This window comes from Lytechinus variegatus, chromosome 2 (genome assembly GCF_018143015.1).
Source record: "Lytechinus variegatus isolate NC3 chromosome 2, Lvar_3.0, whole genome shotgun sequence".
NCBI classification, from domain to species: Eukaryota; Metazoa; Echinodermata; class Echinoidea; order Temnopleuroida; family Toxopneustidae; genus Lytechinus; species Lytechinus variegatus.
The window spans coordinates 11,366,146-11,479,668 of record NC_054741.1 but is presented as its reverse complement, the minus strand read 5'-3'; the positions used below and the strand labels follow the sequence as shown (position 1 = coordinate 11,479,668).

Sequence of the window (113,523 nt, the reverse complement as noted above, 5' to 3'; positions counted from 1 at the left end):
GTCAGATTCTTTTTCAATTACAATTACTAAAAAAAAAATGCAAGTAATTACGTGATTGATCAATTACATATACCATGTTATTGAGCCCAACACTGCTGTGTCTAAATAGGCTTCTGAAGATGACAAAGATAAAGAGTGTTTGTAGGGGGGTTTTTAGGACAGGAAAAGTGTGTAGAAGTCAAGTTGTTTATGTTAAATAGTACTTTTGTTCAGAGGAAACTATAATAACATGATAATTACAACTATAACTACACGACTACTTATATGAGAAGTGTGATAACAATGTTAGATATAAGGTCATGGGGACCGTGGAAATTGTTCATTATTCAGAATGCATATTTATGAAACATACTGCCATTTTAATGATGACATAATACTCTGAGTGGAAATAGAGTAAGTTAGACAACATGAATGATAAAGAATAAGGAACAAAAAATCATAGTGATGGAAATTTTAAGAATACGGATACATTATTATTAAGGAAAAATAAGAAATAGGTTCAGCTTGAACATAAAGCTTATATTTACAAATTAACGGACAAGTCCACCCCAACAAAAACTTGATTTGAATAAAAAGAGAAAAATTCAACAAGCAAAACACTGAAAATTTCATCAAAATCGGATGTAAAATAAGAAAAACATTTTAAAGTTTCGCTTCATTTCACAAAACAGTTATATGCACATCTCGGTGGGTATGCAAATGAGGGAACTGATGACATCACTCACTATTTCTTTTGTATTTTATTATATGAAATATTTTTATTTTCTCGTCATTGTCATGTGAAATGAAAGTTTCATTTCTCCCTGAACACGTAGAATTTCATAATTTTAACATTTTGTGCTTCAGGCAAGGAGGTCCTAATCATCAAATTCGTAAATATTGAAATATTGTATAATTCAAACAATAAAAAAACTAAAGAAATCTCTCATTTGGATGTAACTGGCTCGTTCATATAACTATTTTGTTAAAAATAACCGAAACTTTGAAATGTCATAACATTCTTATTTTACATCCAATTTTGATGAAATTTTCAGCATTGTGCTTGTCTGATTTTTCTCTATTGATTCAAATCAACATTTTTCAGAGGTGGACTTGGCCTTTGAAGAACGCAATTGACACTCGTAACAGATCTTGCTTTTAAAAAGAAAAGTCTTTTGGAAAAGTTAAGTAAAAATGTCTAATCCAAAGCCAAATTTCTTTTTATCCCCATCCCCAACACGCTCATGCTACAACTGTCTACAATGCTACTGAGAACAGAAAAATCAGAGGCACTGATTTAAAAAAAGAGTCAGAGGACGTCTATTATATCACATAATGAAGTCTCCAGCAGTTTGAAATACATGAGCTACAAAACAAAGCCCTAAATAACGGAGGAAAGTAACCATGATTTTGTTTATATATTTAGACTATATAAATTCTAAAAAATTATAAACGTCCACTCTTTCAATATATTTGAGTTATTCAAAAAAAAAATGATCTTGAATTCTAGCACTATTATACCACACTGAGCACCCAAGCTTTGAAATCATTCAAAAGATCATTTCATTCACTTTAAAATGATACCGTGTTTGTTATGATCATGCCATCACGAAAAGAGCAGGGTTCAAAAGTCTGAATTGAAAAGCTGCAAAACGAGCAGAAATAGTCATGGAGAGTCAATACAGAACATGATTCTTTTGTATGTCAATAGAGATGAAAATCCATTCAAATTAAGCCCCTGCTTCATTTTTTATGTTTTGTTGTGGTTTGTATACATATATATGGTTCTGTGAGATACCATGGCTTTGAGTCGTGGTTTCAAATACCCATGCATGTTTGATTGTTTTGTGTTTGTTTGTGCAGAGGTGTATTTGATTCTATGTTATTGCTGATGTTAAGGTGCATTAAATTTGAAACAAGAAATCGCTGAGAAACTCACTCATCACCACGGAAAAAAAGAACAGTGACTTCCAATATTGTGTCATTTTGCAGCTTTTGAAATTTGAACTTGCCCCACATTTCAAGGCACTGCATCCCCATGTGAACCATAATCGTATCATGTAGGGTATTACTTCAAAGAAAATTAAATTATCTATTCATTGATAATATTTACACATTGATATTAACTAAAACCGAGGAGGGATTATCGATCAAAATCAGATTTCCAAACGTTTTTTAGGAGCTTATATCTTACCATGGTCATCTAATTCGAGCGCCAAGTGCTTGCTGTTTTTTTTTTTCAAGAATTCCACCTAAACACACGAAGCATTTTGTGTAGTCCTTGTAATCATGAACATGATACGTATACGTATCTCACTAATCATGCTAATCAAATATTGCGAGCGCGAAGCGCGAGGTAAAATAATTATAAGAGGGGTATTCTAAGGCTTGTTTGTTGGAATTCATTAAGACTACGTATTTCACTCACCAAATTATGCGAGCGCGAAGTGCGAGCTGAAATTCTTTGATATTCAGACCAGAAAAGGGGACATTCTAAGAACTGTTGTTAGGAATTAATGAATTCATGAAGAGCAGATATATTTTACCAATACTACAATGCGAACACAATCACGGACTGGAAACGCCTTTAATACTTTAAAGGGGGCAATCACTTTAAATAGTCACGAAAAAGAAGCACATGTTACTTCATACGAAAAAAAAATCAAGTACAAGGAAATATATTTGGTCTATATTGACTTGAAAACTGGGTGCTTTTGTATCATTAATTCCCTTGAACGGGATTATTTATTTCATTTAACAAATAAGCAAATTATGTTTGATAAAGTTATTGAAGAACAATTGTGTAATATAGTATATATAATAACATAAAATAAAATACGATGAGTTCTTCTTTCTCTCTCTTTTCAAAAAAAATCACATGTCTCAAAATATATGCTTTGTAATTTGATACCTTGATCAAAGACAATGGTCAAGATAAAGGCCTAACAATAATGGTTAGGGGTCGTGCGGCTAGCTCCAAAATCTGAAACTATACTTTAAGAACTGCAGTAATTATGAAACGAGGGGTATGGGGTGAATTGGAACTAGAAGTAATAACTGACATCTGAAATGAGGGCCTTCATTGGCTGTATTTGGGAAGGAGGCTGAAAGGGTTGGTGAACGAAAAAGGGCGAAAACAATATCCTACGGAACTGCTGGCAAGGCTTGAAAAGGGGGTGGAAGGGCCGTTCATACGCCCCCCCCCCCCCGCCGCCAGGCATACAAACTTTAGATGACTGTGCGATAGAAATACACAAGCATTGGTTGTTGGTCGTAGGCCAAGCAACACATGTTCCGCAACACGCAACAGCTGGTTATTTTGACCAATTCTTTTTAAGAGTGTATGATGATAAAATGTGATATGGGAGATGTAAAATCGAATGTACTTAATTTGGACTTGATTGACTACTTTTAATGTTTGGTGGCACTGTTTTACCCCTGAAAAACTGCGTGAGTTACTTGTTATGTCGGTGTTAACCTTTCCAAAGGGTCCGTTTTCATAGTTTCATTTTACTACCCCTGGTAGGTTCCTACGGTATTTTGCATTATAAGTGTTTACATCCATATTTGTATACCGAGTCTTTATCCAAGTGCGCCTGTACACTGTAAAAAAAACTGCGTTGTTAAATACTGACACCAATTGGTGTTAATAGACCACACCCTCTCGGAGGTGTTCAAATTACACCCGAGAGAATAAACAACACCAAAGAGTGTAAATGTAAGAACATGTGTTGAAATAACACCTATAGGTGTTAAACTTACACTGTCAATTTAACACCGGTGTAAAATAACTGGTGTGGTCCTCTATGTACACCCGTTAAAACCACACTTTTTGTTGTGTATAAGTGCTATAACACTCGTCATTTGATTACTCTAATGTCAGATGAAATATCTTTGTGTCTTGATTTTATATCATTTTATCTTGCAGTACTTTTTTCATACTCAGAAAGTGCTCAATGGAAAAATTAATAAACTTAAAACTTCATGATCAACTATCAAATTTCTTGATTCTCTGGACATTTGGTGCCATTTAAATTTCTTACATACAACATGTACAATAGGCCTTTAAAGTCATATTGCCTTGAACTACTATACAGTGCGTCCCACAAAAAACTAAACCAAGATTCATCGGTGATTTATCATAACTTAATCACGAAGACAATAGACAAATGACCTACCATTGTAAAGCTTAGAATCTCTTCTTTCATTTAATATTACTTAGATTATTCACATTCACGCAAGACTAAGCAAAAACAATTTGAAGAGGGGATACCAAAAAGTCATTTAGCGGGTTGTATCTGGTTTCCAAAAAGAAAACCCCATTTCCAAAAAGTTCAATATTTGCTCTTTAATTTGATACCTTAATTACAGAAAATGATTATGAAAACACAAAGTTCTGGTTATTTGAAATAATGCTTGAATTCCAATAATTTCATAAAATGCAGAGGTTTTACAGGCTATAGCGTTCAAATTCACTCGACACTCCGTTTTGTTGACGATCAGCCATGCATCAAGTCTTTTGTTAACCATGCCATGGCTTCTATGGGGAAACCGGTGAAAACTATAATTTGATAAAATTATGTAAATACAAGCATTGTTTAGAGGGAACATAACTTTTTTACTTCTTGGCCATTTTTTGTTATTAAGGTATCAAATTAAAGAGCAGATACTGAACTTTTTATGCATGTGATTTTCTTTTTGAATTTCAGATCCCCCCGCCAAATGAGTTTTTGGTATCATTTCTTCAAATTGTTTTCGCTCACTCATGCGTGAACGAGGAATAATCTAAGTAGTATCAGATGAAAGAGGAGATTCTAAGCTTTACATTGGTAGGTCATTTGTCTATTGTATTTGTGATTAAGTTATGATAAATCATCGCTTAATCTCGGTTTCGTTTTTTTCTAGGACTCACTGTATATTCAGGGGCCGCGGAATGGTACTGAAAATGTGTGTGGGGGGGGGGCTGGACCCCCCAACCACCCCCCCCCCCGCCCCGCCAGTTCCGCGGCCCCTGATACCAGTTAATGATTGATATCTATTGATGTATATCCTTTAGTGCACTTCCTTCCCTTGTGCTCGGAATCACATTATAACACTGCCCGGTTTGTTTCCCTATTTATCATGTTTATGCAACCGATTATTCAGGCATAGTGAGGCACATAAGAGAGGACAATACGATTCACATTCTCAGCTCGGGTAAATATAATAAAATATATACTTTACCTTAAAAAAAACAACTTAATTTTCGAAGAGAATAATCTTACTTTGCTGCACATGTAGGTTCGATAATTGATTATATACGAGGAAAGAGAGGTTCGGTTTCATAATTAATGTAGGCCTATACATCAAAGCAATGTATTTATTCTTTCACTTTACGTTATTTCAATTGATGCTTCATTTTGTCTCACCTGCATAGCAGAGTGAGACTGTAGGCGCCGCTTTTCCGACGGCGGCGGCGTCAACACCAAATCTTACAGCATAACTTAGAAAGTATATGGACCTAGTTCATGAAACATAAGGTTAATCAAGTATTACTGAACATCCTGCCTGAGTTTCATGTCACATGATCAGGATCAAAGGTCATTTAGGGTCAATGAACTTAGACCATGTTGGGGGAATCAACATCAAAATCTTAACCTAAGGTTAAGTTTTTTGAAATTTCATCATAACTTAGGAAAAATATGAACCTAGTTCATGAAACTTGGACATAAGGTTAATGAAGTATTACTTAACATCCTGCACGAGTTTCACGTCACATGACCAAGGTCAAAGGTCATTTAGAGTCAATGACCTTTGGCCGAATTGGGGGTATCTGTTGAATTACCATCATAACTTTAAAAGTTTATGGATCTGATTCATGAAACTTGGACATAATAGTAATCAAGCATTAATGAACATCCTGTGCAAGTTTCAGGTCATATGATCACGGTCAAAGGTCATTTAGGGTCAATGAACTTCCCCAAATTTGGGGTATTTGTTGAATTACCATCATAATCTTTAAAGTATGTTGGTCTAATTCATAAAACTTGGACATAAGAGTATTCAAGTATCACTGAACATCCTGTGCGCATTTTGGGTCACATGACCAAGGTCAAAGGTCAATGAACTTTGGCCGAATTGGGGGTATCTGTTGAATTACCATCATAACTTTAAAAATTTATGGATCTGCTTCATGAAACTTGGACATAATAGTAATCAAGTATCACTGAACATCCTATGCGAGCTTCGGGTCACATGATTAAGGTCAAAGGTCATCTGAGGTCAATTAACTTTGGCCACGTTGGGGTATATATTTGTTGAATTACCATCATATCTCTGTAAGTGTATTGGTCTAGTTCATAAAACATGGAAATAAGAGTAACCAAGTATCACTGAACATCTTTTGCGAGTTATAGTAGTTTTAAAAGATAGCACTGCTGCTATATTGAATCGCGTGATGCAGGTGAGACCGCCAGAGGCATTCCACTTGTTTTTTCTTTCTTTCTTTGATTTCCTCTCTTCCTTTATTTTTTCTTCCTTCCCCTCACTTTCATTCCGGTGTTCCCTTCTTATGTTTTTTTTATCTAAATATTTCATTTAGTAACTTACCGAACAATTTTAGAGGACATCCCCGTCGTTTTACGCTTGACAATGTCAGAGGGGAAGATCACACGACCACGGGTTGATTCACACTTCAAGGTCAAACTGGATGACGCAGAGAACCGCATCAGACGACTAGAGGATGTTAAGGACTATGATGATGGTGTCACTAAAGACACTCTGGCGGTAACAGCTAAGACGAAGCTTAGACTACCAACGGCTACTACTCCCATCGTTCCATCTCTTAGCTGGTCAAGTTCTTATGAACTTCATGGAAAGGTGGAAGATTACCAGCAATTTAGTAAGGTTAGATTGTCATATTTACTCCTTCTCCCTCCACTTCCTTATCGTCGCGTCGTCTTCGTCGTCGTCCTTTTATATTGTTATGATTGATATTGACATTATTATTATTATCTATGTATCCTGTTTTCCTCTTTAATCCCAATCTATTTTTTTCCTTTCATCTGTACCTCCCGTCCCCCTATCACTGTTCTTTTTATGAATTGCATACTGAATGGAATATTCTGCACGTTCGCTCCGAATATATTTCCACTTAATGGATACCTTTCCATCTGAAATTTAGAGTAAAATATATGGTGCTTTGGATTTGACTATTGATTCATCGTCCGATTTGTGTGAGTGAAATCTATATATGAGAAGATAGAGATACATTCTGAATAATTTTATCACACTCTTTTAATCATTATTTGTTATTAAATAATTCAAGGTGATTACATGTTCTTTAAAATTTGCATTTATCACAATGGATTTACAATCTGTGCAGAATGGGTATATTTACGGTCGCTATGGCAACCATTCCTGTGACAATGCTGCCCATGCAATCAACAAACTTGAAGGAGGAATAGGAGCTCTTGTTTTCTCAACTGGTATGTCTGCTATCACCACTACAGTCCTTGCTCTTATCAAGACGGGAGATCACGTGGTAGGAATCATAATTTCTTATCTAGGGGCGCTTTCATAGGATGATCTTCCTTATAAGTGGACAGGGACTGCCAAAAAATTGATCTTCCTTATAAGTGGACAGGGACTGCCAAAAAAATGATCTTCCTTATAAGTGGACAGGGACTGCCAAAAAAAAATGATCTTCCTTATAAGTGGACAGGGACTGCCAAAAAAATGATCTTCCTTAAAGGTGGACAGGGACTGCCAAAAAAAAATGACCTTCCTTATAAGTGGACAGGGACTGCCAAAAAATGATCTTCCTTATAAGTGGACAGGGACTGCCAAAAAAAATGATCTTCCTTATAAGTGGACAGGGACTGCCAAAAAAATGATCTTCCTTATAAGTGGACAGGGACTGCCAAAAAATGATCTTCCTTATAAGTGGACAGGGACTGCCAAAAAAACATTTTGATTTCATTTTGTTAGTCGTCGTTTGGTCTGTCATGAAGGCCAATGGGGGATTATATCATCGCAGTTTTATTACGGATTTTAAAAGAAAGTCACTAATGAATGCAAAGAGCACATCATTTTAGGATTACTCAATTCATTCAGTAACTTGCATTGTGCCCAGTTCCCATAATTCATTTTGGCACTTTGAGCCATTTGTGACACTCTGGAGAAAAATATATCTATATGTTTGCTCAGCATGACTGCATGAATGATTTATCTCATAAACTTTAGACTTTGGAGTACCTATCAACACTTAATGATCTATTTCATATTTGTGTTATATAATTTGACAGATTACCCAAAGTGTAAAATGTTTTACATGATTATGTAACGTAACAGACGTGTGAAGACCTATAAGTGTTTCTTTTCCCCTACAAATTCATCGTAATGATGATAATGATAGCAATAACGTCATGTTTTACTTCCAATTCTGTTCCGAAAAAAATCTCTCATGATATATTGACTATTCTGATGAAATATAATACGGTTGTGGGGGGGGGGGGGTGCGAAAACAAGATGAACAAGAGGAGGATACAAGCAGATCAGTTAAAAATAACAACAATACGTATTCTTTTGTGTTACAGGTAGCACCCGATCCAGTGTTTGGAGGAACCTATAAATTCTTTAGTTCCATGCTGAAGGATTTTGGTGTTGAAACAACCTTTGTACCGGCTGGGGACATTGACGCTTACAAAAATGCAATCAAGTCGAACACAAAGGTCATTATTTCTAAGACTATTTTGCAGACTACTGTGAAATCACACATAACAATACCTCTCAGTATGTCATAACAGTATGTGTCACTCTTACAAGCGTAGTTGTCAATTCAATTTAAGTTTTATTCCAGACCTATAAGTCTTCAATAAACAATTCCAAGATCCAGAATGTTGTATCATAATGCGAATGAGCAACATATTGATATTTTAAAAATACATTCAGTTAAATTTTGATTTGAAGTATTTGACAAATAAAATATCTATCACAAATTGCACAAAAAATAAGCCTTGAAATTATAATGAAACTGAAGTTCATACTGTGAAATTCCCCATTTCTGAATAAGAAAAACAAAACGATTAAATTTGATGCATTTTTTAACTGCACATAGTCAGGTCAATAATTTGTATCATATCTTTCTGAAACACCAGAAGGAAATATTCAGGTAGATATATGAATCGTCTTACATTTTCTTTGCTTTATCGACTCAAGCTCTTCTACGCTGAGACCCCTACTAATCCTACGTTAAACCTGACCGATCTAAAAGCGTTTGCAGATGTTGCCAAGTCTGTTCCAGGGGCTATCAGCATGTGTGATTCAACATTCGCCACACCATATCTACAAGACACACTTGGTCTTGGTGTTGATATCTCATTTCAAAGCTGGTAAGAGCGAGGAGCAAATTATTCTCCTTTTCTTATAGTTTACTTGAAATGATAAAATCATCAGCTTTATGATAGTATCAACTTTTTTCTCGATAGACTGCTTTTTTTTCTCTCTCTCTCTCTCTCTGCAATATGCATTCTCACTCTAAAAAACGAAGAATTGATTTAGCTCTTAAAGAGCGTGTATAGTGACTGCACTTTGGAGTGCTGATTTTCCTAGTTTAAATTGACTGCACTTCGGAGTGCTGATTTTTCTAGTTCAAATTTGAACTAGAAAAATCGGCACTCCGAAGTGCAGTCAGCTAAATTAGCTCTTCGTCGCTCTTCGTTTTTTAGATTGCTCCATAACACTCCTAAATGGCACCCCCCCCCTCTCTCTCTCTCTTTCTCTCCACCTCTCTTTGCCTCTTTCTTAATCTATCTTATGAAAGGACTAGTCCAAACTAGCATAACGATGATAATTTCATGAAAAATAGGATGGAAAACAAGAAAGTTATGAAGTTTTACTTCAATAAAAAAGCAAAAAGAAAGTTATGACGTTTTTAAGATTCGATTAAGCTAAGAAAACATTTATACACATCCTGGTCAGTATGCAAAGGTTGGAACCAATGACATCAACCACTCACTATTACTTTTAGGAAATATGACATATTTTTTCTAACATGACACTAGCAATGTTGCATCCTATTATTGTTCCTAAAGATGCTTCCTTATTGTAAATCGGCCACAATTGAAATATTTTATAATTTAAGAAGAAAGAGCAAAAGAAATATCAAGCTAGTGACATCATCTTTCATTTGCATTTTCTGTGTTTTGCGTATATTGTTTTATAAGCGAAACTTGCTTTAACTTTCTTATTTTACATCCAATTTCGACGAGTTTTGATCAGTCGGCTTGTTTGATTTGTCTCTTTATTCAAATCCATGTTAGTGGGTGACTTGACTTGAGAGTGGGGTAATGATCGTAATTTCATACTGTACTTTTTTTCTTTTACAAAACCTGCTGTTTGACGCTTTAATTTGTCTCCGTTATAGAGAGAGTTAAAACATATGACCATTACCAAAAAAGGGGGGTTATGAGCACTGGCGGATCCTTACAGGGCACATGACCCCAATGACCCCCCCCCCCCCTATAAGACACAAACAAATATTTTAGGAATATGTCATGATATGTCATGTCAAATTTTTCCTGTGCAAAAAATGCCCCCCTCCCTTCCGAAAATCCTTCGATCCGCCCCTGGGCATGAGATTTGACAGTTATCTTTTTTCTTTGAAATGTTTGCAGTACGAAATATTTAGGAGGACATGGAGACTTGTTAGGAGGATCAATGTGCACAAAGGATCCGGAATTATTTTTGTTTTTATCAGAATACCAGAAGCAAATTGGTAATACAATGGTGAGTCGATTAATCATCTTGATTCGAAAGCATTCATCAATGGAACGTTAGTATCTATCTCCATGGTTTATCCATGATAATTTTGATTCTTCTCGTTTAAATGAGGAATTGATTGATAATACAGCATTTCTTTCACAATTCTGCACTACATTGCTTAAATCGAGTTTTTTACCCAGTTGAATAAATTGACATATATGTCTGCCACAGAGTTATTTGTCTTTTTGCTACAACAGTCATTTTTTCACAAAAAAACTGTGATTTTTAGTATTCCATTTACATAATATTTTCAGTACAACTTTATATTCGTTCATGTGTTAGGGTCCTTTCACAGCGTCCATCTTGCTTCGAGGGATCCGAACCCTACCACTTAGAATGGAGAAACATTGTAGCAACGCTTTCAAGATAGCACGATATTTAGAAACACATCCTAAGGTTGGTCAATCATTATTACATAATTATAGTTTAATAAGATCAAGCAATTTATGAACGACATTTTGCACAAAAAAACAAAATAAATAACCTATAAATAGACATGAAATACATGTATATACAATTTGGTGTACAACTAGAATTAATTGATCAAGTAGAGCTTTAAATAAAGGGGCAATTTTTCCAAATTTAGATGCAAATATTTAGTATTGAGCAGTAAGTATCAAGAATTGAACATTGATGCGCAATTCTTTTAAATTTACAAACAAATACATTCAGTGAAGTAAAATGTAAAAACGTTCCCTAAATGAGCGAATGAAAACTCTTTCATCAGCTTTAATAGCTCTTATTCGAATTCAAAATGAGAAAAAAATGAAATGATTTTTTTTAACTGTGCAGTAAATCAGCTCTTGATTAGCACTGTCTTATAAGAACGAAAAAAAGTTAAATGTATTGTCTGTTTTCAGGTTTCTCGTGTAAGATATCCCGGTCTTGAATCATATCCCCAGCACGACGTAGCAAAATTACAAATGAAGAAAGGATTTGGTGGTATGGTCAACTTTGAGATGAAAGGAGGTTTAGCCGCGGGGAAGATCGTCATGGAGGTATATAATCAAATAGAATAAATATTGTTTATTCCAAGACTTTTTATTTCATTTTGCACTGTTGATTTATATGAATGAAACGTTAATGTTAAATGGATTTTAGATTATTCGATTTAGCTACATGGACTCAGTGTTCCATTTCGAGAAGGCCATTTACAGGCCTTTCACGGTACATCAAATTGACGTGCTAAATTGTCAACTCTTTTGCAAAATGCTAAATGCATATTGGACATAGTTTTCGTTTATATCGAATGAGTCAATTTCCATATTAAATTAAATCATGATCAAATAAAACTTAAAACCTTTTATGACATAATATTTCAAAAGCAGATACAGTTTTGAATACAATTCTGTTTCATTTAAAAGAGTGCAAAAGCAAGAAAACTATTTCACTGGAATGGAATAATTTCTAATGAAGGCCTATTTTACATTTGTCTTTGATTTGATAGTCAGTAATATCTAACCTATTGACCCACCCCCTCCCCCCCCCAAAAAAAAAAAAAAATCTGACGCTGCAAAGCGGCTGCCGGGCCGACGAAAAAATTGGCCATAACAAATTTTCGAAGGATTTCTGTTTCTGATTTCTCTTTCGAAGATTAAAATACGGATATTCGATTTTTTTTATCTTTAAATTGATTAAAAATATATAACCCTTAATATGCAATATGGAAGAAATTCAAATGCATCATTGATGAATGATATAATATTAATATGAAAATCTAATCCATCTTAAATTCTTCACGGATCATAGAACATCAAACTGATTTTGATGGCTACATCATTGGGAGGAACAGAAAGCTTAATGGAGCATCCTGCATCGATGACACACGGTCCTGAGGTTATGTCAAAGGAGGAGAGGGAAGCAGGTGGTATCTCAGATGGAATGATTCGATTCAGGTTAGAAAAAAAATTTTCGCGATCTCCGTTAATTAAATCTACGTACTTTATTTACTTCACTTTCAATTTTCTTGCATTCAACACAAGATGGCGCTATACCGTTTACTTGATACAGCTACAATTACCGTGTATTATGCATGGAGTAGTGAGCGGTTGTAATGTATAAGACGAGAGATGGCGCTAGACCACTTTTGATACATGCCTGAACACGAAAGGTATTATGGAAAATGAAGAATAAGAAATATATCCAGAAACAAATAAATAGATTTCGACGAGATTAGAATAATTCTAGACTTTTTTTACTGTTTGGATGTTCATATTGTTAAAGCATCTACCTCAAGCTTTATGTGGAGTGGATTTGTTGCATCACACATCTATCCAATCTATATATTATCTTTGTTATTTTATCATTATTATTATAATTATTATCTGTGTTGTTGTTATTATGTATTATCATTATTATTATTGTTGATGTTATTCTTATCTTGATTATTACAGTTAGTTTATTATTGTATTATATCATTATCATCTTCATTTTTATTGTAATTGTTATCATTATGACTTTGACATTATTGTGCAAATTTGAACTCTCTTGCTCTTGTCACAATTCTTCATTTTTATTTTATTTTAATTTGCATTTAATTCATATGTTTATGTTTCATGTACATTTTACCACGGGTTTCATGTCAGAGCTGACAATCACAGTGAAATCTTTGGATTTGATTGGCTAAGAAGCACTGGTTTTCGACTGTTGCTCTGGTAACTGGCTTAGAAAATCAACTTGACAGTGCCTACAACGTTCATGAAACGTTCTCCAGAACTTATTTTTTAAAAATTCCCCCAAAACAATAATAAACAAAGATATATTTTGATAAACGCATGAAATACACATTTTGAAAATAGCTCTATACGGATTTTTCTTCAAGCTTATTTTACTTGTGTTTGTTGTATTTTACATTTTTCATCCGCATTTATTTATTTTTTTATATTTGATTTCATTTCATTTAATTTAGTTCTTTTTAGTTTTATTTATTTTGTGTAAGAAATATTTCATTCCCAAACAAATTTAATATATGGAGGGTCATTAATCTACACTTAATGATTGATTTATTTTGATTTAATTTCATTTAGTTATTATTTCTGTAAATTATATTTCATCCCTTAATCTGAAATATGATTTCGGAGGGAGTGGCTGCGCCACTGGTCCCATGAGTGCATTTTAATTTGGTCCTTCAAGCATGAACAATTTCCTGCTCGTGTTAAAAGTTGTATAGCGCCATCTCTCGTTTAAAACATTACAATGAGTTGCTCATAATGATTTAAGATATGGCATAAACTTTCGGATCATATTAGGTATAGCGCCATCTCTTGTTTAAAACTATATATTGGCTCATTGCTCTTCTTTTTACTTATATTATTAGTATTACAATATTTGATATCTCATTAGGTGGATTTTTAAGACAGACAGTCATAATCAAAAGTTAAAATATATTTCCATATACTATTAACTGCTATACTCTTTATTTTCGTTCATTATTCATTTATATAATTTCTTGTTATTTTTTCAGTGTTGGTGTGGAAGATCCTGATGACCTAATAAGAGATCTTGAACAAGCTTTGGCAAAGGCATGATGATCCACAAATCACCACAACCTTTTCGCTCCTGGCTGAAAAGTCACCGTTTCATAATACCCGAATTAAACAAGCTAAATACGAAAAATTTCATAAAATATCATACATCCTGAATTTACTTTATATTTTCAGCCCAAAAAATTATCAGTGTTTCACTTGTTAAAATTGACTTTATTTGTATATAATATACAGCTGGCACGGTGCGTATCAAAAAAAAGTTTACACTTTGAAAAAGCTCTGGGAATTAAAAAATATACAACATATGGGTAATTTTTTCACATATAATCTTGGGTTTGGGTCTCATCTATCCAATGAAAGTAAAAGTTTTGACCGAATTTTACACTTGACTGAGCACTGTCCATTTTTGTAAAGCTCGCAGAAATCTGTTTGCGCAGAAATTCTGGTTTTCACGCAGTGTCAAGGGGAAAGGGCGAAATCAAACTTACCCTGCCATACATTTTTCCTACATTTCCCATGCACTTTTAGTCAATTAAGATAAAACAGATACATTCAAGCATTTTTAAACAAATTTGCCACCCAAATTGAAATTTCAAGCACAACTTTTACCCTTTTTGTGCCAGCTGGATCTGATGACATAACTGAATCGGAACAAAAGTTTACATCAGACATCTCCAGCACTTTTTCACTAAGTTTTGATTATTTAAAGTGGGTTGACATTTAATTTTTCATTTAATACTTGTTTCTCCACACTTTTCCCAAGCTTGACAATGATTAACAAAATGAAAATCAAGCCTAATTCATTTTATGTAAATCACAGCTCAGTGTAAATCAAATATCGTCTTGATGGCCTTGGTGTGTGGGGGAGTGGGGCGGGGCGCAATGCACTCTTCGGAGTGTATTGGGCAAGGAAACAAGTTAAAAGAGGTCAAAGATATCTTCATATCAACTTTACTTGCTAAATGCTACGTGTTCTTCATGATAAAGGTTTACTTTTATTCGCATAGCTAATTCAAAGTTCTGCGCAAATCGTTTTTCACTAACTTTTCAAAAGTAAGTGGTGCTCACTCAAGCGGAAATATTTTTCGATAGTTATATCGTCATTTGCTTAAATGGATCTGTACCAATGTTAAAATGTGGAAAAATCTTCAGGATATTACAAATGTATAATTTTACAGGACGTTTTCAAAGTGTAAACTTTTTTTGATACGCACTGTAGAACGGGCCTAGCTGTTTGAACACGAACGTTTCGAAAGGAAGCCTCTTACATAAGACATGTTTACACCTGGTTAAACATGTGTAAATCGATTTTTTTTGGGGGGGGGGGATTTTGTGACATGAGATACTTTGGCCTATGCTGAAGACCTGTGACGTTGTTTGAGTTGTCATACCTTCAGCATACCTAAATAGGATTTTACATTTTTGTTAAAAAAGCACTTCAACAGCAATACATTTATCTTGTGCTTGTTTTTACTCCTCATTACCTCATAAATGTTGACACATTTTCAAGATCGCCAATAAATCGCTGCATGGTTAGTAAATAATTATTGCGCATGAGTCCCATAGGGTTGTGTTTCATGAACTGAATTGTCGGACGTTTGATTCGACAAGCCCTGTTTTATACAACAGTTACCATAGTAACATTGCTTCTCAGCCAATGTTTTGAAAATATACTTTACAGTGTAAAGGTGATGAAATCAGTCAAGTACAAAGTGATGATCATGATAATAGTGAATCTGATCTACAATGTGATGATCTTAAAAGTGTAAATGTGGTCAGATCAAACACACAGTGATGATCGTGACATGTAGTTGCGAATTGAATGTGAATGTACCTAACAGTGTAAAGATGATGGAATCAGTCAATATGAACCAAAGAGTGATAACCATGAATATGAGTTGCACAGGAAATGTCTTGATAAGGGTTTGAAAATTAGCCATATAAATTGCCGGAGCATCATAAACATTTAAAATAAGATTTTTACTGACTAAATCTAAATTTGGCAATCTTTGCAAATCAGAAACCTGGCTGGCTGCATAACCTCATTAGTTATGATACTGTTAAAAATGATAATTACGATATCACCCGATGTACAGGTCTAATAAACGCGGAGGGGCGTTTGTATATGCAATAATATATCTTTCAGCATCATCAGATCCAACCTCAATTATGAAAGTTTAGAAGCAGTATGGCTCGAACTAAATACTATTAGGCAAGAAAGTCAATATTTTATAGATACACTTTAACTTGTTTCTACTTAAAAAAAAAATAGGTGATATATTTTTTTTATTCTGAATCCATAGGTCGGAGTCCGATTGATAATCTCCCAAAATCTGTTTGTGCTTATAAGGCATAATCACATCTTTCATCACTCTCATCTTAACTCGAACCAGTGACTAAATCCATGAGTTGAATTTTTTGGTCCTGTTACATTTCATATTTGTTGCATATATTTTTCTTCCTGAATTAATTTCATATTTTGTTGCATATTATATTTTTCTTTTAAAAGATAAATAAATTCTGCAGTGGCGTGCCTGATGAGGCACTGTCATCACCAATTGTTTTGTTTTGTTTTAAAGTATCATTATTGATTCTTCCAGTGACATTTACAACAAACAGCAATTAAATAACTATTTAAATATAAACTGACAAAATTCATACTCAAATAAGTTTACATACATCAAGGTAATTCATAAACGGGTCCAGTCGTGCTTTCATTTTCAGTGAAAGAAAGATTAGGAAATAAAATACAGGAAATTGCACAAAAAAGAGAAAAGATTGCCACATCACCCGCAATTGTCACAAAAATGCATTTTTCAGACCCGCTACATGCAGCTGCATGATCCGGCCAAACATAGCCCCGGAAAGTGACTTACTGGGGGGGGGGGGAAGAATACGAGAATCTGCAAAAAAACCAATGACACAACACGGCCCTTTCTTCTTTCCTCTTAAAGAACGGAGGGAAAGAGGAGAGAAGAGGAAGAGAGAAATTAAAATTTGAATTTATTACCAGCCCCCGGCCACAAAAGTGAAATAGTTGGCCATTATAGCACGGGGTATATTTTCGTCGATGCACCCCTTACGACGTTTCGGGACAACTTAGTCTGAGACCCCGTCCCCATTTTCTCATGTTCACCCCTAGATGAAGATCAACTGGGTTGATTTTCAAGACATGAAAAGTTGATTTCGGTCGATTTCCATTATGTTAAAATAAGTTGCGGCAATAAATAACTATGCACTTAATCAGGAGTTAATCCAATTGTCTTAGTTCTTGGTAGAAAATGTTTGAATAAGCCTAATTTCGTATAATGAAATACAATAGATTAAGAACTAGTGGGGGTATGACATCATTAGCCCACCTAATGAAAGACTGTATCACCGGAATAATGCAAATCTTTAAAATTCAATAACTCTTTTATTTGTTATCCGACTTTGATCAAATTTTCAGCATTTTTGTTTTGTAAATTTTACTATATTTATTGAGATATAAATATCTTCAGCCTGGAGCATCCCTTTAATTCGAAGCTGCATAGCCTTCCAGAATTAGCCTGAGAAAATTATTTCATGATACTAAAATATGACAAACTGGATGATTATTTTTACCGATAAATTACAGGTATTGCCTCTATTTTTTCTGGGGGGGGGGGGGGCGGGTGAAAGTTTGTAAGTTATCTGAAAGTTTATCCTCAACAACCCTGCCAGTTCTGGGTATCAAGGTCCATAGGCCTATATAGCAGGGACCGCGGAACAGTTTTCAACGGTTGGGGGGCTGACCATGCAAAAAATCACAATTGTATGGTAATTTTTTTGTACATGGTTTTAGGAAAAAAGTGGGCGGGGCTGAAAAGCCCCCCCCCCCCCCGCCCACTCTTCCGCGCGGCCCCTGTATAGTACATTATACAACAATTTACAAATCAGCATTTGATTAATATATATAAACACAATTAAGCCATTCGAGAGTAGGCCTACATTAAAAAAACATGTACAAAGAACATGAAAGATATAACAAATTTGAGTGGTATAAAAATTACCCAAATAAAAAATTACCCAAATAAAAAATTACCCAAATGAAAATAATTACCAAAATGAAACAGGATATAGGCCTAAAAGAAAAATAAACAGACAATTTTAAAAGAAGAAGAAAGGGAAATTTGGAAGGGGGAGAGAACGGAAGGGGTGATGGGGTGCAGAAGGAGGAGAGTAAGAAGGAAAAAAGACAAATGATATTTAATTATCACAAGAATGTATCGCTCTCTGCCCCCGCCCCCCCCCCCCTTGACTATTATGGCATGCATGCCGTCAGATACTGGATGCATGCAGCGCAGACGATCGAGACAGACAATTCAACACGGTCCGGTCGTACTCGTACACGTGCGTGTTTGTTGTGCAGACATCCATTCACATCTGCGTCGAAGCCTGGTTGAAGTTTAAATTAACTAAAAACAGGAAGGTAGGTAGAGGCGTTTCATTCTTTACTTTAGATTATCATGACTGAAATTGAAAAGTCTGTCAGAATTTTTACACTTTGTTCTACCTATTGATTCAGGCGCTAAATGGCGCTTTCGCATCTCACTGCGAAATTAAATGGCAGTGTTCCGAAAGCTACGCACCGGCGCGGCGCCGGGGCCAGCTGCGTGGGAAGGCCGAGCCGAGCTGTTGGTATGCTCGTGGCGTTCTACAAGAGCGGTGCGAAAGCGCAGTAGCGCCGACTTTCGTGCTTCAGACAGAGTGTGGTATAGACAGCTGGCAGCCGTCGTTTCGAGGAGTTTTTTACATTTAAAAAAAAAAAATTATTTCTCCTCGTACACAGACGGCTCGCTATTGTGCAGCCACCATTAATTAGGGGACTTGCAATGAAAAATTCCCCCGTCGGGGCTCTTCAATTTTTGTCTTTAATGAATAAAAATTTTGAAAATTAACGCGACCAAAATGCAAATTTATATTCCCTCTTGGCATTAATTGCCCAAAAACGGAGAAAAATCAAATTAAAAGGAACAAAAACTGTGACTTACCTCGGCTGTCGCGCAAATTCACTTCCCCGTTTTATCCGACCTTAAGTACATAAACATAATGGCCATTGAGTCCCCTGTACAGAACGCGCTAGAACTTCGGTCTCTGTATTTGGCGAGTGAAGCCAACGGAGTTCAACTGAACAACCAACAAAACAGAGACCGAAGCTTTTGGTCTATGCGAGCAGGAGCCCAGGACCTTAAGTGTAATTTGGCATACTCAAACCTGACAAGCGTGAAGTATGGTCAAAATAATTCTCCGAAATAAATAGTTAAAACAGAAATCAAGCACTTACCACGATTATAATGGATGAAGCTTCCTGACATCTGGGCACAAACTGGAACCTCAAAAAACCGAAAAGTTCTCTCCTACCCCCGTCTCGATCGGCCATTTTTGTTATGAATCGTAACAAAATAGCCGATCGAGACTGGGGTAGAAGGGGAGAACTTGTCTTTTTTTTTTTTTGAGGTTCCAGTTTGTCCCCAGATGTCAGGAAACTGCCACTCGTTAGACCTTCATCCATATAATCGTAGGCCTAAGTGCTTGATTTCTGTCTTAACTATTTATTTGGAGAATTATTTTGACCATACTTCACGCTTGTCAGGTGAGTATGCCTTACACGTAAGTTCCCTGGGTTAGCTATCGTGCAGAGCTCTACCATTAGGGGACTTGTAGGTATGTGACCAAAAAAATGAAAATCATCAAATATGAATAAATTTGGTATCACTTGAAAGCCCTTAAAAAGACCTTTCAATACCAAGATTACTTTGGTCTCTGTATTTGGTGAGTGAAGCCAATGGAGTTCAGCTGAACAACCAACATAACAGAGACCGAAGCTTTTGGTCTGGTGTGGTACTGCCCGTATAACCATACCCAAGTATATATACTAACCTCGTACAATGTGTGAGTGACCCAAGCCCAAGGCAACACTTCATAACTCATACACTATAATATTGTCCTGAAATTCATCGGTAAGAGTTCCATATGCACCCCAATTAAAATTGAAAATAAAAACATGGAGGAGGTTCAGAATAATATATTACTAGCCCTATGGCGGAGTGGAAATACCCAAAATATTTTGGCAAAAAATATGGCTTTATTCCGTCAAATTTCAAGCAGGAACTAGTGCGTGTAATTGTCCATAGACATCGTTTTATAAAGGGTCTGTGAGTCAAGACTAGTCAAAGTATTGGTAATTATCGTTTAAATACCCCTTGCGGTATCTCTCTAGCATAGCGGGAAAGGTCGTGATTGCAGATAAAACGAAGTGAGTTTGAGTCCTGAGTTAAGCAACTAAAAAATGAAAGAAAAATCTGAAGTGAAGAACCGGAAGTCTCGACAATCTTTTGTTATTTTTGGTGGGGGTGCATATGGAGCTGTAGCTCTTTCCACTTCATCAAAGTTCCACCATGAATAGACAAATACCGGCTACAAAGTATAAAGTCAACTGAATTGGTAAAAAAAAAAATTCATCAAAATGTCTGCAGTTCACCATAGCCTTGGGCCTACCCCCGGCGGGGGCCTACCTCAAGCGATGTTCGTGCAGGCTCCACTTCACTACCGCTACATTACGCTCCACCTACCTGAACTTTGAGCCTGTGAACTTGCTCTGATATTCCGAGTGACAAAGGTGGGATTCTATAGGAGGAAAATATAAAATTCATGGAACATCATCTTTGAAAACAAACTAATATTTCTACTTTACGCAAAGTTTTACTTCTTTTCAATGCTTCTATCAGTCTCAAAATTGGTGATTTAGAAGACATTGCATGCACCATGCACGAGGGTCTGAGCTCGAACCCTTGCGCATGGCTCATGCGATGTTTTGAAATCGACAGCGAATTATTAATACATTTGAGGAACTCCTTGTTGGCTTGAGGTAACCATACCATACCCAGGGTGACCAGATTTCACAAAATGAAATCGACAAAAAAGATCAACAAAGAAGGCTACACATGCAGTGTTAGACTTGTGAAAAAAATATAAAGAATTGGAAGGGAGGTTGAACGAAAGAATGAAGGAGAGAAAGAAAAGATGAAAGAGAAGAGATGAATTGAGAAGAAAGAAAAAATTGACAGGGAAAATGAAGAAAAAGTAAACAAAGTTAGAATAAAAGAAGGATGAAAGATAGAATAAAAGAGAGAAAAAGGTTTCCATCATTCTTTGAAATAAATATTGAAAGAAAGAAAGGAATGGAAGATGAATAAATAATATGTGAAAGACAAAATAAAGGAGAGAAAGGTAAAAAGAAAGTAAGAAAAAAGGAGGAGGAAAAAAGAATGAAGGAAAGAAAAACTTTCCCTTCATTCTTTGAAAGAAAGAAGAAAATCAGGAAGGAAGGAAGAAAGATAGGGAAAGAAATAATGAAGGAAAAGAATTAGAGGAACAAAATGAAAGAATGAAAGAAAGGAGGAAAGAATGAAGGGAGGAGAGAAGGAAAAAAAAAGAGAGAAAATAATGAAAGGAGGGAAGGACCAAAAAGAAAAAGTAGAGGAAGGGAGAAGGAAGCAAAGAATAAGGAAAGAAAGAATGAAGGAAATAATAAAAAGAAATTTAATAAAGAAGGAAAGTAAGAGAAAGGTTCAGGAAAAAGATAGGAAATAAAGATAGATGGAACACTAGCCATATATAGATCAAGATCTTGCAATCTAGTTAAAAACCTATTTACCGCTTTAAACCATAATTCCAACCGCCTTCTCTTGATTGGTGTTGTTTTAGTCAGTCGCGTGGCTACTTTTCAGTTCACAACTTAATGCCTGAATCTACTTGTACATCATTTGGTAAGATTTAACATTGAGATGAATGGGGATTTTCAGGGCTCCTTTTTTGTTTTCCAGGGCTCTGTCAGGTATTTTGGTGGCTAGATTGCCCCTAGCCCCCATGTGAATTTTTCCCTGCTTTTAATGTTCCATTTGATTTTCTACTTATCTTACTGCAGGATGGGTTCTAGGCTGAACTATGCCAACAAAGTGATCCTAGCTCCGATGGTGAGGATAGGCACTCTCCCTACAAGACTATTGGCATTGGAATATGGTGCCGACATTGTATACTGCGAGGTATGTATCTGACAATACACAGATTCTGGATGTTAGGATGTGTATACATGTATATGCCTTTAAGGATAAAATAATAAACAATGCGAGAAGTGCCTATCCCATTTTATACATGTACATAAAAGTTTAGAAGGACAGAGTGTGGTTCTGTATATCTCTAGTTAGTAGTTACACATGTAAATATTTTGATTCCTTGAAGTGCAAACAGATGTGCTTCCCTTCTTTAATACCGCAGTACTTCCCCACTACTTCGCTGCCAAATAACCAGAGTTATGTATAATCATTAGCTCTTTGTGAAGTATAAAATGCTATTCAAAGCAGAAAGATAAAATAAAATAGAGAGATGATAAATACATTAATAACAAGAAACACAGGAGTGAATTAAAGGACAAGTCCACCCCAACAAAAACTTGATTTATAAAATGAGAAAAATTCAACAAGCATAACACTGAAAATTTCATCAAAATCGGATTTAAAATAAGAAAGTTATGGCATTTTAAAGTTTCGCTTATTTTCAACAAAATAGTTATATGAACGAGCCAGTTACATCCGTAAAAGAGTTGATGACATCACTCACTATTTCCTTTGTATTTTATTATGTGAAGTATGAAATGTTTTCATTTTCTCACCATTGTCATGTGAAATGAAGTTTCATTCCTCCCTGAACACGTGGAATTTCATTATTTTAACATATTGTGCTTCAGGCAAGGAGGTCCTAATCGTCAAATTCGTAAAAATTGAAATATTGTATAATTCAAACAATAAAAAAACAAAGAAATAGTGAGTGAATACATCATCGACTCTCTCATTTGGATGTAACTGGCTCGTTCATATAACTATTTTGTTGAAAATAAGCGAAACTTTGAAATGTCATAACTTTCTTATTTTACATCTGCTTTTGATGAGATTTTCAGCATTTTGCTTGTCTGATTTTTCTCTATTGTTTCAAATCAACATTTTTCTGAGGTGGACTTGACCTTTAAGCAATTAATAAAATACCTCAAAGTAATGCTATGGGCACAAATACATTTAGTTTATGAACACCATACAAACAATTTTATACATGGCAATAAATGGTATGAAATCATTTGTACGGTGTTCGTAACGGTACTTGTGACTGTAGCACTATTGTGTTTGTACCATAATGCTTTTAAGTGTATTATTGCCCAAAGAGGGGGGGGGGAGGTTGCAGTAGGGAAGGAAATAACTGGATCTATCATCATACATGTAAATCATTTCTGTTTCAATTTCTCTTACAGGAATTGATCGATTTCAAAATGCTCACTTGCAGGAGAAAAGTGAATGGTAATGAAATTTTTTTTTTTTCAATTTGAATAATATTATGACCATGTCGTGTCAGACTAATGACCTGTCACTCACAGCACTAATAATACCCTTGACAAAGCCCTCTTATACTTCAACTAATTCAGCAAATGAAAAAGAGGTTTCATATGTTGGGGTGAACATGAAAATCCACGTCATGCAGTATGTAGTTCTATGCCTTTGGAGCTTGGATGATATATTTCGGACTAATGAGGGGGTAATCATAAAGTGTATGAACAAGTGAATACTCTCCTTTTGTAAGATATAGTACTTACGACACATGGTTATACTTGTAATATAATTCTTACACATGATTTGTACTATTATCAGTGGCAGATCCAGTCGGGAGTTTGAGGAATGCATGCCTCTCTATATTAGATTGTCCATTGAACATTAATATAGCTAAATCTAAGAAAATTATCGTCTGCGCCCCCTCTATTTCTAAATTTGTTAATGCGTCCCCTCCTGAATCTGCCATTGCATAAATTATCATTTGATGTTTGTGTTGACTTTCAATTTGATCATTAGAATTGTGAAAATCGATTTAAACTAAACATGGTCGCACTTGTCATTTTTATTGACCCTTTCCTTGACCTTTTCTTTGATAAAGATGTTCTTGGAACTGTTGATTACATATCAAAGGATGATGTGGTAGTCTTCCGTACCTGTTCAAAAGAAACAGATCGACTAGTGTTCCAGATGGGAACAGCGGATGCCCAGCGAGCACTGAAGGTTGCGAAGATGCTGTGAGTACAATAAAACACAAATGTTACCACTTACTACAAAATTAACAATAAGCCGCAATAGAACATTTCCTGGATTTGGCGAAAATAATTCTTTCAATAACATAAAATAACATTTTAAGTATCTGAAAGAATATTTCTTCCTCTACCTTCTCGCAAACATGTGGAGTCATAAAATTCAATGAAAGCCAAGATGGCAGCATTTTTAAGACCATATTTTCATCCAACTACTGAGTCATAATATTCAATGAAAGCCAAGATAGCAGCATTTTTAAGACCATATTTTCATCTGACTACCGAGAGTTTCATTATGTCTACCACAGTGAATGGATATCATGCTTGAACAACCATGAAACTCCAAACCTTAATTCTCCTTCAATATTCAGTGGTTATTTCCGTGCAGTTGTCTTTAATTTTTATAATGGCTGTTCATAATCAACATCAGCAAATTGTGTATCGTAGTAATGTCAGTGGTCTCTAATTTATGATCCCTTTCTTTTTTTACTTAATTTATTTGACTCTTTACCTCTACTATAGTGAGAAAGACATATCGGGAATCGATATCAATATGGGCTGTCCTAAGGATTTCTCATTGCAAGGAGGTATGGGAGCAGCACTGCTCAAAACACCAGATCGTATCAAGGAGGTAAGATATTATTCTTAGTGTAATTGATTTCTAGTGCAGAATTCTTCATTTTAAAGAGTATAATTGTTAATATATACTAGTTAGTTTTCATTCTGAAAAGTGGCAGTGTAGATGATAGGGTAAAGTACACTTTATTGCGAGCATTTTGGTGAATGTTGAAAGGTGCTCTCTTTGTACACTTATAGCAAACAACAACATTGAATTTACAGATCTACTTTATTCATCTTTTCATTATTAATACTACAGTACTTGGTACAATAACATTCACTGAGTAAAAAAGAAAAACATAACATCAACAGCAGCAATGTATACTAGGATGAGAGCAGAATCAAATTGCCATGACAAGAAAGCCATATTGCAGAAGAATAAAGAGAGAAGAAAATGGTTGCATGCTGCATACTAGCACTTCATGTCAAATCATTATAATATTACGACTTTATAGCCCATGATCCATTATGTCTACATCCATACCATGATTTGTGTATGATGAAAAAGGCTATGTTATATTATGTTGTTTCTCTTTTCAGATTCTGACAACATTGGTTCAGGGAGTGAAAATTCCTGTAACATGCAAGATTCGAATCCTCCCCAAGGTACGTGATTCCTGCTCCCTCTTTTCTATTCTTTAAGCCAGGCGCACATAATCTGACTACGACGTGAGTTTGGAACAAACCACAGTTTGTATTAGAATTTGAAAGTACAGAGAAGTAGAATAATTTTATTTAAGTCACACTTAACACTTTGTGAACCCCCCTCACCTTGATGCAAGAAAAAGGTCCCATCTTGGCTTTGTAACATTAAGGTCTGTGATGGATTGCATACTTCCATAATGATCATATTGGAGTATGAGATTAATTATTCAACCAATAATCATCAGTGTGCTATTCTGTCATTGCATGCATACTGAAATAATTAAATTGTCTTTTTCAGTTGGAGGACACCATAGCACTTGCCAAGATGATTGAGCAAACTGGTGTTGCTGCCCTTGCTGTCCATGGACGTCTTACTGAAGAGCGCCCTCGCCACCCTGTACACTGTGATGCAATCAAGGCAATTTCTGATTGTATTAGTATTCCACTGATTGCAAAGTAAGTTACATGTGGGCCTACAATTCTTTTTATCTCAGTTTTGGAGACTAAATGTGTACATAGTTGAATGTGCACTAAAATAATGTAGTTGTTGTTGCTTAATGCTGTATTCTGAAGTTTGTGATTTAATTTGTCATAGGAGGTATGTTTGAGGAAATCACACTTAAAAATAAAAAGCTTTATTTCCGTATTTTTTTTCAGGCCCCTTTTTTTTTTTTGGGGGGGGGGGGGGGGTGTTGTATAATTTTGATGGGTCTTCTTAGGTTTTCAAGATATGTTATGAGAGCACACCTTTCTCTGATAAATAGCCAATCACATTCACATACATGTTTATCCACATCTAGTTCTATTCACATACCACCCAATTTCTTCATTTTATCTTTCTCAGTGGAGGTTCACAAGACATCATCAAATCCTATGATGACATAGAGAAATTCCGAGAGATGACCGGAGCGTCATCGGTGATGATAGCCAGGGAGGCCCAGTGGAACCCGTCCATCTTCCGAAAGGAAGGCAAACTGCCAATACAGGATGTGATCAAGAGATACATCCAATATGTGAGTTATATACTCACCTTATCCCTAATTTTTAAAGGACAAGTCCACCCCAACAAAAACTTGATTTGAATAAAAAGAGAAAAATTTAACAAGCATAACACTGAAAATTTCATCAAAATCGGATGTAAAAAAGAAAGTTATGGCATTTTAAAGTTTCGCTTATAGTTATATGAACGAGCCAGTTACATCCAAATGTAAGAGTTGATGACATCACTCACTTACTATTTCTTTTGTATTTTATTATATAAAATATGAAATATTTTTATTTTCTCGTCATTGTCATGTGAAATGAAGTTTCATTCCTCCCTGAACATGTGGAATTCCACTACTTCAACATTTTGTGCTTCGGGCAATGAGGTCCCAATCATCAAATTCGTAAAATTTGAAATATTGTATAATTCAAACAATAAAGAACAAAAGAAATAGTGAGTGACATCATCGACTCTCTCATTTGGATGTAACTGGCTCGTTCATATAACTATTTTGTTGAAAATAAGCGAAACTTCGAAATGTCATAACTTTCTTATTTTACATCCGATTTTTACGAAATTTTCAGCATTGTGCTTGTCTGATTTTTCTCTATTGATTTAAATCAACATTTTTCTGAGGTGGACTTGACCTTTAATTGGATATTGGTATAGTTAGGATGCAATAGTGGTTTAAATGGCATTTAGCTCTTTGCAGAAGGATATGTTGGGTGGCAGCGGGACAATAGACGGATTACCGGGATGCATAGGTGACACTGTAACAATAGATCCTGTTCTGGGTGAGATCCTGGTGGATCTATCAACAACAGGATGTGACTATTGTGTCAAATCATAAACCACCACTCACCCAAAACCCCCCAAGTACTAATCTCATGGTGTAATATACCACTATTCTCCAACTCATACATTGCCATTCCTAAAAGGTTGGCTGGATCAGAACACAAGCTTGGAAGGACTTATTGACATCATACAAATCCTTTTCCAAACTACATGTAAATCTCACAAAGCCCACAGATTTTTGTATACCAAATGAACAATTGTGTGCTTCAAGTATATGCAATCTGGCAGGTGTTTCATAAACCCTCTTGTAAGTTAAGAGCAGCTTTAAGAATGGCTGATGAGCCTTTCTAACAAGCTAAATAATCAAAAAGAACATTTCATGGGAATATCATTTATCACAAGAAAGGGTCACTGGTCACTCTTGAAGACGCTCATAACTTATGAACAGCTTTATGCTTTATTTTACTCTTCCCTGCATTCTTCCTGTATGTGTGTAGTTCCAAGGTTTCTTTCTCAAGCTGGTAACACTTCAACTTTTTTTTTATTCCAGGCTGTAGACTATGATAATGTTTACACCAACATGAAGTACTGCATCCAACAGATCCTAAGAGATGAGGTCCAATCTGAACGGGGTCAGGAATTACAGCGTTCAAAGAGTGTGAAGGAGATATGGTAAGGTCTAGAATCAAATGCCTTTTCAATTATTTATTTTCTTAGTACGTACTATTTAACCCTAAAAAGACTGGGCTATTTTGGAGGCTAGAAAAACTGGGGGGGGGGGGGCTTTTGGGCCCCCCCTAAGATCTCGGCCGTTGGTCATCCGATCGCAACCAAATTTGGCACAGACATCCTTTGTCATGTCCTCTAAAAGAAAACATAGTCAAAATACTGATATTCATTGTATTTTTTAATATATGCATAATTATGCGAATATGCAAATTTTTATCAAAAAATTGAATTTTTCATACTTTGGTACCTATTGCGGTCCATAAATTCCCGTTTCAAGGTTTTCAGCTGTAAGAAGAGGTTGTTTATCATGGAATTGTGTTATTTCGTGCTTGAATTATTAGATATGCTTATGCAAATTAGTAATTACTAAATATGCAAATAAGTACTCTGCATGCATTATGTAGAGAAATACAACATTTGGCATGTTTTATTGCATTACACTCTCTTGCAATGAGCCAAAGCAATCTTGGAAGATAAACAAGTGATGTGTTACATGTACACTAGCTGGTGAAAACAAAGCATAAGAGATATCACATAATTTATGCAAATTATATTCATAATTATGTGAATATCAAATTTTTATCAAAAAATAGAATTTTTCATAGTTTGGTACTTATTGCGGTCCATAAATTCCTGTTTCAAGGTTTTCAGCTGTAAGAAGAGGTTGTTTATCATGGAATTGTGTTGTTTCATGCTTGAATTATTAGATATGCTTATGCAAATTAGTAATTACTAAATATGCAAATAAGTACTCCGCATGCATTATGTAGAGAAATACAATAATTGGCATGTTTTATTGCAAGCGATTCTGGTATTTTGCACTACTTTTCTTATGTTTTTCTTTGATTTTAATTTCTTATGTATTTCTTTATTTTGCATTTCTTATGTATTTCTTTATTTTTTTATGCAATGTTTTTCATTATTTTCATATCCTAGAACTGCTACTTGAATTCACAAGTGACATAATATAGAAAGAAACAAATAAAAATGTAGTTAGAAAACAATGTGTATAACATTCATTCAAATACCATACACTTTACACACAAACGAATACAAATTTCAATTTCTTACGTGACATGTGATACGAAAATGTTACATAACTCCGCAACCGCGGCATGGGGGTATACAAATTTGGTATCAAAAGTTGCGCAAAACTCAAGAGAAAAAAGTCATGAAATGGCGGCGCGAACGCTTCATGCGCAAAAAAGTTATCGTGATTTATGTACAGGGGGGGCCTTTTAGGCCCCCCCCCAGTCTTTTTTAGGGTTAAACAGGGTCAAATACTGTTGTACTTGGGGCCCTGTATAACAAAACAAAATGTAAACATATATACAATACAAATGGAAAATACAAATCGTGACCATAAACAGATGGAAATTTCAGGTATACATCTAATAATGGAAAATTGTGTATAAAATTGAGAATAATAATTTAACCCAGAGCTACAAGTAGAAAGCGATAGGGAAAGAAAGATAAAAGGTAAGGATGATATGGAGTAAAGAAGAAAATAGCTAGAGCGGAAGAAGAAGGCACATCACCATAATTTTACACTATAATAGTATATAGCAATATCTATCAATTCCAAACTGCACGGATCCAGATTTAGGACACCAGATCGACCGTGGTCAGGGACCAACCAAACTCTAGATCTAGTTTCAAATCAAAACCAAAAAGGATTCAAATTGAAAAGAAAGAAAAAAATAAAAACTAATGAATCCCAAAATCGACAGGTCCGTAACCACAGCCGTCTGGGAGATTAGCCAGCTCAATCAGAATACATTTACAAAGATTAGATTGGCTAACTTTAAATTGATCATGAGCTAAAGTGCCTTACCCTATCTAGGCCGGCATATTTTGAGAGATCATATGGGGAGGGGCTCACAGTCTCCCCTTTGAGATCTTAGCCGTCATCTGCAAGATTGCGCTGAAATTGGCAAGTTGTCTGGTATATAATACACAAAATGCCAGTGTAATTTATATGATGAAATTGCTGTTAATTGACTATGCCAATTTATGCATAATAAGTATGCGAAATCATACTTTTTTTCCTCTAACTCCCTGAAAACAGCTCCAAATGTTCTTATTTTATTCCAGAAATGTTTTGTGATGTTCTTTGCAAATGTGAGAAAAATTGTGATATAAGATCAAATTCTTTCGTATTATCTTGTTTTATGCAGTTTCTTATGTATTTCTTTGTTTTTTTACGACCTTTTGTTTTCATTGATTAATCAATAAACTTTTTTGGGGGACGATTTTGAGATCATAACAGCAGGAAATAAGTCCATTTAGACCAGCAAAACTAGAAATAATTGATATTGTACACAAAATCATGTTTTTGCACAATTTTTGGTTTGACATGCACTTACAAAATGTTGAGAATTTTCGGAACCGTGCACCCAGAAGTTGCATGGTCTCAAAAGATTTAAGATGCGCAAGATTGGAAAGTAAAAAGTCAGTGAGGGGCTTGTTACAAGAAAATCGTGTGGCGGATATTGTGCAAACTGTCGGCTTGTCTTTGATTTAATGACAGTTCAGCATTTGACATGAATGATTACCATGACAAGGTCTTGGCAGCAAGGTCAGAAACCATAGAAGAGCTAGATTGCACAGAGATGGCCCCTAAGAAACGGAAGCTGAATGATGGGACCTTCGTCATAGAAGCACCATGTAAAATAAACAGGTAGGTGTTCCTTTAATAATAACAACTATTCAGTATACCTACATGGTTACCGACCAGGCCAAACCTGTTGTGAAGAAACTTGGGGAGCGTTTCATCAATATTTTCATCCGACAAGTATGATTATGACTGGCTGAAACGCACTGTTCCTATGGTAACTGTCGGATAAAATAGGACTTGTCAGTAAAACGTCCAACAAGTCCTTTCATGAAATGCCTCCCTGATATTGTGTTTTCGGGTTTTAATAGATTTACAACTTCTTATAACTTTTTGATTGAAATCAAAGTCTGAATATCCCTAAATGTAGTTAGCAAGATGATATCTTTTTAAAATATTACTCAACATTTATAATCAATGTTTTTTCAAGTCACACATCTTCAGGCTGGTATTACGTCCATTCTGGCATTTGCAAGCTCACAGCGTAGCCGGTTTTCCGGCATTTCAGGCTCAAATGGTTGATAGGAAATGGTGTGGGTTATAGAAAATTTTCCTTTATGATATCATTGATGTTTGCAGGAAACAGTTGAGGCTATTCAAGACAAGTTACAAGAGTTTGCTGGTACAGTACTGCCATGCCCAGAGACTACAACTGCCTCGATACACCACAGTAAGTCTTTCAACTCTCCAATGGAAATCACTGTTAGTTGGTAGTACTCTCTGTATTATACTTGTTGTAATGTTCTTAATTATCCAATTTGTTAGCTTGTAATATATTACATGAAATAAATTAAAAATGTACTTTACATAGAGAAGTGGAGGGAGGTTGTTAGTGTGATTTCTGTGAGTACGAGGTGAATCCGACCACAGGAATGCAGTTGTTAGATTCAGGCATGAAACAAGCCTAATCTATTGTCTTCCATCAATGTGCATTTGCTTTTACCATAAAATACCAAAGTTGAATTTGACTGTAAAGCACTGGTATTACATTTTTGCCCTTCTGTACATGCTGAAGGTTGTGATTTGATGAGCCTGGTTAGATCATGGAGTATTCTGGTCAGATCAGGGAATTCCCTGGTCAGATTTAATTATTGATGATCTATGGGGGGTTGATATATATGCTAGATAGTGCAGAACATAGAGCAGTGCTGCATGCGAAGTTGGAATGGGTTGAAAAGCACCACTGTTAATAACAAATTCTATGTTCAAAACCGCTGAAGCAAGACAAATGAAATATTCATAGAAGTGAAATGAGCTTCCTGTTTCTGCACCTCTACTACAGAATTATACTTTACTTTCACTGGGGACGAGTTGTAGAGTTGTGTTTACAAGAGACAATTGTTGACGTTTCCAAGAGCCTTAAAATTATGTATGACCAGAGTGCTGATAATGAGAAACAGTATTTAAAAAAAGAATAAAGGTTTTAGCCCTTGATTTTTGTATTGGATTTAGGAATGAGAATATATTTACATATTGTTTTGAATTATTTCATTTACAGGAGGAAGATAAAAAGAATAATATTTTCAGGTCTTCTATTAGATTGAACAATCAGGAATATGCCACAACACTATGGTGAGCTTAATAACTGAAATACAAATTTAAGAATATGATTGGAATAGTATTCTGTTTTCTGAAAAAAAGTTACTTATGAAAAATTAAAACAACTTAAAACACTAAAACATCTTTAAATGTGACAACCTTTTAACATGATTTTTAATTCATCTTATTTTGAAAGAAATAAACAATAGGGTTGCCTTACAGGCTACCATTTTGCAAGTTTTTGTTATGCTTGTGTGATTAGCATTTGCAATCTGGGGGGGGATAAATCACCCCCTCCCCACAGGCTATAGAAAAGCCAAATATAAGCCCGTAATTGGTAAGGGTTAGAATGCTCACAAATAAGTATTGTGAGATAGAATCAAAGGTGTTGTTAGTCTGCACAAAAATGTGAAATAGATAAGTCAATTATTCAAATGCATGCTAAACTACACCTTTTTTTTACAGAAATTCATTTTTTGGGGGTAGACCATATCTGCAGTTTAACAGACATTGATTACTTGTGGATGTTAACTATTAAAACCTGTGAAAATGTTAAAAATTATTTCAGTATCAAGTTAAAAAAAAATCAGTTTGTATAGAAAACACCTTTTGTATATTGTTATTTTTGTATTTCAGTGTTATCTGAAATAATTGTGGAGTGATAAGTGTTATATGAATTCGAATGGGATTTTTTTTTTTGTTTCCTAGGTGTACAAGTAAGAAGTTTTCTGAGCAAGCTGCAGCAGCAGTTTGCTGCCAACAGCTTGGCTTGTCTCTCCAAAAGAAGGACCCTCCCTCGAGCAATCCTTCAAAGAAGAGCTGTTCTGCATCAGGAGATCAGAAAGTCAAAGAGCAAGGTCAGAATGTCAAATCAAAAGGTCAGGCTACAGACCAATCCAAGCAGCAGGACATCGTGAATAGCCAGCCTGTCAAAGGGCAGGAAGAGGTTTGCAACGGGACGGGGGCGGAATCATCCAGTTCACAGAAAGCAGGGAATGCTTCCCCCTCAACTGTGCCTGCACCAAGCAAGGATTGCTCTACAGATCATCAGGATGAAAGATATGGTGATATTGCTGAGCAGAGATGACATAAGTCTATGCCCTAAATGATATCCGTCAGTAACATAAGTACTATGCAATATACTAATATTTTAACCATAATGGAAAATGAATGCTTGAATCCTTGTGTAATTAGCAATATTTTCCTTTTTAAGTCTATATATTAGAAATAACAGATTGATTTAATTTCTTTTTAAATTTGATATTTGCCAATTTTGCATGACTAAGGATGAGATTACATTTTCATCGCATTGCCAATTTCAATATTGCCAAGATTGATTTTCTTAACACACTTATCATTATTGAACCAAAGATGTGAATGCAGAAAATTGGCACAGTATATTCAGATTTGTTTTATTTATTTGACTAATTGGGTTCTGCATTAGCAGCTTCACAATGTGGTCACTCTATCCTCATCCCTGTTACATAAAGCTTAGTAATTAATTGTTAAGCTTCTTTTTATGATGAATCATACATGATAATTAATGCAATCAGTTGTAGTATTGTGGAGGGGCCGAAACAAATATACATAGATAAACTAAGGCACGTACACACATACAATACTATCCTACCTTACTCCCAGTCTTGTCATTCCCTGCAGCAGCAGCTCCAAGTTCAACCTCAGTTCAACTTCAAGTGTGGTAGGCAGGGTAGTAATGAACCCTCTGTAGCTAGTAGTGGTCTGATGGTACTGTCTGTGTGCATGGTCTGTGTCTTGCATTGCAGCTCACTGAGCCTGATCAATTGCCCATTGTATGTGATTGAATTGTTCCCCATCATTGTTCACATACCAACCCATACCAATTACACCATAGTAGAAATTAACCCTGTGATCAATCCTAAGCTTCATGATACAGGCCCCTGAATAATGAATTAGAAAACTTGGAGTTTTGCAGAGAATTCTTTTTTTTTTTTACCTTTTACTCTTGGTAGTAATATTAGCCTTCAGTATTTTTATGCTTCATACCATTAATATCTGATCGCATTGCAAAGGTTTAAAAGAATTTTGCTTATCATACTTGAAAAGTTCATTTAACCAATTAAATTAAAACCACGATCCTGCTTGAACATCGCCATCTCAAGACCTAAACTACATCATATGCACCCTGAATCCTTATCCAGCATGTGACATTCTGATATGAAATTTTAGAGTATTTACTCACCTCAGTGATGAGTAACTTCTTTCTAATCTTCTGTCATCTGTATAATACCTCGCTTCTCGTTCTGTAAGACACAAACGCGACAATAATTGGTGCCAGCGCAGGTTCTGCCACAGATTTATTCCCTAGGAGATACTGTAGAATATGCTGCCTGTTGCTTGAACTCTTTCGAGTCAATGACCTCGTTTGATGTACTCATCTGCATGATATACCTTAAGCTTAAGAAAATGCCCTTCCTGATATGACTATGTCACAATTAATCCATCGACAACATTAAAGAAAACATGGAAAGAGAGACAATAAATTATGAGATTACCTTGGATCTCCTTTTATTACACAAATGCCCCCTTGTACTAACAAAAGTCGCACATGTACATGACAGCAGGAAGTGGAGGTTTCAAGCAGACTTGTGTCTGTACGGAACCACATTGAAAGGGTCACCTGACTTATAAAAAACACTATAAAATTTTGGAAGGCCCATTTACCAATTAACTTTGTTAAATCAATCAAAGATGAATCCATTGATCTACAACTCGCTCATATTCACAAGATATCTCAGTGTTTGCTTTCTTGGTGAATCAGGGAGAAAGTGTCATGATCAAATGTGCTGACAACTACCAGTAAAAGTAGACTTATGCAAAGATTATTTAACATGATTTTATTTCAAATAAATTTACTACCAGTATACATTTTCATGCAGAAGTCGATAATTTCATGGTTCTTGCAAATATCAGACTTTTGAGTAGGCCCGGTTTGAAAGTCCATTTTTGATGCACGTGTACACGGCGTGTTTTTCGTTCGTGTACACGTGTACACGTTGTAAACACTGAGAGTGATTTATGCCTTATTTATGGTATGTTTTAAGTCACTCATGTAGCCTAAGTCACGGTTTTAAAGCTTACCTGAGAAGTTAGAAGTATCAATCCACAAAAATTGGTGCAATTAAAAAGTTTACTCAGCTTAGCAGCGCATTAAATTAATAAAGAATGCAAAAGTAAATCAGTGCAGGGCCCTAGTTAGCGCCGACGTTCGTTGGATGCGCATTTTGCATACTGTACCGTACATGCATGCACAGATTGCTGCAGAATTGAGTGTAACTGAAGTTATCGATTGATTTTCATTATTTTATTGCCAATTTGAGGAGCGTGTGTTTGTAGGCTTGTAGCACATGTGTATGAGCGTATAACACGTAACTGGAGCAATGATCGCTGTCGCAATTGGTGATTCTCAAATTGGCTCTAAAAGTGACTGAAGAACGCTTTCGAGAGTCTCCAGTTACGTGTTATATGCTCATACACATGTGCTACAAGCCTACAAACACACGCTCCTCTAATTGGCAATAAAATAATGAAAATCAATCGATAACTTCAGTTACACTCAATTCTGCAGCAATCTGTGCATGCATGTACGGTACAGTATGCAAAATGCGCATCCAACGAACGTCGGCGCTAACTAGGGCCCTGCACTGACCGGAGCATACCCAGGCCCATTTCGTGTGGTACAAAAACTTGAGTCTCCAGAATAAATGTGGATTAAATCGGCGATTTTGGAAGTAAACTCACTCTAGGTTAATTGAAATATATTGACATATTAGTGATTAAAACATATACAGTGTCTGAGAGCTAAGAATTAATGTGAGGCTGTGAGCTTGTTCACTGACTTTACAGCCCCACGCAAGCTTTATGCAGATGCTACCGTGTACACGGTGATGGAATTTAGTACACGTGCACTGACTTGACCGTGCGTGTACACGTGTACCCGAAACGGGCCTACTTTTGAGATATTAAATTAACTATTTATAACTATTTTTTAGTTGTCATACCTTCTGTGCTAGGGTATCTGTTCGGCGAAACTATAGAGTCGGCTTTCTCCTCATGGCTGCAGTAATCTGGGTGTGCAGGTCGAGCTTAACATACCTCTGCATGTCGCCCAAACCTATATGTCCACATGATATTGTCCTATCGCTTATTGTGCATCGTAATGAATGAACGTTGTCTCCTTTTACAATAATAGATCCAACTGTCTTCGTCCACTCAGAAGAAAACTTGCACTTATACGTTGCAGCACCCTTAAGTTTCCTTTCTTTTTTTTGCGCGACTGAAGAACTATATCGCCGTCAGCGTCTGACAAATCCGGTTCTGACTCTGTTTCCTGCCGATGCATAGCCATCTTGTCGACTGTCTACTCAAGATATGAAGCGAAACCTTTTTCATCATGATATCCATGGCGTTGCATGTGATGTGCTAGCATGACTGTAAGTAATATATTCATGTCTGCTGCACAAGTCACTACTAGTGATTAGCTGTGTGCTGATTGTACTGAACTGTCAATTCGTCTTGATCGATTACGAACCAGGGTAGACGAAGGCGGTCGGACAATGCACATAATCTAGCGAATAATGCTTTTATTTCGATGCGTGAGAGAAAAGGGTGCCGTGCGAGATCGTGAGACGGACCTTGAATGCATGGTAGCTCTGCACATTCAAGTTGATGTGTACGTGCAGATTTGCGACCAGAATTTTGAGCAAAATATAGGTATAGGCAATTTATGTGTTTTGGAATTAAGACCCTTCGGAATTACGAAGTGTAACCGAAAAGTGAATGAATTTGAGGATACCTAGTAGTGCTGTTGTTGGGAGCAAAAATCCATGTACATGTACAAAGAAAACAGTCAAGTTGTTAGAATTTACAAGCAAATATATGTAACCATCATAATCTATATAATACCTCACTTCTCGTCCTGTAAGACACAAATGCGACAATAATTGGTTCAGGTTCTGTCACAGATTCTGTCGCTACGGGGGGGGGGGGGGTGGCATTTGCAAGCTCTGGACCGTGGGCACTGGGAACTCCATTACCCGGTCCGCCAATCCCGCCTGTTGCTTGTTCGATAGGGCGCTACTCGCAGTGGCTAGGATTAACTGCACATTAGCTGGGAGTGGGTGTACATACAGCTGCTTAAGAATACCTGTGTCTAACGTACGTTCGCCTAAAAGCTGCTGCATCTTACGTAGAAGCTGACTGGGTTTCCTATCGCCCAACTCCTCGGTGAAAAGGATGTGCAGCCATCGCTGCTCGGACTGCGATGTCCGTCGTGTAAGCTCTGTCTTAAAAGTTTCGTACGGATTATCTGCTGGTGGTGCAAGGAGGTCGAGCACCTGTGCCAACTCGGGCTGAAGAGCGGATACCACATGCATGAATTTGGTTTTGGATTGTTGAATCCTTTTGGTCATGAACTGCGCTTCAATCTGGAGGAACCAGGGCAAAATCAGCATAAAGGTCCAGCAATTCAGTCTCGAATCCCTCAACAGCTATGTTCTCATCTATAAAGTTCTGATTTTTTTGTTGTCTTCATAACCATTCTCCCAACAACTCTAAACTTCACAAAACCTGACATCTTCTGACAAAAATAGTTCTCTCACACTTTTCACTAACTTCACATCAACTGCAGACAAATCCACTTGCAAAATTGTTGTTCTCTTTTAACCACACTAAGCACTTAATCAATCGATCATGAAAATTTTGGCATATACCAAAACCTAGCATAGGGGAGCCCAAATAATAAGTCTACCCTAAATATTCCACAAAACAAACACATCATTGGTTAAATTGTATACAAAATAGAACACATTTTATGAATGAGTGCAAAATTACTGTAAAACAATAATAATAACCGAAAACATGTATTTTCGTGCATATATAACAAACTACTCCACACCCCACCATCTCAATGCATAGGCTAACTCCATGTGTATGAAAATAACATTGTATTTCCATGACAACGATACATACTAATTCAGCAAATGTGCAGTGAGTCAAGATGAAGGTGCTCTGTGAGGGCCATTCCTTACTATTTCTTGACATATTTATGACCAGAAAGTTGACTGGAATTCAAGGGTACTGACCTCTTGGACACATGAAGGATGGTAACATTTCGAAAATGCATCAGTCTCCTCTTAGAACAAAGAATGAAATGCAACAGTACATTACATAGAAAATACATAATGTCCAAATGAAATTTAATATTTCTAACTTAAAATGAAAGACCTAAACATAGAACTTCTGAAAGTGCATTTTTCTTGAAATATTGTCATTGAAATTTAAAAAGAAGCAACTTGTAGCAGTGATGAAAAGGACCTCTTAACTTGGGTTCCCTCTTGTTTGTTCTTGCGGGCAGCAATGACTCTCCCATCAGTTGTCCATGCCGCTTCAACTTTTGGATGGGAGGACAATTTCATGAGTATTTGGTGATTTAATTTTGTTAGGTCCTCCTGGATGGAGATACCTGATCCTTTCAATTTACAACGATCCTTCATCAATGCAGCCTTCACTCAATAGGAGCAGAGCTTGACTAGGATTGGTTGAGGCTTTCTGTCGGAGCGGGGCTTTCCTGATCGATGCGATCTGTCGATGTCAACCAAGGCGAATTGTCGCCGCCAGGTTATCGTTACACTATGTTGATGACTCTGACACACCAAACATCCAAACAGAGTTCCTTCTACCATTTGCTCCAACTCCGTGCTTTTACTCTCATTAGCCTCAATCCTGCTTTCTAGCTTTTTCATAGAAGAGGTGAGGGACTCGATTTTGTCCAAAGCTACTTGAAGGTCATAAATAGCACCTTCTTGCCTCTCAGTTCATTAATTTTCTCCAGGGAGACGGTACCCAGATACACAGCAGTTCATGGGAACACCGGGAGGACGATGGTCGCGATGGGTTTTACCCCGTGGCGACCTAACTCTTCCAGGAACTCCCACCATCTTGTTCACACTTGGTGGGCAGTGTATCTGCCAAGATCGTTTGTCCCCATATCCAGAATAAGTACTTCTGGATGGAGGTACCCAATGTAGGACAGGAACACCCCTAAACATTCTTGTATTTGGTCAAAGGTGAGACATCCCACTCTAAAACATCCATAACTATGTCTTCCTCTTTGAATCTCATGATTACTCTCCTCACAAAACTATGGCCAAATATCAGTCTTCATATTTTTTTCATGTTTAAAAAGGGGCTGCCCAGCCTTTAAAAAAATGCTATCGTTATATCTCAATGATTTCCTCCAACAAAATCTCTACTCAATATGAATGTAAAACAATTTCTATAATTTGGATTATCCTGAAATTTTACTTAAAAATTAGCAGAGTTTGGCAATCTAAAAGGATAAGAATATTGTTTAGTTTGACACGCAGAGCGTCTTTGAGGTTGAACATATGGCTTGCCACCATGGGTCCCACATCTTCCACAAAGATGGAGTGGAGAGTTCTACCTCATGAATATTGAAGCATAAAAACAGATACTGAAATATTGAAATCAATTCGATATATGATTCAATATTGATTTTAAAAATGATTTTATTTTCATTAAATTGTAATATTGAATTTAAATTAACATCAATTAAAAAAAAATCATCTTGCTCTAATTTTGAAATTTGTCATGGCATTGATTATAAAGTTGATCAAAAATTGACTTGATGTTATTTGTATATTGATTTGAAATGAATTTCATTTGTTAAAAAAAATCAAATTGATGACCATGATATTTATCTTGTTATTATAAACCATACGTCTTCATCTGCATCCTTGCAACATTGAACAAAAAATATACATTCACAGAGATATGCTCACCTGTGAACTTGGCATGGGCTGTGCATTTAAGAGCCCTGCTCATCAGCTCCAGCCACTTCTTGAGCTCTCTCCAGTCCCTTTCTGGACCCCCACAGCTTCTCAATTGGGTGGCAATTTCCTTCCAGGTACCTTGCTTTCTCTGCTCAACCTAACAAGACAAATATCTTCATCCAGTGTTTCATTTGTTAAAAAAAAAAATTGATGACCATGATATTTATCTAATTATTATGAACCATAAGTCTTCATCTGCATCCTTGCAACATTGAACAAAAAATATACATTCACAGAGATATGCTCACCTGTGAACTTGGCATGGGCTGTGCTCATCAGCTCCTGCCACTTCTTCAGCTCTCTCCAGTCCCTTTCTGGACCCCCACAGCTTCTCAATTGGGTGGCAAGTTCCTTCCAGGTACCCTGCTTTCTCTGCTCAACCTAAAAAGACAAATATCTTCATCCAGTGTGTTTTGCATTATATGAACATTATTTCATTGAAAATCAGAATATCAAAAACATACAAGTACAAAAACATTTTTTTTTTTTTTTATTCCAAAGTCTACCAAGCTTGGTATAAAAATATAACCTGAGAACCCTGAATATGCCAAAATACTTTCCTGTTTATGATTTTTTTATGATCATACCTGTTTATTGGCTCAATTGGTAGAGCGTCCGCCTCACAATCGGGAGGTCGGGGGTTCAAACCCCGTCCGTGTCAGACCAAGAGATACTTGAAAAATGCAAAAATTAAAATTCAATTTTAAGCTAGAGTCCAATAGTCATTCAAATTATTCTTGCTTCTGGAGGGGCTGGAATTGTCATCACTGGAAACAAGAGAGGTCATCTGTTAATTCTGTTGTCCGTCGGTTACTAGAAACATTATTGTTGCTCGAGCATACTTCTGGTCTAGATGGTACATTGACTTTTCGAGACAATAGGTTTAAGATCAAACCTAAGAAGGTAGCATTGGCTCCAGTGAGCAAAGTAACCATTAACCCAGGAGAGACAAAACATGTCACATTGCAAGGCAAGAGGCCTGCTTATGTCAGAAATTCTGGAGCTGGTATACTTCCTGTAGAAGTATTGATTAAGTATTGAACATGTATTGATATAATATTGAATATGTGAAATAGGTCTTATCATCACATAACAATATTTATGACCAGAAAGCTGACTGGTATTCAAGGGTACTGACCTCCTGGACACATGAAGGATGGTAACATTTCGAAAATGCATCAGTCTCCTCTTACAACAGAGAATAAAATGAAACAGTACATTACCTAGAAAATACATAATGTCCAAATGAAAAATAATATTTCTAACTTAAAATGAAAGACCTGAACATAGAACTTCTGAAAGTGCAGTTTTCTTGAATTTTTATATTGAAAGTTAAAAAGAAGCAACTTGTAGCAGTGATGAAAAGGACCTCTTAACTTGGATTTCCTCTGGGTTGGTCTTGAGGGCAGCCATGACTCTCCCATCAATTGACCATGCCGCTTTAACTTTTGGATGGGAGGACAATTTCATGAGTATTTGGAGATTTAATTTTGTTAGGTCCTCCTAACAAAATTTCATGAGTACAATTTCATGAGTATTTGGTGATTTAATTTTGTTAGGTCCTCCTGGATGGAGATACCTGATCCTTTCAATTTACAACAATCCTTCATCAATGCAGCCTTCACTCAATAGGAGCAGAGCTTGACTAGGATTGGTTGAGGCTTTCTGTCGGAGCGGGGCTTTCCCGATCGATGCGATGTCAGCCAAGGTGATCTGTCGCCACCAGGTTATCATGAAACTCTGTGGATGACTCCGGCACACCAAACACCCAAACAGAGTTCCTTCTACCACATTGCTCCATCTCCTTGCTTTTACTCTCATTAGCCTCAATCCTGCTTTCTAGCTTCTTCATAGAAGAGGTGAGAGACTTGATTTTGTCCTTGAAGGTCATAAATAGCACCTTCTTGCCTCTCATTTCATTAATTTTCTCCAGGGAGACGGTACCCAGATACACAGCAGTTCATGGGAACACCGGGAGGACGATGGTCGCGATGGGTTTTACCCCGTGGCGACCTAACTCTTCCAGGAACTCCCACCATCTTGTTCACACTTGGTGGGCAGTACATCTGCCAAGATCGTTAGTCCCCATATCCAGAATAAGTAGGGGAAAGTTTTTATTGCTATCAATAAGACAACTGTTGTATTATTAATAATGTGAAATTGAGGGCAGTATTGCATAAATTTACTTTACAGGCATAAAAGGAAATTACAATGTTTCAACTTACCCCATGTTCCAACTAACCCTGGTCTCCCCTACTTCTGGATGGAGGTACCCAATGTGGGACAGGAACACCCCAAAACATTCTTGTATTTGGTCAAAGGTGAGACATCCCACTCTAAAACATCCATAACTATGTCTTCCTCTTTGAATCTCATGATTACTCTCCTCACAAAACTATGGCCAAATATTAGTCTTCCTTTTTTTTCATGTTTAAATGCAATCGTTATATCTCAAAGATTTCCTCCAACAAAATCTCTACTCAATATGAATGTAAAACAATTTCTGTAATTTGGATTATCCTGAAATTTTGCTTTAAAATTAGCAGAGTTTGGCAATCTAAAAGGATAAGAATGTTGTTTAGTTCGACACTCAGAGCATCTTTGAGGTTGAACATATATGGCTTGCCACCATGGGTCCCACATCTTCCACAAAGATGGAGTGGAGAGTTCTACCTCCTAAATATTGAAGCATAAAAACAGATACTGAAATATTGAAATCAATCCGATATGATATGATTCAAAATTGATTTTAAAAATGATTTTATTTTCATTAAATTGTAATATTAAATTTAAATTAACATCAATTAAAAAAAATCATCTTGCTCTAATTTTGAAATTCGTCATGGCATTAAGTTGATCAAAAATTGACTTGATGTTAATTGTATATTGATTTGAAATGAATTTCATTTGTTAAAAAAAAAATTGATGACCATGATTATTATCTAATTATTATAAACCAGAAGTCTTCATCTGCATCCTTGCAACATTGAACAAAAAATATACATTCACAGAGATATGCTCACCTGTAAGCTTTGCATGGGCTGTGCCTTTAAGAGCCCTGCTCTTCAGCTCCTGCCACTTCTTCTTCAGCTCTCTCCAGTCCCTTTCTGGACCCCCACAGCTTCTCAATTGGGTGGCAAGTTCCTTCCAGGTACCCTGCTTTCTCTGCTCAACCTAAAAAGACAAATATCTTCATCCAGTGTGTTTTGCATTATATGAACATTATTTCATTGAAAATCAGAATTTCAAAAACATACAAGTACAAAAACATTGTTTTTTTTTTTAATATTTTTATTCCAAAGTCTACCAAGCTTGGTATAAAAATATAACCTGAGAACCCTGAATATTCCACAACCGGGAGGTCGGTGGTTCAAACCCTGTCCGCGTCGGACCAAAAGTCGCTATCTTATGTATTTCTTTGTTTTTCAACCTTTTGTTTTTCTTTGTTTTTTTCACCAGATTTATTGCACAACCTTTTTGTAGCATAATTATGCTAAAATGAAAGGAAAAAAGTTAGTAATCCGATATACGGTTAAACAACATGTGTGTTACAGTGTTTGGATAAGTTTTCAAATGAGCTTAATATAATAACATGATTTTTGAAAAGATATTTGAATGGTTTAATTTTTTGAATATGTGACTCACCATTCAACAGGGTTCTTGATTCAAGCCCAGTATAAAAGTTGACCTGTTGATCACTGTCAACAACGCAGTCAACAGTATCTTCTGCTCTGCTCTTGAATTTCCTTGTTGATGCTTTCACAAGAGGAGCAATATCCTCACATGTCATATCTGTTTGAGTTTGTACTTCCTGCACCTTTGGTTTCATTTCCACTGAAGACACATAGTCATGTTGATCAGAATGACACAAGTTTTCGGGAAGAGCATCCATATCTGTGAAAAAGAGAAAGAGAATCGGATTATTAAACAGGTTATCAATGAAAAATAACAAGTAACATTCAGAAAAAATATGTACCTACAATGAACTAATTTAAATAAAGCAGTTCATCAGCATTAGATCTGGCACTACAGACAGCACAAAGTCAAAGACAAAGTAACTAAGGGCTAAGGCTCCAGATCGATGGCAAAAAATAGACATTTTTATCGCCAGGTGTGGGCTTGGAATTTAGAATTATACTTACGTCCAACATGGCCATGATGTCCAAGAAAAGACTCTTAAGGTTTGGCCCTTTGATCTTGACTCCACTACAACTTCACTTCAAACAGTACCAATGACATTTTTGTGTATAGTTAGTGCAGGGTGATGCTGGGTCCCAGAAAAGACCCCGCGAGAGCTGGCTGCTTTAAACCTTTAGCACTCAGAGCCTGTGTAAAACGGGTCTGCTCACTCCTCACAGCTACATGTATGTATGAAAATGGTACATTTCTGACATAAGTCCATATAAAATGAAATAAATCTTTACAAGTTGACTTTTGTCATTTACAAGTTATGTTTAATTTGAAGAGTAGAATATGACGAATCACCTAGTGGGTCACTTGATATATGCAAATAACTGAAAGTTGACCTTTGACCTCTCCAAATATAAACAATATAGAAAAGAGCGCTATATGAAAATTGTCGTATTTTTGTAAAAAGTCAGATACATGTATTTTATTGAAAAGCGTTCAGAACATATGTAGTTTTTATGTACATCAAAATATCTGATAATATTTCATCTACACCAAAACAATCACAATATGGTAACGAAGGCATAGTCTTCTCTGAAGACTCAATTTCATGAAAACATAGTCTTAAACCTAGACTCAAAATACATGAGTCGAGTTATATCTTGTCCAAAATGGAGCTCATGTATAAACTAAGTAAATTATCAAAATATCTGATAATATTTCATCTATTTCAAAATTACTTGATTATCTTAGATATTTTTCAGTAATATTTTGACAGAATGAAATAAATTAATGAAATTTGATATAACATGATAGTCTCGAATCAAGACCTTTGTTCAGAGACATAGTCTTGTACCAAGACTCCAATGTATGTTTGAAGAACAAGTCTTCCCAGTGGTTATGTTGGGCAAAATGGAGTGCATAGTACCATTTGGTTTAATTTTACTCTCAATAAACATTTTCAGTTATATTATGACAGAATAAATGAAATAAATTGAGTTGAATATAATAAAGAATTATAACATGATGGTCTTCAATCAAGACATTTGTTTACAAAGACTCCAATACAGACATGTATATTGAATCTTCCCACGCAGGGATGCTATTTACAAAATACATGTAATTATGCAATTTGAATACCTGTAACCTTATAATTCATACTGACAGCATGATTAGAATTAATTGAGATAATGATAATTAACATGATAGTCTTCAATTAAGACTTTCATGGGAACATGATATCAGTACGGTAGGTGCAACACCATTAATCTTTGTATTTGCAAAATAAATGATGTCGTAAACATGGAGTAAATGGGATGTACTCAATGTTTTTGAAGAATGTAAGGAAGTCTTTGATAGATACTTTCTTCTTACAAGAAAATGTTTGACAATCTGATCCTAAATGTGGTGCCACTCATTGAAGCACCCGACGTGACACTGGTTCAATCTACATCCTGAACAACCAAACTTTGAATGCCTTCTCTGTTTGGGGCTTTCCTGCCTGCTCTAGAGCACATCTTACACCGCGCAAGCCCGGTTGCAGCACTGTATCATGCCTATTGGGGATACTGCAGCACCTTCAAAACAGTCGGGCAGGTACGGGCGGTTTGAGGAGAAAGCAGAGGGGCGGTTTCGGGCAGTTTAAGGGCTAAATGGTTAACCGGGGAACTGGTGGGGTCGATATCAGAGTCGGTCTGTTGCCGCTTACGAGCTGAAACTTCCCTGGCATGCCTGGCGGTGTCCATCTTGTCAATCGCTGTGGTGGGACGTTCTTCTCCAATGAGACCGAAATTGTTCCAAAAAAAGTATCGAGGATAGCCTTTAGCATGACCATCTGGAGTAATCTGGTCTCTCTCAAAATGTCTCGAACAAAGTAGCGATTTTTTGTCAGATTAACTTTGTCCTTGCGGCGAATCAACCGCAGCCATGTCGATCGTGTGCTGGCATCGGTAGGAAATTTCACCCAGGGCACGTCCTTCATCCATCCCCATTTGTCAGGGTTCTTTCGCTTCGAATCATGAGCCCAGCACTGTGTGGCCTCACAAAAGTCATGGAATTTTCACCTCTTCTTGAATGAGCACAATTGCCATGAATATTTGAAATGTTGAGCTTTTTATTGATAGTGATATACATGCAATGATTCATGTCATGCATATTACCATTGCGCTGTAATTGTAGTTCGCGTGTGTCTGATGCTTTGATATTAGTGAGGTCATTTCGATAGCCTTCCCATCTGAAATTTGATGGAAGTGTGCATATCAACATTGATCCTGGTTTTTTAGCTGAATTTCTCAATTCTCATTTGCCCCCCCCCCCCACTCACACACATTGCCATTTGTAGATCTGATTTTTTTCCACTGTCTCCCACCAATTGCCTTGACTTTGATTAAAGTTATCTCCACGATAGACAATTGTTTTTTTTTTTCATTAATTTGTCTACTTATTGGGTGATGCTAGATCCTGTCCTAAGAAATCTGGGGATTGTTACCTTCAGCTCCTTGCATCTTCCAAATTGAAAAAGTACTGTACTCTTGTCTATGATTTATTCTTTATTACATCCCTTTTATTTTGAGTACCTGTATCCCATATCATTCCCTATATATAGTCTCTTTCACTATTGATAGTATTTGTTGTTCACCAAACAACAGCCTTTCATGACTCACGTTCCAAACCTTTTCTATGGGGCAGATCCAGGATTTTCCAAAACGGGGGGGGGTGCAAATTTTTTGGGGAAAAATTTGACAAGCCCTGCCCCCTCGAAAAAAAAGGTTTTCAATGACAAATTAAGGATATTTCGTACCAAAAAAACATTGAAAAGCAAAAACAAAAAAATATTTATTTCGGTATAAATAAAATTGAACATAGCAGCCTTACGGCTGAATTGCGTACAATTTACATATATGATTGATACATACACTACACATACAATAGTTGATTTAAAAAATATTGAAATAAGACAAATAATTTCAAAAGAGGGGCAAACCTCGGTTTTAATGGCATTTTTACATTATAAATTTAATTTTGCTTCTCAAAGGGGGGGGGGCACGTGCCCCCCTGGATCACACTTTGACACATATTCTGAGACTGCTCCTCTGTCAGCTTAACAGCTTCTGTGTGCATTAAGTTCTCAATTTACATCTTCTAAGCAACATTCTTGTCGACTGCCGCCTGTCTTCTTGTAGGGATTTGCAGCATTGTAAGAGTTCTTCGCAAGTCAGTGAAGATAATTTAGAGTGTGAACTTGGTTTACCCATGTGACGGATCCGCTATCTTATAAACAGTACCATTTCCATAAACAGAAACTACCTTATATGGTCCTGTCCACTTGGGAGCAAGTTTGTCATTAGCACTGACAGGGTTACTGATTAATATTAAATCCTCAGGTTGGTAAGGAATGAAGTGTGCATGTTTGTTGTAATGATGTTCTTCTGATGTTTTTGCTGCTGAATGCCGCTGTGTGGCAAGATCAAATGCCTTATCCAACCGAGACAGCAAACCATCAACGTAAGAATCATGATTTTCATGAGCACTCGTCGCAGAGTGGGGCGCACCAACATAGACAGATAGTGGAAGCCGTGCATCTCGCCCATGCACAAGAAAATAGGGGGTGTGGCCTGTTGACGAATGAGGGGTTGTATTATATGCCAATTCTACCTTGACCAAAAATACTATCCCAGTAGGGACCAGCTTGTGCTAGCCTCTTTCCTAACTGCTGCTTGAGGGTACGATTGTATCTCTCTACCAGCCCATCCGACTGTGGGTGATAGGGAGTGGTCCTAGTCTTGGCTATGCCCAATCTATCACATAGCATCTTTGTAACATTGGCCTCAAACTGTCGACCTTGGTCAGTATGTAGGTGTTCTGGGACACCATGTTGTCGGACAAACCTATCAAACAAACAACCTGCAACAGTGATGGCTTTCTGGTCTTTCATTGGGTATAGATTGACGTACTTTGTAAAGTAGTCCATCACCACTAATACATACCTATTACCATCAGGTGTTTCAGGCAATTCTGTGATGTCGGCTGCTATGATATGGGAAGGCTGGCGATAGGAAGAAGGGGGATAATGGAGACGGATCCCAGGTTTGATTGGAACGATAATTAGGAGGGTGGTTTTCCTGATTATGTAGACAACACACATACGAGTTGAAACAGTCTGATGAAATAATTCATCCGGCTCCGAACAGCAAGTCACACCATTGCAGGCAAAGTTAAACAGTTAATAGTTCAAATCTGATTGTGGAAAAGATTTCCAAAATAAGTGATTGGAATCTCCAAAATATGTCTCTCAATATATAGAAAGTTGAAATGTCAGATATAAACTCTTCATTGATAGAATTCTCCAAAAAAAGATGACGAAACACTCCTGGATGTAAAATCAATGTAAAAATGTCAGGAACAGCCATAGAAAGAAATAATGATGAACTTCCAAGCGGGATGGTGTACTCTGCTTTACGCTGCCACCAGTGTAACACTCTTTAATTTTTTCAAATGGTAGCGTGGATGTAGCGAGTGTTAGCGGTACAACAAATGATGAAGCAACACATAATAGTTGATATTCTTGAACATTTATTATAATAAAGTCATGAAAGTCAGATGAACCCAATATTGACCTCTAACCACAATGAGTGGTGGTCTGGGTTTTAGAGGCAGATTTATGGATAAAATAGCATTAATAAGCTGGTGACTCCATTGCGGGCCATAGGTTTGGCCTGGAGTTAATAGCACTGGGAGGGATGTGATCTGGAGAGACACAAACCCAAGAAGAACCCAGAGTGACAATTTGTCTACTCTTTTATTCAATATTGTACTAGTATGTACCAATATGTGAAGCTATGAGTACTAATTAGCTGGGGAAAGTGAATAAGGGATTCCAAAATTGGTCCAAATCCTAACCATATGAAAAGGTCTAAATAGTTCTATTTAAAAATGTGGGATTGTTACCAGCTAGGTGAAGGATAAGTATATCTTTGTATTTCAGACAAAAGGAGGAAGGAGAGAAGACGGAGGAGAGAAAGAAATACAAAGATGTCAGTTCTATTAACTTCCAGTTGTATTTGTCAAACTGATGTGGGTAATATGTGTGGTGAGAATCAAAGGAAGGTTTGTGGGTTTTACTAATATGGGTACAAAAGAGAATAATTAGGTGAGGATTACTGGATGGGTCAGAGCTGGTCTGAAGCACAATAGATAGATTCTAGCTACATCAACTTAAAATCTCACCTTGCTATTTGACCAAAGCTACATGTAATTATAAATTGTGTATGAGCAAAATAGTACAATTATCTAAACTGAGCAACAGGTATATTTTTTGTTTTACAACAGCAATTACCATATAGGTACATGAGATAGGTCTTGAGATGGTGATATTAAAGTGGCCGTTGTGCATACTGGCTTCGAAAGTTATTTAGTTTTTGTAAATTTAAGTGTTCTCATCCCTGCATTAGTTTTAGCAGCCACTTTATTAGAATGAGTTATTTTAGGATCAAGGGAGTTTTTTTATGCATTTTTATTCACATGTTTGTTTTAGATTAAAGTAAATTGTATTGGAAAGTTGTTTGATAGACTTTTCGATAAGCTAAGAATGATATTTTATTGTCTGTCATCTATTTAATGATGGTAAATATAATATTTTTCAGGAATTCAATTCCCACCCCCTCCCCTGCAGAAGATTATCCTTCTTGTATAAGAAAAATCCTCACCTTCAATCATTATTCCTTTTATGTTCTTTCAAACTTTATCATTTTCTTTCTTAGTTTTTTTCCATTTTTTTCTCTCTCTCTTCACTCTTTATTCTTTTTTTCTTTCCCATGTCAATGTACCTTAAAACAGCTGTTCAATTCTTTTCTGTGTGTCTGTCTTGTCTGAAAATGGCTCTGCATGTTGACTTATGTGAAAGGTGTCTAGTTTACCTTTAATGCATGTTTATGAATAATCCCTGAATCATTTTTTTTTTCACAGAAGGAAATCAAGTGTAATGTAGAAACACTTAACCAATTTAATTTTTTTTTACATTTTACTTAGAAGAAATTATACATTTTTAAATAGGAAATTACTTATGGGTTTTACAGCTTATTTATTATATCATTTTAATGGTCCATATTTATTATAATGTATATAACACAGTGAATTTTATTTGCTTTTGGTGTGCCTTTTTTAATTGTAGATTTTGTACTGGCCTTTTTTCTCCAGTGACATCTTAAGATTTCTCTCATTTTACACATGTAAAGGGTCCTTGTGGATGAAAATATATTGATCAAATATAAAACTATAAATATAATGACTCTTGTTTCTTGTTTCATTACAAACAATCCACCATAGTTAAGGAGTATATGTTATTGTTTGATCTGGTGATGGTAAATCAATTGATGTAATTTGATTGGCTGAGAGTGGTTTGATTGGCTGAAAGTTACTTGATTGGTTGAGAGTAATTTGATGATAGGTTGAGAGTAATTTGATGATTGGTTGAGAGTAATTTGATGATTGGTTGAGAGTAATTTGATGATCGGTTGAGAGTAATTTGATGATTGGTTGAGAGTAATTTGATGATTGGTTGAGAGTAATTTGATGATTGGTTGAGTGTAATTTGATGATTGGTTGAGAGTAATTTGATGATGGGTTGAGAGTAATTTGATGATTGGTTGAGAGTAATTTGATGATTGGTTGAGTGTAATTTGATGATTGGTTGTGAGTAATTTGATGATCGGTTGAGAGTAATTTGTTGATTGGTTGAGAGTAATTTGATGATTGGTTGAGAGTAATTTGATGATTGGTTGAGAGTAATTTGATGATTGGTTGAGAGTAATTTGATGATTGGTTGAGAGTAATTTGATGATTGGAGTAATTTGATGATTGGAGTAATTTGATGATTGGTTGAGAGTAATTTGATGATTGGTTGAGAGTAATTTGATGATGGGTTGAGAGTAATTTGATGATTGGTTGAGAGTAATTTGATGATTGGTTGAGAGTAATTTGATGATTGGTTGAGAGTAATTTGATGATTGGTTGGGAGTAATTTGTTGATTGGTTGAGTGTAATTTGATGATTGGTTGTGAGTAATTTGATGATCGGTTGAGAGTAATTTGTTGATTGGTTGAGAGTAATTTGATGATTGGTTGAGAGTAATTTGATGATTGGTTGAGAGTAATTTGATGATTGGTTGGGAGTAATTTGTTGATTGGTTGAGTGTAATTTGATGATTGGTTGTGAGTAATTTGATGATCGGTTGAGAGTAATTTGTTGATTGGTTGAGAGTAATTTGATGATTGGTTGAGAGTAATTTGATGATCGGTTGAGAGTAATTTGATGATTGGTTGAGAGTAATTTGATGATTGGTTAAGTGTAATTTCATTGGCTGAGGGTGGTTTGATTGCCTGAAAGTGACTTGATTGGTTGAGAGTAATTTGATGATAGGTTGAGAGTAATTTGATGATTGGTTGAAAGTAATTTGATGGTTGGCTAAGTGTAATTTGATTGGCTGGGAGTGGTCTGATGATAGGTTGAGAGTAATTTGATGACTGGTTGAAAGTAATTTGATGGTTGGCTAAGTGTAATTTGATTGGCTGAGAGTGGTTTGATGATAGGTTGAGAGTAATTTGATGATTGGATGAAAGTAATTTGATGGTTGGCTGAGTGTAATTTGATTGGCTGAGAGTGGTTTGATGATTGGTTGAGAGTAATTTGATGATGGGTTGAGAGTAATTTGATGATTGGTTGAGAGTAATTTGATGATTGGTTGAGAGTAATTTGATGATTGGTTGAGAGTAATTTGATGATTGGTTGAGAGTAATTTGATGATGGGTTGAGAGTAATTTGATGATTGGTTGAGAGTAATTTGATGATTGGTTGAGAGTAATTTGATGATTGAGTGTAATTTTATGATTGGTTGAGTGTAATTTTATGATTGGTTGAGAGTAATTTGATGATGGGTTGAGAGTAATTTGATGATCGGTTGAGTGTAATTTGATGATTGGTTGAGAGTAATTTGATGATTGGTTGAGAGTAATTTGATGATTGGTTGAGAGTAATTTGATGATGGGTTGAGAGTAATTTGATGATTGGTTGAGAGTAATTTGATGATTGGTTGAAAGTAATTTGATGATTGGGTAAGTGTAATTTGATTGGCTGACTTGTTTGATTGGCTGAAAGTGACTTGATCGGTTGAGAGTAATTTGTAATACAGTTGAATTTGCCAATGTCAACCTCTTTTGACGACCAGTGGTGTGTAACGGCCTGACTGTAGAGCCCTATGCTAATGAGCAAATAAGCAAGATTTATTCTAACCGTCATGGCTGAATTCACCTCCCTGCAAAATCTCACAGATTGTGTGACTTTTTTACTCAAAGAATTCTACTTTATCTTCAAGTAAAATTGAATTTTATTACACCAAAGGAAAGAGTAAACGTTACTCATCTGTCATGGTCATTTATTTTGAATGAAATATTTTGATAAATACATCTGAATTTTAGGCCTAAAAGATGTCTCAAAACAGAATTTTCTTCCTGTTTTCAAATAATATGTACCGGTATATCATCATAAAGCTCATTCTCTGTACTTTCTCACGTCACTCTCGATATGTGGCATGTTGGAAATGGGTCAGGATCCAGCTACTCTCATCAAGATAAAAGACAAGATTTTTGAAATCACTGAGGAGCATGAAATCTAGAGTTCTGATTGGCTGGATAAGGTTTCAAAACAACATGCCTGGATAATTTGAAGAGATTACCACATGGTCAGTATGACCTTGGAAAGGTCCCAGGGTGGAAACAATTGAAATTTGGGTGGATGTGTGGTCTCTGACCAATCAGAGTGCAGCATTCTTGCTTCTAAGCTGCAAACTTCACCTATAAATAGGTTGATCCTGGCCCATTTACAACACCTCTTCTTATACAACCTATATCCTATTAAAGCTCAGATCTTTGGCTTTATCATGATCTAAAAATCATTCTGGCTCAAACAAAAATAAAGTGTAACAATGACAACTTTTGTTAGGTGAAAATAATGATTTTGTAGCATGTTTAGATCAAGAGTTTCATCCACAATACATCACAAAAAAATCTTTAAATACATTCAAACACATGACCTGAAAGAATGTTTCTTCTTTACAATGATACCAAAATTATGAAGTTTGACATACATTTAGAGCAGCAATTGACCAAATTAAAAGAAGGGTTTTGTTCCGCACCCAGCCCATTAAATGCGCAACACCTTTCTAGTCATGAATATCACTGGGATAAATGAAGCTACATTTTGAGGACCTTCCTATTGACTGTAGACCACAATTTGATGGAGGCAAATTTGACTTAGAAGTAATAATTGCATGTTCTGGGGTGATTCATAAAGATTTAAATGTGACTAATAGTTGCATTTAAATTTCTAGTTGCCTGTGGTATAAAACACATCAATGCATTTATTAATTTCTGCTCTACGGACGCGCATTAATAAATGCGATTGCATGTCCAATATCATGTGCGCATCAGCACTTAAGCAAACTGAACCCTTTAGGTTTGAAAAATTGTTCTCATGTTTTGAGATCATTTGACTTTATGTTTTTAACCTGGGCAGACTTCATTCTATACAGTGCTGCTATGTGTTTTCAGGGCCTTCGTAATAACTAAAATCAAAGCCTCAAATAAATATTTCACACTTTTAACTCAACTTCTTTTCCATAAAGTACCTTTAATTGAATACTTGTCTCTAACTTTGTCACCGAGCAGTATTTTGCAATGGCTTTCCCACAAAATGATATCTCTATTACAAAACATGTTTTGCTTTGCAAGTTAAACTTTTATTTGTCATAAAATAAACAAAGATATTAAAACATAATTACTATCAAGTACTGATAGAGCCCTATCTAACCATCCCCTTTATATTCAAAGAATAAACAATATTTCATATTTTCCCTTTCAATTTCACTACATGTCAAATGTAATTTTATATTATTTGTATATCAATATATTAGTATCTCTTCATAAATACAAGGAAAATGATAAAAATTTACATAAAACAATCTTTGCCTAGCTAAATATGAAAAAAAGGCATTGAAGCTTGAAATTTATAAATTATTTGGATTTTGCAATATGTAATAGAAAATCAAATATACATGTACATTCAAAGCATATAAATTCTTAAGAGATATTACAGCATACTGCTGTACTTTGGCAAAAGAAAACAAGTTACAAAAGTATAATTTGTGATTTTGTCGTAAATGAACAGTTTTCATCAAAACATAGGCGTTTTTAACAGCATATTTTCTTCAATATCTTTCCATAAACTATAATTTCTACCCCAATTTTGCCTGAATGTGCAACATACAAAGGGTTTTTCAGCAACAATAACTCAAATTTTACTGATGTGTCACTTGCTTTCTTTTGCCAAAGTTGGGCAGCATAGTACAGGCATATTTCTGCAATACTGATACAAAAATACTAGTATATCCAAGTACTAATGACTGAGGGTTACTTGTTATTTAAACAATATTGGTGAAGCATTACAGTAGGTGTAAAGGTTTTTTTTCTGAAATACTGGAGGCAAATAAAAAAAAATACACCAAGATATTATATTGAAAAAAAAAATAAATGTACACTCTATAGAGTTTCACACAACTCTCAAACAAAATATGTCAAAACATGTAAAAACAAACCAGATAATGTAGCACATCAAATGAAACCAATACCTCAAATTTTACTGATGTGGATCATGTGTCACTTGCTTCCTTTTGCCAAAGTTGGGCAGCATAGTACAGGCATATTTCAACACAATTGATCGGAAAATACTAGTACATCCTAATCAAAGGGTTACTTGTTATCTAGACAAAATAATATTGGTAAAGCATTAGGTATAATGGTTTTTTCTGAAATACTGGATGCAAATGAGAAAAAAATACACCCACGTTATTATCATATAGAAAAAAATGTAAACTCTATAGTTTCACACACCTCTCAAACAAATATATGACAAAAAATGTAAAAAAAAAACAACAAAAAAACAAGCCAGATAATGTGGCACATCAAATGAAACCCTGCTTGGAAAACATAGTATAGAACACATGGAAAAGAAGATAAACAAAAATTTTGAATATATAAAAAAAAATGGAAGCAAAGTTATGAAAAAAAGAACCAACATACATTTAAAATATAGAAAAGCATTATTCAAATAGTAAACTTTATATTATATGAATTCATAAACAGTAATCAAACTTGGAGAGAAATTCAGAAAGACAAGACGGTGATTTATAAAGAATAATTTTCATTGCCTTACATGGCCCGTCTCCCGCTCACTGTGACCAACATAGAAAATAGACAATGGCATGATTGTATAGACCAGACACCACTGCCATTAACAAAGTATTCTTAACACAAAGACTACTCAAATCTGCAATTCCCATAGAAATTCTACAGGGATATTGCAGTTCCAGTAGGCAATGGGTTAATTGATTATATTGCTAGATTCAATAAAATATGTAGTCAAAAAAGAAATATTAATAAAGAAAAGATATTTGAAAGAACAAAAGATTTTGAATCAAGGGATCAAATCTACAATGTGCAGTACCTCCTAAAATAAATTCTCTCATGATTTTATGTACGTATGTAATTTAAAGAAAATTAATCATGCAAGCTTTCCTCCTCTGCAGGTGCGGAAACATTAATGTGCTCATAAATCATTATTCAACATGATGCAATGTAAGTGTCATATAATCAAAAACGATTGTGAAATATCAATTTTAAAAACTTTAAGGAGTAGAATTCAGTACTGTGAGGTCAATACTTATGAGCACTTCTTGGAATTAATATTTTTGTTTACCTCTTACTGCTTTATATATACATGTACATGTGGAGTATGCTGGTGTTTTTCTGTAACATTTACACTATGTTTCTGGTGTGTTTGAAGAAAATAGTTGAAAATGTGTAGAAAAAAAATGTATGTCTCACATTTTTAAGCACTTAAAACATATTTCAACTTTGAACACCTGTTCAATAAAATCTCTATACCAATTAATCCAGTTAGTTAAGGCAAGCAAATAGCAAGGTATATGTTAGTAGTTTTATAAACTCTATGAAAATTTTCTATACGTATGTGCAAGATCAGTGACTATCTTAATAATGTACATGTATGTAAGGTTTGAAATTCATTTGGTCAACAAACAATCTACTTTTTATTTGGTCTAATTGCTGTTTGGTCTATACCCACTAAGTCTCATTGTCATTTAATAGTCTTATACCAACATGGTCTGATAACTGCATTTCTACTCTAATATTAATATGCCTTTTGGTTCATAAAAGATTGATCTAGTCATATAGACCACATATAAAAGGTGTGAGACAAAGTGGATATTAGATCATGAAAGCGGTAGAGCCTAAATGGAAATTAGACATAGCAGTACATGGGTTTAATGGTGATTTTACCAACTGGTTAGTAGACAAGTTGAATGTAGCATGATGAAATAGCATTACACCATGTGGGACTCTGGTGTAATCTCAAGCAGTGAGCCTATTGTTCAAGGGGTGGATGAAGTATTGCATCAATCCCCCCCCCCCCCACTTGAATATCATGACTGGGCTGATAAAACTTTGTATTGCAAAATGTAAATATTTTTGGGGCAGCTTTAAAAGAAACAAGTGGAATGCCTCTGGCCGTCTCACCTGCATCACGCTGTTCAATATAGCAGCAGTGCTGACTTTGAATACTACTCTAACTCGCACAAGATGTTCAGTGATACATGGTTACTCTTATGTCCACTTTTTATGAACTAGACCAATAAACTTACAGAGATATGATGGTTATTCAACAAAAAACCCAACATGGCCAAAGTTCATTGACCTTACATGACCTTTGACCTTGATCATGTGACCTGAAACTCGCAAAGGATGTTCAGTGATACTTGATTACTCTTATGTACAAGTTTCATGAATGAGATCCATAAACTTTCAAAGTTATGATGGTAATTCAACAGATACACCCAATTCGGCCAAAGTTCATTGACCTTTGACCTTGGTCATGTGACCTGAAACGCGCACAGGATGTTCAGTGATACTTAATTACTCTAATGTCCAAGTTTAATGAACTAGACCAATAAACTTTCAAAGTTATGATGGTAATTCAACAGATACCCCCGATTCGGCCAAAGTTCATTGACCCTAAATGACCTTTGACCTTAATCATGAGACCTGAAACTTGCACAAAATGTTCAGTGATGCTTGATTACTATTATGTCCAAGTTTCATGAATCAGATCCATATATTTTCTAAGTTATGATGACATTTCAAAAACTTAACCTCAGGTTAAGATTTCGATGTTGATTCCTCCAACATGGTCTAAGTTCATTGACCCTAAATGACCTTTGACCTTGGTCATGTGACATGAAACTCTAATAGGATGTTCAGTAATACTTGATTACTCTAATGTCCAAGTTTAATGAACTAGACCAATAAACTTTCAAAGTTATGATGGTAATTCAACAGATACCCCCGATTCGGCCAAAGTTCATTGACCCTAAATGACCTTTGACCTTAATCATGAGACCTGAAACTTGCACAAAATGTTCAGCGATGCTTGATTACTATTATGTCCAAGTTTCATGAATCAGATCCATATATTTTCTAAGTTATGATGACATTTCAAAAACTTAACCTCAGGTTAAGATTTCGATGTTGATTCCTCCAACATGGTCTAAGTTCATTGACCCTAAATGACCTTTGACCTTGGTCATGTGACATGAAACTCTAATAGGATGTTCAGTAATACTTGATTAACCTTATGGCCAAGTTTTATTAACTAGGTCCATATACTTTCTAAGTTATGACGTCATTTCAAAAACTTAACCTCAGGTTAAGATTTGATGTTGACGCCGCCGCCGCCGTCGGAAAAGCGGCGCCTATAGTCTCACTTTGCTTCGCAGGTGAGACAAAAACAATATTAAAAAATATGGTAATGGTGGCAATCTTATATTGTCTGAAGACATTTTCCTGATTCCTGGGGGGCGTTTCATGAAAGGACTTGTCGGACGTTTTATCCGACAAGTCCCATTTTATCCGACAGTTACCATAGGAACAGCGCCTATCGGCCAATCAAAATCATGGAAAGATGTCAGAGCTGACAACTTGTCGGATGAAAATATTGATGAAACGCTCCCAAGCTTAGGACTCTTTCTAGGCAAGAGAAGGCTGTTACCCATGTAATCACTCTAAAATCAAGCTGCCATCAAAATATTTCCATTTTGAGATACAAGGTTTTAACGGCCCAGAGACGACATGTATTTGTCCTTGTGGCGAGGGATGAGACCAACTAGGAAGTAAACAAAATGGTCCGTATTCTGTAGTCGGGTTTAACTCTGTGATAAAATTATGGGGAGCCAAAAACTAAAAAATTCTGCTTATATTGTATATTTCTTGAATTTACTATTTTGTTTCCCTTTGCTTTCATAATGAAGAAAATATTTCAGTTATCCTTCTGAGACGGTTATAAATGATTTAAGTGTCATAAGAGCTAATGGATTGAACTTGTACTAATTGATATTTGTGCCCCAATTGGCTGTCCATAGTTAAACCACAACTTTAAACCATGGTTTGATTTAAACCAGAGTTCAGAATACGGGCCTATGGTTGGAGACCAAAAGGCAATGTACACTATGTACGAGCAAGGAGATATACGAGCACTTAGGATTACATGTTAAGGTACCTAATAATGGCAAGTCCAATTGCTCACAGCAAGTAAACAAGTTCTAGCTTAATTCTATAATTTCTGGAATTTATACCGGAATTGAGAATTAGTTTTTATTTGATAGAAAATATTAGTTTTCAGTTCAATGCTTTGACAGTTAATAAATACTAAATCGAACTGGATTAGTGCATAGGTGGATTAATATCTGTAAATAAACTATATCATTATTGCAAAATGTCAACTACTCAACTATAATGCAATATTAAACCTGAAGTGCAAAATAATACACAGAACATGCTATTTTCTTTCAAATATAAACAACAAATGAATGGAGAAATATTAAAAGAAATGAATATCTCCCATGCTTTGAATTAGATTTTTCCCTAATCTTTATCTTTAAAAGTATCCATGATTTGAAGAATGCAGAACTCTTAGAAAATCATCCGCACAAAAATTTGAACAATATACATAATGGTACTTCTTTATAGTATATAGTAGTATATATTTCTCACAAAGTAATATTTTTCATCATGAATCCCAAAAGATCATATTTCCATTCATGAAATCTTTCCTGGTATTTTAAAAAATTACTTGCAGATATGTGAACATATACAACCTCGTAAAAATATAGCTGCACAAAAGTTTATAAAATATCAAAGGTGCTTCTTTCTAGTACAAAATGGCATGCATCAATGTTTCAAAATTTGCAAGGGAATAAGGGGACCCGAGTGCTGCTTCACAAAGAGTTACAAGTGTGACTGAAAATCAAACTTAAATTCCCTGCTGCATGCTGTCAAAACATATAATGCTATATAAAGACATGTACTTCTGCATAATCTCTCTCTTTTGTATCCATCTTCTACTAAGTTTGGAGAAAATTGGTAATGCAGAGACTTCCAAAGTTCTAAAAGGCATTGACTTTGACTCAGTTGTAGAGGAATTCATTAACTGCAGTGTAATTTAATCAATGACACTGCGTGTTAAACAGCATGTCTATGTTGGCGCTCATGCGTGACTTCATGTCGCACTTAACTCTTTGTGAAAGTAAAACAGCCTACAGATCTGTAGAATTAGAAGGAAGAGAATCCAGAAGAAAAGAGGATGAGTAACCTAGCAACGCATCACTGGTTGGTCCAACTCAGACAACGGGAGGCAAGCCGGCCTCATGTCAGTCATCCTTCTTACCCTCCAGCGGACGATGTCTGGGAGACAAGTCAGCTACTTCAACTTTGTTTTTCACCGGTCGTTGCCGTGGCGATAGATCAGTAGGAGCTTGAGCAGGCATCTTTTCATCATCAGAAGATGGCATCTCCATGTAGCGGGTGAACAAGGTTGCATATTCTGGTTTCTTCATGGCGTAAGCTTTGAATTCATCTGGCAGTGAAACAAATTGGAGATTAATTGATGGTTTTGGTGTTGGTGAAGTCTTGTTGAAGATCATTTAAGGGCATTGAAAATGATTGTAAAGCAGTGACATAGTATGTGCAAACCCTTATGTGTATGTGCATACATTGTAATTTAGTGCATTGCACTGATCTGGTGATGATGCAAATTAGAGGATATTAGCAAGTTTTTGCAATAGTGACAGGAACAGAGAATCCATCACATTGCGGTAACTCCCTATTATTGGTAATTTTAGAGGTGATGGTTTGGCGAAAATCAGATTGAAATCTGCTTAAAGGGGAATCCAACCCAAATAAAAACTTGTTTTTATAAGGAAAAGAAAAATCAGACAAGTTGATAGGTGAAAGTTTGAACAATATTGGACAAACAAAAAGAAAGATATGAATCTTTAAAAGTTGTAAATATTGGTAATCACTATACCCATGGAGACTTCAAATTGGCCGCATATGGGATGTCATAGTGATGTAAGGCAAGGACTACTCTTCCATGTACTCCAATACATATTATGGCTAAAATGTCATTTTTCACAAAAGTTTTATTTCAAATTATATTTTTCTTTCATGAGGACATAAAACAATATACTACATGGGTTATATTTAGATTACTGCCCCAGGGGAATGGGTACTTAGGAGAAAACCACAAATCCCTGATAATAAAGTACATGGCCTATGGGAAAGTTGTCCTTGCCCCTTGTCATAATTTACTTACCCAGTTGCCAATTTGAAATCTACATAGTATTAGTGATCTCAATTTTAAAGCAGCTATAACTTTCTTATTGCTTGTCCAATTTCTTTCAAACTTTCACCATTCTGTTTAATTTATTTTTCTCCTTCCCAACACAACATTTTATGGCCAAGGCTGGATTCCCCTTTAAATCAGAATATGATGGCATCGCATTTAGCAATTTACGCAATCCCTTACAGTATATGTCTTTACTGTCATGAGTGACATAAACATGCAATTGTAGAATCAATTTCACACACTAGTTCAGCAGGTCACTTGAATCATGAATAACATGTAAATTTTGAGGAGCATAGACTATCTCACCATACGTGACATGCTCAATGCCCCTTGTATCAATCTCCTTGTAGAGTCTGTCTGTCTCCTCTCGTTCCATCCCAAATGCGTTGTCAAGAATTTGGTATAGATCTTCTGGACTGATGTACTCCTTTTCTCCTCCAAACATCTGAAACACAATAACAATGTAAGGCATAGAAATCATCTAGATTATTGGATTAATAATAACAATAAACACGAGTGGGTCAAATTGGTTAATGTATGTGTGTGCATTTTGGGAATTTCCAGACTTGTGATTTTCAGGCCTCACCTTGAATATCCAAAGTTGATACATAATGGCTAGGCCTTAAATTTCAATATTTTGAGGGCACGGTCTGTCTGTCTCTTGGGCATAAGGAGGAAGAGAGAAAGAGGCACAAAAAAAAAACATGCGAGTCCAGTGAAAGGTGCATTATGTAATGTCCATAGAGCAGCCATTGTCATGGCCTTCTGATGAGTGACTTTACCCCAGAAATTGCCCCAAGAACCCTGAAATACTCAAAAAAGGTCCCCTGAAATACCACTGGAGTCCAATGTATACTGTGAAACAATGCAGCAAACTTTTGGCTGGTGAGCTTATTAAGTGGCCCCCCCACTAAAAAAAAAAAAATTCCCCCGAGGCTGACCTGTTATAATCTTGTCTTATTTTCATGTCAAATCATGCAACATTTTCATTATGAAAATTTATGGTAACAAGCTCGATTTGCAGTAACTTTACTTTACCTTGAAAGCCATCCGGATGGTATCTTCTGTGTTTGCAGGTTGACTAATGAGGGCACATCCAATCACATACTCTCTGAAATCTATCTTGCCACTACCGTCCTACAGAAACAAAAGATGTCATTTTATCATATTGAATGAAAATCTCACTAGCTAGGGCACTGATAAGAATTATGCGCAATGGGTACCTCTGGAACAGTTGTAACATGACGTACTAACCTGTTGAGTGTTTGCAATGTTTCAAAGGTAATGAGATCATGAGGTGAACCATGCTCATCTCAAACCTAGGACCGATCACATACTTGCCAACATTTGAAATCTAAAAAGAGGGACAAATTTGGCCGGGCGGCCCCCTGGACCCCCGGCCGGCCGGGGGTTCAGGGGGCCGCTTAGCTTAGGCTCCCGACTTGGTTCAGGGGCAGCGCCCCAATTGGGGCCTCAAGGGGGCGTTGCCCCCTTGAGGCTGAAAGAAAAATAGCACTATGGAGGGCCATTAGATGCTTAAAATGATACCAGAATCACATAATATATATATTAATAGACACTCTACACACATGCCCCAGTTCTGTAGTTCAGTATCCATGATCTTGAAAATATTCTCCCCTGTTGATCTGTCAGAGCACTGTTGCAGTGACAAAAGTTTACATGCTACCTGACCAATATTATCGTCATAAGTTTTCAGGAGTATTGGGTACAGTTTCACGGCTCCTTGATCGGTACTGCCATCTGTAGTCTGTAAGGCTGATGCTTGACTTTACTGACCAAAGCTTTCGCATAGCTGTCTGCTAGGGTACAAAGGATGTTACTTGTTTTTGTCCGAGCAGCACTGTAACCCTTAGCAATTTTTGAGTCGGGAAAAACTTGTCTGATTCTGAACAAATCACCAGCATGCCATGGTCAGAAACATCAATGTTATGTTCCACGAACTTCCACCAAAAAATCAGTAAATCTTACCTCGGCTCCAATGACAGAGGTATCCTCTTTGGGCATAAAGGAAGATATTTTGGACATGCGAGTCGCATCGAGATCCGCCTTTTCATTGTCGATGTGTTTTTTCTTCTCGGCGTGCCTTCTTATATCATTAGCTCCTCCACTTGAGTCGAGATTTCAATTTTATGTCCTGCCGGCAACACATGCAAAATGCAAATTCAACGCCTTTCGTGCTTGGCTTTATGACATGAAATCGTTGTTTGTACTCCCCTTTAAATTTCTGCAACCGTTTTCCACTCATTTTGATCAAATCCTCTCTAGTTTTGCGAAATAATCCTGTTAAATCCACGATCGTCGCATACCCCGTGAACAGCTCAGCAAGCGTTAATACATGTCCCACATATAGAGATCGGTGCTGTGCATACATGCATTGTGCACAAGTACATGGGCACTCCGCATCGCATGCAAACAAACCACGTTTTCGCCACTTGTTCACTGCTACCATCTGGCCTGTGGAGAATCTACAGGTAGGACTATGGTATGCCAATGCTGTATAGAGCACACACTTTAAAAATCATTAAAATATCACTTTTGTGACCAAAATTACTAATTTCCATATAGTTTTAATTTATTTATCATTAGTAATGTGGGAATAATTTTTGTATTCACCAGAGCGCTCAAAAACTTGAATTTTGGGCATATTTTTGTGTACGCCCTCTATTGGTGGAAAGTAATATGGCAAGAAAATTTTCATTTTTTGATCTCTATTTTTAATTAAGAAAAAATGATATAAAGAATCAAATTTAAATAAGAGCCAAGCGGTATGAATTAACAGGTCTAATGGAAACTGTCAGTGTAAAAAAATCAAGCATTTGCCCCAAAGAAAAAGAGAAAATAAGCCAAACATTGCCACCTTTATTTTGTCACACATGGAGATATAACTGAGAACAAGGTTATATTATAACCTTGTTCATTGAATGAGTGGTTTTCGCAGTCTAGTCAGTCGCATGTGTACACCGGTCACACAGCGGAAAATCGACTTGGGAGAGCGATCGAAACTTGACATACCGTACACATGACCGTACATGTACCATCGGTCAGTGTCGTTGGTGGGTCTGTAACATTACGTGTATCGATAGCTCAAACCCGGAAGTCATAGACAATACTGTACATTTCGTAATATTGAACACGCGCAAACACTTTTTTCTCTTGTTTTCTTTATTGATTTTTTTTTGTCTAGGCTCAAAAATCGGAACATTCCGATTTTTCTGCTCTACAAAATTTTAAAAACGGGACAATTCCGATAAAAACGGGACAGTTGGCAAGTATGCGATCATGACCAATCTTTTTTATAAGACTCACTTTGTTATGTCATGAAAGGGAATGATACAAATGTTTTTATTTTAGGCATTAAATCCTTAGTATTTACATGTATTAAAATCAACAAGCAACACAAAAATTTTGCTGCTATTAATGTAATAATTTTATTTTAATTAAATGGAAAATGATTGGAAAATAATTTAAGAAAAATCAACACAATATAGATTTCATGCAATAGTATAAATAAAAAATAGATATACTTTAAAAAGTAATTATTTAAATTATACTTTCTTCAAATATCAGAATATTTTCAGCTCGCTTCATGCACTTCTTATTCCACTCATTCATAAATTTGTTCAAAGTTTTTGTACAGCTCTATGACAACCTCACCGCCCCCCCCCCCCCCTGATATGTTATTACCCATCTACTACTGCTTTGTTCCTTACCCTGTCATACACATCAAAGACCTCTTGAAGGGAAGGTGATACAGGCACATTGAGATGCTTCGCAAAGTCTTCTATGGTGATGTAGCCTCCCGAGCTAGCTATTTCAGCGTAGTTAGTCAGATGTGTTCGCAGGCTCTCCAGTTTGAACCTGCAGTCATATCAACAGTTTTAAGAAAAATACTTTCAGGGACCTAGCTTTTCATGAAGCAATTATATTGCAAATTTCACTGATGAATGTTGTTATAAGCTACTGACAACTTGCATATGATTGGCTGAGAGAATATATGTTGGGGGAAGATTACCTGACAGCTAAAAAACTAAGGATAAATGCTTGTTAGTATGCACCCAGGAGTGATGGCTTAAGATCCTCTCTGATAGACTGGATAGACTAGTTAAGTTTTGAAATTTTTGGCTTCCCATAATTTAACACAGAGTTAGACCATGGACTAAGTTAAACTTGACTTTAGAATACAGGCAGAAGGGTAAGGATTTTTGTTCAGAATATAATGAGGATTTAGTTACATGTAGAAATATTGAGAGTTAATCATATAGTCATACCCCCCACCTGCCCCCCCCCCCAAAAAAAAAGGATGATTTATGAACTATGAAACAATATTCTCACCCAAGTTTGGAGAGTAACTTGTGGAACTCCACAACTCCTACCTCACCGGGTAGTCCCATGGCTTTAGCCTCCTCCATCAGACGGGTGTCTTCATAAGTATGGTCTGTTACAGGAACATTGTAAGCCCTGATGATAAGAGGTACAGGAAAATACAGGAATAGCATTTTCATTTTGACAAACAACAATATGTAAAATATCAAAGAAAACACAATGAAAGTCATAATTTGAAGAGATTGAACAGGTAAATACAATAGCAAAGCAAGAGAAGTTTATATATCACACATAGAGTGATTTTGATATTTTTATGGCCAGGGGCACTTTTCTATATATCAGCACAAATGGGGAAATTTAAAAGGGCACACAAAGCTGTGAACATTAGGATGTGAATAAGGCCAGTCAATAGGCCACTGTGGCCCAGTGGATTAGTCTACAGACTTTGAAACAGACGGTTGTGGGTTCCAATCCACAGCTTTTGGAGTAATTTCCTAAAGCAAGAAATTGATTCACGATCTGCTGCACTCAACCCAGGTGAGGTAAATAGGTACCAACAGGAAGGAACTCCTTAAAAAGCTGTGAACATCAGGACCTGTAGCCTTGCTTAGCCAGGGTAATATAGGGGTATCATGAGCACCTATCAAGGTGGATAAGTGCACTATAAAAATACCCTACATTATTATTATCATTATCATCCTCATCATTATTACAGATGCATGGACATTATTACAACTTACTTTGCCATGACAGCACGGACATTTCGGGCGTATAGCTTTGCATCTTGCTTCTCCCTGTCGCTTGGGTTGTAGACTGGAAGGAACTCCAGTTCTAGATTATTGGACAGGTTACAGAGAGAAAGCCAGAAGACGGACAAGCCACTGGGTCCTTCAAATGTCCATGGGAATGTATTGAGTTTGTTATTGTAGCGCAAGAGAACCGGCTGGACAGGAACGCCGGGGAAGAAGGCACCTGAGAAAATATGAAATAACGGATTGCACGTCCTGCAAGGTTAATTAAAGTATAACCATTTCCATGATCCATCCTGGTGGGTGTTTCATAAAGCTGTCCGTAAGATACGAATGACTTTACGAACGACTGGTGGTCCTTTCTTGTGCTGTGTGATATCCCTATGTAATTGAGTTATGACCTAAGAACATGTTCCAGTCGTGCGTAATGTCGTTCGTAACTTTACGAACAGCTTTATGAAACACCCACCTGGGTCCCATAAGACATGAATTAGCCATTGATCATCGGTCAGATTTCTGTGATTGAATGCATTGGTTGCGTATGATCAATCAAACAAATAAGCTAAAAAGTGAACAGAAATTACACATTTTCTCCAAAAATCACGTGGCAAACATATATTTTCCTCACATACAAATATTTTGCTGGTCAGTTTAATAGATTATTATGTTCAAACTCATAAATACCACAACTGACATCTATATTTAGAAGAAATTTCTAGAATGGTCATTGGTATTCACCTCCTTTGAATGTGATGAAGCACTGTCCATTGGTTACTGTACCCTCGGGGAAGATAGCAATCTGAGGCCACTGACTCCCTGGCTGAGCTCTCCGCTTGATCTCCGCTATGGTCTTAGATCTCGAGTCTGGGTCTTTCCTTGACACCATCACTGGTTGCAGGAATTTAGCTAAAGCTGGGAAAGAAAAAAGATGGAGATTACAGTACTACAGCCTGCGAACAGAAAACACAAGCTTGACCAGCCACCACAAAACCAACAATAAAACGTCCACGAGATATTAAATGAGCTTGAAAAAGTAAATCCTAAGCTTTAAAATGGTATGTAGCTTGTTGAAACTGATCAACAATAACTCACATTAGTATTCATTGAATGTACAAGAAATAAGAAAAAAATTGGAAAGAATACAAAGTTTTGAGGTCAGGGTTCACTCAAGCATCAAATGAGCACACTGTGCAATCTTGTTGAAACTTCCAAGCGCTCATAAAATATGGAATAGATATCTTATATTTAACTTTAAAACTTTGAATTTTGACAGTATGAGGAAGAATAATTGTTCTTTTAGATCAGCTAATTTTCTGATTTTAACTTTTCAAAGACCAAATTCCTGTTTTAGCTTTTTATAGGGAACCTTCCCTTGCGACTAATTAATCGTTGGTTTTGGCTGGCTGGTTACAGTTCAACTAAAAGGAGTGATATCAAGCGTACATTTAGTTCTACATCATCTCATAAATAATAAGACTGCATTTTATAGGAGATAGAATGACAGAAACAATAACATTGCAAGAGTCCTAATCATATGGTTCAATGTATACATCGTAGCCAGTAGAGTCCTAATCCTTCCCTAATCAATACAAATTAACAGAAAATTATAAATCCCTCTCATTTTCGACCAAAGCGTAACTAATGTGTTTCCATTCAAATATGAACCATTAAATACACTTCATGATGATTTACAGAAATAGGTTCATGGATAGCATTTCCTGCACCTATCATGTGACGGTGCTGCCAATTAGGTTTGAAATCTAGAATTGGTTTTCATCTACATGTACAAGGAAGTAGTGCCAGTTAGCTTTAAAATTCAGAGTTTAATTTCATACACAGGGAAGTAAACAAACTCTAAATTTAAAACCTAACCATCAACGCTATCAACTTACATTATGTAAAACAAAGTAAATCAGTCAGCTTTATTTAGAAAAATATAACGTAACAAAATAATGTGAGATATAAAAGTAAATAAAATTATATATGAAATGAAACCTAGAAATTGTAATAATTCAAGATTAAAGTAGCGACTCACATTTTGAGTACCAATGTGGCTTACATTTTAAATACCGGTAGCCTCAATACCTTGCATCACATTTGCTATACAGTGGCCGTTTGGCGAGTCAAAAACAGCCGTTTTATTAATTTAATTCAAACCACCTATATGTAGTTGGTACAAAATAGTTAGAAGGGCTCTTTTTGACTAGCTGTAGAGCAAATGTGACCGAGGTATTAATGGGTAAAGTTATTTTCTTTTCTGTGGTCAACTTGTATTTGACTACTTACTTCCAATAACAGGTATCTCTGCATTTTCCTGCCTGGACACAGCCCCAGGGAGACCCGTCATAAAGAATGCAAAGACGTCAAAGAACGAGATATGAGGGGCTATGACCAGGATGCATGCTTCATCCCTTGGTGCCCTTTGTCCTTTGACCTTCACTGAGTGGAATCCAAGACAAAACATCTGGCACCTGGCAATGGCTAATATGGGTGCACGCAATGCCCTGTGGATTAAAAGTTACAAAAAAATATATATTGCTGTCTATTCTGAATAAATGAAACTGTCTATTCTGAAGGGGAAAAATGACTGGAAAAACAAATGGACATGAAAGAGGGTGGTTTCAGGAATAACGTAGACTAAATAAATAGTATCTAGTATTAAGTATTATAACTTGTATTATGCACTCTGGCTCCTAAAGATAAGAATACATGAATTGATAGATTAATTGTAAACTACACATATGATCCTACTGAAGTCAGATTTTGAACTATTTTCATCAAACTGCACATGGGCTTTAAAATCAGGGCTACATATCACAAAGGTTTGTAATAAAATGCTGAATACCAATGACCAATCAAGATCATTGCTGTATCCCATCTTGCTCAAAACACTGACCATGAACCAATTAGGATTGTTGTTTCACACTTCCAAACCTTTGTACAACCAAATATTGATTTCTATTTCAGAACAACTCTTTTAACATGCCAGTTTTAGGTAATGCCCACTTAGCTGCCAACTGACAACAGCAGCTAATACATATATATATATTTTTTTCAAATCAAGCACACTTCTGTGATTCGGGAAAATACAATTCAGTTCTCTCACTTTCTCCATCCTGTGAGTGGCTGGTCTCTCTCCTCCCTAGTCATCCCAGCTACAGCAATAGCACAGACTACCCAGGCAGGAAGGAGAAGAATGATGAATGCCAGCAGACGGATTGGTGCTATCGTGATTGACATGATGGCAATCTATTGTGAGACAAATAATGCAAGAAAAAAATGAAACAAAAGAAAGAGTACTATGCGCATGACATGGCTAACTCTCCTGCTCTACAGTGTACAACTCCAATCACCAACTCAAGCCAACCTTCTCTGATCTGTCTCCCCAAGAACTCAAGTTTCTCAACATACTAACTACATGTACTCAAGACATCAAACTTTGAAAACGACTGCAGAATAATCATTCACAAAACACATCATTCAATAAAATAATATGTTCATTGACCCAAAATGATATTTGACCTTGATCGTTTGACCGAAGACTTGTTCAAGACGATCAGTGATACTTGAAAATACTTATGTCCATATTTCATGAACTAAATCCATAAACTTTCTAAGTTATGATGGCAATTTAACAAATACATGTACCTCCAACACGGCCAAAGTTCATTGACCTTGGTTATGTGACCTGAACTCACACAGGAAGTTCAATGATGCTTGTTTATTATAGTTTCATGATCTAAATCCATATACTTTACCAGTTATGATATTTGAAAAACTTAACCTTGATTAAGATTTCCATTTGATTCCCCCCCCCAAAAAAAAAAATAATGTAAATTCATTAACCCGAAATGACCTTGACCTTTGTCATGTGACCTGAAACTCACAAAGGATGTCCAGTGATACTTCATTACCCTTATTCCAAGTTTCATGAACCAGATCAATAAACTTTCAATGTTATGATGGAAATCAACAAATACTGTACCCCCAACATGGCCAAATTTTCAATGACCCTAAATGACCTTTGGCCTTGTTAATGTGACCTAAAACTCAGGCAGGATGTTTAGTAATACTTGATTACCCTATTAACACTATTTGGATATGATAAAGAGTCATGTTGCAGCTGGAAGTACCTCGTCTTCTGTATCACTGCATTGAACCAAATGCACTAAACTTCTAACAAATGTTGCTGATAAATCAAGGAGGAGACTAAAGTAGGTATGTCAGGGAAACCATTTTCCTTGAACATGAATAAGAGTACTGATGTACCTGGAACAAAAGTCTTGGCTGTCATAGTGCATTACTTCAGTGAAAAGAATATGAAAGTATGGATTGCACTTCTTGGGTTTCAGGAGATATAAGAACACACGGAGAGCAGCTATTCAAATCCTTCAAGAACATTCTTGAAGAATACAACCTGGAAGCTATCTTTAGGCTCTGTGTGGGATTAGCGACTGAAGAAGCATCAAACATGACTTGGGAACACAACAGTCTTTGGAGCAGAGTGATGGCAGAAGCTCCAAACTACATGTACATACTGCTGAAGTGTATGAGTCACTCAATTGCCCTTTGTATCCAGAAAGCATTCGAAGCATTACCATCCAAAATTGGATTCATGTTGAGTGAAGTGCCAAGCTATTTTAGCCACAGTCATCTAAGAAGGGAGGCCTACAAATCACTGTGCAAGGCATTCTGTGATGAGCAGATGGATGCTGAAGATGAACTTCCAACAAAAAAGATGCCATTCAAAAAAAAGTCTACTACTACATGTAGCTGGCTTGTGAGGGGTGAAACTGTCAAGAGAATCCTGCACCAAATATCTGAAAGAGAGTGTGTATGACAAAGCTGGTGAGAAACGCCCTGTGAGTCTTGTAGACTTTGGTCAACAGTTTACAGCAGAGGGAGTAAGACCCCAACGAGAACGCTCTGTGCAGGCTTTAGGCAAGCTAAACCCCGTACTATTGGTGGGGCTAATGGCAATTTAGCCCCACCTACGGGGTTACGGGGTTAAGGAAATTTTAGCCTGTGTAAAAAGGGTATAAGTAACAGTCATTTAGTTTTTCTTGATGACGATAAAACGCCTTACAAACGTAACGCATTGGTGAATCTATACTAGTAACTATAGCAAATGCTAATCTCCCGCTGTTGGGTAGATCTAGATATTCATACTCTACTATTTTTATGAAATAGTTTTATACTCTTTTAGTGCTTTGACTGTTTGATGTTTTTTAAAGAGTAGGAGCCCTACTACATATTTTTTAAGGTGTTAAAATAACTCCATTTGTGTAGAATAAGCTAGAATTAGTTTGTGAGAATAGTGATTTTTTGTGCAGTCTATGGAGGTCTGGTAAAGTTTGTGCAATATTACAGCAACTCAACTCGACTCAAACCTAACTCAAAATTCAAGTTACCACTGGATAAATATGATTGTTTTTTATTTACTCATTAAAATTGTACTTATCAATGGATAAAATCTGCACTGTTTGCCATAGAGTAGGGACCAAGACAAGGAGATGGATAAATTGTAGTGAATGCCGCAAATGGAATCACACGAGTTGTTTAAAAAATCAACACTCATGAATATAAATTGATACTATCCGAGAAAAATTGGATATGTCCAGAATGTGTATCACCTTGCACTATATGTAACAAGCCTGTTAGATACGGCCAAAAGGCACTAGAATGTGACCGCTGTATTAGATGGACTCACATTGATTGTTGTGATGTCACCGAATCAGACTATGACAAGTATGTAACAATAGATAACTTTGAATGGGTGTGTCCAGAGTGTGAAGTTTTCAACTTCACAGACTCTTTTTTTGACAATAGCTCAAATTCAACAGCAACGTTTGATGATAGTGATGATAGTTCAAAAAATAGTATGGACGAAACAAAGTCTTATTCCAAAAAGAAGTCATCAACTAATAAACTACATTGCCTCTGTATAAATTTTCAAAGTATCAAGAATAAAAAAGCAGAATGGGAAACACTGATACATATGTACCAGCCAGATGTTGTGTTTGGTACTGAAACATGGCTGAGTCCTTCAGTGTTAGATGCTGAATTCTTGCCTAGTGGTTATACAGTGCATAGAAAGGACAGAGAAAGCGATGCCCATGGTGGCGTTTTCCTCATGCACAAAACCAATTTGCCAATTGTGAGAAGATTTGACTTGGAGAAAGGATCAGAAATTATATGGTGCCAACTTAACCTAATACATAGAAGACCAATTTTATTGGCTACGGTCTATAAACCTAAACACAATGATATGACTACTGTGTACTCTCTTAAAGAATCACTTGACTTGATAAATGCTCATGTTTAGCCTTATGATGTCATTATCCAAGGAGATTTTAACCACAGTAACATTGACTGGAATTGTATTGCAAACAAGTTCAGCCTCAAAAGAAACTGCTGAAGCATTATTAGACGTTACAATTAGCAATGGCTTAGAACATTTAGTAAATAGCCCAACAAGGGAAAACAATATATTAGACCTCTTCTTTTCAAATAACATTGCTGTCGTCCAAGACGTAAATGTCATTGCAGGGCTTAGTGATCATGATATAGTAGAATCAAGTATCAATGTTAAACTAAGAAGGAATTGTGCCTGAGTCATATTGATTATTTTGAAAACCGGTGTTCGACAGCTCTAATTTGATCGAACATCGATGCATCGAATATTGAAGGCGGGGAAAGTTTAGTCATTTGTTTTTGCGTCGATGCGATGCGCTTTGCATATATGCACTACGCACTGACGGTATGCGCTGGCGTTGGCCGGGTGAGCGTTGCACAAGCAGATGACAGCGAAGTTCGTTTGTTATTTTCCATGATCACAAAACACACAAAAAAAGGCCGGGGACCAAAGCAGAACTCTTCCCAAAATATCTTTAACAATGATATTTGCAGATGACAACATATAAGTTTAAAATGAAACAATAATAAAGACATGAATCACGCAGAGTCGATCCGAATGATTTTCGGTCAACTAGCATTCGCGGTCCATTCACCAGCCCCGTCCGCAGCTCCGTACACTCACTCTACCGAAACGACAGGCGTGCTTGACGTCAGTGCCAGCAAACAAGTGCAATCAACGGAGAGCACTGTAACTTGCCTGAGAATGTGTAGTTGGATCCAACATGAGCTCCAAATAAATTTATGGGAATAAATACGTAATTTTCTCTGGATGGTCACTTGAATTGCTATTCAATGCTGATATTACGATTGTGAGGAAAGATTGTGGAATATGAGTTATGACGATGTTCGAGAATTAATCCTGATAATGACAATCCAGTTTTTTAGATGCAATTAAGCATGCGATCAAAATAAATACGAATGTTTCGAATCGAGCCCTAAGGCTAAATTCATCTAAACTATTACGATTTAACAAGATTTTATGGTCATACTAAGAATATTGACGATGTCAGCAAAGTATGTTATGTTCATATGGAAGAATTAATACTGGCCGGATTATTTCTATTGTTATTCCATCTCTGGACGTCTCCTCCAAGCTCCGAGAAAATAAGCACAATGCGCATGCGTGTTCGATGACGTATGACATATTTTCCCATTCATGAAATCAGAGCCCAAAGTTGGGCACAAACTAGCTTCAAATTGATGGGAAAAAAAAATCAAACGCAATTTTCTCTGTTTTGTCATGTAAAATGTTATTATATGGTGTTATTACGAACTTGAACAGAGTTTTTGCATGTAGACAATGTTCGAGAATCAATCCTGATGATGATTATTTTTTTTAGACAAGTGCACTAGCTCGAAGTCAAGTCGATCGTCATGAGATGTCCACCATTGAAAATTGAAACGAAATACAAACGTTTCACATCAAGCTCTAAATTCATATTAATGATTATCATATGCAAATTATTGTTAAATATTACGATTAAATAATGTTCTATGGTCAATGGTCATGCTATTAATATTGTTCATGAAAGCAAGATTTATTTTACGTTGATCGCGTCAATTTCCGGCCATTTTCTGGTTTGATTAAAGAACAGTACTGCGCATGCACGATCGATGGCCATGACTTAATTCCATATCCATTCATGAATTCATCGTGCATAAATTATCTCGGCACGAGCAGACGAGTAAGACTCTAACTATGATCAAAATAAACTTCAAATTAATGGTGAATAGCATCATAATTACTCAATCGGTTTCATTTTGGGGGCAATAGATATCAAGTAAGTAGTAGTAAAGTTGGACATTACTGATATTTCGATGATTGATTGTGTAAACCAAACGAATCGGCCGGCCGACTTATTTTCTTTTTTTTTCGATGCACCGATTTTGCAAAATCTGCACCGGTGTTCGATGACATCGATCGAACACCAATTTTAAAATCGATTTGACTCAGGCTAATGAAAACCTAAACGAGAAATTTTCCAAAGGCAGAAAGCTGATGAGGAAAGAATTAAAGAATAAACAAGTTTTGTGAGAGGTACAGGGAAAGTTTTACGAACTGCTCAACGCAGGATAAATGGGATAAGGTAGAAAAAGAACTGAAATCCATAATGAAGGACCATGTACCAGTAAAGTTGGCTTCAAATAGACGAAATTTACCATGGTTCACAAGAACACACAGGAGAATGTGTAGAACAAAACAAAGATTGTATAATAAAGCAAAGAGATCTGGTCTGCCCAAAGATTGGGATATTTTCAAAAAGTTTTGCAATGTAATTAGAAAAGAATTAAATAAATCTAAATCAGAGTATATAACAGACAATTTACTGATGTCATTAAAAGAAAATCCAAAGGTTTTTTGGTCTAAATTTGCAAAATTAAGGAAAGAAAGTACTGGTATTGATGACTTCCTAGTCAATAATAAGATAATTAGTGCTGATAAAGAGAAAGCTGTGCTTCTTAGCAAGGTATTTGTAAGCAACTTCACAAAAGAAGATGTAACAAATGTACCACTAATCTCTACTCAAATACCGAAAATACGAAAACTTGTTATTAGTGAATCTGGCGTACTTAAACAACTACAGAACATTGATCCTAACAAGGCATCTGGACCAGATGACCTTCCTCCGTGGCTCATTAAAATGGTAGCAAATTAAATAACCCCAATTTTAACCGATATATATCAGACCTCAATAAATGAGGGTTATGTACCTTTACAGTGGAAAAGGGCCAATATTTGTCCTATCTTTAAAAAGGGGGACAAGTCAGATCCAAATAATTATAGAGGAGTATCATTGACTTGTATTGCTTGTAAGATCCCTGAACACATTGTACACTCTCATATTATGAAGCATTTGGAAATGCATGAAATCTTGGTTGACAACCAACATGGTTTTAGAGCAAAACGTTCTACTACCACCCAGTTAGTACTTACTATCCATGACATAACAAATGCTCTCGAGAAAGGAAAGTCTGTAAATGTAGCTTTCCTAGATTTTGCCAAAGCGTTCGATAAGGTACCACACGAACGACTACTGAGAAAACTACAATCATATGGCATTACTGGATCGCTCCTAAAGTGGGAAAGACAATTCCTCACAGGACGCTCCTATAAAGTCTTGGTCAATGGATCTCCCTCCGAGGAGTTGCCAGTGCTCTCAGGAGTGCCCCAGGGCACAGTTACCGGCCCACTAGATTTTCTATGTACATCAATGATCTACCTGATGGCCTCCTGTCAACGACAGGCTGTTCGCCGATGATTGTGTCATTTACACTTCTGGCACAAATTCTAATGACTTTCACATCCTCCAAGACGATCTGTCAAAACTAGAGGAGTGGCAGAATAAATGGGCCATGTCCTTCAATCCAGCCAAATGTGTCATCACGAAAATACCATCCAAGGCAGTACAGATTCCTACAGAAAGAGATTACACCTTCTGTGGCCAAAAACTACAAGAAGTGTCTACATGCTCTTACCTTGGTGTTGAAGTGGATAACAAGATGCGCTGGGACGCCCAGATCAAGAAAGTCTGCTCCAAAGCTTCCAGAGTACTCGGTTTCCTGAGAAGGAACTTTTGGTCTGCTCCCAAGGAAATAAAACAACTTTCCTACCAAACGTTGGTGAGACCAATCCTGGAATAAGCCTCCCCTGCATGGGATCCCCATTACAAGAAGGATACCCAGAAGATAGAAGCCATCCAGAGAAAGGCAGCTCGTTTCTGTACGGGGAACTACAGACGAACCAGTAGTGTCACTACCATGTTACGGGCCTTAGAATGGGACTCATTGGAAGACAGACGGAAATACAGTAGACTGAGCCTAATGTTCCAAATAATCAAAGGTCTTGTTGCCATCAACCCCAAAAAACTTCATCCAGCAAACCACCCGGCAGACTAGAGGAAATAGTATCAAGTAACTTCCAGCGTCTGCTAATCAAAAGGGATGCTCATAAATACAGCTTCTTTCCTCGAACTACGAAGGATTGGAATGAGTTAAACATCGACACAACATTGATAACCTCATTGGACTCTTTTAAATCCAAACTCTCAAAAACCCAGCAAGTGACCTAGTCTTGAGGACGCAATGATGATGATTTTTTTAGATATGTCATATATTTCTTCATCATTGACGTCTTGACACTCTCTCCATAGTGCCTTCAGCGAACGACCAAAACAAAGATGGATTCCCAAAAAAAATCCATCCTTTTAAACCGAAGTCAAGAGCATTCATTTAATTTTATTAATTCTTACACCTTCCTACGCCTAATGCGTAGGAAGGTTTTAAATATTACTATTTAAAAATGTAAAAAAATGAAGATTTCTTACCTAACTGATGCCGCGTAGACCCCTCGTTCCACATGTAAACAACGGAAATACAATAGCGTCGACCCTTGAACCGCTTATGTATGACGTACTTCCGGAAAGCAATGCCGTCTTAACGACATTGTGATCATAAATAATCTATATATATTGATATGAATTATTTATGATCACGAAATAAATTCTAATATTTGTGAAATAAGATTTTTTATCTCTAAATTGTTCGTTGAGACGGCATTGCTTTCCGGAAGTACGTCATACATAAGCGGTTCAAGGGTCGACGCTATTGTATTTCCGTTGTTTACATGTGGAACGAGGGGTCTACGCGGCATCAGTTAGGTAAGAAATCTTCATTTTTTTACATTTTTAAATAGTAATATTTAAAACCTTCCTACGCATTAGGCGTAGGAAGGTGTAAGAATTAATAAAATTAAATGAATGCTCTTGACTTCGGTTTAAAAGGATGGATTTTTTGGGGGAATCCATCTTTGTTTTGGTCGTTCGCTGAAGGCACTATGGAGAGAGTGTCAAGACGTCAATGATGAAGAAATATATGACATATCTAAAAAAATCATCATCATTGCGTCCTCAAGACTACAAGTGACCTGCTTACTTGGTGGTCTCACACATCAATAAAGTTGGCGGAGTAGGCCCTACAGCAAGTCTGCATATGCCAACTCAACCCAAGACAAGACAAGAACCTCAAGAAACTGAAAGTTCTCTCCTTCTACCCCAGTCTCGATCGGCCGTTTTGTTATGATTCACAACAAAAACGGCCGATTGAGAATGGGGAGGAGAGAACTTTTCAGTTTTTTGAGGTTTCAACTTTCAGTCTGTTGTTCCTCGACGTCAGGATTCTAGTTTCTACCACTCGTTAGACCTTCATCCATATAATCGTGGTAAGTGCGTAATTTCTGTTTTCACAATTTATCTTGCTAGATATTTTGACCATAATCTACCCTTGTCCCGTGAGTATGGGTAAATACACGGTGAGCTCCTGGGCGCCGGTCCGAATACTTCGCGGGCCGGCGCTCCCTGGGTTACTTAAATACTTACCCGCACGTAGTCCCATACATTCATTTTCAGGACATGCACGAATGGGTTTGGGATTTCTGCCACCATGAACGACTGTTCACGTTCCAGTCTTGGTCTTCCAACTGGCATCTTTGATGTCAATTTACCTCCGCTGTTGTTGTCTGTGATAAATGAATAGTAACGTATTTAAATCGAACACAAGTCAACAGTCAACATCCCAAAGTTTAGGTTGTTTCACGGTCGAATCATCAGCTGGAGTTAACGATATCGTAGGTACGGTATACGGTTCGAAATTCCGATCTTTTATACGGCCCCTGGATCCGGATATAAACAAACAACCCCGCAAATAAACGCAAACGTTAAACGTGAATGTTGGGGTCGACGCACTATTTGAGGACAGCCCTCAATGGACTTGGTCCCGAGTTTGATTTTTGTCATCATGTCATGGACCTACAACCGTAGGGGCGGATACAGGATTTCTATTTAAGGGGTGGGGGCACATTTTCCCCGAGGAATTTGACCCCCCCCCAAAAAAAAAAAAGGAAAAAAAAAGAAAAAAAAAGGTTTTTAACAAAAACTTAATGGTATTTCGTCCACAAAAAAATTGACAAGCAAAAAAAAAAGGTTTTCACCTTCGAAGGGGGGGGGGGGGGAGGCACACTTCTGTTTTAACGGTATTTTTAAATTATAACTGTTAATTGTGCCTCTTAAGGGGGGACACACCCCCCCCCCCCCCGGATATCCGTCAGTGCCTCAACAATGGCCATGGTTTCTTGAACGGTCTTGAAAGTTGGTGGAGTGCATGGGCTGTCTTTGACCATGTAAAAATATTACAAGTAGTGGATTTTTATGTTTATGTACACGTTTGCTGGCTGGAAAGGGTGGGGGCTGATTTTCCCTTTCTATGTTGTTTCCTTCAGGCTCCCCTGGGGATATAGACCCTGAACATATGAACTGTTGAGTTCTTGCTCCTCAAGTCGGCATATTCTAATGACCAATATAAGAATGTTAACGTACGTCGAGAGAGCTCAATATATATTTTTACAACATTAATCCCACAACTTTGCGAATATTTCATTGAAACGGTTTTAACTCAAACGTATTATACAATTACAAGGTTTTGATTCGAGTGAGAGTCTGCACGTAGAACCGTATTTTGTTTTGCCTGGGATCTGGATGCAGGGGTGGTGGGTCTGCAAAGTCATTTGATGGGCGGAACATGTGGTGCCAACTAAAAGAAGTAAATGTGAAGCGATACTTGAAACAGCGCGAACCAATTTTGAGGGGGTCAGACCATCCTGGAGCAAAATTTTGGGCGCGCAAAGTGGGTACTAAGTGTTTTTTTTTTCTCCGTATATGATATTGTCCCGGGATATTCAGCTAAAACTGTCTTAAATATCGCTATTTTATTTGAAGTTATTTAGAAACAGGATTGAAATATTTCACAAGCATGACAAGTTAAAGGAATTGACTGCATTATATAGTCTTAATCCTTTTTTTTCTTACCTCTGTCATCCGTGCCAGGGACAATGACTACGATGATCCTGCTGGGCAGCCAAACAATACGGTATTAAGATTCATTATTTTTGTACAAACTTAAAATCATGCTTAAACATTCAGGTGATTGTTTCCGTTGTGATATGAGTTTTTTTTTTGCATACTATCATTGAACCAAACCGTATACAATAAAAAGAAATCAACTAATCATGCTTTATCTATCATCTGGAATCCAAGAAGTTAATAGGCCTAAAACACTGGCGGATCCAGGGGGGCACATCCGTCCCCTGCCCCCTAACCCTCCCCCCTGACTTTTTTAGGGGGGGTGCTTGTCAAATTGTACTCGGGAATGCCCCCCCCCCCCCTGGAAATCCTGGATCCTGTTATTGCACCGTCAAAATTGTGTTAAAACCAAGAGCAAATAAAGTTTCAAGTCATCTCGCGGATAAAGTGGTCGTGCCCCCTCAACGGTCCATACAGAGATGAATAAAATAAGCTTAATTTAGACATGGATCCTACTAGTTCCATGTTTTAAACACCCTTGTTTTTTAACATAGCTCTCAAAGAAACTATCGCTTGCGATCCAGTCGATAATTACTAAGCATATAGCTTTTAATTGTTCAGTGAACGAATAATATTCAAGACTATAACGCAAACAGGTTATCTACAAAGTATAATAGTAATTGGCATCCCCAAGATTTTCCCAGGGGGTGCTGCGTGTATTATTTTCCATAGGCAGCACCCCCTGGAATTCTGGTTGGTGTGTCACATTAAAGAAAATAATGTATATGAAAAATGACCAACATCTTGTGTTGAAACCCTTTTGGGGGGCTTGCCAAATTTCTTGGCACCAATACGATCTTCATTTTGTTATGAAACCTTTTTGTGCTTGTCAAATTTACATAGGCGGATCCAGGGGGCCCAAGGGGCCTGGGACTCCTTATTGGAGGAGCAAAAAAAAAGGGGGGGAGGCATTTCCCTCAACTTTGGAACAACCTACCTCAGAGCATAAACAGGCATACTCAACTGACAAATTCAAATCTATGTTAAAAACTCACCTTTTCGTTAAATAGATCGTCCTTAGCATATGCTGCTTCAACTGTCTACTTTCAACTGTCAACATGTATAATTTAATTTTAGCTGAAATTTCTTGTCTTCCTATTTATTTCCTTCAGCGCTTAGAGACATTGTGATAAGCGCTATATAAATGTTGTTAATTATTATTATTTAAAAAAAAAAGAAGGGGAAAAGAAAGGAGAAAATAAGAGGATGAAGAAGAGTGAATAAAATAAGGTGAGGGGACGACTTGGAAAATAAATTAAAAACCTTTCATGTCACTAAGTAAAGTTTTCGCTCGCGTTTCGCGTTCACATGAGATAGGCCTACATGAGATTTTTCCTCGATTGGCTGATATAGAGCTTAAAATATCAAGTTTTAAAGTCAATATACAAACACATTTCAGCTCCGACATCGAGTTTTCATTATTATGTTTGATTTATACATCGATTTTCAAAAAGTGCTCTGTAAAATGTCCGTTTTATTGTCTCAGTTTCAACATTCTCATATGTCAGGTACCTATTCTTTTCGTGTATTCCATAAAATTCTCAAAATATCCCTTTTCAGGTTTGATTGTCAAAACCTATCAGCCAGTGCTACGCGCCCGCATTTTGATTGGCAAGTAATGTATGCCTCATTAATTTCCTATATAATAATAATACTAAGCAATTCTATAACAAACTACTTAAAATTCCCTTTACCATGTTTACATGACATCGCGATTAGCGCTCTCATTGATTTGTTAAAAATATAATGATTAACCCATGCATCCTATTCATAATTACAAAAGTGCTTAAAATGTCAAGTTTCCAGGAATTAATATCAACCAACTTCGAGCTGTCATTAGGCTTATCAGATTAATAAATTAATACGAAAATAAAATTTTCATGAATTCATGATAATTAATATTTTTTGTCATAATGAAATAGCTCGCGCTTAGGAAGAGGAACGAGGAAAGCCATCATATTCATATGACAAAATGTCCTTAGAATGTCCAGGTCCTACATCAAAATAGAAATAATAAAAAATCAGCTTGAGCTTCGCGCTCACATCATTTATTAAGAGCAATTCATAATATCCACTTCAAAATTCTCCTACATAGTGATCAAAATTAGTGCAAAAATTAACCCTTTTTTCAGATAGGAATATCAAATATTTTCAGCTCGCGCTTCGCGATCACATTATTGATTTTCATGATAAAAATATATTCAGAATGCCCAGATACTAGGTATTAATCTTAAACACATGTACGCATGTTTATTGAGGTACACAGCTTGTTCTGTATTTAAATATGCTTAAATTATCCAGTTTTAGATTAAAATTTTCTGCTCGCGCTTTGCGCTCACATTATTGATTTAGGATACCCAATTACCCATTCTTTTCATTATCTACAAAGCCCGAATAGGGTGACCCGTTTTTAGGTCTACTCTTTCCCGCTCACGTTTCGCGCTCGCATTGTTTAGTTATGCCTATCCTGCCCATGATTATATGCTTAGAATTTCAATATTTTAGGTTGAAGTGTCAAAAGTTTTCAGCTTGCGCTTCGCGCTCGCTTTATTTGACTATTGAATATGTATCGCTTTATGGCTAACTGCAAAGGGTCTTCAACAAGTCCCTTTTAGATCAGTTATATACGCATTTTGTTCAGGATCACAAACATTGCCCAGAATGTTCGATTTTCAGGACAAGGGACATGAAATTTCCATAAAATTAGCTCGCGCCTCGCACTATTTAAATATGGCTTATGAGATTACTATGTTTTGTAAGAATAAAGCAAAGAAGTTACTGTTAACAAGAAACAAACAGAAATCATATTTGAGTGGCCGAACGAGGAATATGTGGTTTTTTTTCCTACCCCTCCCCCCTTATTGGAATGCGGATCCGCCCCTGTATCTAGCTCCTACTTCAGCACCCCCAGCCAAAAAAATCGTTCCCAGGTCCCTGGTGGGGGGGGGGGTAATCCAGAAATTTCCTGGTCATATTTCGAAATTAACAAGATTTTTTTTTCATGATTGTACGAGAATGTGCTAACTTGAAGCTCTATGCGGCAGTAGCGTATTGAGTAAAAAAAAAATGAGGGGGGGCAGCATGGCGCGTCTGGCAATAGTCTCTAAAAAGTCCCGAGCGAGAGAAGAGAGCGAGAAAGAAAATCAACTTTTATTAGAATCTTACTTAATAATATATATCTTGACATGATATTCAGAAACTAACATAATTTCTTACACCTTTCTCCCTTTCTTTTTCCTCCTTTTCTTTTTTCTTTCTTGGTCGTAGAACTTTTAGATGGCCGCTGTTTGCGATCAAATCCACTACTTCAACGCAGTGGCGTTATAAACCAAACATTTTGCGGGGGCAAGACTTGGCAAAAGTGGGGTAATTTCTAAAATATCAGGAGCGAGCAAGAAAATTTATGGCGTTTTGAAAATTAAATTCTAAATCAAAGAGACATGTCTAGCCGCATTCTAATGCTTCTTCATATATGGGGTCTAGGCGGTACCGCGGGAACCTCTCGAAGATCATTCCTGGTTGCGACCATTATTGCATGAAATTTAGCATGCCTATAAAATGCCATCCCAGTTTTTCTTCATGTTCTTTCTATTTAATCCTCAGCAGCCCGCCCAATTCTTTCTTTTTACTTTCCCTTTTCTTCATTTTCCAATTCAGCTTCCCCCACGTTTTTTAGCTTATTCGATTTTACATTCTTTTCCTTTTCTTTGTACCTCTTTTCTTTCCCTTTCCCGTTCCATTTTGCCATCTCTTGATTTATTTCCCCTTTCCCACTCATTTATAAGTATTTCGGGACGATTGATCGGATCAATCGTAACTATGGACGACCAGCAACGTCAACATCTATTATGCATGTTTGTTCAAAATATTTTCTAGCTGTGATGTATATTCATGCAGTCATTGTTTTCTTGAAAATTCACTGCGCTACTCGTTGCATAAAAAGGACATTGTGCAAGTTTTTCGTATAAACATTTTATGACACTAATGGATTTCCATAGAGTTACGATTGATCGGATCAATCGTAACTCTTTGTAAAACAGGCCCCTGTTCTTTCTCACAATGTTCCTCTTTCCTTTCTTTCCCTCTTTCATCAGTGGCGTAACAGGTGCCCCCCCCAGCGGATTTCACAAGGAAAATGTAAAAAAAAAACTGGGGAAAGAGAAAAGGGAGAAAGAGAGAAAGGGAAAGGGAACATTTAAAAGAAGGGAAAGAAAAAATAACAAAAATGGGTTAACAAAAATTCGAAGGAAAGCGGAAAGGGGAAGGGAAGAAGAACATGTGAGGATGTACAAAAATATCCTGAAATACTAACAAGTTAGCATAATTTGCTAGAGAGGGATATAAAATCAAAAGATATGAATCAATGGCAAGAATGGCTGGAAAATGGGAGAAAGAGGCAAAAAGAAACGGGAAATGAAGGTAGAGCCAAAAGCTATATTGGAAAACCAAAATATGAAAAAGGGACAGAAAAAAGAAAAGAACTTAATAACATGTCCGGGCTGCCGAGGATTGAAAAATAAAGAACGGGAAGAAAGGTGGATTGCGTCTATTATAAGCCTTTTAAATTTTATGCAATAATGGTCGCAATCAGCAGACCGTTTCATCAACATTTTTGTCTGACAAGTTGACAGATCTGACATCTTTCCTTGATTCTGATTGGCTGAGAGGCACTGTTACTATAGTAACTGTCGGATAAAATGGGACTTGTCGGATAAAACGTCCGAAAAGTCCTTTCATGAAACGCTCCCCAGGACAAAAATCCTTAGCCAGGGGTTAGCCAAGGGCTATAGTTATATCCCCCTATATTGTGTCCCACCCTAACTTGAAGAAAAGCTTTACGCTGGCTAAATTTACCATAAAAAGTCTTTAAATGTTTACTACGGCTAGATTTCCAATGCTACTACAGAATTCAATTTCAAAATAATTTTAAAAGTCCAATTTTTCTGGCTCGCCTCGCTCGCTGGCAACTTTTACAAAAAAATTCACATTTGCTATATTGTGCTGCCTCAAAATATTTCGTTTATTATCGCAACTGCGTTGAAGTTGATATTTGCTGTGTATGTACCCGCAATTTGATAAAAACAGTAGCCATCTGCAATGTCTACAAATATCACGATGTTCCCGGGGATCCGCCCCAGACCAGTGACGACATCGGGGGGGGGGGGTTGGGGGCACGGGGGGCATTTGCCCCCGGTGAGTTGGCCCCACCTCCGATATTTTGAAAAATAAAAAATGTATATAATGTATATACAAAATATTTGTGTGCCCCCCCACCAAATATTCTTTTGCCTCCCCGAGGTAAACATCCTGGTGCGGCCACTGCCTCGGAACCGATCGGCATAGCACTGGCCCACAAAAGTTCTACAACCGAGAGAAAAATAGAAAAGATGAAAGAAACGGAAAGCAAAGCAAAGCAAAGGAAATAAAATGTAAGATATGGTGTTATTTTCTGAATACCATGTCAAAATCAGTCTTAAATTTGGATTCTCATGAAAAGGTTATTTTTTCTTGCTCACTTCGCTTGCTTGGGATTTATATTCAGCATTTTTTTTTCCGCGCGCGCCATGCTGTGCCCCTTTTTTGGTACTTATCACGCATTGAGCTCATTGGCGGCGGAAGCCAATAAATTTAGGGGGTGTCCACCTGAAATTTTGGGATGGACACATGTAAAAAATAGGACAAGCGCCCCAAAAATTTTTGACAAGAAAAAAAAAAAAAAAAAGGTCATCAACCTAAATTTTAGGGGAGGGGAAAACACACGTTTCAGGGGGGGGGGGCTACGTGAATTTAGGGGGGGACGCAGGAAAAAAAATTGACAAGCAAAAAAAAAAAAAAAAAAAAAGGTTATCAAAAAAAAATTTAGGGGGGGACCGTTCCCCCCACCTAAAATTTAGGGGGGGGACACGTCCCCCCCGCTTCCGCCGCCTATGATTGAGCTTTGCTCTAATGCTTGGAGCACAATACAAAAAAAATCGTTTTCATACCATGATATGACCGGGAAAGTTTTGGCCCCTGTCTTTCATCCGTTTTACCTTTCTTCTCTTTATGTTCTTTCTTTCCCTTACTCCCCCCCCCCCTCTTTCCTTCTTTATCTTCCCGTTTATTTCTTTTTACATAATTCTCCCTGCGAAGACCGCCAGAGGATGGTTATACCCCTGTAGCTACCTTTGACCTGCTTCTGTTCTACCGACTTCTAACATGTCTAAATTGCAACATTGAGTTGAGTACGTGTAAAAGAAGAGCCGTCTTTATGCGGAGTCACACCTCTCTAAAATCGATAGAGGCCTTATATACCTATACGGATTATGCAGATCAACTTTTGGGTGAGTTGGAGTAACTATGTAACCTCTTCAAGAAACATACCGAGGGTTTGAATAAAACTTCCACATGAAACAAAGTTTTAGGCCATTATCAGCTGATTTTCTTCATATTCTTTTCAAATAATACAGTTGAATTTTTATTTGTTTCTAGCACATAATGATGTCATTGTTTAACTTTAAGCAATTTAGCCATCATTCTGGTACACTCTTAGAAACAATTCATCAAACTAATATGTTGATTAAATCATTTTTTCACGTTTTTGTATTATAGTATACCCAGTACAGAGGTGTAGCAGTAATGAGGAGAAACCCTATGTAACCCGGGGTGGGAGTGGCTGGTAGAGTGGTGACATTTTTCATGTATTGAGTGAAAAAAAGAAAAGAGTGAAATGACGAAGCTGGATGAAGAAAGGAGAGAGAAGGGTAACAAAAAAGCTGTACGGGTTGAGTTATTCTTATACAATACACCTATTATTCAACTTTAAAATAATATTGACGTCATTATTTTAATAGGCCATCGTGATCTTGCACCCTAACTACCCTATCCAAAAATGGCATCGCCTCTGTCTTGTCTGTTTTGAAACTCCTGTGACATTCACTGCAATGTAACACTGCTTTATAATTCCTTTATTCATTCATATTCATCAAGACTTCTAACAATGTTCTCTTTATAATTTAGCAATGAGATGATTATTGCATTATAATTATGAAGGACTAGTTATGGTAACTGGTGGTGATTTTTGTTTTACCTGACTGCTAAGAAAGCATGAATGCTTGTAAGCAAGCAACCAGTGGACCGGCGGTTTAAGGTCCTCTCCGAGGGACCTGGTAATGAGGATTAATGCCTTACCAAAGGGCGTTAGTGGGAATCGAACCCGGGTCGCCGGGATTCGAATCCCCGTTCTACTGACTGAGTTGTGAAGTTAGTTCATATTCAGCTGAAGTGGTTACACTGTGTAAATAAATCTATTCTTTCGTAGGACATGTCTGTCAATGACAATTCAAAAATGCAACCAACCAAATCACCTTTAGGTAATAAAGAAGTAATTAGGTACCAAGTTGACATTATTTATTTGCGATGATGGGAAAGTGTAAAGGCTAATAGCATTAGTCCTCTAATTACATCCAACCCTTTGCTCCCACCATCCTATATTATCACAACGGCCTCTTCCGGTTGTCAATATTCTTTTGGTAGAACTTTTGATGATATTCCGAATACCGGAGACGGGCATGATAGAATCATTCTTACTCACCGAAGCGGTGTCTATAAATATTGCCAAAGCAATATAACATGCCATATCCACCGGAGTTTTCATTAGCTGATGCTTCTTGGAAAAGCTTCTTTATTGATTTAACATGTTGGAATGCTCCACCCGTGCTCCTCCATTTGATGTCCTTCGCATCCTTCTTATTCGCATCTTTCTTCTTTTCTTTTTTAGCGACAGCTTGAATATCAGTAACCAATTTAAAATGAAGGTTAATCTCTCCGCTATCTATTGGAAGTTTGTTTCTGTTTGTCTTTTCTTGGTGTAGGCAGAGGAGTATCTAGGCTTCCCTGGATATCTTTATTGATGGTCTGGAGTACCACCGAAGCGTACGTGGGTGAATCAATCAATTTTACTTTTCATATCCTACGATACTCTAAACTTCGTCTAACCTTTTCCAGGTACCTCTAGTTTATGAAGAATGTGTCGATCTAAAAGTTTCAATGTCCATGGTATGCGCATTTAGAGAGATACTTAAACTAGCGGTATCTGAAAAGTTTAAAAATCCACCCCACACATTTTTATGTTCCCCCCTTGTTAAAAGATGTTTGCTGACACTTTTTTTTCGGAGGGGCGGGGGGCAAGATAATGCCACCAGATCGAGATCGAGGAGGGGAGGGGGGTGGTTCGGTGTAATACGTATAATTAATGTGGTTTCGATCATGGACGTAAACGGGGTCGCCGGAATTTTCGGGGGCGGGCACCAGACACATCTATCGTCTTTAATTAATAGATTAAGAGCATAAGTGTAGCAACTATGTCTGGTTTTGCTCCCATTGTGATATCAATATCAGGGTGATAAAAACTAAAGGTTCGAATTACGGCGGAGAATGATTTGTCTTCTTTTTAAGTGATCCGTAATTATTATTATCATTATTTACTTGTTTGTTTTGGGGGGTATTCTACCAAATTCGAACCTCTAGGAAATCAGGACTATTATAATTTTAATTCAGTTTGTAAAATTAGTATTCAAGATATAACTTTCTTTATATACTACCATCTCTTTTACAAAACAGGAAGTTTTCATCTAGCATTATTCATCTCCGTGGCGCCGCTTTGCGTGGTATATTTTTATCACGTGATAAAAAAAATCTGGTCTTTACGTATGCGTGATCTTTTCGCTGGCGCCGTATTAATGCCGTCCCTCTGGTTTCATACGTGTGATTAATGTTCACCCACAGAATCGAATGATCTGAATAGCAGGGGATGGGGTTGATTTTATCTTGGATTTTTTTCTGAATATTGACGTCACAATTCATTCGATTCTCAATTTCTCGTCAGTTTAGTTGACAACGGTTTTATTTTTTTAATCTATGTATTTTAAGTGACAGAAGATGTTGTTCATTCATTATTCTTATTTTGTTTGCTTGAAGTTGGGTGATAACTCACCGAGGCTTGCACTTGAATGAATTAAATCAAGAGGTAGGGGAATCAGATGAAGAAAATCTCCAAACTATATGGTGAATTGAAACGCTTTCCGATCTTTTTTGTTTTCGTTGTGCCTCTAGATAATGAAGTGTATGATCACGGACCGTTGTGATCTAGTTCAAATCTATTCCAAATCGCTCGACTACAGTTATGATCCTTATAACACTTCGATCATTTCTATATCGAAACATACCTCAAAAAATGAATATAAATTCTCTTGCGAATTACGATAATTTTTGCGATTCCCATCATGCACTGTTTAATGAAAGAGCGCGTAAGCTTTTATCATCATGTACACAGATTATGCATTTCTTATTTTCATTATAATTTGTAGATTTTCATTGCATAAAAACAAATTAGCATAAAGTTAAGGACTCTAAATGTTGAAAAAACCCAATGCATGAACAGAATAAAGAGAAATGTATGTATGGAGAAAAGAGTAGATAACGGGAGAGGTGTAAAAAAAAGCACAGGAGAAAGACCCTCAAATCTATTTCCATCTTAGATCTCCAGAAACGTTAATTAAAATGGATGCTTGATATGAGGAAATGCCTAGAGAAGTACACGCCACGACCCATTTAATTTCTTTGTTCTTCCCTACTTGCCGAACACCGGGCGATGTAATTATCTCTATCAAAACGCAATTCTCGTATGGAAATTATGGCATAATTGTCCTACACCCCCGAGTCACAGCAGCACGGTTCACTTGTCCCAATTTCAAAATTTATATAACCAAAAATAAAAAAAATATATATGTTCGTATGTTTGCATTCCGGGCAGAGGTCTCCATTATATAAAAAAAAAAAACTGAGAGACGACAGACAAGAAATATGATCCCTAGTTGTTTTATGAACTTCTCAAATTACGAAAACAATGATGTTTAGGTAAGACGCGGGGAAAAAAATAGTGGTAAACCTCCACCAATTATCAGAAAATCCTTTAAAATCTCATTTATGTGACACGGATGTTAAAACAAAAATTGTTCATTGGTAATTGTCTTATCTCCAAGGGCGGATCCAGGATTTGCCAAAAGGGGGAATTTTGTACAGAAAAAACTCCCCCCACAAATAAAATGGTAACTCCCCCTCTCCATCTGATGTAATAATTACTGTATTTTGGAGGCTTCTTATATTCAAGTGTAAACTTTTTGTTGCCCTCCTTTTCTTGTATTGATATTTCCATATACGAATGTACAATTTGATGATGTTTTATTTATTATCAAGAATAAATTGAATTTGAATTTGAAAAAGAAAATAAAGGTCTTCACTCCCTATTCATGTTGAAATATGTCAGGAAAAATTTGACAAGCAAAAAAGGGGAGTAAATTACATAATAATAATAATGATGGTAATAATAATAATAATAATACAAATAAGAAAAAAAATATATTTCCCCCAAAAAAATATTTGTTAAGGCTCTCAAGGAGGGGGTGCACAGGCAGGGTGTATGCCCCTTCCTGGATTCACCGCTGCTTGTCGCTATTCTTGTTTATCTATTATTCGCGAATTCGTTCTATGTATTTTTTTTGTTATAAGTACTACCTTCGGAACAGCGAAACAGAAACTCACTTTAGTCCATCTTTGTTTTTTCTTCAGAAAACGCTTTATATTACCAGAAAATTACAAAACATGTTTCAACAATTTGTTAGCATTGTCAACAATCCGGGGGGGGGGGGCCTGGGGCGGTGTGACGGGGAGCGGGGACGTGTCGTCCCCCTCGAGTTTAGAATTTTGTACATGAGTCTGTGCCAGAGGGTCGCCTCCCCACCCCCCGAGATGGGCAAAAATCACACGAAATTGCGTCTGTTAGCTTTTGTTATGGCTTGCAACAAGGAAAAATTCTGGGTAGGTATACTACACCCGTATCCATGGTGGCAGGATTAGATTGATGTTTTGAAATATGAAGAAGCGTCGTGATGGAGAGGAAGCCTTCACATCCTATCCCAGACTTAAATTGAAAATACCTGAAAGCAAAATCTCATGATGAAAAAAGCCCACAAACAAACAAAAGAAAGAAACGTTCAGGACACCTCGAAATATTACATATCTCTTTTTCTTCAATTAAGTTGAGTATAGTTTAAAGGTTATTCGTTATTGTTTGACCCCACGGTTTCAATCGTTCTGTCTTTTCTTGCGTTGACATTTCCGGCATGCCTGCTTAAGTTTTGTGATCGATTTGGATCATGCCGTAAGGAGAAAACTCATTTATCGTCTGCATTGTCTAAAGTACAAATGAACCAGCAGAGGACATTGCAGCTCAGTCACCCCCCCCCCCGAACTGCTTTTGTTATAGAAGAGTCTTTAAGAAATTTTTTTTTGGCTATTGTACGTAGTTCTCCTCATGGAATGGATAGAAATAAATATGCTAACTTTTACCAATGAAGTAATTACCAACTCCACTGGATACATGAAAACTGTTAATAACAATTATGAAGCCCCCCCCCCTTCCCTCCGGTAAAAAGAACAAAGAAAAAGAAAAAGACAAACGAATCAAAGAAATTTCCATGTTTGTTCTCAATAGTTGATTTAGAACTGCTACTTATTAATTTTCCTCTTTATATAAATTCGTGTAGTTATTTTCTCTTATTTGACTTGCATGGCACGACTGGCTTAACCCCCGGGTTTGCCCTTGTGCAATCATTCCCTCAGCCCACTTTTCAAGACAGAAACGATGTTTTTTCTGTAAACAAAAAATAATGATCGATATTACTGTTAACATAGTTAATGCGTTGGTTCATTTTATAACGCCGTTAAACAGCTTAAATTGGCCAATATCTTGCATTCTAAAAGAGAAAAATTTCTCGCGCCTACTTGGCCACGACCGAATACTATACACTTTGTTTAATTGCAAAAGGTTACATCCGCTGTACTGAGTTTAACTAAAGACAATCGATCAAATCAATACCGTTAATATCTGAAAGAGCCATATTTTCAGTAACTTAACGATTTTATCATATGAGACTCGAAATATAACATCATGTTAAGTGTTTCAAAAAATGCGAATGAACAATTTCATATTTGCAATCCTTTTTTTATCTATTCCATCAAAGTGCTATATCCGTATTTGGGAAGTTCGTATTGCGGTCTGTGATTGCCTATAATTCATTTCACAAGGCACCCATCCTCATCTTAATTCTTAATTCTAACAAGTTTGTAAAATGAGTTTCCCTGAAATTGTCTCGATGGTTTAATCCTCATTCGCTCTAATTGATACAACAACTTTCTATTTCTTTTCTTCTTTTGAAGTTTCATTTCGTTATTGATAAGTGAACCGTTTATTCGTCTTTAATATATGTACATTCTTTTTGACGACGATCGCTCGCAATGTTAAACGAGAAGGCTTTTAGTCTGTCACATGTGCATACAACCATTTGAAAGACTTTTTTATGGATACTTCCTCGCTTCACCATCTCGCATTTTGGTATGCATCGTTAGCTCAACTTTAATTTAATTATGTCACAACATAACCATTAAAACAACCAAAAATGGTATATATGTTTTATGTACCCGGTATGTAAGCCCATGATGAGGGGGTGTGGCCCAAAGTTTGGAATTTAGCTCAATATATTGCTATCTTCCTATACTGCTCGGACCAGATTTACACCACTGCCTTCATCTGATTTCTATAATATATCATAACCAGACAATAGTAATGATCATGCACGATTTGTTGCATTTCTGTTGCAATTTGCGCATTCGCAAAATTCAGAGGAGTGAAAAATGACTACATTTTTTTTGTAACACCAATACAATTATTTGAATATAAATTTTGTTATATTTTTTAATGAAATATCATAAATAAATAATAATATTGCACTTATTGTACGCTAGAAATAATGCAACATACAAAGAGTAACACAATATATCTCTCTTTAGTTACTCAAGACTGGAAATGAAGAACCGGCAGTTTTACGATTATTTGGATGCTATAGTTCTTTCTATACAGTGTGCAAAAAGCCCGTTTTTTATTAGTTTATTTTGACCAAAAAAAAATCTTTGCTATAGGATTATTATTTCACCAGTGATACCCAATACCTCGAAAACAGTTCTTCTTTCACTATCCTTGGGATACAGCATCTCAGAGTAATGAACTTGGTTTTGTGTCCCTCTTCGGACAAGGTTTATCTCCATATTTACTGGTATTTTTATAATCCAAACCTATACTATCTAAAACTATAACATTCATCTTTGTTATCTCTCCTCCAATGTCATTATCACACATGTTTGGGATATAATTTCATGTTTGTATCGTGTGCCGGTACGTAAATTTCATATTAAGAAAAATTTAGGACAGTAAGTTATTCATTCATCAGTGAACATAATTAATGAGAACACAATACATTGCCTGTGCATGAGAAAATTGACTTTTTCTCGAGTATAGAGCCATTTGATATTGCAAATTTGTTTCGAAATAACAGTGCATTATTGAGATCGTGATACAGATGTTTATGGTTTTATTTTCATGTCATATTCTCATCCAATACATTCCGAGCTGAAGTCAAGTGTATCAAAATCCCAAGGGCAACATAAACAAAAAAAATGACTCCTATTTTTAATACATGTATCTGCAAGGAAATTCTTATTTTCAGGGTATATTTACATACACTGTTCTGATTTTTTTTGTATGTTAAAGAGTAGTGTAAACATAAAAAAGGAGGGGGACAGACGTGGGATATCTGTTAAAACAAATCGAGCTAGCGAAAATTTGGGACCTCTTTGAATAGAAAGAAATTATTTTTAATGCAATTTTTATAATAACATTAAGAAAATAATATCACATTTCACCTCATTTGCTTTTTTTCCTTTCTTTTTTCTTGGTCAAGAAACATTTTGTGGTCAATGGCCTCCAGACCCTGTGCGTCATATATAGTGACAGTTTAAACAACAATTCCCCCCCCCCTCTCTCTAAACCGTTTATTGTAAGTAAATAGATTTCTTTTAACTGAACTATTATTTTCTTAGGATACCCAAGTTAAACAATGTTTATTTGCTGTTCATACTTGTTTCTTACCGTCACATGGCTGTAATCTTTGAAGACATTTTCACTCTAATTACGACTCCTCCCCACCCCACATTTACTACCCAACTGCCTTTGCGCGGCACCCGATCATGATCGATATAAGATTGAAATTTGATCGCGGCTACTCATCTTTCTCGTCCAGGCGACATTATTTGCAGACGATGTCGAAGAAAATAGAACGAAATATGTCCCATCGTTCATTCCTCTTGAACATTCGCGGGAACAACACATCGCTCATCTTCATCCATTCTCCTACATTTTCTCCTTACTCATCTTATTCTTATTCTCTTGTTTATCGTTGAATTATTGAACGTCAGTGTGAAACGATTGAGTTACCAACCAGACAACCATCGCCTTATTTTCAAGTTATTCTCCCCCTCTTTTCCCGCGCTTTCCGCCCACTGCAGACGTTACTCTTGTGAAGTGCACTTTTTGCTCGGGGACCCTTACCGCCCCTCTCGTTCTCTTCTTTTTAGACATGAGTTATATGTATTTGTGACCACCTTTTCTAGGTAGTGTCCGAGCAGTAGCATCCATTAGTGTGCAGCTGTTTGGACGCATTGTGATATTTTAGGTTTGATTGCGACTACTTCTCAAAGTTCGTAATGACTACCATGGGGGGGGGGGGGAATGCCTAAAACTAGAAAAGAGTCTAATTTAAATTTTGTAAGTACATGTAATGAAACAAACTATCTCTCTCACTGCTACACTGATGACAACAGACTCTCATCTATCCCTCTCTAACTTACTAATGTATTTTTGTTTATTAAGGGAGAATTTCAGAAAACAAATAGTGAGTGATTTTCACTGAAAAAATTGCTCTGAGCCAATCAGATACCAAGATATCAGTAGCTTATAACAAATAATGAAATCATGTCTGTGATATATGGTTTTTCACTTTGTGATTTTTCAGTTCAGTTTTAGCATCATAAACAAATGATTGTAATTTATACAAGATTTGTTTTCGCCACGAGCAGCTAAACATGGTTGATAATTTATACATGTATACTGGCGCATTACGTTCATAATAAATAGGCCTATTATTGTCATTTTGATGTTAACTTTCGACAAGTTTAAGATTTAACTCCCCCCCCCCCCATGTGCTACAATATCGTTAAACTAGGTGATTATGCACTTGTATATTTATTGAAAAAAATTATGGCTCATGTACGAGTTTAAGACTCCCTCCTTTGGCACGATGTGCGAAGTTTCCGGGAAAACAAGAACGGGATAGGCCTATTGAAGGGTACGATTGAATGTGACGTATCTTAGTTTGAGAATTTTGACAAAACGTTTAACAGATACAATCATAACTTGTAAAGGCCTACAACGTTATACTCTATAACTGATTGGTGCAGGCCTAGTTTTTTTTTTCTAAATTCTTACTCTTGGAAAAGACGAAGTGCCGGTTTTGCTTTCAGTTCAAAAAATAGACAAACTCACCATCAATCTTTCACGACATAATCTAAAAAAAAAAAAATAGGACAGCGCTCAGAGCTGTAACTCATGGCGCCTCGTGTAACTATAATTATGACCACTTGAGAATGGTATGCGCAGTTTTAAAGGATCACGTGGTAGTCAGTGGGGCGCGCTCATTGGCTTAGATGGGGGAGGGTATGTTGTCTGAGTAAATTAACCTATTTAAACGAACATGAGAAGGGTACATAGGAAGTCACAGATCGCTCCATGGGTATTACATCTTGGCACAGGACCCATCGATTATGCACACACGTGGCTTTGCGCTTGAACTATTCAGCATCCTTCACACATTTCAAATGATTTAAATTAACTTGGAGATAATATGTGCCAACCTCTTTTAATATCAGAAACAAATACTGAATTGTATGAAAAAACATATTTATAATCTATATATAAAAAAATAAATAATAATAATAGCTGGATTTATAAAGACCTTTTTTGCCTGAGGATACAAAGCACTGCTGTTATTACCCCGGCTTTAGCTCGAGCTATACCATCACCGGCGCTCAGTGCATTCAAGGAAATAATCCTGCCGAGTACCCATTCACCTCACCTGGGTCGAGTGCAGCACATTGTGGATGAATTTCTTGCTGAAGGAAAATACACCATGGCTAGGATTCGAACACACGACCCTCTGTTTAAAAGGCGTGTGTCAGAACCACTAGACCACGACGCTATATTCTAATAGTTGTTTATAAGATCATTTTCGTGGATCTGCATGCCGACATTAATACGCAGACGCGTTATAATGAGCCAACAAAATTGAAGGGCCCAGAAATCGCGTTTTGGGCAAATATCCTGACCTTTTTGAAACCCGCAGAATCAAATCTTGTGATAAATTTTGACATATATTACTATGTTTTTTTGTTCTAATGATATCATATCCACTTTCATTTTCTCTCATTTTCTTATTTCTTTGGTCAATAAACTTTCCTTTTTGGGGGTGACTGACTCTAAAGCCCCCTCTATACGCTAGTGCTGTCTTGAACACTACCGTCAAAAAATTCTGATTTGAAAAAAAAAGGAATCAGTGTAACCGGGCATGCCACAAAGCTAAGGCCCATCAGTGAGCGACTTTTGTTGTTGTTGCACCGTAGCTGAACAACTCTCACGTGTGATTTACAACGTAATTGTCCGGCGCGTGATAATCCCTATCCCTGCTTAGAAGTTTTAATGTTTAAATATTCTTTGTATATAACTAATCATAATGTTTTGACCCGTTCTCGATTGTTTTCCTCTAAAGTAGGGAATATGGATACGTTATGTGACCATATTGAGGGCCATGTCACATTTGAACCGATTCTATACCCTATTTTGGATTAATAATCATTTTTTCCCATTTTAACAGGGCAATGTTTCACAATACATGTATCTAGAAATCTCTTATTGTCAATCAAATATCACTATCTCAGTAGCTTACATAGCCTCAGAACGGATTCGAAAATGTGTGTGTGTGTGGGGGGGGGGGCTAACCATGCAAAAAAAATACTCACAATCAGATGGTAAATTTTGATCATCTCGATCATCACTTGGGTGGGTGCTGGGGACTATAGACCCGCCCCCCCCCCCCCTCCCCAGTTCCACGCCCCCCTTTTTTTTATAAGAGATCATTGTTTCGGAGCGTTGTGGCCCAGTGGATTGTGGAGCGTTGTGGCCCAGTGGATTAGTCTTCGGACTTTGAAACAGAGGGTCGTGGGTTCGAATCCCAGCCATGGCGTAATTTCCTTCAGCAAGAAATTCGTCCACGTTGTGCTGCACTAGACCCAGGTGAGGTAAGTGGGTACCTGGCAGGAATTTATTCCTTGAAATGCCACCGCGCTGTAAAAGGCTGCGGGGCTAAAGCCAGGGTAATAATATCCAATGAAGCGCATTATAGGGACGCATTTGGCAGTGATAAGCGCTATATAAGCATGTTGGTATTATTATTATTATTATGTAGTTTGTAACTCGTTATTTGTCATGTTGGTTAAGTCTTTTGAAAATAAAGTTCGACTGTGATTAAATTTTTTTGCAAATTATAAGAATATTTACGTTTACCTTTGAAATGTAATGATTATTGCATTTACACCCCAAACATGCAAATCCTATTCATTTATCTGGTTTTAAATTTCAGCAATCTCTACAAAAACCTGCCGAAATTATCATGTTATACCGAAGGTTTTTTTTTACCTGACTGCTAAGAAAGCACGAATGCCTGTGAGCAAGCAACCAGGGGACAAACGGCTTAAGGTCCTCTCCGAGGGACCTGGTAATGAAGATAAATGCCTTACCAAAGGGCACTATAGCGCACCACTTGGGAATCGAACCCGGGTCACCGGAATCTGAAACACCCGCTCTACCGACTGAGCTATCGCGCATCATTAGTGTAATTTACGAGCGAATCTTTCGCACGTTCATCTCCTTTGAAAGCCAAGACTAAATGAAAGATTTATCGCATCTTCACCAAAGAGCGCTCAAAACCTGCGCCCTGTACCGATTCTTGTCATTCCGCGCATAAAAAATACAGACTGCACTCATGACGCGTCGCCTCGTCAAACGCGCCACGCCAAATTACGTAATGGCTTTGTCCGCCGACTAATAAACCATTTTAAATCGCCGAGTCGTCTTTAAAATACATTATCTTTATTTTCGCTCATTTCATTGATGAGAGTAGGCCTACAAACGATTTATTTTCATTTGGTCAAATGCAAATTCGTCCAATTGCCAACTTGTCAACTCTCATTTAGTCTACCATCAGTTCGTCCAGTTGCCACATGACTTAATAATATTGCCATTTGGCCCACTCACAACCATTGGCGGCGGAAGCCAACAAAATTAGGGGGGTCCACCTGAAATTTTGTGATGGACACAATTACCTCTAATAACCAGTTGGTCAAATAGCCATTTAGTCCATATACCTATTGGTCAATAAAACTGAGTGTTTATTGGGCAAAATGAATGAAATAACACGGATATTAGACCAACTGGTTATGAAACGAAATGGTCATAGACGAACTAATGATTAGACGAAGTGATAATTGGACCAAATGGTTATTTGACCAAATATTTTTACACGAAATGTTGATGGACGGAATTAGAATAAATGAAGGTACACAGCAAAAACTGTGGTGTTAACCGGTGTACATAGAGGACCACATAAGTTATTCTACACCGGTGTTAAATTGACAGTGTTAGTGTAAAGGACAAGTCTATATACCCCCAACAAAAAGTTGATCTGAATAAAACGAGAAAAATCGAACAAGCATAACACTGAAAATTTCATCAAAATCGGATGAAAAATAGGAAAGTTATGACACTTTAAAGTTTCGTTTAGTTTTACAAAACAGTTATATGACATCCTGGTCGATATGTAAATGAGGGAACTGATGACACCACTCACCCACTGTTCCTTTTGTAGTTTATTATATGAAATATGAATACTCTAATTTTCTCCTTATTGTCCTGTGAAACAAAGTTTCATTCCTCCCTGAACACGTGCACATGGTATTACAATTTTTGTAACATTTTCTGGTTCAGTTAAATTGGTCCTTCATGTCAAATAGGTAAAAATTGAATTATTGTTATACATTGGTATGTATAAAACATTGCTCTTGTTATTCAAACAATAATAAACAAAAGAAGTTGTGACTGATGGACATCATCGACTGTGGTGAGTGGACAAATTGGCAGTAGACGAATGGGGAATTTGCTCTCTTTCTATGATTAAATTTTATGAAACTTCTATTACATGTCGATCTACTTATAGAGTTGATATAAGTGACAATTTAAGTAAAATATGTCAACAATCGCAATGCCAATTTAAGGCTGCTCGTAACATTCGTTATCTCAAGATTCAAATATACTCGTAACTTTCTTATCATGACTTTTTTTCTCAAACTTTCAATAACTTAATTCTACGTAGTTGTTGTTTTTGTTTTCTTTTGCTGTATAAAATTTTCAACTTAGTTAAGGGTTCCATTCTCCTTTAATCGGTAGTATATTTAGGATGCTGAATGATCAAAAAGTAATTCCATGCTCTATTAATTTTTCAATTAATAGAAATGGGGATTCACACATTTTAATATACGATATATCTATTAAGACTCTCAGGTGATTATGAGAGAAGGGAAAAATGAGAATAAGATATTTCAATCAGCCTTTGCTGTGCTGTGAATGCTGCGTGGGAATTCTATTTAAAAAATAAAATTTATGGTCGAAAAAAACCCCACTCTTGTCCATTTCTAGCTTATTGTGGGATGGCGTTTTACAAAATTCTTTGTTCTGAAACAAAAGGATAGACTACATTGAAAGATTGGTATCTGATCAACTGGGATGAAAGCATATTTCCACTTTCAATATCGCTAAATCCTATTACAATGTGTTTACTATCAAGCAGTTCATATTAAAGCAAGCTAGAATTGAACTGGAATTAATCAATTGTGTACATTCAAAAAACAATCAATACCTTACTTTATTTCATTTAATGGTTTTAGGTGTTTTGTAATGCAATCTCTCCTTTTTGGGGTAGCTTGGGAGTAATCAACACATCAGCATAACCATAGTAAACAGAAATTCTCAAGAATCCAACCACATGTTCGTGTCCGCGGTGGGGAACCCATTTTTTCGCTGACCCCACAACCGCTGGGCTGGTGCTGCGTAATGTTGTCCGTGCGTGACCAGACAAACGACCAATAAATCGGTAATGAAAACGAAGAACTTAAGAGATGACGGCGTGCCGCCCATCTAAGATATCCATTCCTTAATTTGAAGATATTGTCGCATTACTTCAATAGCACCATGCACGCGCTTGCAATTGGTATCAATTTTGTATTCTATGCTGATTACTGCTTGTTCTTACAGTATATGCATATATTTTTTTTTTGTTGGAGAAACAATAGATCAAAGGAAGATGATTAAAAAACGATTTATTTCATGGGGAATTTATCATGGGCTTTAATTGCTGCACTCGATCTTGCTAAATAAAGAGAATAATAGAAAGGTGACCTTTATTAAACCACATTGCTATGGATGTTTTATCTCAGTGTGGATCGTGAGGTTGGGGATTCGATGTCCAAAGTCAAAAAGTTTTAACATGCACCATGTTCCGTGTAGGGGCCTTTTTTGAAGAAAAAAAGGATGAAGTTTGAGCGAAACTAAAAATATCAAAACGCAAGTCCTAATGTCGAGCTTTAGTTGCCTGAAAAAAATCAAGTTATGTGGGATTTTTTTTTTAGTTGAGTTTGATTGCAACTCTAAATAAGCTCCATGTAAATGATTGTTTTTGTCTTGTGACAAGTTTTTATTCATGTTTTGTACCTTATTTGTTGCTTTATTTTTTTTGTTATATTCCACCTTATGCTTATTCCTTATGATTTCAATCTTTTATAATATTGTAAAAAGTTTTTGTAATTCGGTTCTGTGCCGCGATGGAAGTTTTTTTTATCTAAATAAACCATTTTGAATTGAATTTAATTTAATTGTTTTTTATGATTCAAATGTCAATGAAGATGTTTAATTGCCACCATGGACGTCTTCCTATCAAACTCCGATGAGGAGGAGTGATCGACATTCATCTTGCATGTGTTTGTGTGGGTGGAAGGCTGGGGTGCGGCATTATGAAGAGCGATGCGTCTTCTCAGCAGATTAACCTTTTTTCATGTGATCAGAGGCATTGGTAAAATTTACAAAAGCGCCAACTATTGCTATCCAACAAACTTCGTTTCATACCATATGGCCAATATGTGGCGAATTTCATTTGACATTTCATTCAAAATAACCCATTCACATATGCATATAAAAAATATACGTTTAAAGAAATGCATACTTATTATGATGTTCTCGTGACTATTCGCACTTCAAGAAAACAACAGCAATACCCGGGTATGAGAATCATCATGTGGAATTTAAAAAATAGATTCCATATATTAAAACAAAAATCACGCTGTTTAAACCTGTCACTCTAACAGCAAGTTATTTAAACGTTTACACAATTTTTTAAACTTTTATTGAAATTCTTTAAACGTTTTCAACATCTTGTTAAAAAAAATTGTTTCAAACTTTAAACAATTGATGTTAGAGAGCCGGGCTTAAAAAACTTGCTTCGAATTTCAAACAGTGTTTTTACAGCGCAAGAACAAATCTCTTTCTTTTCACGTTGAAATACATTTCAATCCAAATTCCCGAAACGATTGCGGAGAAATCGGAGCTAGTGCAACACCATCCAAACAATTTCCCAAAGTGGCGGCACACTTGAGACGCTTGCAGGGTGCTAGGATATACCATTTCTCAACTAACTCTCTTAAAATGAGATAGCTGGGATAAGATGACGAGACTGAGGTACCAACAGTCAGGAGATTTCGTGACAAAAGAAACATGGATCTCCAGAAATTTAAGCACCTATCCAGGAAGAATTGAGATAAGATGAGAAGGGCAGGTTCTGAGAGAAAGGGAGAAATTGTGTCGATAACGGATGGGCGAAATGCAATACGAGCCAGTAGTCACTCAAATATAACACTGTAGCTCCAAGTTCTTGCGTAAATAAAACAAAAAAAAGTTTCAGAGGCTGTATGTGCACGAGAAAGGAGTTTACAGTCACAGAACATAGTTAACCTTTGTTCATGTTTAATCGGATATTACAAAAACAGAATGTTCACAGATTTTGTGCATGAAATTTACTGAATTACGTCTTTTTTTATCACTTTGGCAATGGGTTTACCATTATTCAAGAAAATGAATTTTAATGTGACCCAAATTCATTGCCCAGTTACAATGATTAATTAAATTCTTGACATAATTATAATTAATGTATTATTTTCACTATTACAGGCAAACCACTGGTCAGTCGCTGGTATGATTTTTATCGTTTCATGGACGTCTTTTCACACTAAGTTGGTGAGATTTATAATTTTGACCACAATGAACAATACGACGAGTATGTTGCATAATAACTTACATATCACATTTCACACTTCTCTTTTCATTTTTTTTTGGGGGGGGGGGTCGAGTGCTCCAACCCCCACCATCTCTACCCAACAAAAAAAGTAAGTCCCCCCTAAATCAAACTGCTGTAACTTTTGAACCAAATAATTTTGAGATATGATATTTCATGGGTGGTTTTATACACTCATTAAGCAACTCCAGGGGAAAAATGAGATTGATCGGTTGAGTCATGCATGAGTAATTAAAGATTGAATTAAAAATGACCATTTTTGAAAGTCACAAGAGTCGTTTTTCAGATTGTGCAAATACAAAGTTGGGCAAAAATTGTTTTTAGGTGAACTTTATAGTGTTATGCTGTTTTACTATCCATCATTTAACCATTTCAGACCAAATTTTGATATCGTATGTTCATGGTTGAGTGAGCACGATGTATTGCAGGGGCCGCGGAAGCGGGAAGGGGGGGGGCTGGGGGGCTTCAGCCCCCCCCCACTTTTTTCCATAAGCAAGTACAAAAATGTAATACGATTGTGATTTTTGACATGGTCAGCCCCCCCCCCCACACTTTAAAAACTGCTCTGCGGCCCCTGTATTGTGACGTGTCATCATAGGGTTTTGGGGGTATTATCTTTTACAGCTTGTTAGATCATGTTAAAATTTGAAAATGTTGATGGCTCCCCCGATTATAGGCCCCTCCCCCATTTAAAATTCTGGATCCACCACTGATCTGTCCATACATTCAACTGATCCTGAGAAAAGAATACATTTATGCAGTATAAAGAGTATTCATTCCTAAATTTTCGAATGTGCTCGCTCAACCATGAAATGGCTAAAGTTCTGAAAGTGTTTGGTGATAGAAATGATGGATGATAAAAACAACAGCAATTAAAGACACCTTTCAAACCAAATTTTCCCCCAATATTCACTTTATTACCCTTTAAAATGAGTCTGTGTCATTGAAAATACCAATTTTCCCACTTTGATGCGTGCTCACTCATCCATAAACAAGCAAATCGATTTCATTTTTGCACAGAATTCTGCCCATAGGTTGATAAACATTACTGCCAAACGACATTGCTAAAGACAGTCTTGAAAAAAAGTTCCACCATATTGAACAAGGGGTTTACGTATGCTTAAACATATGCACCCATAATGTACACAAGTCTATGAGAGAGGAAGTCAAAATTTTAACAAATATGAAATGAGGGTTTGTTTCATGGACGGTTTTTGTTACTTCTGCCAACAGTTATTTAATGAAACTTCGCACATGGCTTCAGAGTAACACTATCCAAAATGTGCACACACCAAAATAACCATTCGATTCGGTAGAGAGTGGGGCCAAGGCCTTGAACTTTCTTCTCATTTGCATAATTTTCGAATATTGTGTGCTCACTGATGCATTAAACATCGGGATTTTCATGAAAATCAAATCAAATGAACTGTGCAAGGAGTTGTGTGACAGATATCCATAGTTACAAATTGCAGTTTTTCCAATAACGTAAAAAAGAGCTAATCACATTCCACATGTTCATTCAAGCGTAAATGTTTAAGTTGACACCTTTGAATCATTGAAGCATGTTAATTGGTCATGAACATAACAAAAAAGTTGAGAAAAGATCATTTTCAGTTAGAAAAATGAAGCAATACTTGCCTACGATATTTGAAAATCGCATTTTTTGTTTCCAATAAATGTTCATTGAACCGTGAAACGGTGAATATTGTTGGAGATAGTCTTCCCCAAAATAACTGTCATCATATTCTAGCATTTTTTATTGAAAAAAATGTGTAAAAATCCAATTATAGCAAATTTGGACTTGAGTTTATTCAACCGTGAAATTTAGCTTAAAAAGTATATCGTCTTTTAGAAAGTACCCTTTCCAAGCCTTCTGACTAGTTTTCATGATGAGAATGTGGAATTAGTTCCAATACAATGGAATCAAAGTCGTGATATTTTGCTTGTGACTTTTGAAAAGTGACATTTTTGCCTTCTGACGGTGCTCACTGAAGCATGACGTAAGATACATCCACAACATTTACTCATATGGTAGCTTATAAAATTACCTACACGCTCATGTAAAAATATATCAAAAACTCACATTGGTTCGGAAATTATTGATGTTTGGTTAGGGGGGGACTTACTTTTTTTGTTGTGTATATATGCCAGTGCTGAACAGAGAAATATAATATTTTTAATGAAAGTGCCATTATCTAATTACATTTTAAGACATGTTTTTCATAACTCGTGCCCACGGCATACACTATGAATATTGAAGAAATGACCCGTCGAATACTATAGGCCTACTTATTTTTCAATCCGAAGAGTTAATTTTAATCCTCAAAACATTAAAGATCAACTCTTTTAGCTTTGAATTCAAATATATCGGGGTTAAATCTCAATCTGATGTTCGGCTGGTAGCTATGCATAACGCGGTGTGGAAACGAGTTAGTAAGTAGCGGGAAACGAGTTTTAAGTACTATAAATCGATAGAATGGGAAAAGTTATTCGATAGTCGTGGAAACGATTTACATGACTTTGGAATGAATTAGAAGTCATTGGAACGAGTTAGTAAGACTTTGGATCGAGGTTGGATGATAAAAAACATGTCATGTCAACTATTCTCCGTAAGTAACAGAGGCAAAACTCAGGAGTTCCTCTCGCATCATCTTGACTATGAAATCCACCCGCGTCCGCCGAAATGCTCTCTGTATGAACACGACCAATGATAGACACAATCAAAAGTTTGATAAATGTATTTTCGTTCATTATTTGCGTACACGATACCAGCCTGAATAAACACTTCTAAGGTTCATTGATAAATCCATGCCCGATAGATATATGAGTTCGTCACCGTTCAATAACATTTTGAAGACCATTTCTGTTATGACAGTAAAATTGGATTATCAAAGCTCTTAAAAGTACATGAAGTAATCATGACTGACGCAAACACTTAACGGGTGTGTATCCATATCACTGGGTGACACGGTAAATTCAAACTGCATGCAAAATGCAACATGATCATTGGCGGCGGAAGCAAAAAATTTTAGGAGGGGACAACCAAAATTTTTTTGACAAGCCAAAAAAAAAAAAAAACGGTTCTCAACCCAAAAATTTTAGGGAGGGCGTAGGAAAATAAATTGACAAGCAAAAAAAAAAAAAAAAAAAGGTCATCAACTACAAATTTAGGGGGGGGACCGTCCCCCCCCTCCCCAAATTTAGGGGGGGACACGTCCCCCCTGCCCCCCCCCCCCGCTTCCGCCGCCTATGAACATGATACCCAATTGTTGCCAAATACTGAGTTAAAAATTCTTATTTATTGTTATGATTTTTACAAATGACCACATCCTTCTATCTCGTTTCATGCCTTTTCTCAATGTATAGAGAGAAAGCATAAAAAAAGAGTGAAATGCGATGCTATTTTAAAAATACATTGTCAAAGTCCATCACACAATAAGCGTTTGGTATCGAGAGGATAAAAAAATGCTCGCTCGCTACTTTTTTTAAATATAAATTTCGCTCCATACACGATGTTTGGCCCCTCAAAAAGTTCGGCTCATGGAGTGGACACAAACAAATGAAAAAAATATTAGGCCTATAATATTGATACACTACACGTTACACTAGAACAATCTAAAGCTCGTCACATTCTTAAAATTCTCTTTATTTTGTTCCCCTTCTTTCTATATACAGAAAATGATATAGCGACTGAGAGAGAGAGTGAAAATGAAAAAAAGAAAGTGAAGAGGAAGAGGGGAAGAGAAAGAGAGCGAGAGAGAGAGGGGGGGAGTCAAGGCAAGAGATTAATTGATAAATATAGGTAGATAGAGATAGATATATAGGTAGATGGATAGATAGATAGATAGATAGATAGATAGAGGTAGGGAGAGGTTTGGGATAATGTCTCTAAAAATAACAGAAATTATAGCGACGACGGGGAGATACAGAGAGGAAGAGGGGTTCAAACTTGTAGCCCGGAGATTGCCGCCACCTGGTAAGCTGTTTGTCAACTTGACACTCCAGCAACTCCTATCACAGAACATTGGCGTTGATGGGAGGGCGTCAGCCCTAAAGACGTTACCCCTTAAAACGATTATTGCTCCTTGTCTATTCAATATGCGTTGTGTCTAACAGCAAAGACATCTTGAACATAGCGTCTACAACTTACAGACGCCATTTACCATGTTCGCCTGTGTAAAACATTAAATAATCTTTACATGAGTCACGTTGTAAAAACAAAGAAAACGTCGAGTCATGGTAGCGTCCTCATGACATGTCGCTTTATTCTGAAAGTTGATTTACTGTTTACTCTCTCCTATGTCAGAGGTATTTTCCTTTTTGTGACAGAATGACAAGCTTAAAAAAAAATTAAAAAATGATGTAAAAATGGCAAGAGAAAAAGAGTTGACAAGCAAACTATTTAAAAGCATTGCCCCTAATAAAGAAAGGACGTGAGAATATATTGTACATTCATGGTAGTCTGGTATGTGTACATGAATTATAGAGGCATTTGAAAATTTGTCGATGATTGTTTGAAAAATCTGACAATTTATCAAAGGATATTGTAACTATACTGGTTACTGATATTAGTTTTTGAAAGCAATAATAGCACATTTTGGTTAAGCCGAAAATCGACGTCCAAAATTAAATTGTTTTACACTGGAATGCTCTCATTGGCTGAAAAAAAATATTGAACTCCACCAGTCAACTCTCATCATGTACTTTACAGCTTATTCTTTAATTCCAAATAACAAATTCAACAATATTCAATGCCATCTAAAAATCTCAGTATCAAGATTAATAGTCATCACTCATTGGTATCAAGTTGGTTGTAAGTATTTGCATCAGTATTAAAGAATTGCATGTACTTCTGATATTGAGCCCCCCCCCCCCCCCAGCCACCGCTTACGTTTATGATTTTACGTGTTCCCTTTTAAACCCTATCTTGCTCAAGCTTTCAGAGTGTATGTAATAAGTGCATGCATACTGTTTCTAACAGGAAGAGTAAACATATGATATGACATCAATTTAAGACAACTGCCAGATTTATTTTGACAGAGAATTGAGTCAACACTACGTCTGGTATGTTTTTGTGAACCAAAAACACCTATAGGAATTGTATTCCAAGATAGGTGAAGGATGGTTTCGTGCTATCGTTCCTATGGGAGAACATTTTACATCCGATTGATTCTGAACCCTGGCTTGATGGAAACAAAAATGTCAAGAAGATGCATTTCTAGAACTTCCTGAAGCCCGTGTGATATTCAATTCTATCTACGTGCATGGAATGATTCGTGAGTTTACTCATGGGCAGTACAACATGGTACCATGAGGCAATAGGAGAGGGGGAAGGGCATACCCCCCCCCCCCCCTCCATCCTCCCAGTGATAATTCGGGAAATGCGAGATTTAATCTTAAGAAAAAGGAGGAAACAGAAAAAAAATAAAGCATAACAAGAAAAGTTAAACGCTTTTTGCCCTATAGCCCACCTATCATTTCCTTGGGAAATTTGACGTCCCATATAGATTTCCCCGATGGCAACACCACTTCGCCTTTAAGTCTTTTGTTATTATACCTTTACTGTTCAAGATATTTAGAAAAATAGGTTTTCTTGCTATTCATTACACTTGTGTATAATGCTTTTAACATGAAGTAACAATTGGACGAGACCAAAGACGAAAGGGAAGAATACTTGTGCTTATTTTGTCACTTTAAGCAGAATTCCCTCATGCCCTATGTAAAGTGGTTGCATTCATGGACCAATGAAATTTTACTGTATTCTGTATAATATAGGCCTATTTTCGCCCATAAGTATGACAATAATCGATCTTGTTACTGTTCTTCATATCTACTTTCTTATCAGAAGTACAGTAATTAAACTAATCGTAATCAAAATTGTAAACCGTTCGTATATTATTCGTAAACTTAAGATCAACAATCATGCACTTATGGGGTCGTTTTTGTCAAGGAGTTACGACAAAGGAGCAGATAATCTATGTTCTAGATGGAAATAAGTCATTTAGTTGAGATATAAGAGAGACTTCGATTCGTGATGTACAGAGGATTCAAGAACGCAGAAAATGTATTGAAAATGACGTCAAATAACACAATAACCGGGAGGTCCTTGTCGAAAATTAGTGAACCGCATTAGCAGATTCGTCTAAGTTTCGAAAGGACAAAACTGCTGTTTCGATTCACGAATTTTCGACAAATTCTTCTTGGATGTTCTCTGTCATGAAGAGCATATGGCAATATACAGTGAGTATCAAAAAAAGGTTTACACTTAGAAAAAGTCCTGTAAACTTATACATTTGTAATATCCTGAAGATTTTTCCACATTTTAACGTTGTTACAGATCTAATCAAGCAAATGACGATATAACTGTCGAAAAATATTTCTGCTTGAGTGAGCACCACTTTCTTTTGAAAAGTTCGTGAAAAATGATTTGCGCAGAACTTTGAAATAGTTATGCGAATAAAAGTAGGCCTTGATCATGAATAACACATGGAATTTAGCAAGTAAAATTGATTTAAAGATATCATATCTTTTTTAACTTGTTTCTTTGCCCAAAACACTTCGAAAAGTGCCATTGTGCCCCACCCCACTCCCCCACACACTGAGGCCATCGTGACGATATTTGCTTTACACTGAGCTGTGATTTACATGAAATGGCTTAGACTTGATTTTCATTTTGTTAATCATCGTCAAGCTTGGGAAAAGTGTGGAGAAACGAGTATTAAATGAAAAATGAAATGTAAACCCACTTTACATGATAAAAACTTAGTGAAAAATGTTGGAGATGTCTGATTTAAGCTTTTGTTTTATGTCCTCAGATCCAGCTGGCACGAAAAGGGTAAAGAATGTACTTACTAAGTGTTAAAATTTTAAGTTGGATGGCAAAATGGTTACAAAATGCTTGAATGTATCCATTTTATTTCAATTGACTCAAAATGCAAGGGAAATGTATGAGAAATATTTCGCAGGTAAGTTTGATTTCGGCTTTTCACCTTGACACAGCATGAAAACAAGCATTTCTGCGCAAACAGATTTCTGCGAGCTTTACAAAAATGGACAGTGCTCACTCAAGTGTAACATTCTGTCAAAGTTTTTACTTTCATTGGATAGATGAGACCCAAACCCAAGAATATATGTGAAAAAATTACCAACATGTTGTATATTTTTTAATTCCCAGGGCTTTTTCAAAGTTTAAACTTTATTTTGATACGCACTGTTTTTTTCCCTTGTTTTTGAGTCCTTTCTCCTGTGCGAAAACTCGGATCCCTACTTCATCGTATAGAGACCGTTTAGACTCTAGGTCTAATGTATCCCCATAACAGCCCCCTCTCTCGTTGCCTGAAGCCAACAATTTTACATGTTCATAATCTTTCAAATTTCTGCCATTCTGCTAAAAATATTCATCTACACAGGCGGCAGAAGCAAAGTCTCTAAGATTTTCAACTGATGAAAATGAGGAAAGGAATTAAGGATTGAAGACAAGAAGAGCAAGTAAAGAAAAAGTAGGGAAATAAATAGTGAGGTTCCATATAAAGTAATTCATGTAAAAAAATTACTTTCGCATTATCCCCCTATCACGATTATCCTCATGATATGTTCATATTCTTTTTAAGATTGATTTTTGTTCCGTCGTGTTCGGATCCACGATCATGTATTACCATATAATGATAGGCATAGGCCCAATAACTATTAATAGATTAAATAAAAAAAATAACCATACCCATGAAAATTTAATTTGATTTCGTAGCTCAAAATGTCACTAATAGGAGTACAGGGAATCACTTGTTTTCCAAGTTCAAAGCCTAGGAAACACGAAAAGGGTATACATCATCCCATTTGTTGTAATTACCTATCAGGTAATGTTTGATTGAACAATGTTTCTTCTCCCTTGATCGATGTGGTCGTAAACACATTTGCACCTATCCATCCTTGACACTACTTTTGTGCGTCATTGCTGTGGCGAGAAGTATTGAAAGATAATACCATGGAGCTAACAGAGTTAATAGCTCTATGATAATACATAGCTCCATTGCGGGTTGATTTTCATTGTTGAAAATGTTGTATATAATGTGCGGTGGGCTTTGAGTAATTAGACCACCAGCGAAGTAGTGAATTTTTATTATTAGGGTACATGTTAATCTGGAAATAATAGTCTATGGCAACGACAGTGTCGGGCTTGTAGTGGAAATTCTGGAAATTAAAAAAAGGTAAAACATTTCGATACATTAGTTCATTCAATAATTAAATCTCTGATGGTTTAAGTTTGTATGAATACATTTAGGAATAGATTTACTGGCGACGGTGGCATGTTAAGTAGGATTAATAATGGTGTCTAACTTCGAAACAGTTGTTATCAAACGTTGTTAGAGTTCGCCACGTAACCACTGTTGGTTACATACATGTCGTCACACTGCGTTCGACCTATATCACTCCTAAAAACAGTTTATTTCTCGTCATTACTGTGCACTCTCAGCTACGTTAACCTACCAATTGTTGGTTTATGATGAAAATCCGACAAAGAATAACAAAGTTTAAGATTCGATTTTGTGACGTCACAGGCGAGCAGGTACTAATTACGTCGTGTGATATAAATTTCCCAAAATGTCATATTTTTAATTCTATAAATTGAAAGTGATTTTATTTGTGCGGGGGATATATCACCAGTCACATCATTTTATACCCTCCTCTATAAGAAAGATATTTTCATTCATGTCCCAGTTAAAACTGAAATGTAGGGAATTTATATTACATGACCTATGGGAAGCTGCTTGCACGCAGGTTAAACATTTCTCTTATTCGTTGATATATTTCATTTCTCTAATCTTTCTGCTTTTATAAAACCAAATTGTCGCCAGGGTAAACTACCTCTTTTACACAGGAATCAACATTCGCTTTACACGCAATTCTATTTTTACCATTATGTTATGTTGACCCACGTAATATTATTCTAAGAGCATGTAGATGTTGTGAAAATGGTATGCCTTTAGGAATATATTCCTCTTTATTATGAAAATAAAAATTAAACGCTATTCATACTGTAGCAAAACTTTAAACGCTTTATGATATGAGTCAATCACGTAGGTGAAATTAATTTAAAGTCTTGTTTCAATGTCCGTGGTGTAGCGGTTCGGACTCTGACCTTGTAATCAGAAATCCTGTGTTCGAATCCCACTGCTACCTAGACCCTTCGGACAAGGTGGCAATCCATATTATTTTGTCCTCTATCCACCCAGGTTTTAAATGGATATCTGGTAGGAAAAGTCCATAATATGCCATAGCAAAGCCTATTTAGTATGGCCAGCAATCAAGTATTGAAATTTTTCGTTTGCATTTTTGTCTCACCTGCATAGCAGAGTGAGACTATAGGCGCCGTTTTTCCGACGGCGACGGCGGCGGCGGCGTCAACATCAAATCTCAACCTGAGGTTAAGTTTTTGAAATGACATCATAACTTAGAAAGTATATGGGCCTAGTTCATGAAACTTGGCCATAAGGTTAATCAAGTATTACTAAAGATCCTATTAGAGTTTCATGTCACATGACCAAGGTCAAAGGTCATTTAGGGTCAATGAACTTAGACCATGTTGGGGGAATCAACATCAAAATCTTAACCTGAGGTTAAGTTTTTGAAATGTCATCATAACTTAGAAAATATATGGACCTAGTTCATTAGACTTAGACATAAGGTTAATCAAGTATCACCAAACATCCTGCTTGAGTTTCACGTCACATGATCAAGGTCAAAGGTCATTTAGGGTCAATGAACTTTGGTCGATTTGGGGGTATCTGTTGAATTACAATCAAAACTTTAAAAGTTTTTGGATCTGATTCATGAAACTTGGACATAATAGTAATCAAGTATCACTGAACATCCTGTGCAAGTTTCAGGTCACATGATCAAGGTCAAAGGTCATTTAGGGTCAATGAACTTTGGCCGAATTGGGGTATTTGTTGAATTACCATCATAACTTTGAAAGTATGTTGGTCTAGTTCATAAAACTTGGACATAAGAGTAGTCAAGTATCACTGAACATCCTGTGCACATCTTAGGTCACATGACCAGGGTCAAAGGTCAATGAACTTTGGCCATAATGGGGGTATCTGTTGAATTACCATCATAACTTTGCAAGTTTATTGATCTGACTTTTGAAACTTGGACATAAGAGTAATCAAGTATCACTGAATATCCTGTGCAAGTTTCAGGTCACATGATCAAGGTCAAAGGTCATGTGAGATCAATGAACTTTGGCCGCATTGGGGGTATTTGTTGAATTACCATCCTATCTCTGTAAGTGTATTGGTCTAATTCATAAAACGTGGAAATAAGAGTAACCAAGTATCACTGAACATCTTGTGTGAGTTATAGTAGTTTTCAAAGTCAGCACTGCTGCTATGTTGAATCGCGTGATGCAGGTGAGACGGCCAGAGGCATTCCACTTGTTCATTTTTGTTCTCGACATCCCATGCTGTAAATACCCAAAAGTCAAGGAAATTCCTATAATTTGCCTTTGAAGTCATCAACAGAAACTAGCGAAACATATATAACATTAATTTATATAATAAAAATGTTTAAGGTGTAAAATAAATGTATATAGATACTTCATCATCCCATCATGTCAATTCGAAAATGACAAAGTTATTGATGACTATGCACATAAACCAATGTACACATCTCAGAGCTATCTCACTAATGTTACGATTATAATAATTTCCAAGTTAAGAATGATGATGGTTTAAGACCGATGATAATGACGTAACGCAAATGAAAAATAAGTAAACCAGAGAAGAGAGAGGAAGAGAGGGGGTGGGGGATATTTGGAGGGGAAGAAACGCGCAGAAGAGGATAGGTAGATTTGTTTAGATAAATAGATAGATAGAGAGATGGATGGATAGATAGATAGATATGTAGGTAGGTAGGTAGATAAAAAGGGAGAGGTTTTGGATATGGTCTAAAAATCAAGAGTTGGCGAACAATAATGAGTAAAATTCAACCTAGGTTAAGATGACTGACAGTGGAAGGCAAGAGAAGAGACTGACCCGTGATGACCATAAACACTGGTCCATCATCAATCGATTAGTTGTCACACAAATCTCTGATGCCCTGTGGTTGTCAGGTACTTAATCGTCCCCAAACCACTGAATTTTCACTCCATTACAGTTTTCACAGTGTTCTTTTACCCGAGGGCACACGCACGATACCCATGAACTACTTTTCATAGTATACTCATTTATTTTATACAACGTAAATAAAAAAACAACTCTCGACTCCCCTTAAAATACAGAGATTCAAAAGAGTGGTGGATCAAGGGAGGAGGTCCCCCCCCCCGAGGTATATGTTTTTTTTTAATACAATTGAAAAGGTGCACATTTTGTACCGGTCTTCAGGAGGAGGGGTGGATTGGAGTGATGATTTTTTTTTAAGTTAACAATATCGGATGGAACGGTGGAATATGTCGCATACATTCGTAATTCCGAAGCTTCGTTATTCCGAAGGTTCGTTAT

The 113,523-nt window shown here is 36.5% G+C and overlaps 3 protein-coding genes across 3 annotated transcripts; 2 read left to right on the top strand and 1 right to left on the bottom strand.

Annotated features, from left to right (window-relative positions):
- Positions 1-5,074: 5,074 nt before the first annotated feature.
- Positions 5,075-14,337, top strand: LOC121409384 (L-methionine gamma-lyase-like). The gene is made up of 10 exons (XM_041601318.1): positions 5,075-5,175; positions 6,560-6,864; positions 7,343-7,501; positions 8,556-8,690; positions 9,178-9,350; positions 10,635-10,746; positions 11,065-11,178; positions 11,643-11,780; positions 12,532-12,677; positions 14,246-14,337. Exons 2-10 carry the CDS (start codon positions 6,610-6,612, stop codon positions 14,307-14,309), a joined length of 1,296 nt encoding a protein of 431 aa, XP_041457252.1. The 5' UTR covers positions 5,075-5,175; positions 6,560-6,609; the 3' UTR covers positions 14,310-14,337.
- Positions 14,338-18,654: 4,317 nt separating this feature from the next.
- Positions 18,655-35,238, top strand: LOC121407313 (tRNA-dihydrouridine(20) synthase [NAD(P)+]-like). The gene is made up of 13 exons (XM_041598306.1): positions 18,655-18,717; positions 22,216-22,333; positions 23,590-23,635; positions 24,264-24,399; positions 24,934-25,042; positions 25,570-25,635; positions 25,973-26,130; positions 26,519-26,687; positions 28,005-28,126; positions 30,714-30,863; positions 31,377-31,467; positions 32,296-32,369; positions 33,045-35,238. The coding sequence occupies exons 2-13, from the start codon at positions 22,217-22,219 to the stop codon at positions 33,421-33,423; spliced, it is 1,617 nt and encodes a 538-aa protein (XP_041454240.1). The 5' UTR covers positions 18,655-18,717; position 22,216; the 3' UTR covers positions 33,424-35,238.
- A 24,313-nt stretch (positions 35,239-59,551) lies between these two features.
- LOC121407312 (lysophosphatidylcholine acyltransferase 2-like) lies at positions 59,552-78,332 on the bottom strand. The gene is made up of 10 exons (XM_041598305.1): positions 78,048-78,332; positions 69,362-69,504; positions 68,542-68,759; positions 66,994-67,167; positions 66,247-66,478; positions 65,516-65,641; positions 64,894-65,041; positions 62,201-62,299; positions 61,469-61,607; positions 59,552-60,391 (listed from the first exon to the last, which is right to left on the bottom strand). The coding sequence occupies exons 1-10, from the start codon at positions 78,153-78,155 to the stop codon at positions 60,186-60,188; spliced, it is 1,593 nt and encodes a 530-aa protein (XP_041454239.1). The 5' UTR covers positions 78,156-78,332; the 3' UTR covers positions 59,552-60,185.
- Positions 78,333-113,523: the final 35,191 nt, after the last annotated feature.

Bases quoted from the DNA above. Each gene is read 5' to 3' on its own strand.
- LOC121407313 (XM_041598306.1), top strand. From the start codon at position 22,217: ATGGGTTCTAGGCTGAACTATGCCAACAAAGTGATCCTAGCTCCGATG. The intron at 25,043-25,569 runs GTAAGATATTAT...TTCTCTTTTCAG, and splicing joins CACCAGATCGTATCAAGGAG to ATTCTGACAACATTGGTTCA. The intron at 32,370-33,044 runs GTGAGCTTAATA...TTTGTTTCCTAG, and splicing joins GAATATGCCACAACACTATG to GTGTACAAGTAAGAAGTTTT.
- LOC121407312 (XM_041598305.1), bottom strand. From the start codon at position 78,155: ATGCCAGTTGGAAGACCAAGACTGGAACGTGAACAGTCGTTCATGGTG. The intron at 67,168-68,541 runs GTAAGTAGTCAA...TTTCTTTCCCAG, and splicing joins AGAGATACCTGTTATTGGAA to CTTTAGCTAAATTCCTGCAA. The intron at 66,479-66,993 runs GTGAATACCAAT...ATATTTTCTCAG, and splicing joins CTTCATCACATTCAAAGGAG to GTGCCTTCTTCCCCGGCGTT.
- LOC121409384 (XM_041601318.1), top strand. From the start codon at position 6,610: ATGTCAGAGGGGAAGATCACACGACCACGGGTTGATTCACACTTCAAG. The intron at 8,691-9,177 runs GTCATTATTTCT...TATCGACTCAAG, and splicing joins CAATCAAGTCGAACACAAAG to CTCTTCTACGCTGAGACCCC. The intron at 9,351-10,634 runs GTAAGAGCGAGG...AAATGTTTGCAG, and splicing joins GATATCTCATTTCAAAGCTG to TACGAAATATTTAGGAGGAC.